This window comes from Oncorhynchus tshawytscha, linkage group LG30 (genome assembly GCF_018296145.1).
Source record: "Oncorhynchus tshawytscha isolate Ot180627B linkage group LG30, Otsh_v2.0, whole genome shotgun sequence".
Classification (NCBI taxonomy): domain Eukaryota; kingdom Metazoa; phylum Chordata; class Actinopteri; order Salmoniformes; family Salmonidae; genus Oncorhynchus; species Oncorhynchus tshawytscha.
The window spans coordinates 10,267,357-10,393,665 of record NC_056458.1 but is presented as its reverse complement, the minus strand read 5'-3'; the positions used below and the strand labels follow the sequence as shown (position 1 = coordinate 10,393,665).

Below are 126,309 nucleotides of genomic sequence, written 5' to 3'. Positions count from 1 at the left end.
TGCAGATATCATTTCCATTCTCTGGTATTTACTCAGACCGCCTGGTAATTATGTTTGAGGCCTGAGTGCCGCCCTGCATTATGTGTGTGTGTGTGTGTGTGTGTGTGTGTGTGTGTGTGTGTGTGTGTGTGTGTGTGTGTGTGTGTGTGTGTGTGTGTGTGTGTGTGTGTGTGCAGGCATGCATGCGTTAAAGTAGAGGGGTCTGAGTTGGTGAGGCTTGCAGGAGGACAAGCAGCTGAGGGGATGTGGGGCCATAGTTTGTGTGTGTGTGTGCACTGTATGTAACGTTAGTGCCCAGTAACCAGATGTTTCGAATATTAAGTCATGTCCATCAGAGTAATCATCAGGTTGTGGTTATTGAGCTTATAACATCAATGTCACATTTTCAAACAGACCAAATGGCAGTCACTCAGATCCATAAACATTTCCATTACTGTTGTATAAAACATTAGGTAAAGATCCATGTCATATAGCAGGGAACGTTGCATTGGGATTGTCATCTGGTTCAGATACCCCATTCTGTGAACATCAGGGGATTTGTATCGAAAGCCATTGAGACAACGATGTTTTGACTTCACACCTGCAATCTAGCACAAGCCTCGCTTTAGATGGTCTTCTCAATTTCCCTCCCTCATTTCCCCAGGAAAGAATGTAAAAACAAATATGACAGCTATATTAATATGACCCTTAATCTGATGGATTAGGAGAGGAGTTAGGATAGTGTTGGGCACACAAAATCGTGTGATTTCAAAGTTAATCTACCGAGAACAGCTTCTCATCCTCCCAAAACATCTGAGTACATTTTTTACATTTAACTAGGCAAGTCAGTTAAGAGCAAATTCTTATTTACAATGACGGCCTAGGAACAGTGGGTTAACTACCTAGTTCAGGGGCAGAGAGATTTTGACCTTATCAGCTCGGGGATTCGATCTCGCTAACTTTCGGTTACTGGCCCAACGCTCTAATCACATGGCAACCTGCCGCCCCACAAATACAGACAGAGACAGGAAGGAAAAGGGGCGCTGAGGACAGAGGCGTGTGTGTGTGCGGGTGTGTGTGTGTGTGGGTGGGTGTGTTTATGCATGTGTCGGTTTGTGAGAGTGCCCGTGCATTTGTTTGTCTCTTTTAAAGAGAGGAGGAGAGGACAGAAATGAAGAGGTGGCGAGAAGTACGTGTAACTCAGATATCCCAGGAGTCTCGGGGCCATAAAGATCACAGTAATATATCTGAAAGACGTGCAGAGATAGGGACATACCACTGTACAGCAGAGTGCCTGACTACATTTACTGGCCTGAGTGGAATAGAGTGGAAAGAAAAAGAGGCTATAAAACAGAAAGGTGGAGAGAGGTTTGTGGGCTCTATATTGAATGACGTTATTTCATGTGAATTTAATAACTTTTTTTGTGAATGTGGTTTCCTCTCTGTCAAAGACAATTGAGAAAACTGATGGAAATCCTTTTGGAGGCCATGATGCAGGCCATGATGAGATTGGTGCCTATTTGATTTCAGTGTCTCAAAACCTTTACGCACAGCTGCACGTTATATAGCAGGTCGGCTGGCCTTCTCTAATCAATAGTAGGCTCAGTCACTGGTATACTTTTACAAAGCCATTTTGGGTTTACTACCATTTTATTTGGGCATTTTTATTGTTCAGAAATGTGGTGGGTACTCTCTTCGGACATTATCCTGCTACCTGTTCCAAATGTCCAAACTGGGGAAAAAAGGGCTTTTAATGGAAAAAGGGCTTTTATGTACTCTGCGCAATCGCCCTGGAAAGCCTTACAAAATACTTTTAAACTGGAAGAACCTGTCTCGATTGGTGTTTTAAACCATTGATGAAGGATTTTGAGGCTGATTCCCTGACCTGTCAATGTTTTTAATTGACAGTTTTATGATTTTTTTTTATACTATTGTGAATTCTATGTTTTTTTACTAGATTACCTGTAGATTTTAATGTGGTCTGTCTGTAATTGTGTAATGACTTGGTGCTGCCTATCTTGGCCAGGACGTTATTGAAAAAGAGATTTTAAATCTCAATGAGCCCTTCCTGGTTAAATAAAGGTTAAATGTATGTTTTTATTAAAAACAATACTCTGGAATTCTTATCTTCACATTGCTGAAACATCCTCATCCCTCAATAACTTCAAGTGAAGACTGGGGGTCGGACTGATTAACCAAACTACTCAGTAATCTCCATGTAGTCCAACTCTCACACACTCACATGCGCACTCACACATTTAAACAAAACAAATACTTTTTTTGATTAGTGATCAATTCATTTATGCAGTTTAAGTCGGAAGTTTATATACACCTTAGCCAAATACATTTCAACTCAGTTTTTCACAATTCCTGACGTTTAATCCTAGTAAAAATGCCATGTCTTATGTCAGTTAGGATCACCACTTTATTTTAAGAATGTGAAATGTCAGAAAAATTGTAGAGAGAATGATGTATTTAAGCTTTTATTTCTTTCATCACATTTCTTTCAACCCAGTGGGTCAGAAGTTGACATACACTCAATTAGTATTTGGTAGCATTGCCTTTAAATTGTTTAACTTTGGTCAAACGTTTCGGGTAGCCTTCCACAAGCTTCCCACAATAAGTTGGGTGAATTTTGGCCCATTCCTCCTGACAGAGCTGGTGTAACTGAGTCGGGTTTGCAGGACTCCTTGCTCGCACACGCTATTTCAGTTCTGCCCACATATTTTCTATGGGATTGAGGTCAGGGCTTTGTGATGGCCACTCCAATACCTTGACTTTGTTGTCTTTAAGCCAATTTGCCACAACTTTGGAAGCATGCTTGGGGTCATTGTCCATTTGGAAGACCCATTTGCGACCAAGCTTTAACTTCCTGACTGGTGTCTTGAGATGTTGCTTCAATATATCCACATAATATTCCTCCCTCATGATGCCATCTATTTTGTGAAGTGCACCAGTCCCTCCTGCAGCAAAGCACCCCCACAACATGATTATGCCACCCCTGTGCTTCACAGTTGGGATGGTGTTCTTTGGCTTGCAAGCCACCCCCTTTTTCCTCCAAACATAACGATGGTCATTATGGCCAAACTGTTCTACTTTTGTTTCATCAGAATAGAGGACATTTCTCCAAAAAGTACGATCTTTGTCCCCATGTGCAGTTGCAAACCTGTAGTCTGGCTTTTTCATGGCAGTTTTGGAGCAGTGGCTTCTTCCTTGCTGAGCGGCCTTTCAGGTCATGTCGATATAAGACTCGTTTTACTGTGGATATAGATACTTTTGTACCTGTTTCCTCCAGCATCTTCACAAGATCCTTTGCTGTTGTTCTGGGATTGATTTGCACTTTTCACACCAAAGTACGTTCATCTCTAGGAGACAGAACGCGTCTCCTTCCTGAGCGGAATGACAGACTCAAATGATGTCAATTAGCCTATCAGAAGCTTCTAAAGCCATGACATCATTTTCTGGAATATTCCAAGCTGTTTAAAGGCACAATCAACTTGGTGTATGTAAACTTCTGACCCACTGGAATTGTGATACAGTGAAATAATCTGTCTGTAAACAATTGTTGGAAAAAAAACTTGTGTTATGCACAAAGTAGATGTCCTAACCGACTTGCCAAAACCATAGTTTGTTAACAAGAAATTTATGGAGTGGTTGAAAAACGAGTTTTAATGACTCCATCCTAAATGTATGTAAACTTCCGACTTCAACTGTACAATCATAATTTGTAACTTTTGTTATCTGTTGGAACAAACCTTTTTATTTTTGTGCTTACAGACAAAATGAGAAAAAAAATCTTTGGAGGGAGTTGAAAGTCAGTGTTGCCCAGCAACAGCCCCAAAACATCACTGCTCTAGAGGAGATCTGCATGGAGGAATGGGCCAAAATACCAGCAACAGTGTGTGAAAACCTTGTGAAGACTTACAGAAAACGTTTGACCTCTGTCATTGCCAACAAAGGGTATATAACAAAATATTGAGATAAACTTTTGTTATTGACCAAGTACTTATTTTCCACCATAATTTGCAAATAAATTCATAAAAAATTCTACAATGTGATTTTCTGGATTTTTTTTCTCATTTTGTCTGTCATAGTTGAAATGTACCTATGATGAAAATTACAGGCCTCTCTCATCTTTTTAAGTGGGAGAACTTGCACAATTGGTGGCTGACTAAATACTTTTTTGCCCCACTGTATGTGTATATCATTTTTTGTGGTGTGCTTTTCATATAAGCCCTTGGGCTTCCAACCAAACCTGCACTGTTTGGTTGTTACTTTGTATTCATTTTCATCTCGATTGTTTATCAATTGTTTCCTTTGGTGCAAATAAATTAAACAGAAATGAAACTAAACTAAAAGCGTTGAATGATTTGAATAAAGAAGGCAATAAAATGTCTGCAGGGCCAGTAAGCAGATATCAATGACATCAATTACTGGAGGCGGCACAACCATCCAGTATTAATCAGTGGTTGACCAAACTGTGTGAACTCATCACCGCTGCGGCCACAGCTGACACTCCAAGGCATTCTGATGACGGCTCTGAACTAGTCATGCTCGTCAAAACGTTACCATGTGATGGTCCATTTGGCTGTTTCTGCATAGCTCACGACTGTAATAGCCCCACTTAGCTAATGCATCAGTGCTATTTGGGAGCTAACTCTGATGTACTGTAAATAACCAGCATGGTAGATTACAGCACCATGGACAACGATAACATGGCAGTGATACCATGGACAGATCCTGAGCTCTGACATTCAGCACCGCTGAGTTGTGGACAGCGGCCGTCTCAGGGACAATTGGTATGTCTTTGAAAGGTTATACCTACTAGTCTATTGATCATCACCAAAAAGTTCTCAGCTCTGTCCAGAAGATGGTTTGCAGAGTGTCCATCCTGTTTGTCCCTCTTGAGCCACCGTAGCAACAACATAGCCAGAAACACTTCCTCAGAATAGTCTGAATGAATCTAAGATAAATCCAAAAATCGTTTTTTGCTTAGTAATGCAATTTTACATCCAGCTAAGATGTTTGGTGCAGTATTTCTCAAGTGGAAAAATGTCTCTAGTCTCTTGTTTAATGACAACAGACACTTCATGTTCCCATTCTATGTTCCCATTCCTAGTACTGTCGACCAATCACCGCCAAATGGGCTTGGAGTTCGGGTACCAAACTGCTACTTGCCTTGCCTCAAGAAATAAATGCGTGTGCAGGAACAGCCCCAAAACAATCTGCTGAAGACCAAAACAAACAAAAACGTCACAAAGCTGTCATAATATACGCATGCAAGAACAGTTTTGACTGGGAAGCATACGGTAAGCTTTAGAGCATCTGCAAAATGACTCAAATGTGAGGTGGGACAGTCTGTGAGGGACAGAGGATGACACTCAAGAAGAGGGTTCTGTTCTAAACACACCAGGTAGACAAGAGCACAGGAAACAGCACACAGTGCCAGACAGGAACCAGCACACAGTGCCAGACAGGGAACAACACACAGTGCCAGACAGGGAACAACAGCAGGGCAAAAACACAACAACTACAGATAAAGGGAACTCAGAGGTCTGGTCTCATGGACCACTGACGTATCTACATTGTAGCTGTACTTACAGTACACTCATCGTTACTTGTGCAACGTAATCATTAGGAGCAGTGTGTTGTTAGGAGACTTGTTTGGTGACGTGTGTAAAAGGGAGGAATGATTTGCTCTTGGACGTGACGGAGTTAACAGCTTACGTTAGTCTCCTTTACTATGTTGTTTGACTGTGATTAAATATCACTGATAAACAACGGGGCTGTGAATACTCTATAAATAGCATCTCTGCGCTCCCGTTCTATCCAAAGCTATCTGCTTTTTGGGGAGGCACTAACCACCACTCCAAATGATGCTTTCATTTTTGTTTTTAATTAAAATATTTTAAGAGCCTTACATAAAAGCATTAGTGGTCGCAAGGCTTAGCGCAATACCCATTTATGTGAGATTATGGTAAGAGACATGATGTGGCCATGCAGAGAGAGACAGATAGACAGCACTGGTGAAAATAGAGAGTGATACTGACAAACTGAGAGCTAAATAACCTCACAGTGAGGACACTGTGTGGGGAGAAGTGGATAGAAGAGGATGGTGTGTGGGGAGAAGTGGATAGAAGAGGACAGTGTGTGGGGAGAAGTGGAGAGAAGAGGACAGTGTGTGGGGAGAAGTGGAGAGAAGAGGACAGTGTGTGGGGCGAAGTGGAGAGAAGAGGACAGTGTGTGGGGAGAAGTGGATAGAAGAGGACGGTGTGTGGGGTGAAGTGGATAGAAGAGGACGGTGTGTGGGGAGAAGTGGATAGAAGAGGACAGTGTGTGGGGAGAAGAGTAGAGAAGAGGACAGTGTGTGGGGAGAAGAGTAGAGAAGAGGACAGTGTGTGGGGAGAAGAGTAGAGAAGAGGACAGTGTGTGGGGAGAGGTGGAGAGAAGAGGACGGTGTGTGGGGAGAAGTGGAGAGAGAAGACAGTGTGTGGGGAGAGGTGGAGAGAAGAGGACAGTGTGTGGGGAGAAGAGTAGAGAGAAGACAGTGTGTGGGGAGAGGTGGAGAAAAGAGGACAATGTGTGGGGAGAAGTGGAGAGAAGAGGACAGTGTGTGGGGAGAGGTGGAGAGAAGAGGACAATGTGTGGGGAGAAGTGGAGAGAAGAGGACAGTGTGTGGGGAGAGGTGGAGAGAAGAGGACAATGTGTGGGGAGAAGTGGAGAGAAGAGGACAGTGTGTGGGGAGAAGTGGAGAGAAGAGGACAGTGTGTGGGGAGAAGTGGAGAGAGAAGACAGTGTGTGGGGAGAGGTGGAGAGAAGAGGACAGTGTGTGGGGAGAGGTGGAGAGAAGAGGACAGTGTGTGAGACTTGAAGGTAAATACAAATAGAAGTGAGCAGGAAAACAAACATGACAAATAAAGGTTTGAGAAAAAAAACATGATAAAGAGATGAAAGGTGAGAAGAGGGACAAAAGTGAAGAAGATAAAGAAAATAGAAAGAGAGAAAAAGATCTGTGTGATTTTACAGCGAGGTACCAGTCCTGTGCTGAGTGAGAGAGAGAGAGCTGAGGAGTGGGCTCATTTTCACAGAAGGGCTTTTGCAGCTAGCCCAAGTGTGAATCCCTGAGGAGCAGCTTGTGAGCCAATGCTCATCTTTTCCCATTCCCTCTGCTTCTTTCATTCGGTCTCTCTTCGCTCTCTCACTCACCAAGCTGGCTTCAGCTCTGCATGGATAGAGAAAACAGCCCTTTAAACTCTGACTCACATATGCATAATGCATGGGGAATGTGCATAATCACCAGGTGTCTCAATTATCACCCCCATGCATTTAACTGTTTTCATTATTCTTCCTCCTCCCTTCCCCCAGCAGCTCCACACTCAACTCTCCTCCTGTATCCTCCTCCCTCTCTCCATTCCTCTGTCTCTCTCTCTTCTCTCTTCTGTCTTCATGCTAATGGACTAGCCCCCAGTGATACCACCCACGTTGTCTGCCACTGCCCAACAAGGGCCAGTCAGCTCGCACACACAGCCAGTCTCCCAGCCATACTGGAGAGGTACATTTAGATGTATTGGCCCCCGGGGGCAGAAGTTTACCCTTATCAGCTGCTCCTAGCAGGCCTCTGCTCAGTCACTCTCTGTCCCTACCAGCTGTAGAGCCTCATTAAATCATCCGCATGATTAAACCAAACTAATACATGAGAGGACACCAGTTCACTGAGCAATGGGACGCTCTTAACTGGGTACATTAGAAAGAGAGTGTCTTCAGACGTGAGTTCTACTGGATGAACTCCTGGCCCTGTGGATTAGAGGGCTGAGGTTCAGACTAATATCTCTGTCAGGGTGACTTTCCGCATAGAGACGCATTACTGTAACGCATATGGACCAAACCTGTGATGTAACTTTAAAAAGGGAAGCATATATAAAGTGTTGAAAACAGAACTGAAAATAACCTTGGTTATTTTCGACAGTAAAAAGTTTAAATATTGCCAGATCCCCTCCCTGTCACGTCCTGATCTGTATCACCTGTCGTTGTGCTTGTCTCCACCCCCCTCCAGTGTTCGCCCATCTTCCCCATTATCCCCTGTGTACTTATACCTGTGGTTTCTGTTTGTCTGTTGCCAGTTAGTCTTGTTTGTCATGCTTACCGGCATTTGTCCTGTCAGCTCCTGTTTTTTTCCCAGACTCTCTTTTTCTCGCCCTCCTGGTTTTTAACCTCTGCCTGACCTGACCATGAGTCCGCCTGCTGTCCTGTACCTTTGCCTCTGTTGTTGTAATAGACATTGTTACTTCGACACGGTCGGCATCTGGGTCTTACCTTATCCTGATAGTATGAACTGGCCATGACTGACCCAGCAGACCCGGGGCCAGCTGCGCGACGCCATCTCCTCCCAAGGACCCACCATCGGGAGGCATGAGGAACTGCTTCGTGGCCTTATGGAGGGGGTCCAAACGTTGGCTGTCATGACCAGGCATTGGACGGTTTGCTGGAGCAATTCCGCAGGTTGTCTGGGAGGCAGCCTACCACGGTGGTAACCCCAGAGCCCCTCAGTAACTCAGCTGTTAGCAGCGTCATCTCATTGCCCCCCCGGATTGCTTCAATGGAGAGTCGAGCACCTGTCTGACGTTTCTAGCTCAGTGTGCCCTCCTTTTTGAGCTTCTGCCCTCCTCCTTCCCCTCGGATCTCATCACACTGATGTCCGGGAGGGCTCTCACCTGGTCTACTGCTGGTCTACAGCCGGCCATATACGTTAGTCTGGACAGATTCGTGGCAGAGGTGAAGAATGTTTTTCACGCCCTGTTCTCCAGGGGAGAAGCTGCCCAGAGGCTAATCCAGCTTTGGCAGGGCTCCTGCAGTGTGGCACACTATGCGGTGGATTTCCGCACGCTGGCAGCGGAGAGTGCTAGGAACCAGGAAGCACTGTTCAATATGTTCCTGCATGGCGTCCTGCAAGGAGGTCAAGGATGAGCTTGCTGCTCGGGAGTTAACTACGGATCTCGATTCCCTCATCGCTTTGATCATCCGAATCAATGTGCGACTATAGGAACGACAGAGGGAGAGGAAATTCAATCTCGCTCGCACTCCCAGGGATCCCACCTTGTCTCCGAGTCAACCTGGAAGCTCCCGGTGGTCTCGTTGCTGAGAGGACCCAAGAATTCCCGACCTGCCCCAAAGGCTGCCGAAAACGGCTGAGTCACCGCTTCCTGAGCCTTTGCCACTAGGCAGAGCTGGGCTGTCGCCAGCGGAATACAGGATCCACACGAAGAGTTGTCTGTATTGCGGGACTCTTGGTCATTTTGTGTCCCCTTGTCCTCTAAAGAAGCCAGGCTCACCGGTAATAGCAAGGACTCTGGTGGGCCATATGGAGAACGTTTCTGTTTCCCCTGCTCGCACCCCTTTTCATGCCATTCTGCTGTGGCTATCCAGTTCCTGCTCATCAAGTCCCCTCTGATTCCCGTGGTATTGGGATTCTATTGGCTCCAACAACACAATCCCCTCATTAACTGGTCTACTGGTGCCATCATGGGCTGGAGCCCGTTTTGCCACACCCATTACCTGAAGTCAGCACAATCTGATGTCTTCCTGGAGGCTCGGAAGTCGCCCTGGACCCCTCCGCCATTCTGCGGAGTACCAGGAACACCAGGAGGTGTTCAGCAAGGCCCGGGCCAAGTCGATTCCGCCGCACCGACCCTATGATTGCCGGATTGACCTTCTCCCTACCACCACGCCGCCCCGGGAACGTCTGTGCTCTCTGTCGAGACCGGAGACCAAGGCTATGGAGACCTACATTGGGGACTCCCTAGCTGCTGGATGTATCTGTCCCTCTTCCTCTCCCGCCAGCGCGGGCTTCTTCTTCGTGGAGATAAAAGACATGACCCTGCGCCCGTGCATTGACTTACTGGGGACTCAACGACATTATGGTTAAGAACTGTTACCCGCTCCAGGGGGCCACTGTGTTTTCCAAGCTGGATCTATGGAACGCCTACCACCTGGTGCGGGTGTGAGAGGGGGATGGGTGGAAGACCGCCTTCAACACGACCAGTGGCCATGTACAAGCGTTTGTCCATGGATTTTGACCTCTGTCTGACCTGACCCTGCCTGTCATCCTGTACCTGTTGCTGTAATAAACATTGTTACTTCAACACGGTCAGCATCTGGGTCTTACCATATCCTGATACTCTCAGTGGTTACAGTCAGAGTAAGGTGGGTGGCCAAATTCATTATAACTGGTATGATTCATGTTTTGACCTTTTCAAGGGTAAAGTCTGCCAATTCCACATCCTGTTGAACATATCGTTTGTAACACATTATGCAGATAATAGAGAGAATAAGAGAATTGTATCTGAGAGCCTTAATCACTTAGTCACTAATATCTGGTGGCTAATGCTTAGGTCCCCTGTGATCACTGAAGCCTCGCTGTGGAATTTTTTGTCTCCTCTCGCCTCTCTTATACAGAGCAGCTAGGGTTACGTGCCTTGCTCAAGGGCACATCGGTAGATTTTTCACCAAGTCAACACGGGGATTCAAACCAACAACCTTTTGGTTACTGGTCCAATGCTTTTAACCACTAGGCTACCTGCCACCCATTCAGGACAGCGCCTAGCACCCAGCCAGTAATCCCCCGTCCCAACCCCAGTTCTGTCCTCTCACCTGTGGTAGAGGACAACCCTCGGTTCACACCATTCAGCCTTCATCTATCAACTCGCTAAAGCCCGTCTGTCAACAGACGCCCTGGCAATGCCTGCAATGCAGATATGAATATGATACATTTTAATCTACCTAGTGGACACATAAATAAGCCTACAGATGCCCCTCACATGCCATGTGGATGTGGGTGTTGGGCTGCCGGGGGAGACCACTGCAGTGTGAAGAGGGTGGGGAGAGGGAGGCAGGAGGGAGAGTGTGAGTATCTCCTCTCCTCTGTCTCTCACTGTCACCTGTCTGTTAGATTTGTGAAGATGATGTGACGCGATGTCCCATCCGGCTTCTCTCACACACACGTTTCATGGAAAGACACAGCCAATGAGAGAAGAGACACAGACACTTCAGGATAATCCGCCTGTGTGTCCTCAACTGCTCTTTACAGTACTTGAGTGTTCCTATGTGTCTGAGAAATCTTGATCAGATACTCAGGCTCTGGAGTGTGTGGGTAGACAGAGAGAAATTAAATTAGTCACTCCCCACTGGGCAGAGACGTCAATTCCACGTCGGTTCCACGTCATTTCATTGAAACAACGTTGATTCAACCAGTGTGTGAGCAGTGGGTCATCAAATGTCCAGATGAATTCATTCTGGACCTCTGACTCCAGACCATTTACTCAAACACACATTGATTTCAGATGGAGCTACTCAATCATGATGGTGCACAATGGCCGTGCTTTTAGGGAAAAGTTGCGTGGCCATAACCTAAGGATAATAAATGCACATTTCTATGAAAGTAAATGAAGTGGTTCTAAGACCTGTCCACTTGCAGTCCCTTCTCTGTGTATTGGAATGGGTCAGTGCTCATCCCTATTCAGTTATTTGGCAGTCAATACTCATGGTCCTGCCACATGCTGCTAGCTTAAGGGATGAGTTGTGAGTGACTGTAACCTTTACATTCCCAGACTAGGCCAGCTACTGTCATATGATTCTCCTCCTACTTCACTCCTACATCTTCTGTCTAGACTCGCTCGCCTATCTAGACTGGTAGACAGTGTCTCTTCTCCTTCCGGTCCTCTGTTGGACTGGAGCCCATCTCCAGAGGCATGGCTCACAGAGCACTTAGTCACACCGCCACTCACTGGGCTGTGGGTGTACAGGATGCATGACACTGATACTGCAAAGGACGGATTCAAAGTTTAACCAGCAATCTTGGTTTACAGATGGAGGTTTGCTTTTCGAGCTGTTGTCGGTTACTGTTCAACCAGAGGTTTGGGCTAGCGTTAATGTTTGGTTAAAGAGCTGGTGCTGGCTTCGGGTTTATGAGTAAAGTAGGTTGGAAATGAATTTGAGCTACAGGCAGAGTTAGAGTTGGTGCTATGATCAAGTAGTATACCATACCTTCCCAATATGTAACTTGAAGCTTGTTGCCGATCTATTGAGGAATGGTGTTGAAATAATAACAGTAAAATAGCAGTGTATTGATCTGCGTTTTTCAATACGTTTTTTAAATTTTTTAAAACGCTGTCTTGAACTTTTATCTGATCATGACAGGCTAGCTGCAGAATGGGCCTCCCAACCTGACATTGAGCTGGAAGTGCAGCAACGGAGTGAGATCTGAATGTTCTTTAAATGGCAATGTGGAAGGGGACCATGTAAGAGATTGGGATGCTCACCTGACAGAGCAGCTTAGACTGGAAGAATAGAGGAAAGAGTGCATTTGAGTGAGGGAGAGAGAGGAAGAGGAAGTGAGGGAGAGAGAGGAAGAAGAAGTGAGGGAGAGAGAGGAAGAGAAAGTGAGGGAGAGAGGAAGAGGAAGTGAGGGAGAGAGAGAGAGGAAGAGAAAGTGAGGGAGAGAGAGGAAGAGGAAGTGAGGGAGAGAGAGGAAGAGGAAGTGAGGGGAGCGAGAGAGAGGAAGTGAGGGAGAGAGAGGAAGAGGAAGTGAGGGAGAGAGAGAGAGGAAGAGAAAGTGAGGGAGAGAGAGAGAGGAAGAGAAAGTGAGGGAGAGAGAGGAAGAAGAAGTGAGGGAGAGAGAGGAAGAGAAAGTGAGGGAGAGAGGAAGAGGAAGTGAGGGAGAGAGAGAGAGGAAGAGAAAGTGAGGGAGAGAGAGGAAGAGGAAGTGAGGGGAGAGAGAGGAAGAGGAAGTGAGGGAGCGAGAGAGAGGAAGTGAGGGAGAGAGAGGAAGAGGAAGTGAGGGAGAGAGAGAGAGGAAGAGAAAGTGAGGGAGAGAGAGGAGGAAGAGAAAGTGAGGGAGAGAGAGGAAGAGGAAGTGAGGGAGAGAGAGGAAGAAGAAGTGAGGGAGAGAGAGGAAGAGAAAGTGAGGGAGAGAGGAAGAGGAAGTGAGGGAGAGAGAGAGAGGAAGAGAAAGTGAGGGAGAGAGAGGAAGAGGAAGTGAGGGAGAGAGAGGAAGTGAGGGAGAGAGAGGAAGAGGAAGTGAGGGAGCGAGAGAGAGGAAGTGAGGGAGAGAGAGGAAGAGGAAGTGAGGGAGAGAGAGGAAGAGAAAGTGAGGGAGAGAGAGGAAGAAGAAGTGAGGGAGAGAGAGGAAGAGAAAGTGAGGGAGAGAGGAAGAGGAAGTGAGGGAGAGAGAGAGGAAGAGAAAGTGAGGGAGAGAGAGGAAGAGGAAGTGAGGGGAGAGAGGAAGTGAGGGAGAGAGAGGAAGAAGAAGTGAGGGAGAGAGAGGAAGAGAAAGTGAGGGAGAGAGGAAGAGGAAGTGAGGGAGCGAGAGAGAGGAAGTGAGGGAGAGAGAGGAAGAGGAAGTGAGGGAGAGAGAGGAAGAGAAAGTGAGGGAGAGAGAGGAAGAAGAGGGAAGAGAGGAAGAGAAAGTGAGGGAGAGAGGAAGAGGAAGTGAGGGAGAGAGAGAGGAAGAGAAAGTGAGGAGAGAGAGGAAGAGGAAGTGAGGGGAAGAGGAAGTGAGGGAGAGAGAGGAAGAGGAAGTGAGGGAGAGAGAGAGGAAGAGAAAGTGAGGGAGAGAGGAAGAGGAAGTGAGGGAGAGAGAGGAAGAGGAAGTGAGGGAGCGAGAGAGAGGAAGTGAGGGGAGAGAGAGGAAGAGGAAGTGAGGGAGAGAGAGAGAGGAAGAGAAAGTGAGGGAGAGAGAGAGAGGAAGAGAAAGTGAGGGAGAGAGAGGAAGAGGAAGTGAGGGAGAGAGAGGAAGAAGAAGTGAGGGAGAGAGAGGAAGAGAAAGTGAGGGAGAGAGGAAGAGGAAGTGAGGGAGAGAGAGAGGAAGAGAAAGTGAGGGAGAGAGAGGAAGAGGAAGTGAGGGGAGAGAAGAGGAAGTGAGGAGAGAGAGGAGAGGAAGTGAGGGAGCGAGAGAGAGGAAGTGAGGGAGAGAGAGGAAGAGGAAGTGAGGGGAGAGAGAGAGGAAGAGAAAGTGAGGGAGAGAGAGGAAGAGGAAGTGAGGGAGAGAGAGAGAGGAAGAGAAAGTGAGGGAGAGAGAGGAAGAGGAAGTGAGGGAGAGAGAGGAAGAGGAAGTGAGGGAGAGAGAGGAAGAGAAAGTGAGGGAGAGAGAGGAAGAGGAAGTGAGGGAGAGAGAGGAAGAGGAGAGAGGAATGACTGATTTCCCCCATCGACTCTTAATCCAGTTTTCAATAGTCAACTTCACCGAAGCAATTTCGATTCAAAGACTTTGAGACATGGCCAATTACGTCGCATCCAAGATTTCCCTTTGGAATTCAAAAATATATCATTAAAGGGAATTTTAATTAATATAGAGTCACGGGCAGAAAATACATCTTTTAGCTCTGTGTTCATATGAGGAATGGATCTCATTCACCGAGGCTCTTTCACAACCATTAAGTCGCTCCTCCAGAAACCATGAACAAATGAAAGTGACAGATCCATTGTAGCATAGAGTGACTTGCTGGGACCCACTCTAGTTAATGTGTGAATCTTATTCAGACTACCAATTCTAGTGAGCCAGTGAATCTGACACACCTACTCCAATGCACAAGAGGATTAACATATCCAATCTGGTGAGGCCGAAAATCTTTTTTTTAGGGGGGGAGTTCCTTTGAACAAAGATGGAGAGAGAGAGGATATGGGGATGAGGGACTATTGGGGTTGGGAGGGGGAAAGACACATGTGCAGACTGATAAATGTGGAGAGACGACAGGGGAGAGGGAGGATAGAGACCCAGAAAATACCCAGTTAATGGACACGATTTATTCCTCAGCAAATCCTACCCTCACACCCCCACCCCTCCAAACTCCAGCAGCCATATCCTTTCTGTTTCGCCCCAGAAACTATGAATTCTTTCACTCTGTTAATGGAGATTAATGGACACAGGCAACAACATTCCACAGAAAGGGAACGAGAGAGAGAGAGAGAGAGAGAGAGAGAGATAGAGAGAGAGAGAGAGAGAGAGAGAGAGAGAGATAGATGGAGGGAGGCAGAGAGAAATAGGGAATGGGGGTAGGTAGAAAGAAGAGCAGAGTGAAAGATAGATGCCATTAGGGAGAGAAGAAGGGAACACTGACTTCCGCTTTAAAAAACACCTTATCACAGCGTCTCTACAAAGACCCTCCGTCGGAGCAAGGTGTTCCCCGAAGGATTGCAGCTTATTGTCCCTGCTATACTCAATGAGAGAGCTAATGGGGTTTAGTCACACACACACACACAAATAGTCCAGCACGGCGCAGCTTGGCCCAGCATGGCGCAGAATGGCCCAGTTTGTCCCAACATGGCTCAGCACAGCCCAACATGGCGTAGCATGACTCAGCATGGCCCAGCATGACTCAGCTTGGCCCAGCATGACCCAGCAATACAGTAACACTATCACCATGCCCATTGTCTCTGCTCAACATGGTAACATGTTACAGCACAGTAGAGCATAGAGGAGTCAGGCAGAACACAGTAAGGCAGGGCATGGCACAGGATAGGACAGTTGACAGTAGCACAGGTAAGGCCAGCTAATTGTATATGAATATGTAACTAGCCAGGAGTCACGCTGCTTCAGACAGCTGCCAAGAGTTCCCATTATCTGAGACCATGTCAAACGGCCAGACTGTTTCAGACGGTGTCCGACCGCTGCAGACTATTGACAGTAAACAGTCAGAGTGCTGCAGGCTGTTTGGGACAGTGTGTGTGTGTGCTAAAGTAGAGAGTCTGAGTTAGTGGGGCTTGCAGGCGGGCAGGCAGCTGAGGGGCTGTGGGGCCGTAGTTTAGTTGGTTACATAACCAGAGCTGTGACAGACTGGGGAGTCCAACACTGAGAGAGAGGGGGCTACAGCAGAGTACATTCCAGGAAACTCAAAGGGCCTTAATCTTCTTATCCATGGCAGATTGGTGCATGTGTGTGTGTGTTGTGTGTGTTGTGTGTGTGTTGTGCAGTTTGTTTGTCCTAGCATCCCTCCCACTCATAGTCTATTCTTCATCCCTCAATATCCTACGTGCTTTTCATCTGTTTAACCCCAATCTTCTCCACCTCTGTCTGTCATCCGTATCCATCCCTTTATCTCCCACATTCCCACAATCTCTTCATCTCTTTGTTTCATCCTCTCTATCCCTCCTTCTCTGTCTGTCCTATCCTCTGTGATCAGAAGATGAAAGATCCCCCTGGAGGAGAGAAATATAGGGTGTTCTCTCTCTGCCCACTGAGACGGCTGGGGATTCTCTCTGCCTCTGGCCATGGGGCAATGGAGGGGGTGGAGGGGTGAGGTGGAGAGGCAGGGAAGGTGAGGGAGGCAGGGTGAGGGAGGGGGGCTATGGACTGTATTCTGCTGATTGTGGGAAATGATACCCACCAGCTCCTCCTGCAACTCCAACAGAGACAAGCCTTGGGGAGAGAATAGGAGGAGGAAGTGGAAGGGGGGGTGGGGGTGGCAGAGAATGGAAAGTTAGAACAAGCGGTTGGACCAAATCCAACAAGGAGAAGACAGAGGAAAAGAAGACATGAACAGAGACAGACTCTTAGAGGGGGGAAAGAAGTACTTCTAAATCGAGCCATGTCCTTAAGGAGAGCTCTTCCATTCCCCCAATTACACACACACCCGCATACCAGAGGAGGCTGGTGGGAGGAGCTATAGGAGGACGGGCTCGGTGTAATGGCTGGAATGGAATATATGGAAAGGAGTCAAACATGTGGTTTCCATATGTGTTTGATACCGTTCCATTAATTCTATTCCAGCCATTACAATGACCCCGTCCTCCTATAGTTCCTCCCACCAGCCTCCACTGAAACATATATATATATATATATATATATATATATATATACAGTATATACATACACATACACACACTTGTCCAGTGCTCTCATCTTTTTGCCTCCCCAGCACCACCTTCATCAACCCTCCTCTCCCTCTGTCCTCTACTTCCTTCATTTCCTCTCGTCCTGGTCTCCCTCTCCTCCTTGATGGTCTTTCTCACACACCGTGACTATCTCTCACAAGCAGAGCTGCCACCGGATTAAGAAAGAAGAAGAAGGTTAGTGTAGGCAGCCAGCCCCTCCTGCTGGCCACAGCCAGAACGGACCCAGCCACGGTGTCCTTCTTGAGAAACAGAGCAAGGGTCGTGTGCTATTGATTCAGTGATTCATTGTGGTGTAGGAATGAATCTATGATTACAGGACTAATCAAAGTCATCGGATTCATTTGTCTTGCTAAAGGTCGCTCCATCTTTGTGAATAAAAATACGGGTGACTCTGCCGATTCCTTTGTGTTAATAGGCGTGTTTACATGTAATACATTCTAAGCTCTATTGGACTCAAACATAGGCATCTTCAGCTGAGCAACATAGAAGGAGGCATGTCATGTTCTAATTGATCGAGAGTGCTTAACTGAACGAGGCATCATACATCAGCATGCTGAATATTGATGCTGACGGTAATGCTCTGATTTCCAACATCATTTATAAATGACTAAATATCTTCTAACGCTTGATCTGTATTGATGCGAAGGCAATGATGCCTGACTGAAGGGTGCCATGTCTCACTGTCTGCCTCTTCAACTGAGAAGGGGGTCTGATCAGAACAAGGGGGAGAGGAGAGATGACACGGTGATGATGAATATCTGTTCGTTCCTGTTAATTTACGGTGCATTCAATTCAAACACACTTGGAGCCATTTGACTTTGTGCTATTTAAATTAGAATGACCTTTCATCTTCAAAATACGACTCTTCAAGTTGGATATGGAAATGAATCCGTGGGAACAACATTGTTTCTATGTTTTTAAATGAAATTACGTTGAACCAATGTGGAATAGAAGTTGAAGTCTGTGCCCAGTGAGAAAAGGCTGTGAAGCTACAACCTTCTCATTGTGGATCTGGTAGGAGAAAAAAGTATGGCCAATTTTGTTTCCCCTCCATGTTGTCCATCAGGTTCTACTGGTGACAGGGCGACATGTTGTGTGGACTAAAACACGTCAAACCGGGTGTATCACAAAGCATCATGAAATTAATTAGCCAGCTACAGTACGTTTGAGAAACATTGAGAAGTCGTTTTTGTGTCAAATTAACCAGTTATCTACCTTTGATAAGCAGCCAGCTTGCTAGCTTTCTAAACTAAGTTATTTCAGAATGAAAGTTACTTGGTTAGCTTATCATGCTGTGGCATTATGTTAGCTAGCTATCCCCAGCTAGATCGTGTGTTTTCTGAACACGCTTTTGTTATGTTGGTTTCCACTAGTTACAACAGCCACAAAGTAATAATTGACTGTCGTAAAAATTCATGAAAACCTTACGGTAGGTTAGGCTTAAACATAAGGTTAGCAGTGTGGTAAATGTTAGGTTAAACGGTTAGGTTTAGGTTTAAAATCACAATTTAAGATACATTGTAGAAATAGGCCGGATTGATGACTTTATGGTTGTGGTAACTAGTGACGACTGTTCACCCTAGTGCACTTGTTCGATCGTGAGCTGGCTGCTCATTCTAAATAGTGCAATCTAATCTGTTCAAAACAGTTGCAGCAAGTGCACCAGTGGTCATGGGTTTTCGTCATGCAAAGGTGAAATAGGTGTATTTATGCTGTTGTTCAAATGCACAGATTGCTTTATATATATTTTCAAATAAACTACCGGTAGTTTGAAAACGTGGCAGTATTCTGTCATGCTGCTTTAGTTGATAACTCCCACCATCTCTTGCCCTGGGTATTCAGCCAATCAGCATCCTCAGCTGACAGAGACACAGCTTATTTCTCTCTCTCTGTATCGGTCCCTCTCTTTCTCTCTTCATCAGCCTGAGGCCTCTCATTAAACCTGGCTCATCCGAATTGGTGAGTAACAAGTGTGTTCACTCCTTGTCATCATGGAGTGAGGTATTGCAATGTTAAGGAGCCCTTTTATCTCTAAAAGGTCTGGGTTTATTATTTTTTTTAACCTTTATTTAACTAGGCAAGCCAGTTAAGAACAAATTCTTATTTACAATGACGGCCTACCCCTGCCAAACCCTAACCCAGACGACACTGGTGCAATTGTGCGCACCCTATGACTGATACAGCCTGGAATTGAACCAGGGTCTGTAGTGACACCTCTAACACTGAGATGCAGTGCCTTAGATCGCTGCGCCACTCAGGAGGCCCGAGTGCATAGAACCTCACCTTACGTAACTATCAATTACTACAGTCCTTATCTGTATCAGAGACAACCCTTCTCACAGCACAGCAGTGCCTCTGACTGGTGTTTGGGGAGAGGGGGAGGGAGAAACACAAACTTTTATTCCTTTTCTCTGCATTTCTGCCTTTGTCATTGTCCTTATGGGACCCCTGCGGTTAGTCAGAAGTCTGTGGGAGTGACAGTGTGTGACAGAATCAAGTGACTGGAAGAGAAAGGAGAGGGGGAGGAGAGAGAAGGGGAAACAGAATGAGAGCGAGAGCTTTGGACCCCTACACGGCTTCGCAGCAGAGGTTTAAATCCTTTAACACGATTTCCCTCATCCTATTACAGACATGGTTATGGGAAGTGAGACTGTTAAATACAGCGTGTGTGTGTGTGTGTGTGTGTGTGTGTGTGTGTGTGTGTGTTTGCGTGTGATGCTAATGGTGGCATAAAACATTTCATCAACATTCACATCAAAACCACATTCACCAACTCCTCATCTGTCTTTGAATTTCCTTCATCTTCCCTTTTCACCCTCTCCTCTCAGCATCAGTAAAAGGTCAAATGAAGGTGAAGCTTCAATCTTTCCTTCTAACAGAGAGACAGGGGACTTAGATGTATCGATGAGGTATAAGATGGAGACATGTCAGTGAGATCAAAGACACTCATTGCAACTCAGATCCCCCCTGCATGGTTCACACACCCACACCTCTCTTTCTTACACTCCTTCCCTCCTTCCTTCCTTGTCTGTCTCTCTCACTCTCATTCTCTCTCTCTCTTTCTCTCATACACACTATGTCTCTCTCACACTCTCTCTCTCTCTCTCTATCTCTTTCTTCCAGCCTACAGCTGACAATCATGTGACAGCCAATAGAAAGAAGAGTTGTATTAAAAGGGAAGGGAGGTAGAGAGTGTTAAAAGCCTTGGGGTCATTGAGGGGGACACTGTCAGTAGGATAGAGACATATTGCACTTTAATTATACATGCAACAACTTGTGTAGTCTACTGTAACTAAACAGAGATTTGACCAGTTTAATCCTAAAAGGATTGTCCCACTCTTGGTTTCTGTCACTGTTAACTGTGAGCCATGCTCCATCCCACTGACTTTCACTGCAGGACCTGCTGCTGAGGAGATGATGGGTGCAGTAGGCGAGGAAACAGCGACACCCTCTGGGCAACTGGTGTAAATACACTGTACCAGGCGTTACTACAATGTCTTCTAAAGACAAACCCATTGCATACGTAGTTACATACACTCCTATTTTTGCTATTTTTGTACTGCACGGTGAACAGAACATAGCTAAATAGAACTGCAGTGAATTTTCTCCAAGCCTGAAATACTTTAGCATGCAACTTCCCTTACCATACCTATTTTGGAACCAATTAGAAGTTGAAATGCATACATAAGTTATTCCAAATGCCTCATATTAGAGTAACTACCATTATAATTTAGTTCACTCAATGTGTCCATTTCTCTATCCAACCTTTCCAAGACAGGAAATAAAGTTGAGATTCTAACAATCTTGGGAGGAAACATCATTTATTGAGCTCCTGTGTCCGTCCCTTTAAAGAATCCCCTTCACCACTGCAGTGTCACCTTGAAATGTGTCCTCTTTGAAGCCTAAGCAGGGACTCTGACAAGGCGGATAATTGGAACGGTGGATGTTGTGACAATGGGCAGGTCCAAAAACCCACAACACATGGACGGATTACAGGAAACCCTATCAGTATTCCCAAAGGGCTTCAGAGGTGTAGGCATGTATAGGACAAGGCTTTGGAGAGAGAGAAGCTGTGATAGAGTGAGAGCTAAGGTGTGTGTGTGTGGGCGTGCGTACGTACGTGTGTGTGTGTGTGTGTGTGTGTGTGTGGACCACAATTAGCTCTCACAGCCTCACTGCAGAATTAGAAGTTTATCCACATTTCAAATACATTTTTGATATGGTTAGGGTTAAAACAGGAATAGGCACTCATTCCGAATAGATAAGGTAAGGGTTAAGGTTTTTGATAGTGTTAAAACAGGAAGTGTAGGCACTCATTCCGAATAGTTAAGGTAAGGGTTAAGGATAAGGTCATTTAAAAAAAAAATAATGTTTTAAGTATCCATTACTGGGATCGAACACGCAGCCTTCTGATCCAGAATCATTGGATTACGCTCATCCACAACATCCAAAACCCCAATAACCCAAGCCTACTTGATGGTAATAACAGTTACTGTTGCCCCTAGTGGCCGGTTTTAAAGGCATTTCCCGACGACGTCAGGACACGGATAGACGTCCAATTTCAAAGTCACGATCTGCCTGGGTTTATGATACTCTATGTAGGCTATGTTGGCAGTCCATTGCTTTACAATGGGAGGACAATGTAAGAGTTTAGATTTTCAGGAGGTCCATCATTTTAGAAGCACTCGTGTGTGTAATGTGTTCAAACCCAAATTGATTGAACACGCACCTCTCATCAGAGAAAACCGACGGTGAAAAACTATAACACTCCAGGAGATGAGGTGCGGTGAAATAATCAAGCATTCAGTGGGAGAGTGTGAAATGACAGGGATAGAGGAACATGATCCACACAGCCTTACGAGACGACACAGCCTTACGAGACGACACAGCCTTACGAGACGACACAGACACCTGCTCCTGACACACAGACATAGCAGTCGTGTCTGGATCAATACCAGCGGTGTAAGGCAATTAAGTAAAAATACTTTGAGTATCTGTATTGTACTGTTGATGTTTTTGACTACTTTTACGTTTCCTTCACTACATTCCTAAAGAAAATAATGTCCATGCATTTTCCCTGACACCCAGAAGCACTTGTTACATTCTGAATGCTTAGCAGGACAGGAAAATGGTCCGATTCACACACTTATGAAGTGAACATCCCGGGTCATCCCTGCTGTCTCTGATCTGACGCACTCACGAAACACAAATGCTTCGTTTGTAAATTATATCTGAGTGTTGGAGTGTGGACCTGGCTATCCGTGAATCAATTTTGAAAAATAAAATTGTGCTGTCTGGTTTATACTTTTACTTTTGATACTTAAGTATATTTGATCAGTGGCGCAGTGGTCTAAGGGACTGCATCATAGTGCTACCTGTGCCGCTACAGATTCTGGGTTTGAGTCGTCTCTATTAATTGACACATCTATAGAGTATAGACTAAATAGGATTAAAGCTCAAATCCATTTCTGTGTTTGTGTACACTAACAAGTTATGTCCAACAGAGAGCACTGTTCTACTGCGCCATGTTGAATGTCCCAAACTTCTCTCCCCTCCCACATAACCATGGAGGGATGCACTCACACTGGAGTCATTTACTGAGAGAGAAAAACACCACCTCGCAAATACACTGCACATAAAGCATTAGCTCTGTATAGAGCCCAATAATATACACTGAGTGGACAAAACATGAAGAACACCTGCTCTTTCCATGACACAGACTGACCAGGTGAATCCAGGTGAAAACGATGATCCCTTATTGACGTCACTTGTTAAATCCACTTCAAGCAGTGTAGATGAAGGGGAGGAGACGGGTTAAAGAAGGATTTGTATGTGTGCCATTTAGAGAGTGAAACAAGACAAAAGATTGAAGTGCCTTTGATCGGGTTATGGTAGTAGGTGCCAGGCTGGGTTTTTCACTATCAACAGTTTCCTGTGTGTATCAAGAATGGTCCACCACCCAAAGGACATCCAGCCAACTGGACACAACTGTGGGAAGCATTGGAGCCAACATGGGCCAGCATCCCTGTGGAACGCTTTCAACACCTTGTGCAATGAATTGATGCTGTTCTGAGCGAAAAGGGGGTGCAACTCAATATTAGGAAGGTGTTCCTAATGTTTAGTATACTCAGTGTATATTGTATCTGTCTGTGTGTTTGTGTGTGTGTAACAGCATTGTCCTGTCTTGTGGTCTTGGCTATAGAGAGAGTGGTCAGTATAATTAGGTACTCATTAGAGTGCTTTGTGCTCCTGCCCTAAAGTCGATGGAAACAAACGGATGGGTTTTGCCACTGGCTCCAATTAGCACCTGGTCAGAAAAGACTGTAAGCAGAGCCCTGGCTACAAAACACAACCAATTCAACACTTTGTATGCATTACACGAATGCTCCCGAGCACATGAAACGCCATCCTGCTACCAACACACGTACATTCACAATCACCTGTACTTCCACCTATTTAACCCAGTCCTCACACAAATGTATACCGTAAGCATACAGTTGATTATGACACAGTGTATTACACAGACAGCGTTCTGAAACGCAGTGCCTCACCAAATCCCGCTCTTATTTTGTCCGTTTTGTTTCTCTCCCACCCACTCCCCTCATCCTTTCCCATCTCTCCTCTCCCTCCCTCACCTTATTTGATGATGTGTACGGTGATGACTGTCTGCGAGACCATGGCCCAGACTGAGATGAATATAGATGAACAACGTTATATGTCTGAAATAAAAGGTTTGAGTCAAGCACGATTGAAATGTAAAAGGCCAATGCTCCCGCTTTCGCAGAGACTCTGCATCCACGGTAAACACGGCCGAGGTCAGCTCAATCTGAAATGACTTTTATGTTTCAGTCGCGCTATAGCGCTGAACTTTCGCAGAGACTCTGCATCCACGGTAAACACGGCCGAGGTCAGCTCAATCTGAAATGACTTTTATGTTTCAGTCGCGCTATAGCGCTGAACTTTCGCAGAGACTCTGCATCCACGGTAAACACGGCCGAGGTCAGCTCAATCTGAAATGACTTTTATGTTTCAGTCGCGCTATAGCGCTGAACTTTCGCAGAGACTCTGCATCCACGGTAAACACGGCCGAGGTCAGCTCAATCTGAAATGACTTTTATGTTTCAGTCGCGCTATAGCGCTGAACTTTCGCCATACGGATTTAATCAAGCCCAAAGTTGTTGACATACACAGGCGGGGTGGGCTAGGGGTTGATGTGTGTGTGTGTGTGTGTGTGTGTGACCTTTCTTAGCATTTACAACCTCGGACGTAGAAACCTGCAAGCTATCATCTACATAACGAGCCAACAAACCCATACATTTACAACTTCTTATGGACAACTGTGTATGAACAGTTTATTCATGATTGAAACTCATAGAACTCTAGTGCATTATTGACCCATGTCCTAACCTAAAGAATATGATCTCCTGGTACACACACATGCATAGGACACACGGCATGCACACAAACACACACACACACACACACACGCAGAGTTGCTGAGTAAAACCCCTGGGGCTGGTTTGGGCAGCTCTTCTGCTTTGTTGTTGTGGTTAATCACACGGACTCACAGAGCGGATGATGTGCCTGCAGCCGCCAGCTCTCTCCTCTGTCAGTCCTCTGCTCTCCCCTTACCTGTGATGAGTGGTCACAGACCCCCCGGGGGCACCACCAGGGGGGTCTGGGGGCACCAGCACCCAACAACCCACCCCCTCCCTCATTTTAACATGACATCTGAGTTTCGCTTGCTACAGAATAACAGCACACTGAAACACCAGCCAATAATCATATCCCTTTCCTCAGCCCATTGAATACCAAGGCTATACAGTATATATTTTACTCAGACTGAGCAAGACAGGGCCCGCACAAGGGAAAGGGGGATACCTAGTCAGTTGTACAACTGAACGCCTTCAACTGAAATGTGTCTTCCGCGTTTAACCCAACCCCTCTGAATCAGAGAGGTGTGGGGGGCTGCCTTAATCGACATCCACTCCTTCGGTGCCATAAACCTCAATTGCATACTCATCCCGTCCTCTCTTCTCACCTCCTTCTCAAAACTTATTGGATGAGAAAGTCAGAGAAACTCCTCCTCCAATAGGTTTTGAGAAGGAGGCGAGGAGAGAGGATGTGAGGAGTATGCAATTGAGATTCTCCCAAGGTGCCACAGAAGTGAACCTCTGGCATCATAGGCTACTCTGGCATCGCCTATACCTATAACACATTTTGTAGGACTGAATGCAACATCACAGTAGCATGGTTCATTGAAGTCATTGGATAATGAACACAGATGCTTTATTTCAAGATACCGAGACCCGGTGCAACATAGGCTATCTACTGTATCTCAGATGGGTTATCTGTCGACGAGGGAGAAGGAAAATGTTCCTATCGCTTTAACATGTTATGACGTCACCCAGATGCAGATCTCCATCTGAAAATATACTTTATTCAATAGAGTTAAAACTGCTCCGAGTGTGGACAAAACAACATTTATGTAAATATAATTTCACAGATACAGAGTGGCTTCGGCAGATAATAAGACATCCTTATTGTGGTAAAAATGGGAACCGCACTCATTCTGCAGCAGCTTTGAGTGAATTCGAGTGAGCATGTGTCAGTTTTAAAAAGAGAGAAAGAGAGAAAAAAAAGAGAGAGAGGGAGAGAGAGCGAGATAAAAAGAAAGAGAGAGAGAAAGAAAGAAAGAAAAAAGAAAGAGAGAGATGAAACACACAAGCAGCTCTTCTAAGGCAGCAGCCGAGGAATATTCACGAGCGAGAGGCTGCAAAATAATGAACATCGTTAGGCAACAATCCTGTAAAAGTAATTATGATATACCAAACGAAGCCACAACGAAACGGAAGATCCATTCATAGCTCCCCTTTGTAGCCAATATAAAACATCAACGAAGAATCGCAAGTAAGGCTAACCAAAGGAGAGGTCTGAAACCCTGTTTGGAGAGTCTTTATTTTATTCATTTAAATCATTCGTTAATGTTGGCCTTCTCGCAACAGAGGGAGGCGCCGTGGAAATGTATCACCATGGAGAGACGGAGAGAAGACGAGCATCCTTTGCGTTGAGTTAGCCGCTAATGCGTTATACGCATTTGTTTTTATTGTTTTATTTTCTCTGCTTTCTCTTACGGTATCAAACATGTGGTGAGCTATCTGTCGACTAGAGAGAGAGAGAGAAGGGTGTTGTCAGAAAGAGGAAAGACAGAAGGAGGGGGGCATTAGGTGTTTTGGGGGGGGAACGGGGGAGACAGACCGACACCGAGAAGGTGAATTGATGTGCGAAAGCCTGCGACACGTCACTTTCCTGAGAAATAATCATGCAAAAGAAAGAAATGGCGTAAAGCATAACCCCATAAAACAAGAGAGCGAACAAGACACATCTTCAAGGGAGACCCTCGCGTTCTCACGCTTATTGGGAATATTTTGGGTAAGCCTATTCCTACCTTTTTGAAACATAATTGTCATGATTTCCTATAGCTTTTATGTGTGTGCAAGCATCTGGGTGATGCGGTTGCTCCATAGGTTCTTCCCATGTATCGATCATGGCGCACTGTCACTGTTGGGAAATGAGATGTCAATTGGCAAATCTTCCTGTGAATTTGTAACGTTTTCCTTCAACGGTGGGCTATATCAGTGGCCTTTGCCTGTTGATAAACTGTCGCCTCCTGACGTTTTGACGGTAACATTATGGCTGGCTATTATCCGCAGAACAACCCACGATGCCGAGTTGTCTTTCCGTCTTACCCAATAATAAAATGGAACCAAGACGGTCGGTATCAGATTTGATTTGAATCAGGACATGCCTATCTATGAGTCGGACCGGCAGTGCTGCTCACCAACCGAGGAGCCATTTAGGGGCTTAATTGCGCCCATCGCTAGCCCCGTTGGCTACGTAGGGACTTATTTATTTTTTCACTTGATAAGATAATGGTTGTAGGCTTTGTGCTCTTAAGAGTGCCAGATCCCTCCACCATAGGTTAAATAGATTGTCGTGTGTTTGATGGCATTTGTGATTTCTTTTAACGTCCTGCAGCGACTTTTTTTGTTTTACTTTTCCTGTTGAAAAGCGATATCCCAAGTAGAAATACAGTAAAGTACACCCACAAAAAGGTAAAACATTTTTGTGTTTTTTTAATACACAACTGGTAACTTCAAGGAGTAGGGCATTCAAAGAGTCCGTCTGATGGGAAGTCGTGATGTCATCGGCCTCCCTCGGACTTGAGGAGCACCCCCCACACACACTTGTGCCATGTCATGACTTACCTGGACCTCCTATTGAGATGTGCCTTTTGCTAAGTAAATCAGGTGTTAAATGAGGTGAAAAGGAGACTGGAGTGCCACTTTAAAGGCAATTTTTAATATTGATCACTGTCATCAACATACACCCTAACAGTCACACATGTAAAACACACACCCGCACAAACACTCCCACACAGGTATGATCAGATGCACATCACAGGAGAGTGCATTGTGACTACGGAAGTGAATGCACACACTCTTGTCTAAGGAGAGAGGCCCATTTATATTCATTGCTGGTTGGGCAGTACTCAGTCAATGGCAGAATTCAGCTCAGACAAGAGGACCTCTGTTCAGATGGAGGTCCTGGGTACGTTTATACTCTGGCCTTCTTAATAATAGCAGATCCGTCTCTGCGCTGCCCACTGATCTGAATGATGGGCTCCTAATCAGCTAGTGCTCCTAACTACACTAATGACTCCGGGTACGTCTGCGATGTGTACATGATGTATGGAGAAGGATTCTATCAGTCCAATGATTTGGACGGTTATGAGGAAAAAGTGTGAGCCCTGGACTATGGAACTTGCAGAGCCCTCTTGAGTTGTGCTCGTTTTTAAATGTACAGCATTCTGGATCTGGGGGGGGGGCATCAACATGATTGATTTACTTAAAGTTAGAACTCACAAGGGGTTTTCCACTGACTAAAACCAACAGGTTATGTCTAAGTCTATGGCCTGTACCCTGGCCCCATGCCTGGAGCAGCACTCGCTGTGTCATAACGCTGCCATCAAATCAAAGACTACATGCAAAGGAGGGTGTAGGGCTTAAGGGTCTGCACTCACCTATGAGGCACACTCATTATTCACACTTTGACATGCTCACAGCACAAACATAGCATTTTCATATATAACAGAATCTACCATATACTTTTTTGTTGGCAGAGTAGAGAGAGTATCTTTACCCTAGCCTGTCGGAGTAGAGAGATTCACCTAGTAGACCAATACTGCATCTTCTCTGTGTGGAGACTGGCGGAGTCTCGTGTGGCTGTGTTGAGCAGGCCAGGTCCAGGGAAGAGAAGGGGCTATAGGGATGTAGCCTTGCAGTGAGTTCATCATGGATGCATGCATATGGGGCCTTTCCTCAGAGCGGATGAATAATGAAGGGTACGCCGATGTTCAGTTTGCACCAACCCCTGAGTATGCACTTCTTCTCTGGTGCCTGGCACAACTAATGTGTGTTCTGTTTTACACAGGGCCAGCTTGTAGGCATCTACTGCAGCTGGATTAACATTTAAACCATCATCAGGGTGGGTGGAGCCTGCTTCCTTCACACTCCGTTATTAACTTTAAGACAGTTGGCTCGGTTTTGTGCTTTTATTTTCATATCCTCTTCTTTTTAGAAGTTGTCGGCTTCTTGTCCTAAGTGAAACTTTATAACCATGCCATATCATATGCAACTTCCATGGCAATATGTAGTGAAATGTCAGGCAAGTAGAAATGTGTGGATGTAGACATTTTTTTCTTGGTAGAAAGAATAGGGTTGTTTACAGAAAACGCTGCATTTTGCAGGTGTGTGTGGTCAGTGCAGCCATCTTTTTTATGTCTTCACCGTATATAACAAGGTCATTTTAGTGCTGGTTCATTTCCCATCCAGGTGATCCCTAGTCCTCTCTCACACACTTATCAGGCTGATATCAGTACAACCCTGTCTTACGCTGACTTCCGTACAGTTCCCTCAGAGGACAGGAAATCTCAGAGTACACTTGCCTCTTGCGCATACAAATGATGTCGGTACGGTCCTTTCTCACATACAGCTGATCTCAGTGCACCACTTTGGTTGACCTATTCACCACCTCAATGTACTGTAGCCAGCTGTCATTTTTTTTGTTCTTCATCATTTGCTACATTCACAGGCTTCACACCAAACAGACCAGTGTAGCGTGTGAATCATCGGCTGGACTCAACACTTTTCTCAAGGCAAGATCTATATTTCAGCAGCTGCCTGTGATGGTGCCAGGCTCCAAAAAGCTCTCAACATGGCCCAATGAACTGTGGTTATTTGCCCAGATGGGTGCCTAACCCCAAATCCCCAAATGTGGCCCAGTGAACCAGGCTAATGATGCCTGCCGGGACGCAGAGCAACACTGGCTGTACTGAGAGGAGTGGCTGGTCCCCTCCTGCCCTGTCCTGCCTCCGCTGCAGCTGCTGACTAAGGAGATTTCCTTCGTTGTGTTCCATCGTGAGCTACGACTGACAGGCTATGGAGGCCTGATGGAAAGTGCTCGTGTTATTCAGAATGTGAAGACTAAAGTTTGAGCTTTTACTGTGTTACAAGGAAAAGAAAATGGGGAAACTGGTCAAACATGCCACATTTGTTGCAAGCTTTGTGACCTTCCGACCAGTAATGTAGAGATGATTCAAAACAACATTGTAAATGATGGAGCGGAACTCTAGTCAAACCCAGTGTTGTCCAATTAGCTTCTAGATCAGCGGCCACCAACCTTTTCTGAGTCAAGATCACTTTCTAAGTCAAAATCCAAGCTGAGATCTTCCGCTCAAACTTTAAAAAAAATTAAAAACGTAAACCTATGCAACATTAACCTATTAAAAACTGTTCTGTAGGAATAAGGTTCGTGCATTAGGCCTAATACATGATCACAGCATATTGGCTATGCTTGGCATGGCAATATTGTTCTTCTCAGACCATATTATATTTCAAAACGTGAGCTAAATAGATCTGTTGTATTACTTGGGGCACAGCTGAGCATAAATTGAACTAATTTGCTTTTTTGTTTTTACTGGATTTTTCTGATGGTCAGTCTCAGCGGAGGGAGGGAGAGCGCAACAGAGGGTCCGCCTCTTACGTTCTCTGCTCTCTCCCTCCCTCCGCTGAGACTGACCAGAGAGAGGGGACACCGTCTTCCACCTGTTGATGGAACTCGAGTCGCACTGCATTATTTCTGCCTCATGCACAAATTCATATTGTTCCTATGACCATAGAAAGTCAAATATTCCTTGATATTAAAATGGAAACAACAAGCCAGTAATAATAACAACGCAGGCCTATAAACAGGCTACATTTGGCTACTCATTCATTGCAGTTGCAGTGCTGGTTGGTTGGTTGTGGCGAGAGTGGAAGTAGGGAGAGGCACGTTTTATGGTTTGTAAAAGTGTTTCATAAAAACCAATGTTAACAGTGCTGAATAAAAACTTAAACGTGAACACTCATAAAAACAGGAGTTCTTAGCTGCATTCTTTGACAGTCTCTTTCTGGTGTTGGTTTTAACAGTTCGGGAATCTCACTTAGTATGAAACTTTGCTGTGGTGTCTTGGAAGTTCCAGGCACCTTGATTTGAGCTATCTGACACTTGAGTTAGCACTCGGTGGCAACAGCGCGAGACGAATTTAAAACAAATAGGAGCGCAAAGGTTTATCTTTGGCTTTTCTACAGAAATGTTTGGCGATCGACTAGGAATGCCTTGAAGATAGACCGGTTGGTGGCCACTGCTCTAGATACAGTCCCCAGCCTGTCCCTTTGTCAAGACCCGGGAGCAATTATTTCCTGAGCATTCCTCTGCTACGTGTCACTATCGAGTCACAACCCAACAACATGACACAGGGCAGCTTATGTCCCATTTCTTAATTTCACATTCCAGACCTCTTATTGCATTCACCCTGTCACATTACAGGGATAATCAAGGATTATGAGAAGAGAGAATCTCTTTTTAACAGAGCTGGAATATAGCTTCTATGTGTGATAAAGTGTGTAAAATCTTGGTTCCCTCTGTGTTTCAGGGGCCAGGGATTAGTAAGTAAGCGGCTCCTGTGGGTGTTAGGCCCTGATGTCACAGGACATAGAGCTCCTTCGCTTGACGGGTGAACCTGAAGGGAAAACACAAGTAAACACAGAGGCATAATTGGGAGGAGTTTCCGTTTGTGGAGTCAGTGGACTGCCAGTGGGTTTTTGCGGAATAAATGCGCTTTCAGGTGAAAGCCCCACTATCACATTGCTGGGGAATAGGGAATTATACCACTGGGGAAAAAAACAGCAATGCAGTTTATTCCTGCTTTTCTGAAAACTGCCTTAAATTATTCAGTTGTTTGGAAACTCAGATCCCAGCTGGACTACATTGCTGCGTCAGTTCAGGGACTAGGTTTCAGCAGTGGTGGAGGAGACAAGCCAAGCAAACAAACACGCGCAAACCAGATGGTAAGCAGATAGCCAAATAGACAGAGGCAGGCCCGAGTCAGAGCAGAGCAGAGCAGACAGAGGTGTTGTAGTATTGGCCCTAAAGTTAATTTGTACCTGTCCTTACAAAAAAACAGCGTGAAAAATGATGTGCTTTTCGAACACGTGTGTGCAAATCCCATTTGAAATGTTCTCATGAGTAAGATGTGGTTTTCGAACATGTGTCAAGTTTCACATTTACATTTTTCACCTTTTTCCCTCGTGAAAAATTAATTCCCCGGGTGAACTTTTTTCATCACTTCCAGCTACATCTGGTCTCCCATCTAGGGACCTACCAATACCAACCCTGCTTAGCTTTGTTGCTGGAATGACTTGCAAATGGAAAAAAAGAAAGCGAAAGCAAAGGCCAGTGTAATAACCAAAGACCGGGGAAATTGTAGGAAAGAGGGAGGTGTTTTATTTTTAACAAAATATTTGAAAACTATTGTTTTGCATCCATATACAATTAATTTGCTCTCGCAATAGAACATTATTTCCTTGCAATATTTTGTTTTGCTATCAATACTTTCCTATTTATGTTTTGCTTTCAATATCATTGTCTTTGTTTGCAATAATATATATTAATGGCACAAAAGTAACTCACTCCCTAGAGGATTCCACTATATAACAACACTACGACTCTATTAAAGTAAATCACTCCCTAGAGGATTCCACTATATAACAACACTACGACTCTATTAAAGTAAATCACTCCCTAGAGGATTCCACTATATAACAACACTATGACTCTATTAAAGTAACTCACTCCCTAGAGGATTCCACTATATAATAACACTATGACTCTATTAAAGTAAATCACTCCCTAGAGGATTCCACTATATAATAACACTATGACTCTATTAAAGTAACTCACTCCCTAGAGGATTCCACTATATAATAACACTATGACTCTATTAAAGTAACTCACTCCCTAGAGGATTCCACTACATAACAACACTACGACTCTATTAAAGTAACTCACTCCCTAGAGGATTCCACTATATAATAACACTATGACTCTATTAAAGTAACTCACTCCCTAGAGGATTCCACTATATAATTTTTATTTATTTATTTATTTTACCTTTATTTAACCAGGAAGGCAAGTTGAGAACATGTTCTCATTTACAATTGCGACCTGGCCAAGATAAAGCAAAGCAGTTTGACAGATACAACGACACAGAGTTACACATGGAGTAAAACAAACATACAGTCAATAATACAGTATAAACAAGTCTATATACAATGTGAGCAAATGAGGTGAGAAGGGAGGTAAAGGCAAAAAAGGCCATGGTGGCAAAGTAACACTATGACTCTATTAAAGTAACTCACTCCCTAGAGGATTCCACTATATAATAACACTATGACTCTATTAAAGTAACTCACTCCCTAGAGGATTCCACTATATAATAACACTACGACTCTAAAGGTGTTTAAAGCTGCAATCCTTAATTGAAACATTAACAAAGGCGTCTCGCTGCCTCAGTTTTGGTAAAAAGCTGAGGTATGAGGCTGGACCATCCATGATATCAAAATTATATACTGTAAATTATGCTTTTTAGTCTAAACAGTGTTTGTTTACTTTTACTTTGTTTACAGAAATTGTAGTTAATGTGGCTATGCAGTGAGATTGCACATTAGATTTTTACTTTCACGTGAAATTGAACAGTGACAGAAGTTTTTCACATATGAAACTGCTAATTTAATTTTTTTACATGTGATTGTTTTTCACATGTGAACTTGCAAATGAGATTGTTTCACATGTGATTAATTTTTACATGTGGAATGGCAAATGTGTTTTTCACCTGTGAAAGGTTTTAACATGTGAAACCACAAATTTCATGTAGAACTGCAATTCACATGTGAGATTAAAAAACATGTTCTTCTCCTCACATGTGAAAATGTGGTGTGAACATGAACTCTCTACAACTTAATACATGTAAAAAATATGGTTTCACGTGACATTTTGAAGCTCAACATTTGAAAACAGCTATTTCGCATGTCAAATTGACATTTTCACTTGTGAAACTGCAAATCCCTTATGAACTGATAATTTCAATGTTTTTTTTTGCAAGGGTGTAGAAGTCCTCCAGACATTATTCATCACAAGGGTTGGGTTTGCCACCTAGCCACACATTTGTTTCACCCCAAGTTGAGTAACGTCCGTGTCCCCATTTATAAGTGATGTACTTAGTTTTTAACGCCAAGCGCTAGTGTACAGTGCTGTGTAATGAAACATTCTGGAATGTGCTCTGTTTTAAAGCATGCAAGGCTCCCTGAAGGTGAGCATCTGGCCTTCCAAATGACGATACATCACATAACAAGCATCTTAACTAATGCAGGATATTAACCATTTATCAAAAGGAAGCTTTGTATGTCTGCTGAGGCTGATCAAGACTTGGTTCATTCTACAGCTCTCACATGGCCCCGTCATCAAACGCTCTATTGATATTCTACAAGTTCATTTCTAACCAATTATGTATTGTCACGTGATGATTGTAAAATTGTATATTGATTGTTTATTTTAGAGCAACACAGGGTGCCCTTGAGACAAATGATGATGATTGGTTGAGCCCTGACCCTCCTCATAACTCATCTCTAATCACTCCCTGTCACATCCTACTCTAAACAGTATCACATAACCACCTCCACATCATCCTATGTCACTGTCCATATTATCCTTCCTGAATACCCTGTATCACTCTACCTACCCCATGTCATTGTACACCACCGTTGTCTGTCACCATCCATTTTACCTGGTTATTCTCTACATGCTCTGCATTAGTCTTCAAACCTCATTACTCCCATATCACTCTCAATATTCCTGTATCACTCCACATCCCTATGGCTCTCCATCATCCTCCAAACCACTTCATCTGGGTCCAACATCATGGGTTCTCGTTTTGGTATAGTACCTGCCTACTACTTAGACCGTCTCTCCTGCATTTATCCCCTGATTGCACAGCTCTGTGTGTGTGTGTGTGTGTGTGTGTGTGTGTGTGTGTGTGTGTGTGTGTGTGCGTGCTGCGCCGCCTGCCGCCCAGGGTTTCTTTGCACTCTCAGGCTCTTATGTAAGACGGAGGCAGGTGGTGCAGACACGGTTCACTCTGGACATGGGGAGAGAGAGAGCTGTGAATCACAGTTGGCTCTAGTGAAGCTAGCTATAGCAGCAACTGAGCCACTGAAAGTTAAAAATGGCAACATCAAAACCAAACATTTGCTGAAACCGTGACCAGACACAATACACTGGGGTTTTTATATCATAATCAGCATAAAACCAATCTATTAGACAGTAAAAAAAAATTAAAAAATCTGATTTATCTTGTGGCAATTATTACCTTTTCACATTATATATATTTATATATGTATATATGATTAGATCAATGTTGACACATTATGTCCCATGTTGTAGCGTATATGGCTTGCACTTCTGCTCTTCTCAGCATCGTGCGTCTCAGAGGACATAGATCACTGCTCTGCTCTCATACAGTGGGGCAAAAAAGTATTTAGTCAGCCACCAATAGTGCAAATTCTCCCACTTAAAAAGATGAGAGGCCTGTAATTTTCATCATAGGTACACTTCAACTATGACAGACAAAATGAGAAAGAAAAATCCAGAAAATCACATTGTAGGATTTTTTATGAATTTATTTGCAAATTATGGTGGAAAAATAAGTATTTGGTCAATAACAAAAGTTATCTCAATACTTTGTTATATACCCTTTGTTGGCAATGACAGAGGTCAAATGTTTTCTGTAAGTCTTCACAAGGTTTTCACACACTGTTGCTGGTATTTTGGCCGATTCCTCCATGCAGATCTCCTCTAGAGCAGTGATGTTTTGGGGCTGTTGCTGGGCAACACGGACTTTTAACTCCCTCCAAAGATTTTCTATGGGGTTGAGATCTGGAGACTGTCTAGGCCACTCCAGGACCTTGAAATGCTTCTTAAGAAGCCACTCCTTTGTTGCCCGGGCGGTGTGTTTGGGATCATTGTCATGCTGAAAGACCCAGCCACGTTTCATCTTCAATGCCCTTGCTGATGGAAGGAGGTTTTCACTCAAAATCTCACGATACATGGCCCCATTAATTCTTTCCTTTACACGGATCAGTCGTCCTGGTCCCTTTGCAGAAAAACAGCCCCAAAGCATGATGTTTCCACCCCCATGCTTCACAGTAGGTATGGTGTTCTATGGATGCAACTCTGCATTCTTTGTCCTCCAAACACGACGAGTTGAGTTTTTACCAAAAAGTTATATTTTGGTTTCATCTGACCATATGACATTCTCCCAATCTTCTTCTGGATCATCCAAATGCTCTCTAGCAAACTTCAGACGGGCCTGGACATATACTGGCTTAAGCAGGGGGACACGTCTGGCACTGCAGGATTTGAGTCCCTGGCGGTGTAGTGTGTTACTGAAGGTAGGCTTTGTTACTTTGGTTCCAGCTCTCTGCAGGTCATTCACTAGGTCCCCCTGTGTGGTTCTGGGATTTTTGCTCACCGTTCTTGTGATCATTTTGACCTCACGGGGTGAGATCTTGCGTGGAGCCCCAGATCGAGGGAGATTATCAGTGGTCTTGTATGTCTTCCATTTCCTAATAATTGCTCCCACAGTTGATTTCTTCAAACCAAGCTGCTTACCTATTGCAGATTCAGTCTTCCCAGCCTGGTGCAGGTCTACAATTTTGTTTCTGGTGTCCTTTGACAGCTCTTTGGTCTTGGCCATAGTGGAGTTTGGAGTGTGACTGTTTAAGGTTGTGGACAGGTGTCTTTTATACTGATAACAAGTTCAAACAGGTGCCATTAATACAGGTAACAAGTGGAGGACAGAGGAGCCTCTTAAAGAAGAAGTTACAGGTCTGTGAGAGCCAGAAATCTTGCTTGTTTGTAGGTGACCAAATACTTATTTTCCACCATAATTTGCAAATAAATTCATTAAAAATCCTACAATGTGATTTTCTGGATTGTTTTTCTCATTTTGTCTGTTATAGTTGAAGTGTACCTATGATGAAAATTACAGGCCTCATCTTTTTAAGTGGGAGAACTTGCACAATTGGTGGCTGACTAAATACTTTTTTGCCCCACTGTATATAAGCTATGGTGATTTGAGCCCTCGTAGGTTGGCATTTATGATTCTTGCCTTGGAGGCAGCTCTGCAGAGTGGTCACTAGCTGGTACAGCCACAGTCATAAAATCTGATTTTAAACCTAACCTTAGCCTCAACCTTAACCACACTGCTAAGCCTTATGCCTAACCCTAACTTTAAAGACGAAAAAGCACATTTTTGTTTTCGTAAATCTTTACGGTATATACAATTTTGACTTTGCAGCTGGCCCATCTAGCAGAAATTGCTTAGTTCTGCCTCCAGGGCAAGATTCATGACAATAACAACCTGTTGAGTCCTCTGGAAGTTCCTCGTACTGTTAGCCAAACCTGTATGGTGGACAGATATATTGATGGACAGGTGAAATGAGGTGTATGGAGATTACAAGGCCAACTAGAAATGCCCTAGAACTCTTCCTCATTTTGTCCACCAGTAACGTCATTAAAAAAATCCATTGCATGCAGCAATGACCCCTCCTTATATGACTCCTCGTAGCCGTTTGCATATTTCATTTCGTTCCCCCCCCTAGAAGCAGCTGATATAAATATTGAGAAACAACTACCGCATAAATAAATTATTTGAAGGAGCTGCTGCTAAAACAAAGGAAACCAAAAAGAGATCCCTTTTTTGGACATTATTGAACAACCAAATTGAAAGCATAGCGGATAAGAGTGCTGGGCCAGTAACCGAAAGATCGCCGGTTCGAATCTCCAAGCCAACTTGGTGAAAAGTATGTTGACGTGCCCTTGTGTGAAAAATATGTTCACGTGCCCTTGAGCAAGGCACTTAATCTTAATTGCTCCTGGTTAAGAGCGTCTGCTAAGTGAGAAGTATTCTGCGGCCTGAGAGACGTCCTGTGCCTCGAGAGTGCCGCTGTAGGGACACGTGAGGGATGCCTTCCCACTGACGAGTTTGGCAGCATGCACCTGTAGTCTTTTAGTGACTGATTGAAGAGTTTCAGACGCGCCAAATCCGGATATCAATTTAAACTTTTAATTTCGCATTGTTCTGATTCTCGGCCAAAACCGGCATAGACAATTATTCCAGCCTTTAAAAACAAACGTTCCTGACTATCAGCAATAAAATGAATACAAATATTGCATGTCTTATCTATCAGTGTAGAAGTGATACAATGCCAACCTACCACCAAATAGGTCAATGATTTCTTTATTTTTCAATGCGCATAGATGCACATTTTGTTGATCCTATGGTTCACCTCAAGGTGTTCTGTATCTGACATTGCTAAAAAAGAGATCCAGACATCACCAACTCTGACCAACTAAAAATAAGAATTTGAACTCTGTGTGAACTAAGCTACAGACAACATAGACGATATGGAGTAATTAAGATATCTCAAACGCCAAAAGGCATGGAAGTATGCTATTGTGTTTGAGTCAAGGGATGGTCAATCTCGTATCTGCTGCAATTTATCCCCTAGGCCAGTTGCAGGCCTGAGTGACGTAGCTGGGTCCTCGGGGGAAACATATCAAGACCAACCTTCCGACCCCCTATCTATATATATGCCAAGACAACTAGTCCTAACACCGCTTATCATTCTGTCCATGTTAGGGTCAGAGGAAAGGATAACTTGGCTGTGGACGTGCTAATGCTAGCTAAGTCCACTTTAAGACAGGCCGTGACTGTGGGGGATGTGATTGCTGTCCCTAAAGACAGAGTGAAGAGGATGGCAACCTCATTGAAGACACATTTAGTCATTCTTGTCCCGAGAGTGAGGGAGGCAGGGTGAAAGAGTGCCTCTGTGCTTACATGTGTTTTGTGCGTGATCTCTGTCAAATACATACATTGCTTCTATCTTTGCAAACTATTGTATATTAATGTTGATAAAGCAGGTTATAACAATCCATAGCTAGTTAACTAAATTAAGTACAATAAAACATAATAAAAAAACTTCACCAAGACACAGACCTGCAAAGCTGTGAAGATAATGAAGTTAGTAAAGCTATACCTGAACCATTACAATGTCTCTCTCATGCTATAGCTCCCACTCTCCTTGCACTTTCCCTAAATTCTAAATGGGTTTTTTAAGGTGTGACAGCAGTGTTTTACAGTCTTTTTTTTACAAAGTCTGAAATATAATAGGACTCTCTAAGCCTCCATCTCCCTCTAGTTTCTAGTGAGAGAATGTGATTTACAAAGCTATTGAGATCCCCCAGCTGCCCCCCTCCTCCCTCCATTGGAAAGGCTCGTAGCGTAATTACTTTACAAGATGGATGGAGCCCATCCAGGGCGCCCTGGACCCCCAGCTAAATCAAAGCCCTCTTTCCGTCGGGTCGAGAACCGCTCGCAAGAACGCCACACGCGTCAGAAATGAGTGCACCTCCCATTCCCCCAGCATCTCTCACACATCCTCCTCTCGCCTCTTCTCATCTGTACATTGCCACTCCATGCCATAGATCAGGCCCCTGCAGCACCTATGAGCGAAAGAGGGATGGCGGTAGAGAGAGAGAGAGAAGGGGGAGACTGAGATGCAGGTGTGTGCCACAGTAGAGGACACTGCACTACTCTGCCCTCTCATTCAGAGACATATGAAAAGGTGTCCAGCTTTTAGAAATGAAATGCCACACTCTGAGCCTGTGTGTGTCATACACTCACATCAATGGGCCCGGCCGGCACCCGGTCCAGTCACACACATTGTTTGTCTCTGGCATGCACGGCGGCATACCTCCAAACTCGCACATTCACATGCACACCCACACACACCCTGACAGACACATGAGAGTACACAAACAGGATTTAGTCCTTGCTCTGCTCTCCCTCCCTCCATTCCTCTCTCTCTTTCTTCCTATTTCTCTCTCTCTCTTCCTCTGTCTCTCTCTCTCTTCCTCCCCCTCTCTCTCTTCCACCCCTTCTCTCTATCTCTCTGTCTTTATTCCTCTCTCTCTCTTCCACTCTCTCCATCTCTCTCTCTCTCCTGAGCCTGGCTGTAAACTCCCAGCTCCCCTGCCTAGCTCCCAGGTCTTGCCCCTAGGCATGGACCAATTTGCTGGAACTTGTGTGTGTGCCTGTGTGTGTGTGGGGGGTGTTTGGCAAGTGAAGGTATGTGAGGGCTGTATCTGTTTTAATCCATGATGAAGTGTAGCTGTTGCATTTGATATGGCTCAGACTGATTACTACTCCTTAGACCACCCCTCATCCCTTTGTTCTACAGGTACATCACTTTCCCCCATACACAGGCCACCACCCATGTTACACCAGCCTGCACACAACCTGCAATATTCAGTCATATTCATCATCTCTCAGCTGGTGTAACATGACCATGTCATGTTTTAAGTGATTCCATATACACTTTGAAAGATACGAGTACAGCTCAAATCTATTACAAATGTTGATTATCCTTCTATCAATTGGAACATTAAACATCACCAGTAAGCAGTCATAGAAGAGCCGGCATGACATGTGAACGCAGTTGACATGACTTGGCGCAGACACAATGGGTCAGTTAGATTGTGCTTTGCTGCGCTCTGTGTTATGGGGCCACTTGGGTTCATTATTCAACCTTTCAGACCATTCTTCTCAGCCAGGATTGCTCTCCTTAAATTAGCCGTGGCTAGAGGGGAAGCAGCTGTCAAACTGCTCACACTCCCCCAATATACACACACACACACACCTAGTTTGCTGCCTCGATAAATAGTAATTAGTGTGTGGCCAGATTGTTCACACCAGTGTACCTCAGTAACAAGCACACTGGCACTCACGAATGCCAGCCTAGACATAAACTGTGTTCGAATACCCATACTAACATACTGTATACTAATGTACTATTAGTTCATTTTTGTATACTGTAAACAAATGGTATCCTTTCAGTTGAGCGTACTACCGGAATTTGAGGATGTTGCTATGCAACCTCTTGCTAGCTTGTTAGCATAACAAATGACTAGCCTGACACTTCGGCGTGTTCGTAAATTCAGAGAGTTGCCAGATTGTCCGTTCGTAAATTCAGAGCGTTTCCCTTTGGTAGCGTTCAGAATGCATACTGGGCGCTCTGGCTGAGGAGTGGGGATTGTTCCGAGCATTCTGACCACAACTGCCCTAGCAGAGATGTTTTTCCAGAGCGTTGGTGACTATCTGTGCTGCTGGCAACAATTTAATTACGCTTTTTTTTTTGCCGACGTTTACTGACACGGGCCGTATTCAACGGGTGTTGAGCGTTCGTAAATTCATCAGTTATTCTGCGCTCTGGCACATTCAGATGAGAGTGCTCTGAAATCGGAGTAGATGGCCAGAGCGAATTTATGTTTATCAGAACGCACGACTATACGACTTAGCTAAGATTGACGTGAATAATCAAGTCAATAAACGTTGGGTAGTTAAATTAGCATATAGTTAATATACTGGCAAGTTCGATGAATTGCGTCATCGGCCCTAAAAGTATGGAAATAGTGTCCACTGTGTGTAGTCTTCGTATTTTGGCGAATGGAGTACGACATCCGGTAACTTGTGGCTTACTAACTATCCATACTATGACCAATAAACATACTACATACTCAATTTACGTCACAAATAGTATGGTTAGTGCGGTTAGTATGACTATTCGAACACAGCTACACTGTACATGCATACAAAACATAAAATTCAATAGATTTCTACATTATCTGGGCAATAATTCTTGTGTGCGGGCAATGCTTCCGTGTTTTTGTGTATGTGTGTGAAGGGTAGTCCGATGAAGGGTCACTGGCTGGTATGTGGGCTGCTAGCATTAAGATTAAAGACCATTGGTCACCGTGGGCGACACATTAATTGTCCGGCGGAGAGCCATTTTTTTTTGTCTCACCTTCCCTTCTGCCCGCTGTTTTATGTCCCTAGTCTCTTTCCCTGACTCGTTAACAACCTTTACCCCTGCTTCGTTCGAGGCCCCTTAATTTACTTTTATTTGATTATTCATGAACTTGTTTATCTGATTGGTTCTCATGCTGTGACTTGTAGGAATGCATCCTGGGAGAAATAATGACAAATAAAATCTCAAAGGAACTCAATGGTCTTCTGTTTCCTTGTCACTGGCTCCTCTAGGATTCCCCTAGCCAGAAACTTTAATAATTTTACATTTTTAGAAACTTAAAAAAAAAAAAAACTATTTTGAAGTCATGGTTGAACTTTGGGTTAATTAATATCGTAACTTTAAGTTGGGAACTTTGTTTAGTTGTAATCTAAATTCCCCTGGCTGGAGTGAGATGGGGTTTGAGGGTGGTGGTCAGGAACTCTGTAGTGTTTGACTGAGCACTTCTCAGAGTGGAGCTGCTTGGAGAGAAAGAGAGCTCACACTGAATAGAGGGAATTCTGGGATGAAGCTCCCAGCCTTCATGTAGGATGACAGCCCAGGGGTTCAGTGTGATTATGAGGTCACCCTGAAATTAACACTGGAACAAGAAATAACATGCTAAAATGATTATTTTCTCAGACAGATTAACCTTCAGTGGGATATTGCTGTCCAGAACAGATTTGCTAAGAATAGATTGAACTAAGAATCAGAAAAGATTCAGTCAGAGTGGGAGAGGAGAGGGGATATTACCCTCCACTGTATATTAACCAGGGATAGATTAACTAAGAATAACATTAGAGTTGAATTATCCAGCTTTCAGTTTTACTGTACTTGCAGTAAATCCGCCGTGTGTGTGTGTGCGTGTGCGTGCACCTGTGTGTTTTCTGCTCATAGAAACGGACACCTGAGTTGCTGTGGATTGAAACATAAGTTCGTTATCCCAGAGACGTTGGCATTCTGTTTTTTGGCCTTATAAACTGCTTGACATCCACAGAAGTACACTAACACAGGAGTACAGAACAGCTTGATAGTTGAAACGGTGCATGTGTTGTTTTTTAGCACCGGCGGCAGAGACAAAGAAGCTTATGACACGCTGTTTGTTCAAACGCCACCATTCTGCAGGGTTTTCACGGTTCACTTTGACCATTCGTCCACTTAAACACACCTCTAAAACTGTCCTGGAGGCAGAAGGTATTACTACATCAAACGGCTTCACCTGACAAAGCCACAATGACTGTTACAGATGTAGGATCTTAATTTGAGTTAGTTTGCTACAGCAGGAAAATAATCCTGCAGCAACAGGAAATGTTTTTTTAAATGTTTATTTAACCTTTATTTAACCAGGTAGACTAGTTGAGAACAAGTTCTCATTTACAACTGCAACCTGGCCAAGATAAAAAGCAAAGCAGTTTGAAACAACACAGAGTTACACATGGAATAAACAAACATACAGTCAATTATTACATACATGTGGATTATATTTCATGGATATTTTTCATAGGGGTTGATACGTTTCACATTAGGGCAAATCATGTCTGAAATTTTAAAGGTGAAGTAAGTTACAACCTTTAGAAGCCTTTTTAAACCTTGAATACACTACAAGTTTGCATTTCCTGCTGTGGATGAAAATTCTCATCAACATAAGAGTGATCAAATTAAGATCCTACATTTGTAGGCCTTTTACACAACCCTACACACTTCTACTGATGGGGCTGCTGGTGCTTGTACTATCTGACCCTATTTCAACACATACAGTGCCTTGTGAAAGTATTCGGCCCCCTTGAACTTTGCGACCTTTTGCCACATTTCAGGCTTCAAACATAAAGATATAAAACTGTATTTTTTTGTGAAGAATCAACAACAAGTGGGACACAATCATGAAGTGGAACGACATTTATTGGATATTTCAAACTTTTTTAACAAATCAAAAACTGAAAAATTGGGCGTGCAAAATTATTCAGCCCCCTTAAGTTAATACTTTGTAGCGCCACCTTTTGCTGCGATTACAGCTGTAAGTCGCTTAGGGTATGTCTCTATCAGTTTTGCACATCGAGAGACTGACATTTTTTCCCATTCCTCCTTGCAAAACAGCTCGAGCTCAGTGAGGTTGGATGGAGAGCATTTGTGAACAGCAGTTTTCAGTTCTTTCCACAGATTCTCGATTGGATTCAGGTCTGGACTTTGACTTGGCCATTCTAACACCTGGATATGTTTATTTTTGAACCATTTCATTGTAGATTTTGCTTTATGTTTTGGATCATTGTCTTGTTGGAAGACAAATCTCCGTCCCAGTCTCAGGTCTTTTGCAGACTCCATCAGGTTGTCTTCCAGAATGGTCCTGTATTTGGCTCCATCCATCTTCCCATCAATTTTAACCATCTTCCCTGTCCCTGCTGAAGAAAAGCAGGCCCAAACCATGATGCTTCCACCACCATGTTTGACAGTGGGTATGGTGTGTTCAGGGTGATGAGCTGTGTTGCTTTTACGCCAAACATAACGTTTTGCATTGTTGCCAAAAAGTTCAATTTTGGTTTCATCTGACCAGAGCACCTCCTTCCACATGTTTGGTGTGTCTCCCAGGTGGCTTGTGGCAAACTATAAACAACACTTTTTATGTATATCTTTAAGAAATGGCTTTCTTCTTGCCACTCTTCCATAAAGGCCAGATTTATGCAATATACGACTGATTGTTGTCCTATGGACAGAGTCTCCCACCTCAGCTGTAGATCTCCGCAGTTCATCCAGAGTGATCATGGGCCTCTTGGCTGCATCTCTGATCAGTCTTCTCCTTGTATGAGCTGAAAGTTTAGAGGGACGACCAGGTCTTGGTAGATTTGCAGTGGTCTGATACTCCTTCCATTTCAATATTATCGCTTGCACAGTGCTCCTTGGGATGTTTAAAGCTTGGGAAATCTTTTTGTATCCAAATCCGGCTTTAAACTTCTTCACAAAAGTATCTCGGACCTGTCTGGTGTATTCCTTGTTCTTCATGATGCTCTCTGCGCTTTTAACGGACCTCTGAGACTATCCCAGTGCAGGTGCATTTATACGGAGACTTGATTACACACAGGTGGATTGTATTTATCATCATTAGTCATTTAGGTCAACATTGGATCATTCAGAGATCCTCACTGAACTTCTGGAGAGAGTTTGCTGCACTGAAAGTAAAGGGGCTGAATAATTTTGCACGCCCAATTTTTCAGTTTTTGATTTGTTAAAAAAATTTGAAATATCCAATAAATGTCGTTCCACTTCATGATTGTGTCCCACTTGTTGTTGATTCTTCACAAAAAAATACAGTTATATATCTTTATGTTTGAAGCCTGAAATGTGGCAAAAGGTCGCAAAGTTCAAGGGGGCCGAATACTTTCGCAAGGCACTGTATTGTAGGCCTATGTGGTGGGCCTGAACAATATGTCAATGGTAATATAATTTTTGGGCTGGTTTCATTGCTTCCCCTTGCCATTCCTTAGAGATATAGCTAGTGTTGTCTTTCTCATTGTGTGAGCTGATAATGGAATAATTAGAGCTTTGTGCACTAGCCCCTCCCCCTGCAGTCAATACTCCACATCTTGTGTGAGAGTGTGTATGTGTCTGTAGCTCGTGCACACTCAGGGAGCTGGGCAGGCAGTGGGGAGGAAGTCTGTCAGACTGCAGGCCCTGTAGAATGTGACCCTAACCCACGCTAAGCTAATCAATAAGGGCTCACATGTGGGATTCCTCCCCGTGAGCTAAACGCTAATGCTAGCACTCTGTTGGGCCAGAACACACAACACCTCCCTGACTGAGAGACATCTGCATACGCACACACATTTACTGTACACACACACACGTATACTGCATCGCGAAGAGAGAAATATTATCTGTGAGTGATTTATGAGCTGACCTTATCATGCTGATATATAAATAAACCTGTCTCTCAGAGACTCGGCAGAAGTTAAGGCACGTGCTCTTTTGCAATTTCGACTTGCACTTCTCTGGCACTCTGCTATTTTCCAACCCTGGCGCCTTATTATAAGAGGTTGCTTGCGCTGAGGTGGGAGTGGTGGAAATAACTGAGGTGTGTCCTTACAAATGTGCCCCAATGTTCAAGCAGCGCTAATAGCTAAATGTCTCCAAATGAATTCAGAGTTCATTGTGATATTTCTGGTGGGGGTTAGGGTGCACACAATGCCTTTTGCTCATGGAATGAGAGATGTGATTTATAATATCATGCTTCTGACCATATCCTATTTAACAAACAGATTGTTTTTCATTTAATTTGATGGGGGAAACTTATTAGAATGATTCAGCGTCCGTGAGTTTGTTGAGAACGTACATGGCTCGAATGCGAAGCAATTTTGTCTGCTATTTCTGTAGAAGTCCAAATATGGTCTGTGAGATGATTCCATGATGTTGATAAAGCATTACATTTGGGAACAGTGTCATGGTGAGTGGACATTCCCCATTCTCTTCATACTGGATCTATGTCCAGCTCCTGTGAAAAGTTTGGGTGGTGTAAAACCCTCCATAGTCTTCAGTTTCCTTGTCTATAGGCCTATAATACGCCTACGGGGAGCAATTATGCTGCCTGTAACTGTTTGGACAGCCTATTTAAAACCATATTGTTGTTTTTGTTTTTCATTGTATACTGTCTTTTTAGGCCTTATCAATAGCCTAGTGAATTTAACTATGCTTGGCATGCCTATGTCCAGACTGCAATTTAGTGTGTGTGTGTGTGTGTCTGCCTGCCTGCCTGACTGCCTGCCTGCCTGCCTGTACCTAGGCTTGTTTTGTCTTATTATTATAATTTTTAAAAATAGTGGTGGATCCATTTTCATAAAATCAATAATATTATGCATATGGCTGGGGGGTTGCTGCTAGTAATGCCCTCCAGGTGTGTTGCCCGTATTAATGATAGCGCACAATTTCGAGTGGTAGGCCAACACTGTACTGTCATCTGCTAGCATAACTACCTTCCCTCCTCGTCTCCTACTCTCTAATTTGTGGGAGTGAAAACCGGGTGGACATGTGGTGATTATGAAGGTTTGGTCGATGCAGCCATAGCTATGTCTCCCTATTGTTGTTTAGTGTGTCATATTCCTTTCATTTCCTTCTCTTTGTCTTGTCTTGTTTTTCGGGGGGTGTGGGGTCAAAAAAACAAATGCATATTTATGAAATCTAATTTCAGCCCACTTGCCAAGTGCGATATGCAGCAGGCCCTAATTATATCTGATAAATATGCATGACTAACGACATTTGAGGATCTCCAATAATCAGAGCAAAGAGATCTCATTAAAACACGAGGGTGACTCATATCTGGATGCAGTCATGAGGTATATACACCCTGAGAAACCATTACAGTCTAACATGACACCAACGCCAATACCACAACATCATAATGTTGAGAAACAGATCAACAATTGGATCAACACAGATCAATACACAAATCCTTAGTCATCAAGTATAGGAATTCCAATTGTCCACAATCACATCTCAAAAACCAATGGGCTGAAACTTTAAAGGTAGAAATGTATCATGCTTTATCTTAATCTCTGTCCTATTACCCTCATATACAATGTGACACAGGAAGTTGTGCTCTGGCTTTTACACCTGCCAAACTGGGATCATAATCATCATTGTCGTACTTCATTGTTTTAATGGGCCATATTTAAAACAGGACGGGTAGTTGTTGGCTGGCAAACCGATGGCATATCGGTCAGAAGAGGTCTCTCATCTGGGTGTAAATCTCTGTGAGACAGGTTGGCACCTGACTCCTTCCTCTGCCTCTCCACTTGGCGGTCTGAGATACCAACCTAGGAACGTCTTTTCAAATCACACATTCTCACTCCGTTACGACCCACACAATATTTAACCTTTTAAAGGACAGGTACAGTGTCATGTATCTCACTTTTTCCATTTATCTCCAGTAATGAAATGTACAATTTCACACCATTGCTCTTATTGTTAAATATATATATTTTTTATTACATAGATTCAAATAATGTGTGAATCTTAAAATTACAGACATTTAGAGTAAGAGTGACACTTTTTCACCCCAGCTTTAATATTGCAGAAAGATTGTGGCTTCTATCAATGTAATTGTCTGCATCATTTCCAATCCCCCATATATATTTTTGGGAAATATACAGTACCAGTCAAGTCTGGACACACCTGCTCATTCGAGAGTTTTTTTTGTTTGTTTTGTTACTATTTTCTACATTGTAGAATAATAATGAAGACATCAAAACTATGAAATAACACATATGAAATCATGTAGTAACCAAAAAAGTGTTAAACAAATCAAAATATATTTTATATTTGAGATTCTTCAAAGTAGCCACCTTTTGCTTTGATGAAAGCTTTGCACACTCTTGGCATTCTCTCAACCAGCTTCATGAGGTAGTCAGCTGGAATGTATTTCAATTAACCGGTATGCCGTGTTAAAAGTTTATTTGTGGAATTTCTTTACTTTTATTAATGTGTTTGAGCCAATCAGTTGTGTTGTGACAAGGTAGGGTTGGTATACGGAAGATGGCATACAAAAGACAAAGTCCATATTATGGCAAGAACAGCTCAAATAAGCAAAGAGAAACAACATACCATCAATACTTTAAGACATGAAGGTTAGTCAACCAGGAACATTTCAAGAACTTTTAAAGTTTCTTCAAGTGCAGTCGCAAAAACTATCAAGCGCTGTGATGAAACTGGCTCTCATGAAGACCGCCAGCAGGAAAGGAAGACCCAGAGTTACCTTTGTAGCAGAGGATAAGTTCATTAGAGTTAACTGCACCTCAGAAATTGCAGCCCAAATAAATGCTTCACAGAGTTTAGGTAACAGACACATCTCAACATCAACTGTTCAGAGGAGACTTCGTGAATCAGGCCTTCATTGTCTAATTGCTGCAAAGAAACCACTACTAAAGAACACCAATAAGAAGAAGAGACTTTCTTGGGCCAAGAAGCACGAGCAATGGACATTAGACCGGTGGAAATCTGTCCTTTGGGCTGATGAGTCCAAATTTGAGATTTTTGGTTGCAAATGCTGTGTCTTTGTGAAATGCAGAGTAGGTGAACAGATGATCAATGCGTGTGTGGTTCCCACCATGAAGCATGGAGGAGGAGGTGTGCTGGTGCTTTGCTGGTGACACTGTCTGTGATTTATTTAGAATTCAAGGCACACTTAACCAGCAAGGCTACCACAGCATTCTGCATCGATACGTCATCCCATCTGGTTTGCACTTAGTGGGATTATCATTTGTTTTTTCAACAGGACAATGACCCAAAACACACCTCCAGGCTGTGTTAGGGCTATTTGACCAAGAAGGATATTGATGGAGTGCTGAGTGCTGCCTCCACAATCCCCCTACTTCAACCCAATTGAGATGGTTTGGGATAAGTTGGACTGCAGAGTGAAGGAAAAGCAGCCAACAAGTGCTCAGCATATGTGGGAACTCCTTCAAGACAGTTGAAAAAGCATTCCTCATGAAGCTGGTTGAGAAAATGCCAAGAGTGTGCAAAGCCGTCAGAGGAAAATGGTGGCTATTTCGAAGAATTTCAAATATATAATATATTTTGTTTAACACTTTTTGGTGGTTATGATTCCATATGTGTTATGTAGTAGTTTTGATGTATTTACTATTATTCTACAATGTAGAAAATTGTAAAAAATAAAAAAAACTTGGAATGAGTAGGTGTGTCCAAACTTGACTGGTACTGTATATATTTTAAATATATATATATTTTATTTTAGTATTTTCCCCTAACCCAACCATCCCTCCCCTAATTGGAGTAAAAACTAATAATTGACAACAATACTTAGGCTTCTACTTCCAGCTTATACATACTGTATATATTTTACAGACGCAATATATTTTACATTAGTTGTCTTTTTGTTTGTTTGTTTTAGGTCCCAGCCTTCAGCTATCCTCAACCCCTCCCATCTATCTCTGAAGGCCATCCAGTTTTGACTTCTAATTACCATATATTCTTCAACTGTGCGGTTTCACAAAAGTTCTGAACCTTTCTGTTCTCATAGTTTCTACAGATACACATTTTTGCTATGATTATTATCACCCAGCAGTGCTATTTGCAGAGTTTGCGCAAGGTAAATATTGCAATTCTTTAGCCTTGAACCTATGACCAAATACAAGCTACATATGGACAGTACCAAAACAAATGATCTAATGATTCTGTCTCTTTTACAGCACAATCTGCAGAGCTGGTATTGTTGTAGCATTCGGAAACTATTCAGACCCCTTGACTTTTTTCACTTACTGACTTTTTACGTTACAGCCTTATTGTAAAATTGATTAAATATGTAAATTACTCATGAAACTACGCACAATACCTCATAATGACATTGTGAAAATCTGTTTTTTAGAAATGTTGCAAATGTATAAAAAAAATATATAAAAAAATAAAACGCATACTTTATTTACATAAGTATTCAGACCCTTTGCTATGAGACTTGCAATCGAGCTCAGGTGTATCCTGTTTCCAGGATATCCAACCTTTCATTGATGTTTTTACAACTTGAGTCCACCTGTGGTAAATTCAATTGATTGGACATGCTTTGGAAAGGCACACACCTGTATATACACTGCTCAACAAAAAAAGGGAACACTAAAATAACACATCCTAGATCTGAATGAATGAAATATTCTTATGAAATACTTTTTTCTTTACATAGTTGAATGTGCTGACAACAAAATCACGCAAATTATCAATGGAAATCAAATTTATCAACCCATGGAGGTCTGGATTTGGAGTCTAAATGAAAGTGGAAAACCACACTACAGGCTGATCCAACTTTGATGTAATGCCCTTAAAACAAGTCAAAATGAGGCTCAGTAGTGTGTGTGGCCACCACGTGCCTGTATGACCTCCCTACAACGCCTGGGCATGCTTCTGATGAGGTGGCGGACTCCGCCAACTCCTGGACAGTCTGTGGTGCAACGTGGCGTTGGTGGATGGAGCGAGACATGATGTCCCAGATGTGCTCAATTGGACTCAAACGGGCAGGCCAGTCCATAGCATCAATGCCTTCCTCTTGCAGGAACTGCTGACACACTCCAGCCACATGAGGTCTAGCATTGTCTTGCATTAGGTGGAACCCAGGGCCAACCGCACCAGCATATGGTCTCACAAGGGGTCTGAGGATCTCATCTCGGTACCTAATGGCAGTCAGGCTACCTCTGGCGAGCACGTGGAGGGCTATGCGGCCCCCCCAAAGAAATGCCACCCCACACCATGACTGACCCACCGCCAAACCGGTCATGCTGGAGGATGTTGCAGGCAGCAGAACGTTCTCCATGGCGTCTCCAGACTCTGTCACATCTGTCACATGTGCTCAGTCGAACCTGCTTTCATCTGTGAAGAGCACAGGGCGCCAGTGGCGAATTTGCCAATCTTGGTATTCTCTGGCAAATGCCAAACGTCCTGCACAGTGTTGGGCTATGAGCACAACCCCCACCTGTGGACGTCGGACCCTCATACCACCCTCATGGAGTCTGTTTCTGACCGTCTGAGCAGACACATGCACATTTGTGGCCTGCTGGAGGTCATTTTGCAGGGCTCTGTCAGTGCTCCTCCTGCTCCTCCTTGCACAAAGGTGGAGGTACCGGTCCTGCTGCTGAGTTGTTGCCCTCCTACGGCCTCCTCCACGTCTCCTGATGTACTGGCCTGTCTCCTGGTAGTGCCTCCATGCTCTGGACACTACGCTGACAGACACAGCAAACCTTCTTGCCACAGCTCGCATTGATGTTCCATCCTGGATGAGCTGCACTACCTGAGCCACTTGTGTGGGTTGTAGACTCCGTCTCATGCTACCACTAGAGTGAAAGCACCGCCAGCATTCAAAAGTGACCAAAACATCAGCCAGGAAGCATAGGAACTGAGAAGTGGTCTGTGGTCACCACCTGCAGAACCACTCCTTTATTGGGGGTGTCTTGCTAATTGCCTATAATTTCCACCTGTTGTCTATTCCATTTGCACAACAGCATGTGACATTTATTGTCAATCAGTGTTGCTTCCTAAGTGGACAGTTTGATTTCACAGAAGTGTGATTGACTTGGAGTTACATTGTGTTGTTTAAGTGTTCCCTTTATTTTTTTGAGCAGTGTATAAGGTCCCACAGTTGACAGTGCATGTCAGAGCAAAAACCAAGCCATGAGGTTGAAGAAATTGTCCGTAGAGCTCCGAGACAGGATTATGTCACGGTAACAAAACATTTCTGCAACATTGAAGGTCCCCAAGAACAAAGTGGCCTCCATCATTCTTAAATGGAAGAAGTTTGGAACCACCAAGACTCTTCCTAGAGCTGGCCGCCTGTCCAAACTGAGCAATCGGGGGAGAAGGGCCTTGCTCAGGGAGGGGACCAAGAACCTGATGGTCGCTCTGACAAAGCTCTTTGGGTTCCTCTGTGGAGATGGGAGAACCTTTCAAAAGGACAACCATCTCTGCAGTACTCCACCAATCAGGCCTTTATGGTAAAGTGGCCAGACGTAAGCCACTTTTAATAAAAGGCACATGACAGCCCACCTAAAGGACTAAGATTCTCTGGTCTGATGAAAACCAAGATTGAACTATTTGGCCTGAATTCCAAGCGTCATGTCTGGAGGAAACTTGGCATCATCCTTACGGTGAAGCATGGCGGTGGCAGCATCATGCAGTGGGAATGTTTTTCAACGGCAGGGACTGGCAGACAAGTCAGGATTGAGGGAAAGATGAACGGAACAAAGTACAGAGATATCCATGTTGAAAACCTGCTCCAGAGCGCTCAGGATCTCAGACTGGAGAGAAGGTTCACCTTCCAACAGGACAACGGCCCTAAGCCCACAGACAAGACAATGCGGGAGTGGCTTCGGGACAAGCCTCTGAATGTCCTTGAGGTGCCCAGCCAGAGCCCAGAACCCGATCTAAGAGAGACCTGAAAATAGCTGTACAGCAATCCTCCACATCCAACCTGACAGAGCTTGAGGATCTGCTGAGAAGAATGGGAGAAACTCCCCAAATACAGGTGTGCCAAGCTTCATACCAAAGAAGCGCCACACCCAAGAAGACTCGAGGCTGTAATCGCTGCCAAAGATGCTTCAACAAAGTTCTAAGTAAACAGTCTTTATACTTATGTAAATGTGATATTTCAGTTTTGTTTCAGTTTTGCAAAAAAAACTGTTTATTACTTTGTCCTGATGGGCAATTGAGTGTAGATTGATGAAGGGGGAAACTATTTAATCAATTTTAGAATAAGGCTATAATGTAAAAAAAAATGTAGAAAAAGTCAAGGGGTCTGAATACTTTCCGAATGTACAGTATATAACATTCTATTGGGTGCAAAGTTATTGTATCATTTAAATTGAGAAACGTTGTTTTATGTAACCGTTCATAAACCATGTGCCATGGAATCGGTACATTGAAAATCTCTTACCAACTATTTTGCAACCTGTATTTCTCAGCTGTTAATGTTTTGGTCCTTAAATGAATCTGGTCTACTTTTTTATTCATCACTACTTTCTTTAACCAATTTTGGTCTCTAAAGCAGGGCCGACAGACAAATTCCTTCTCTGGCTACCACTTGCCTCCTCCATTTTTGCGGTAATGCTGCAATCAGTTGGTTGTAATTTTGGATAGAGAAGACGTTTCCATATTTTTGATAACTGCATGTGTGACAACTCCACCAGTCCTATTTATGATATTTTTTACAAAGATTATACCGTTTTTAAAAAACATTTCTCAACAAATATATATTTTTTAAGCAATTAGTATATTTGAGTTTAGCCATCATTTTTGTTGTGATATTTGTTCTGTCTTTTCTGGTAGATTAAACCGAAATTGCAACCAGCTTTCTATGGCTTGTTTTAAAAATAGTGATATTTTGGAAACACTATATCCCTGACTCAGTTGAATGTGTAGGCTACAGCATAGTCGATAACATCCATTCAGTATAGCTGTGTCACTTCCATGACATTTACAGACAGCCTAGCCTGCCGGTCTTAAAATGGAGTCAGTTATTTTACCTTTATTTAACTAGGCAAGTCAGTTAAGAACAAATTCTTATTTTCAATGATGGCCTAGGAACAGTGGGTTAACTGCCTGTTCAGGGGTAGAACGACAGATTTGTAACTTGTCAGCTTGGGGATATGAACTTGCAACCTTTTGGTTACTAGTCCAATACTCTAACCACTAGGCTACCCTGCCGCCCCAAATTGTTGTCTTTACAGGCAGCTAGCTGGCTCCTTTCTCCTTTCCCTCAGCCTGACAGGGCTCACATCCTCGTCTTGTCATAGCGTGTTGTAGCATCATATGCCATCACTGTAGCGTGTTAGTCTGTCATCAGGTGGAGTGGCTGCAGCAGGGGAGGTGAGGGGCGGTGTGGAGGTGGGGTGGGAGGTATTCAGCAGACAGTGAGCGCTAGCCTCATAAAGCCTTTATCACGCCTAAACGGCTCCATCTCCCAAAGCCAGGGCCAGATTAGCGCCGCCCATTCGAGTGGAACCATGAGAAGGCAGGAACCAACTAAACAAAGCTGTGAGGGGGAAGCCAACATAGACGTACCGGGGGGGAAGAGAGGTGTCACGCTTTTTTAGGCTTCCTGATTGATGTGTCAATGGGCTTTTATTGCTGTTGTGTTCTCTGAAGAGTCAAGTCGATTACATGGAGAGCATTTTACACTTCAAAGTACCGTAGCATGGATGGATATACAGTATCCAAGATGTGAACATGTGAATGGGAACATGTCTTAGTTCTGGCAGCTCAAGTGCACAATGTACACGATGTAATGCAAATCTTATGTGCATATGTAACTGATGTAGGACTGCCGTTTTTACATAATACTAAAAACGGCTATAGTTAATGACTCTGTGTGTGTGTGTCTCTCCAAACACAGACCCACTAATGAAACATGACCTCTGACCCTTGTGTGTACCCAGGTGTGGCGTGTTGGCCGAGGGAGCTGTCAGTCTGCAGCTGGCCTATCTGGAGCTCTCAGGAGAATGGACCAGAGCAGACAGTCTAGCTGAGGATGCCCCCCGTCCATCCCCATCTCTACACCTGCTCTCTCACTTCTCACACCATGCTAGGAAGACGCACTCTGCACCTCTGCTTCTGCCCCCCCCCCCCCCCACCCCTCCCAATACCTTATTTATCCCAGTATCTCCATTAACCTACTAATTTTAGGTTATTTGGAGGTCCTTTCTATACACATTTCTGCCCACGAGTGAACTCTTGGTCATAATTTGTTTTTCTGGCCAGAAGACTGAAGGACATGTCCTTCTTCTCAGAGAGTGGTCCCAGACGGCAGGGTTCTGGTGGGACGCGGCGCTCCAGCCCCCGCAGGATGTCTGACCCGTGTCTGGTGTGTCTCCTGAGCCTGGCCCTCTGCCTGACCCTGTCTTCCTGTCAGCGGGCCGACCTCAGCGGTAAACACCCCATGGTCACCACGGGCTATGGCAAGCTGCGCGGCGTCAGGAAGGAGCTCAACAACGAGATCCTGGGGCCCGTGGAGCAGTACTTGGGCGTGCCCTATGCCACCCCGCCCATCGGCGAGCGTCGCTTCCAGCCCCCTGAGGCACCAGGTTCCTGGCAGGAGATCCGCAACGCCACCCAGTTTGCCCCTGTATGCCCGCAGAACGTACACGGGGTGCTGCCTGAGATCATGCTGCCGGTGTGGTTCACTGACAACCTGGATGCTGCAGCAGGCTACGTTCAGAACCAGAGTGAGGACTGTCTGTACCTCAATGTCTACGTGCCCACTGAGGATGGTGAGTCCAGCTCCTGTTCCATCTATCAGGCCAGAGTAAACTTCCAGTCAGGCAGGCTCAGGCTAGGACAGACTGTCTAGGGTTTCTACTGCTGGGGATGAAGAGATCTCCTCAGTTTTGGTCAGATAGTTCATTCACATCCTGTTCTAACTGGTGTGGAGTAGGTTAGGTTCATTTAAGGTTAGCAGTAAGATACCACATTTACACCTATCACTACTAACCTTGTGTTTGTTTCGTCTCCCGTTGAGAAGCAGGTCCCTCTTGGCTATCTCACTCCAGAGTAAGACGGTAGTGTGAAAATGACCAGGATGCATTACATGTGTCATCCTCCTCAGCCTTTTTTATGTCACAGTGCAACTGTTATTTGGTCCCAGCAAGAGGGAACGCTATTGAAGCATCTTTATAGAGTGGTATCATTTGGATCATTCTTTCAGGAGATTGTAATCAGAGACACAAGGGCTCTTAAGCTGAGCCAATAGACACCCATGAGATTACCAAAGAATAGCAGCACTTACACTCATGTCAGCCTCGATTACTGTTTAGTCTGTTGTTCAGGCAAGGTTTCCTTGATATGCATACTGTATGCTAGTCCTGTCAGAGCAAGGGATTTTTAGCTTCAGTGTATAGTAGAGCTGGAAATTGCCCAGGACCTCACAATAGGATATTCTATTTATTTTAACAGGGAGTCATGCCGAGACCAAGGTCTCTTTCACAAATGAGCCGTTTATACTCATCAATACACATCAAGCAATGTGTCAATCAATATACACTATATTTTCACGATACTTATGATATTTATTGGGATTTTCACAATTCTATATGTATTGCGATTTGACGTTCCAAACATGTTTCTCACTATATGTCTGCTGCAGAGAGATGAGAGGGAGCATGAGAAAAAGAGTGTTGGCCAACCATAAAAGTGCTCAAAACATGTTGGCTCACTATTTAAAAAGAAGATGGATAACACGCTATAGGATGAAAAATACTGGAGTCTTGGCACAGGTACAGCCGACTAGAGCCAGCTAGCAACAAAAAACAACAACCTTGGAGTCCAAACTATTGATATAATATCCTCCAAAATGATACACAACTGTCAAACCCCCATCACTAGTGTATCGTGATGCTTCATGCTTTGTTGAAGGGTCGGCTCGGTCAAAAGGTCAGTGTTTGTTAGCTATGCTACTCCCTCACTGTGTGTCCACATTTGTTGAGGAAGTATATTTACCCATGGCTTGAGGATTGAGACATGTCAATGACAAAAAATGGACTAGATAACATAAACTTAAAATGAACATGAGTTCTTGGCGAGGGACAACCGAAAATCTAGACCACAGTATTGAGAGGGAAAAACATGTCCCTCTAATGAAGCAAATTGATGAATTGTATGTTTACACCAGATCATCTCTATTGTCTGACCCAACTGGGTTGTGTTTGTTTCCCCGCTGTGTGCTCGGGAAAACAATATTGTGCACATACTTGTGAGACTTCTAGGTTTAGCATTTACATATACGGGATTTGTATCTCCATTTTAGGCTGCCCAGTGGGCTTGCTTGTATCAAGGGCATTCGGGTTCTGAGAATTTCAGCTGTGCTCCTGAAATCCTTTGTGTACTGAATCTCATTGGAGTTGAGCATTAGCTATAATCAGATTTCAGGCAGTGTTACCAGTCCGTTTGGGGTTAAGCCATTTATAGCACTCATATTTAATTATTTTCAAGACCAGCACACCAATACACACACACACACACACATGCGTGCGCACACACATACATGCGTGCGCACACACACGCACACACACTCCGAAGTTAAATTCCTTTCCTGAAGATGATAATGTAGGTATGACATGTTAACATGCTCAGCTCAGTAACCAGTAAGCACAGTGAACCTATGATCAGGTTGAGAGACTTCATATGCTACAGATGATAGCTCATCTCCTTGGTTGTCATGGAGGTCAACCTCTATACATTAGCTTGTCATAATTGGTTGACCCAAAGCATCACTGCAATAGAGGGCCTGAGAATCCTAGCCTCATTGGTTCCCACTATCTGCCACGAACCAATCATCTCAGTAAGAAGTGCTTGCCTCAGCAGATCAGCCTGCTTCCATCTGCATCAAGCAGTGTTCTGACGGGGGTCTGCTGATCTCTGATTATATTCTATGTGACAGAAATCTACTGCTGAAGATTGACGTAATAACTTAAAGGCACAATCTGTAAGATTTCCTGCTGTTTCATGTTTTTTAAATTTGTATTATTGATAGCATAGCCCAAACCAGAGTTTGGGCTGCTGTTGGGTTGAAGTACAGACTCTGGATTGGCTTTAAGGAGAGGGATAAAAAAGTGTTTTACTATTTTCTTTTGACAGGTTCTGCCCCCTTGTAGTCGATTAGTTGTCCAAGCATTGATTTATTTTGACTTAATAAAAGCATAATGGAACATAACAGTGTAACTTCAATATTCTCTTCAATCAGGACCAATTAAACACATTTGGAAAGGGAAGGATTTTTCTTCAAAGATTGTTCAGTATTCAGTAAAGCTAATTAGCAGGTAGTGTTTAACATAAGCCACATTCACAAACACACACACACACACACACACACACACACACACACACATATACATATATACACACACACACAGTACTGACTTCACACAGAATTGCAGTATGTCGATCCCCCTGTACTGTAACACTGACCTCACAATAGAGACGCTTTTTATAGACCTAAGTAAATGTCTAGGCTCTATAGTGTTACTGTAGTAACATTGGGCTTTGCTTCACCCCATGATATGTCAAAACCCAGCTCACACAGTATACTAGATGTAATGGGCTTAGGCTACAGTCTACATTTAGTCGACATGCATATTTCAATGTGTATGAGGCGTTGTAACAGAGAGTTCGAGTGTTTGCAATCCCATTGTGATGTCTACTCAGCAGCAATACACTGCGAAGGATGTGACATCACAATCCACCAGGCCACGTCTTGGCAGTGATCCAAATTAATTTCCGTTTTAATCCGATCAATATGTTCCACAGCCAAACAGAAAGATGGTACGTGCTCAAGAGTCATTTCAAGCTTCAGAGTATAATACACATGAAGACTGGTAGGGTGATGATGATTGGTGGGGGAGGGGAAACTGATATGAGTGTATAAATAAATGAATAAGTAACAATTGACACTGCAGAAGAACTACCGTGTGAATTGCCTCTGATGCAAGAACAAACCTCAAACAAATGATTCTATTTTTTGCTATCGCAGCAGCCCTTGATCTGGTGGAAATTGGATCAGGATTGTTCTTCGGGGGAAATGAGACATCGTTGTGTACTGTATTGTAGCAGTCGCACCTCTGCTAGCTCCTGCATAGTGCACAACTCCACAGCTAATTAGCCCAGAAACTGAAGGTTTATCTAATTCCATGTACACAAAAGAGGGATGCCTTTGAAAGTGAGCTCTGGGCTGGGATGGGAAACGAGGGGCACCAGAAACACTGCTGGATTCTAGCTCGACCTGGCCAACAGACATTTTTCATCCTGTTGATTAATTGCATTTAATCAAGTGAGCCAGCACCTTGAACACTAAATAGTGTATGAATAGGGTAGTGAGTTATGTTGTAAATCTTTTCTAAATACTGTCTAAGTACTGGAGAGAAGGGGACATTACTGTAATTGGGAAGCCTGCGATTGGCTGAAATCATATTCTATGTCAAGTTGCTATGGGTTATGCTGCATGGGAGGAAAATGGATTGTGGGTGTGATTTGGTTATTCCCAAGGGTACAGGAGTGCCTGTCTGAATGAAAGTGTGTTTTTTTACATGTGGCTTGTGTTCTTGTCATATTCTGTCACATATTGTTAGGGGTCACTGCTCACACAGGCCTGTCGCTGTCCTCATCTATTACTTCCTGTGTGTGAAACAATTGAGTGTTCTTGAAAGTCAAAATATCAATGTTCATACAGTATTGACATATTTTGACTTGCTTCGGGTCTATGGATTATTACAGTTTCCACACATCACAGTTCAATATCCCACACGCCCAAGGCCTGTTTAGTGCACCACTCTATGTATCCCCCTTATTGACTGTCCCTCTAATGGACCCTCATCTGCTACCTGAATCTGAGGCCTCAGAATGACCCAACACTCACAGACCATAGAGGAAACCACACATCACACCCTTTTGCCCAATTTTAAGAGTAGTACCGTGGAAGGAGGAAATACTCAGACAGAACCCCCTTCTGCTCTCAGCCTCTGAGCTCCTCCCTCTCTCTTTGTATCCCCCCTCCCTCCTCCTCTCTATGCGGGCTGTGGTAGAGGAGGTCACAGGCTCTGAATGCAAATCAGTTCCATGTCCTTCCCCACCAGGCCGCTATGTAGCCTGCTGCGCCCTCAACGCCAATGAAATTTGAATTGCTTTTTAGAATAATGAAAACAAAGCTGACCTAATGTCAGAGACAAACACACACAGGGGCTCTTTCTAGTCCAGCTGTGCCTGGGTTCCTCACGTGGAGAATCCCCTGTACTGTATTAGCCACCAGCCTGCTCGACGAGAGCACATTGTGTCATTGCCTTCCTATTTCCCCCAGACGGTCGGATCGTCCGTATTTCAGCAGGCGGGGGGCCACAGAGCTAGGTATGGACAGAGGGAGGGGTATGGGAATGGCACTGTGAACACTGAGCCGCTGGAGAAGCACGGTGAGGGCATGATGCTGTGTCTCACACCTCGTCAAACACACAGCACAGTACGGTCATGACACACTGGGGAAATGGAGAAGGACAGCAGACAGCAGCTTATGTTCAGACCGCTCCACGCTCACTCAACCGTGGAGAAACAGTGTTGACTGGGAGGAGGGGGACAGGAGCTGAGCTAAATGATCATCTGTGGACCACTGGATTTCACTGAACGCCAGCCCATTACATCATGTGTCAGTCAGTCCGCTGCCCAGCTCCTAATTGGAGCACATGTAAGGGCTGAAATAGATACTCTGTTCCTCTGTTGACCCAGCTACGTTTCAACTGCACATATATTCAAATCAAGCTTGTTAAAATTCTTTAGACGTGTTTTTTTCATCGGTGTGGTTGATTATTATGCGTAAGACGTGGTTTCTTTATTTTCTCACTCTTTTGGTTCCATGACTGATCCTGGCTGCATCTTCCTGCCAATTTCACTTTATAAATGGTGTTAGAATCAGGGTCCAAACTGCAGAAGAATTCTCCAAGGTAAAATAATCGGAATGAAAAATGTATTTGTGCCCTTATTGACCTGTCTAGAAACCGAAGGGAAGGCTTTCACATCTAGTAACACTGTTCTTGCTCAGTAGTATGCAGACAAACGGGGTGTCTACCGTTCTTTACCAAAACTTGTTGTGCCGCCATCCTTTTCCTGGAAGTGTAACAATGAGTTCATTGGCGTGAGATTGATGGTTGAGAGATGAGGAAAGTGGCAATGAGGTTGTCCCTTTTTAAAATGAGGCATGTAGTGTTCTACACATGCATTGCTTGCTGTTTTAGGCTGGGTTTCTGTACAGCACTTTGAGATATCAGCTGATGTAAGAAGGGCTATATGAATACATTTGATTTTGATTTGATGTACCGTATGTAAGTACTGCAGTATGGTATACGTGTTTATGACGTATGTCCGGTGGAGTATTTGTGATTGTTTCAAGGATGGCAACCAGGCAAGTCAGTTAAGAACACATTCTTATTTTCAATGATGGCCTGGGAACAGTGGGTTAACTGCCTGCCTCTTGGCCATTCTCAGACATCTTGTTCAATGTCAAGCCATTGAAGCAGGCGTATAGGTGCTGTAACTATTTCCTACTCTAAGTGGCTGGCTGTCCACGTGGAGCTGACAACTCCGTAGAACTGGCTCTGTCAATTAGATGTGAGAGAAGGCCCCAGCTACAGCCCCATGTAGCACCACTGCACATGCTGACATCGTCGCTGAACACAAAGACAAACCTGTTTGTTTCTCTCCCCACAGAGCCATGTCTCTGTTAGGAAACAACGCTATCATACCTGCTTGTCGCATCCCAAAATGCACTGCAGAAAATGTCCCAAAGTGCGCTCCAGCACATTACATTTTCTCCTCCAACACGACAAAAAAAAACTCCTTTGACAGCACAACAGATCCCAACAAAACACATCCAACAATCATCCCGGATTGAGCCTCCTCTCCCATCAGAGACAGAATTGGGCTTCCAGGAAGCATTACGCCCATGCAAAGTCTTTAACTGAAGTCTGCCACTCTATTTCAAAGGGAGACGGGTTCCATTTCAGCAGAGCTGCTCTCTGTATGCAGCTTAAGCTTTTTAATGGGTATTAGAGCAGGTATGAAATCACTGTGCTCTCCATTAAGCAGTTAGGTGTGGTATTAAAGTGCTGCTGGGAAAGTGCTGACTGGACAGAGGGGCTAATCTTCCTTCCCCTCCATTTACAGGCTGTCTACCTGTCGCCCCTCACCCCCACCCCCTTACTGGAACTGCCCTTACACCAGGGGGACTGGGGGCGGAAGGGAATCGGGTCAACATTGATCACTCCCCTTATAAAATAGCACTTGCATATGAGGATTGAGGAAGCACGATAGTAATGACGAGAGAGAGAGAGAGCGAGAGAGCAGTGCTGGTGCTCTCTGGGTGTGTCCCTGTTCCAGCAACCATTCGTCCAGCAGTGCAGAGTGTTGGCCATGCGTTTTGCCAATAGATCTGTCTTTGTGGCACAGCGTGACAGAGGCTGTTGTTAGCACCTTATAAGGGAGCCATCAGAAGACAATGGGAGAGATGTAGTTAGCACACTGTGAGACTGATAAAGCTGCTGGCTCACCAACAGAGAGTATACTGTGTCTGTTAGACGAGAGAGTGTATCGCCAACACACAGGGAGAGAGGATCCACTGGACACAGACGTCTATTCAACATCTATTCCACATTGGTGCGACATAATTTCATTGAAATGATTCAACCATTGTGTGCCCAGTAAGGAGTGTGTTAGCACCATAAAGGGAGAGTGTGTTGTTAGCATAGCTAGCATGCCAGGTGGCACTATGTTATTAGCACACTGTGTGTGTATGTGTGTGGACAGGCTAGCGTGCTAAATGCTAACAGTGATTGAGAGGGACGATAAAAGCTGTGTAGTGATTGGGCTGGCCATGTAGCGCTCCGCTGACAGATGGAGACAATAAACAAATGAACAGGATCCATATTGGCCAGGCTTACAGAGAGCGGCGTTATTGTCTTTCCCCTATGGAGCGTTTAACTGCCGTCACCATTAAAACGGAACGTGGACCTCTGTGACCTTGGCGTAGGGGAGCCCTGTCAGAAGTCCTCACATGGCTGCGTAAATACTGAACCACCACTCCCTGGCCGGCTTCTTGTATGGTTACACTGGAGGAGGGAGAGACACTCACCACGTGCATTAACATCGCTGGAGTGTGCGTGTGTGTCCCTGGTCATCCCCTCCAGTGTAGTTGTGTATAGTGGCAGACCAGTCCCCATGGACGTGGTGTAGAGAGCCCAGATACCCTGTAGCCTGAGGGCTGCAGCGCTGGGCTAAGGGGCTAAGTGGGCACATGCTTCATGATGGGTTGGCATTCCCCTGTCTGCCTTCTGACGGCAAAGAATGATGGCTTGATTCTCTTCATTGATTTTCCTCTACAAAGCACTAACGTGTAGGGAATAAATGGGAAGAGAAAAACAATGAGATGTTCTCTGGGGTCGTTGACCAGGCAGCTCTTGGCTAGGCACTGTGCAGGGGAACAGGCTAGTTGTCTCCACAGGGCAAGTTGTATCTGTAATGCTCTCTTACTTTTGGCTTTCGGGTTGTTTCGGAGACTTTTGGAAATGAGATCGAGGTTGCTCTTCCTGCTTTGTCATTTTTCTCCTCTTGTGTTCTTGTTCACTTTTTTTTGTTTTTTTGCTTTTTCAGCAAAAGTGCAATCTTTTTGAATTTTCTCTTTTCTCTTTTCCCTCCCTTTTTTTCTGAACCTTAGGTCCACTCACAAAAAAACACGATGAGTCTACAATGAACAAACCGAGGGATGAAGGTATTTTTGTTGCATGTTTTACCCTTTTTGTTGTATTTTTCAAACTTTTGGAGGGGATAGTTCAATTGAATAACAAACGTATATTATTAGTTTGTGTCTAAGTGTAATCACTTATTATTTTTCTCTGTAATTGTAATCGTCTCACAATAATATAATATATACAATTATATATTATTTTATACCATATACTTAAAACTAGCTACACTAGTTAATGGTGTGAAGTAGACTGATATAGACTCTCACTCTCACTCTCTCACACACACAAACACACACACACACACACACACACACACCTCAGTTGTTCCACCCATCCTTGCCACAGAGCAGTTTTCTCCTTTTTCGCTATATGGTTAATCAACCAATAAACAGAATTTGATATACATAGAACTTTTTACAAAGTCATGCTGTTTTGACTGTATTCTGTCTTGCGCCAGTGAATATTTAACCTTGTGTAATATTCTTCACCTTCCATCATTTGGATTTGGTCATTTGATTGATCCACTTTACCATTTCTTTATTAAGTTATTTGTTATGGGAATAGGGGATGATTTTTACAGTAAAAGCATGATAGTTTGGGTGGGTGGTGGTGGCGGGGGGCTTGTCATTTGAATGGATTACAAGCAGTGGACATTGCTAACTTACATGCATTACACATGCAAATAACCAGGTAATCATTTGTTAAAACCAGCCAGGAAAAGATGCATTGACTTTATGTAATCAAGAGGTTTGAAAGATCAGACTGTTACCATAGTGTTTTGTGTGTGTGCATCTTTGTGTGTGCATCTGATCAGGTGTTTGTGTGTCTGATTTGTATATATGTGCGTGTGATGATGTTGGCGTGCATGTGTTAGAGTGTGTATGCTGTTTACGTGTTAAGTTGTCCCATTCTGCCACCTCTAATTGCTATGGTTTAAAAGGAGACCGAGCTTGCTAATCCGTTTGGAGAGGGAGAGAGGGAGAATATTTTCGGGGCTGTTTTGAAGCAGACAGGACAGTGAGGGCATTGTTGGCCCTGTAGGCCTGGGATTCAGGCTGAGTGAGACTGCTCCTGTCCTCTCCCCATCTGGACACAGGCTCATCCCCAACTGTCACTGCAAGGTTAGAGAGGAAATTGATACACACGTTCTCACACTCAAATGCACTCTTATCATGCATGAACACATGCACTCTTATCATGCACGAACACATGCACTCTTATCATGCACGAACACATGCACTCTTATCATGCGTGAAAACACACACATATGACCTCCAAGCACTCTCACATACACCTCAATCCAGACACCTCCATGAGAATGAATAAATTATATATATTGTACAAATGGATGTACAGCTACATATATATGATGTACAGTTCCTTCAGAAAGTATTCACACCCCTTTACTTTTTCTACATTTTGTTGTGTTACAGCCTGAATTTAAAATTGATTAAATTGAGATTTTGTGTCACTGGTCTACACACAATACCCCATAATGTCAGTGGAATTTTGTTTGTAGAAAATGTTCGATATTAATAAAAAGTTCCCTCAGTTGAGCAGTGAATATCAAGCACAGATTCAACCACAAAGACCAGGCATTTTTCAATGCCTTGCAAAGAAGGGCACCGATTGGTTGATGTGTAAAGAAAGAGAATAAAAGGACGCTGAATATCCCTTTGAGCACGGCAAAGTTATTAATTATCACTACAGAGATACAGGCGTCCTTCCTAACTCAGTTGCCGGAGAGGAAGGAAACTGTTCAGGGATTTCACCATGAGGCCAATGGTGATTTTAAGACAGTTAGAGTTTAATAGTGGTGATATGAGAACTGAGGATGGATCAACAACATTGTAGTTACTCCACAATTCTAACCTAAATGACAGAGTGAAAAGAAGGAAGCCCGCACAGAATCAAAATATTCCAATACGTGCATCATGTTTGCAACAAGCCACTAAAGTAGTACTGCAAAAATTGTGGCAAGGAAATCAACTGAATACAAAGCATTGCTGGGGGCAAATCCAACACATCACAGAGTACCACTCTTCATATTTTCAAGCATGGTGGTGGCTGCATCATGTTATGGGTACGCTGTTATGGAATGGAATGGAATACAGCTAAGCACAGGCAAAATCCTAGAGGAAAACTGAACCAGGTTTTCTTTCCTACAGACACTGGGAGACAAATTCACCTTTCAGCAGGACAATAACCTAATAACCTAACCTAACACAAGGCCAAATATACACTGGAGTTGCTTACCAAGACGACATTGAATCTTCCTAAGTGGCCTAGTTACAGTTTTGACTTAAATCGTCTTGAAAATCTATGGCACTGTAAATATGATATACATTTGCATATTACATGCATGCCACATACGTGGGGCAGTGTCTAAAATCTGCTGCTGTGACTGGGTATGTTACTAACATTGTTAATAGTTTAATGAAATGCTGTCTGACAAGATGTGAGTCAATCACTTAGGGAGATCTCTCTGAGGAGACGGGTACACCTGGAGACTGCTGCAGGTGGCTCAAAGACATATTTACTCACCATGAACAGACATGCTGCAACATCATGTTAGACATGTACGCACATGCATGCAATCAACCTCCAACGCACATGTACAGCGCATTCGGAAAGTTTTCAGACCCCTTGACTTTTTCCACATTTTGTTACATTACAGCCTCATTTGAAAATGTATTGAATTGTTAGTTTTCTCGTCATCAATCTACACACAACCCCATAATGACAAAGCAAAAACATGTTTTTTAAAACATTTTCATAAGGATTCAGTACTTTGTTGAAGCACCTTTGGCAGCGATTACAGCCTATAGTCTTCTTGGGTATGATGCTACAAGCTTGGCACACCTGTATTTAGGGAGTTTCTTCCATTCTTCTCTGCAGATCCTCTCAAGCTCTGTCAGGTTGGATGGGGAGCGTTGCTGCACAGCTATTTTAAGGTCTCTCCAGAGATGTTTGATCGGGTTCAAGTCCAGGCTCTGGCTGAGCCACAAAAGGACATTCATGACCATAGCCACAACTCCTGCGTTGTCGTGGCTGTGGGCTTAGAGTTGTCCTGTTGGAAGGTGAACCTTTGCACCAGTCAGCAGACCAGATAATCTTGTTTCTCATGTTCTGAGAGTCCTTTAGGTGCCGTTTGGCCAAATCCAAGCGGTCTGTCATATGCCTTTTACTGAGGAGTGGCTTCCGTCTGGCCACTCTACCATAAAGGCCTGATTTGGTGGAGTGCTGCAGAGACGGTTGTCCTTTTGGAAGGTTCTCCCATCTCCACAGAGGAACTCTGGAGCTCTGTCAGAGTGACCATCAGGTTCTTGGTCACCTCCCTGACCAAGGCCCTTCTCCCCCAAATGCTCAGTTTGGCCAGGCGGCCAGCACTAGGAAGAGTCTTGGTGGTTCTAAACTTTTTCCATTTAAGAATGATGGAGGCCTTTGTGTTCTTGGAGACCTTTAATGCTGCAGAAAATGTTGCGTACCCTTCCCCAGATCTTTACATCGACACAATCCTGTCTTGGACTATTCCTTCAACCTTATATAGACAGGGATGTGCCTTTCCTTATCATGTCCAATCAATTGAATTTACCACAGTTGGACTCCAATCAAGTTGTAGAAACATCTCAAGGATGATCAATGAAGACAGGATGCACCTGTAGCTATTTCTGTTTTTTATTCTTAAGAAATGTTCTGAAATGTCTAAAAAACAGTTTTTCGCTTTGTCATTATGGGGTATTGTGTGTAGATTGATGAGGAAAATAATTTATTTAACCCATTTTAGAATGAGGTTGTAAAGTAACAACATGTGGAAGAAGTCCAGGGACCTGAATAATTTCAGAATGCACATACTTGATACACACGGGAAACTGTTGAGTGTGAAAAACCCAGCAGTGTTGCAGTTCTTGACACACTCAAACCGGTGCGCCTGGTACCTACTACCATACCCCTTTTAAAGGCACTTAAATCGTTTGTCTTGCCCATTCACTCTCTGAATGGCACACATACACAATCCATGTTGCTATTGTCTCAAGGAAAATCCTTCTTTAACCTGTCCCCTCCCCTTCATCTACACTGATTGAAGTGGATTTAACAAGTGACATCAATAAGGGATCATAGCTTTCACCTGGATTCACCTGGTCAGTCTGTCATGGAAAGAGCAGGTCCTAATGTTTTGTACAGTCAGTGTACTTTAATTTAGCTCTTATTCACGCAGAGATAATTGAATGCTTTGTGTGGTTTATACAATGAGATATATTGTCTTGCTTCCTTTGGAGGTCACACATACACACAACAGACATACAACGACAGTCTCAGAGACAAAGGTCTCAGTTCAATCCTGATCGCAGTTCAACCCTGATCGCAGAAGTTCAACCCTGATCGCAGAAGTTCAGCCCTGATCGCAGAAGTTCAGCGCTGATCGCAGAAGTTCAACCCTGATCGCAGAAGTTCAATCCTGATCGCAGAAGTTCAACCCTGATCGCAGAAGTTCAACCCTGATCGCAGAAGTTCAACCCTGATCGCAGAAGTTCAGCGCTGTAGGGCCGAATGCCATTTAAAGGCAATGTGTGCGTAGACGGCGTTCACAGTAAACTATGCTTTACATTTCAATCGCGCCATGAATGCTGAACTTCCGTGAAATGGGAAACGTATTTCCTGCTCCAGGTATTCCAAGTGTCCTAGCTCTGCTCTAGATGAGCGCCAGTCCAGTGCTACGTGTCCCTCTCTGTCCCCGTGTGTGTGTGTGTGTGTGTGTGTCATTTGTCATGTGCTTGTGGAGTGTGACTGCCTGGTGACAGAGAGGAGAGCTGATCCATTAGCCAGGCATCACACCCAGGGCTCTGCTGGCCTGGTAATGCTGGGATAATTGAACTTGTTTACATCTCCTCTGGGAAATCACCAGAGGCTCACAACACACCGGAGAGAGGGGGGAAGGGAATGGAGGGTGGGAGAGTGTGTGAATTCCTCCATTGCTGAGTGTGTGCATATGCAATGTTGGTTGCATAATTGTGAATATCGGAGAGATGGGAAAAGAGTGCGAGTGTGTGTGTGTGTTAGGGCTTTTAATGTATTGTGTGTGAATGTTCATGTCTCTCGAGTGCACTGTATGTTTTATAAAAGGTGACTGCATGTATGTGTATTGATAAATTGTACATTGTTGCAGTGGTGTGTGAGTGATGCGTTCTGGTGCATGTGTAACCTGAGATTCAGGTTGTGATGCAGGCGGGTGTGCAAATACGTGAGTAGAATTTGTTACCACGGCAACAGGCTCCGAGTGAGTCAATGCAATGGAATGGCTGGTGCGGTTCTATTAGAGCGAGAGGAGGCAGTTTCCATAGCGACTCAGCATCGCAGCTGCCTGCCTGTGTCTCTGTCAGTGTGCGCGCTTTTGTGCATTTTCCTACATGAATCTCTGTGTCCGTGAAGAGACCTTGCCATGTACAACTTTGTAACGGTTTGTTTAATATCATCCCATCCCACCATTTTCTTGTGACATTACTCTTTCTCCTTCTCTTGCTCACTCCCTCTCTCTCTGTCTCTGTTCAGGGGCCATGTATCTTTCTTTCTATCACTCCTCTTCTCTCTCTTTCTTTTCTTTCTCTCGCTCTCCTTCCTGTCTCTTTTCCCATCGTTCTCTAAGTTACAGTATGTATTTTCTCATCTCTCTCTCTCTTTTCCCATCTTTCTCCCTCTGTCTCTTTCCCATCTCCTTCCAGAAAGTCATCAGGGTAAACAGATGCTGTGGCTGTTGTTTATGTTTCCACTTGGTCTGTCTCTCATATGAATTATCCACAGGGCAGACGCTAGGCTAACTGGGAACCACTGGCAGCTCTGCCTTATTAAAGACGCGCAGACCGTACCACAGTACCTCAAAGAGAGGGGGGACCCTGAAAAACCCAGACCGTACCATTATACGGCAGTAGGAGAGACAGTGGCAGACTGTACCATAACTCACCAGAAGGGACAGTTAGAGTTAGACTGTACCATAATACCACAGAGAGAGGGGACGCAAGGAAACTTACAGATAGGACCACGACACTACAAGAGGAGACAGAAAAATACAGACTGCCATGACAACACTAAGACGATGTTCCAATATCTAAAATGGCTAACCATTGATAAGAGACAGTACTGGATAGGTTCCAACCTTATAGCTTTCAACACTATTGCGTCAACCTATAATGTCACCTCAGTTCAGTATGAAGAGTAGGAATGAGCAGAAGAAGTGTATGTTTCAAACTTTGGGGATATAGTTAAAGATGAGGGAGATCAAAAGGCACATACAGATGTAGGATCTTAATTTGAGCCAGTTTGCTACATCAGGTAAATAATCCTGCAGCAACAGGGAATGTGTATTATTATGTTGACTATAATTAATGGACATTTTTTTTGTAGGGATTGATACAATTTTCCTTTAGGGCCAGTGGAAATTAAACTTTAGAAGCCTTTTTAGCCTGTGCAGGAAAAATCTCAGCAACGAAAGAGTGATCAGATGCAGATGAATGATTTTTTTGTGAATGGCTCTGTGGACATTCCTGTGGATTTTTTTTGTTTTTGTAGATAGACCAAAAGTTGTCTTCTCTTTCTCAGAAACTAAAGTGTTTCTACTCTCTTTCTCTCATCTTTTTGTGTTTGTGCATACTTCTGTGTATGTCCACGTCCCGCTCTTCGCCACAGATATCCGTGACCGTCGGAAGAAGCCGGTGATGTTGTTCATCCATGGCGGCTCCTACATGGAGGGGACGGGAAACATGTTCGACGCCAGCATCCTCGCAGCCTACGGCAACGTCATCGTGGTCACCATGAACTACCGTCTGGGCGTGCTCGGTGAGTCTGTCTGTCTGCATACTATGACACCACTTCCTGCATGCACCATCAGGTCCCAGAACTCTTATTCTATGGTTTCACTCTCCTTAATTAGACGACTTACACTTATATAGAACGAGGCGCTTTTCCTAATGATGTGGACTGACCAGGAATATATCTGGGTCCTAGTTATAGTCTACAGCTAGGTCCTGATCACATGACCAGAACAGTACAACCATCTGGCCCTAGCTGTACCATGTGACCTGAGTTTTGTGTGCTCTGCCCTGTCCCTGTGTACAGACTCTGAGCCAGTGGACAGGAGTTTAGTCAGCTGCTCTGAGGGGCTGACTGCCTGTTTGTTTCTACAGCTGTTTGTTTGTGTACTGTACACCACAGAGCATCCACAGTCTCCATTGTGGTTGCCAGGTTGGGTAATGGGATCTGGTTTATTGTATCAAGCCTGTCTCAACACATCAGAGTATTCATAAAGAGAGAAATGGGAGTATTTTAGGATACAGTCCAAGCTTTGCCACTAGTGTAAACACAGTGGAACGTGATCCACACAGGCATTGACAGACGGGGCCAGCCAGTAGAGGGAACATACTGAGAGTTTGAGGTGCACCTGGCAGCAGCTCTGTCCTGCCTGCTAGATTTGGGCCTGTCTGTTTTGAGGTGCATGTGTCATGTGCTGTTATGCTTTTCTACATCTGTCTGACAAACTGGAAACATTAGCGAGTGGAGCGTGAGAACAATCCGCTGTGTGAACTTAAGTTTCCTTAATGCACTATCTAATCCTTGCTCTGCATGCCTCTAATTCACTGATCCAAACAGTCCTCAATGGAGTCCATGTTTGCATCATTCCCAAGCCAAATAGTAGTCTTTGTCTGTGTGATTTACATACTGTATGTGTGCTGTGTGTAGTTTACCCGTGTGTAGTGTACAGTATTTATGCACCACACACACAGTGACATACAGAGGTAGAGAGAGATCCTGCTGAGCGATGCAGAGAGATGATGCAGTGCCCTCGATTCCTCTAACATGGTTGAACATTTTGGTACGTGGGCGAGTAGACTAACCTCGCTCTCTCTCTCTCTCTCTCTCTCTCTCTCTCTCTCTCTCTCTCTCTCTCTCTGTTTCCTCTTTCTCGCTCCCTCTGTTCTGCTTTTAATGGGTTACTCTACTGTACTGAAGTGTGTGTGTGTGTGTGTGTGTGTGTGTGTGTGTGTGTGTGTGTGTGTGTGTGTGTGTGTGTGTGTGTGTGTGTGTGTTGTATGTGTTTGCATACGTGCGTGTATGTTTGAATATGTAACAGTACAATGTGCCATCCATCCTCACCACCCACACTCTCAATGGACAAAAACGTTTTTGGCCTGTAAAGAGAGACAACTGCTCCACATTTCTACAATAGGTTTAGCACATAATCACACAGTATTATCCTATACTTATGCACGCGCACACTCACATATGCCAACCGTATTTCAGCCTGTGCCTTTAACAGAGAGATGGGAGGGAGGGAGGGGACGACAGAGAAGGGGGATAGAGACAGATGAGAGAGGGAGAAACAGAGAGACATAGCTAAAGAGAGGGAAGGAGCAACAGAAGGGCGAGATGGGAACAATCTAAAAATAAACCATCAGAAGTGCTTTTTAAATCTGCGGCGAAGCAACAAAAAAAAATTCATTCAAACAAATGTTAATGCAATGTGGCCACGGCGCGCACACACACACACACACACATATAGGCTTACACACATCTCTATATACTCACATACAGTTACATAAGGGGTTTCACTTTCTTTTTTAGCGCTTGGTGGATGTTAAGTTAATTCATGATATGCTTGTGATTTGTGAAAGGAGGGAATATGTCTATAAGAAAATCCTAAATGTCTGCCATGTACAGTCCAGGAGTATTTAGCATGGTGAAGTTAGGAGTGTGTATACTAGTACCTACCTACAGTAGAGCTCCACCCCAATGCTGCTGCCTGCTCACCTTGCCCCTACCTTCCTCCTGGCTGCTCCAGGCCCATGCAGCCTCCTGATTTGTGCTGCAAAGCCATCTGTTCTGACTAATTAACTAATTAACTAATTAATGAACTCTGGGAAAGGGCCCACCGTCACTGGGCTGTGGGAGAGAGAGAGGGGCTGTCTCACATCAAGAACACTCCGCTCTCCTCCTTCTCCTTTTTTCTTCTTCCTCCCCATTCTTCTTCTCCTTTTTGTTCATCTCATCCCCGTTCTCTCCATCAGATCAGTCCCATCTGATTGACAAAATCGGATGACTCTTAATGAGTTAATCTCATGTGTTTGTTTCTCTCCCTCTGCAACCAACAAACACCAAATCACAGAATTATGATTCCCAGCTCTCTCCTGATGCACCCAAGGAGTTATTTTAGTTATTAATACTTCAGCATACATTCTATTGGTTTGGATGTACAATATAATTACAACCCCGGCTCAGACTGAATAAATAGAGCCAGTATTGCGATCATATGGTTATTGTTGCATGGGGCTGTCAGGAGAGAGTGAATTCGCTTGCACAAATTAACCAAGTGGAGGAAGCATGAAATGAAAAGAGAAAGGGTTGTGATGTTACTGTATGGAATCATCATTTAGATGGTCAAACGACACACTAGAATAGAATATACCACAACCCAATACTGCATACCACAACAGGATAACATTGTAGAGAGCACAACAGCCCAATAACAGAATGCAGTGCCATAGTGGTTTCTATAAAAACCACAGATACTGATGAAGGCCACGGTGGATACAGTTGATCTCAAAGGTTACCTTACAATGAGCAATTTCACTTATGAGTCCAATTTTACGCTGTTAGACACAGGCTCGTGTTTACAACAATATTAAAAAGAGCAAACCGTCCATGAACAATTTAGTCTGAAAACACAGCACTTCTCTGTGAGCACAGCCTCATCTGTGGAGGACAAACGGCTTACAGTAATACTCCATCTGTAAAGAACAAACACAGGAAATTTGACGTGTACATCTGTGGATTTACCTCCATTAAGGGATTTGATACACAACCTGACCCCTGTGTTTGTCCCTCTGTCGCTATAATTCTGTTTTGTCTATGTATCTCTCCTAGTCTTCTTACTACACTGCTCAAAAAAATAAAGGGAACACTAAAATAACACATCCTAGATCTGAATGAATGAAATATTCTTATTAAATACTTTTTTCTTTACATAGTTGAATGTGCTGACAACAAAATCACACAAATTATCAATGGAAATCAAATGTATCAACCCATGGAGGTCTGGATTTGGAGTCACACTCAAAATCAAAGTGGAAAACCACACTACAGGCTGATCCAACTTTGATGTTGTCACGCCCTGGTCTTAGTATTTTGTGTTTTTCTTATTTATTTGGTCAGGCCAGGGTGTGACATGGGTTTATTTTGTGTTGTGTTTATGTATAGGGGTTTTTCGTAGGTTTTGGGATTGTGGCTTAGTGGGGTTGTTTAGGAGAGTCTATGGCTGCCTGAGGCGTTCTCAATCAGAGTCAGGTGATTCTCGTTGTCTCTGATTGGGAACCATATTTAGGTAGCCCGGGTTTCACTGTGTGTTTGTGGGTGATTGTTCCTGTCTCTGTGCTAGTTGTCACAAGATAGGCTGTATAGGTTTTCACGTTCCGTTTCTTGTTTTTGTATTTGTCGTGTTTATTCATTCATTAAACATGTATCGAACTAACCACGCTGCATTTTTGTCCGACTCTCCTTCGACGGAAGAAAGCCGTTACAGATGTAATGTCCTTAAAACAAGTCAAAATGAGGCTCAGTAGTGTGTGTGGCCTCCACGTGCCTGTATGACCTCCCTACAATGCCTGGGCATGCTCCTGATGATGTGGCGGATGGTCTCCTGAGGGATCTCCTCCCAGACCTGGACTAAAGCATCCGCCAACTCCTGGACAGTCTGTGGTGCAACGTGGCGTTGGTGGATGGAGCGAGACATGATGTCCCAGATGTGCTCAATTGAATTCAGGTCTGGGGAACGGGCGGGCCAGTCCATAGCATCAATGCCTTCCTCTTGCAGGAACTGCTGACACACTCCAGCCACATGAGGTCTAGCATTGTCTTGCATTAGGAGGAACCCAGGGCCAACCGCACCAGCATATGGTCTCACAAGGGGTCTGAGGATCTCATCTCGGTACCTAATGGCAGTCAGGCTACCTCTAGCGAGCACATGGAGGGCTGTGCGGCCCCCAAAGAAATGCCACCCCACACCATGACTGACCCACCGCCAAACCGGTCATGCTGGAGGAAGTTGCAGGCAGCAGAATGTTCTCCATGGCGTCTCCAGACTGTCACGTCTGTCACATGTATGTGCTCAGTGTGAACCTGCTTTCATCTGTGAGGAGCACAGGGCGCCAGTGGCGAATTTGCCATTCTTGGTGTTCTCTGGCAAATGTCAAACGTCCTGCACGGTGTTGGGCTGTAAGCACAACCCCCACCTGTGGACGTCGGACCCTCATACCACCCTCATGGAGTCTGTTTCTGACCGTTTGAGCAGACACATGCACATTTGTGGCCTGCTGGAGGTCATTTTGCAGGGCTCTGGCAGTGGTCCTCCTTGCAGAAAGGCGGAGGTAGTGGTCCTGATGCTGGGTTGTTGCCCTCCTACGGCCTCCTCCACATCTCCTGATGTACTGGCCTGTCTCCTGGTAGCGCCTCCATGCTCTGGACACTACGCTGACAGACACAGCAAACCTTCTTGCCACATCTCGCATTGATGTGCCATCCTGGATGAGCTGCACTACCTGAGCCACTTGTGTGGGTTGTAGACTCCGTGTCATGCTACCACTAGAGTGAAAGCACCGCCAGCATTCAAAAGTGACCAAAACATCAGCCAGGAAGCATAGGAACTGAGAAGTGGTCTGTGGTCCCCACCTGCAGAACCACTCCTTTATTGGGGGTGTCTTGCTAAATGCCTATAATTTCCACCTGTTGTCTATACCATTTGCACAACAGCATGTGAAATGTATTGTCAATCAGTGTTGCTTCCTAAGTGGACAGTTTGATTTCACAGAAGTGTGATTGACTTGGAGTTACATTGTGTTGTTTAAGTGTTCCCTTTATTTTTTTGAGCAGTGTATATCTCGGTCTCTCTCTTATTGGCCTTGTATCTATGATGGGTTGGTTCCCTCCCTCTGATACACAGAGATGTGTTTGGACAATGTAAAGTCCCTTCCGTGATCTTCATCCCATCTGTCCATCACTCTTCATCATCCACGTTCCATTTGAATAATGCACTGAATCTATATGCTTCCTTTGTATCCATCGCCTTTCACATCTCCTTTTTCTTTCCATTCCATACCCCCCTTCCTCCTCTCCTCTCTGGGTAGAGCTCTATTCACCTACTCATGTATTCATATAGCCGTTTGTTCGGTTACTTCCTGATAATTGTCCTGTTCGTGTCTGAGACACTGGGTATGTAGTATAGGTCGACCTATTAATCGGAATGGCCGATTTTAATTATGGCCGATTTCAAGTTTTCATAACAATCGGAAATCGGTATTTTTGGGCGCCGATTTACCTATTTAAAAAAATATATATATATATTATTAAATCATTTTTGTATACCTTTTATTTAACTAGGCAAGTCAGTTAAGAACACATTCTTATTTTCAATGGCGGCCTAGGAACGGTGGGTTAACTGCCTTGTTCAGGGGCAGAACAACAGATTTTCACCTTGTCAGCTCGGGTAAACTTACAGTTAACTAGTCCAACGCAAAACAACCTGCCTCTCGCTCATTGCACTCCACAAGGAGACTGCCTGTTACGCGAATGCAGTAAGCCAAGGTAAGTTGATTGCTAGCATTAAACTTATCTTATAAAAAACAATCAATCATAATCACTAGTTAACTACACATGGTTGATGATATTACTAGATATTATCTAGCGTGTCCTGCGTTGCATATAATCTGACTGAGCATACAAGTATCTAAGTATCTGACTGAACGGTGGTAGGCAGAAGCAGGCGCGTAAACATTCATTCAAACAGCACTTTCGCGCGTTTTGCCAGCAGCTCACACTGCAGCTCACACTGCAGACTAGCTAGGTCCTATACAATACCTAAGTGGCTGGACACACACACACATACAAGTAGTTGATGTAGAGTTTGATCTGTCAAACTGTATTTCACACTGTGTGTGTGTGTGTGTGTGTGTGTGTGTGTGTGTGTGTGTGTGTGTGTGTGTGTGTGTGTGTGTGTGTGAGTGAATGTGTTTTTTTTAATGTAACCAGGTAGGCCACTTGAGAAGAAGTTCAAATTAACAACTGCGACCTGGCCAAGATAAAGTAAAGCAGTGCGACAAAAACAACAACACAGAGTTACACATAAACAAACGTACAGTCAATAACACAATAGAAACATCTATATACTGTGTGTACAAATGTAGAAGATTAGGGAGGTAAGGCAATAAATAGGCCACAGAGGCGAAGTAATTACAATTTACCATTAACACTGGAGTGATAGATGTGCAGATGATGATGTGAAAGTATAGATACTGGGGTGTAAAAGAGCAAAACGATAAATAACAATATGGGGGTGAGGTAGTTATGAGGTAGCTATTTACAGAATTGGCTGTGTACAGTGATCAGTAAGCTGATGCTTAAAGTTAGAGAGGGAGATATAATTCTCCAGCTTAAGTGATTTTTGCAATTTGTTCCAGTCATTGGCAGCAGAGAACTGGAAGGAAAGGCAGCCAAATGAGGTGTTGGCTTTGGGGATGACCAGTGAAATATACCTTCTGGAGTGCGTGCTACAGGTGGGTGTTACTAGGGTGACTAGTGAGCTGAGATAAGGCGGGGCTTTACTTAGCAAAGACTTATAGATGACCTGGATCCAGTGGGTTTGGCAACGGATATGTAGCGAGGGCCAGCCAACGAGAGCATACAGGTCGCAGTGGTGGGTAGTATATAGGGCTTTGGTAACAAAACGGATGGCACTGTGATAGACTACATCCAATTTGCTGAGTAGAGTGTTGGAGGCTATTTTGTAAAAGACATCGCCAAAGTCAAGGATCAGTAGGATAGTCCGTTTTACGAGGGTATGTTTGGCAGCATGAGTGAAGGAGGCTTTGTTGCGAAATAGGAAGCCGATTCTAGATTTAATTTTGGGTTGGAGATGCTTAATGTGAGTCTGGAAGGAGAGTTTGCAGTCTAACCAGACACCTAGGTAATTTGTAGTTGTCCACATATTCTAAGTCAGGACCGTCCAGAGTAGTGATGCAAGTCGGGCGGGCGCGGGCAGCAATCGGTTGAAGAGCATGCATTTAGTTTACTAGCATTTAAAAGCGGTTGGAGGCCACGGAAGGAGAGTTGAAGCTCGTTTGGAGGTTTGTTAACACAGTGTCCAAAGAAGGGCCCGATGTATACAGAATGGTATCGTCTGAGTAGAGGTGGATCAGAGGGTCACCAGCAACAAGAGCGACATCATTGATATATAGAGAAAATAGTCGAATTGAACCTTGTGGCACCCCCATAGAAACTGCCAGAGGTCCGGACAACAGGCCCTCCGATTTGACACTGAACTCTATCTGAAAACTAGTTGGTGAACCAGGCGAGGCAGTCATTTGAGAAACCAAGGCTATTGAGTCTGCCGATAAGAATGCGGTGATTGACAGAGTCGAAATCCTTGGCCAGGTCGATGAATACGGATGCACAGTACTGTCTTTTATCGATGGCAGTTATGATATCGTTTAGGACCTTGAGCGTGGCTGAGGTGCACCCATGACCAGTTCGGAAACCAGATTGCATAGTGGAGAAGGTACGGTGGGATTCAAAATTAGCGGTGATCTGTTTGTTAACTTGGCTTTTGATTTTAGAAAGGCAGGGCAGTTTGGGTCTAGAGTGTCTCCCCCTTTGAAGATGGGGATGACTGCAGCAGCTTTCCAGTCTTTGGGGATCTCAGACAATACGAAAGAGAGGTTGAACAGGCTTGTAATAGGGGTTGCAACAATTTTGACTGAACATTTTAGAAAGAGAGGGTCCAAATGGTCTAGTCCAGCTGATTTGTAGGGATCCAGATTTTGCAGCTCTTTCAGAACATCAGCTGTCTGGATTTGGGTGAAGGAGAAGCGGGGGGGACTTGGAAAAGTTTCTGCGTGGGGTGCAGAGCTGTTGTCCGGGGTAGGGGTAGCCAGATGGAAGGCATGGCCAGCTGTAGAAAAATGCTTATTGAAATGATCGATTATCGTAGAGTTATCGGTGGTGACAGTGTTTCCTAGCCTCAGTGCAGTGGGCAGCTGCGAGGAGGTGCTCTAATTCTCCATGGTCTTTAGTGTCCCAAAATGTTTTGGAATTAGTGCTACAGGATGCAAATTTCTGTTTGAAAAAGCTAGCCTTAGCTTTCCTAACTGACTGTGTATATTGGTTCCTGACTTCCCTGAAAGTTGCATATCGTGGGGACTATTCGATGCTAATGCAGAACGCTGCGGGATGTTTTGTGCTGGTCAAGGGCAGTCAAGTCTGAACCAAGGGCTATATCTGATCTTAGTTCTATATTTTTTAAATGGGGCATGTTTATTTAAAATGGTGAGGAAAGCACTTTTAAAGAGCAACCAGGCATCCTCTACTGATGGGATGAGGTCAATATCCTTCCAGGATACCCGGGCCAGGTCGATTAGAATGGCCTGCTCGGTGATGTGTTTTAGGGAGCGTTTGACAGTTTTGAGGGGTTGGCGTTTGACCGCGGACCCATTACGGATGCAAGCAATGAGGCAGTGATCGCTGAGATCCTGGTTGAAGACAGTGGAGGTGTATTTAGAGGGCAAGTTGGTCAGGATGATATCTAAGAGGGTGCCCATGGTTACGGATTTAGGGTTGTACCTGGTAGGTTCCTTGATCATTTGTGTGAGATTGAGGGCATCTAGCTTAGATTGTAGGACGGCCGGGGTGTTAAGCATATCCCCGTCAGGTCACCTAACAGTACGAACTCTGAAGATAGATGGGGGGCAATCAATTCACTTATGGTGTCCAGGGCACCGCTGAGGGGGGTCTATAACAAGTGGCAACAGAGATACTTTTTTTCTGGAAAGGTGGATTTTTAAAAAGTAGACCCAGATATTTCAGCAGTCTATTGTACACCACGCTATAATTCAAAATGGTAGCAGTGACTCTTTCCACTTTGTTCTATGATGTATTTACATCCATATATGATTTGGTTTTTACCTTCAACATAAATTGATGTCAAATTGATAGATTTACAGTGTTCAGCCTTTATAAAACTATATACTTTAACAAGGCATTACATCATTTTGAGTCAGTACTTATCAGTTTTGAGCAGTTTGATTGTAATAGTTTTCAAAGTGATAGTTAATTGTATTTTTATCAAATGACATGAAAATCGTAGAAAAAATGTATTACATATTACATTTGGAAAAGCAGATACTTAGATTGAATGTGTATCCAAATTGACAATTGTGTTGCCGTAAAACCCCCTAAAAAAATACATGCCTTTTGCGGCCAGTGGCAGTTGTGCCCTCGGGCAAAATATAATAATTTGAATTCTATTCTCCCTGAGTGCTGCTTGCTCCGAAGCACCTCTCACTCACATGGCTCTCCATCATGTGATTGGCTAGAAGTGAAGGCTACAAGTGAAGACAGACACATCGGGGACGCAACTAGCATCAAAAAACCTGTTTTACGCAATGAGGCTGATGTAGCAGATCAGAACATTTAGCCTAAAATGTTGATAAATTATTAGGCTATTTCTTCACATTATAAGTGCATGTAACGGCCGTTGGCGGTGGAAGAAGAAGAGGACCAAAGCGCAGCATGGTAAGTGTCCATGTTAAATGTATTCAATAACTGAACACTGAAACACAAAGTAAACAAAAGAACAACCGAAACAGTCCTGTCTGGTAGAGACACAGAGACAGAAAACAACTACCCACAAAAAAAACTGGCTACCTAAGTATGGTTCTCAATCAGAGACAAAGATTGACAGCTACCTCTGATTGAGAACCATATCAGGCCAAACACATAGAAAACCAAAACTAGAACAACACATAGAATGCCCACCCCAACTCACACCCTGACCAACCTAAACAAGAAACATAACAAAGGAACTAAGGTCAGGACGTGACAGCGCAGCAATGCGTACACAACAGAAGGCTATAAGCGCGAATGGCCAAATAGCGGAAATACACAATTATCAAAAGTGACTGATTTTTTGTTTTTGTTTTTTATGGTGAAAAATATCTTCCCCCAAACTTGAAACTCTTGCGTTGCATATGTATGCCAGTTAGGCTATATACCCCTTGTAAAGTGGATTAATGTGCTTAATTTTAAGAAGTTATTTGGCCACTTCAGTTGTGATTCAAACCTTATCAAAACATATAGGCCTATGGGCTAGGCTACATGAGGTGTGCAAAAAAAATACATGTAATCTATGAATTTAAATAGCGAATGGAAGATGATTTTCCCGTGGTTTATTTTCATGCCAACCAGGAAGGCTATACTCCCGTTGGAAAGATAAGCAATATGCTTAATATTAGGAAGGTTAAGAAATAAATATAGTAGGTCTAGCCTATAGAAAATGGCTGTCAGTCAAAACCCATACAGAGCTATGAAGCGCAGAGCCTGACGTCATTTACATAATCTTACTTTCAGTCACTGCGTTCCAGTTTGTGCTTATCAGTACCCAAATCTGCCATTTACAACCCATATATGGGTATGAGTGTAAAAGGTTACTACTATCTTAGAAAGTAGTAGAATGTTACAATGTAGTATTAGTGTAGTAGTACAGTACTAACATCTTGTTAACTAAAATATATATTATAACATCCTTTAAAAGTAATAAACTACAGTGCCTTGCAAAAGTATTCATCCCCCTTGGCATTTTTCCTATTTTGTTGCATTACAACCTGTAATTTAAATGGATTTTTATTTGGATTTCATGTAATGAACATACACATAATAGTCCGAAGTGAAATGAAAAAAATTATATTTTCAAATACATTGAAAAGTGGTGCATGCATATGTATTCACCCCCTTTGCTATGAAGCCCCTAAATAAGATCTGGTACAACCAATTACCTTCAGAAGTCACATAATTAGTTCAATAAAGTCCACCTGTGTGCAATCTAAGTGTCACATGAGCTCAGTACATATACACCTGTTCTGAAAGGACCCAGAGTCTGCAAGACCACTAAACAAGGGGCATCATCAAGCAAGCAGCACCATGAAGACCAAGGAGCTCTCCAAACAGGTTAGGGGCAAAGTTGTGGAGAAGTACAGATCAGAGTTGGGTTATAAAAAATATCTGAAACTTTGAACATCCCACGGAGCACCATTAAATCCATTATTAAACAATGGAAAGAATATGGCACCACAACAAACCTGCCAAGAGCGGACCACCCACCAAAACTCATGGACCAGGCAAGGAGGGCATTAATCAGAGAGGCAACAAAGAGACCAAAGATAACCCTGAAGGAGCTGCAAAGCTCCACAGCGGAGATTGGAGTATCTGTCTATAGGACCACTTTAAGCCATACACTCCCACAGAGCTAGGCTTTATGGAAGAGTGGCCAGAAAAAGCCATTGCTTGAAGAAAATAATAAGAAAACAACACGTTTGGTGTTCGCCAAAAGGCATGTGGGAGACTCCCCAGACATATGGAAGAATGTACTCTGGTCAGATGAGACTAAAATTGAGCTTTTTGGCCATCAAGGAAAATGCTATGTCTGGCGCAAACCCAACACCTCACATCACCCCAAGAATACCATCCCCACAGTGAAGCATGGTGGTGGCAGCATCATGCTGTGGGGATGTTTTTCATCGGCAGGGACTGGGAAACTGGTCAAAATTGAAGGAATGATGGATGGCGCTAAATACAGGGAAATTCTTGAGGGAAACCTGTTTCAGTCTTCCAGAGATTTGAGACTGGTTCACCTTCCAGCAGGACAATGACCCTAAGCATTCTGCTAAAGCAACACTTGAGTGGTTTAAGGGGAAACATTTAAATGTCTTGGAATGGCCTATTCAAAGCCCACATCTCAATCCAATTGAGAATCTGTAGTATGACTTAAAGATTACTATACGTCAGTGGAACTTGAAGAAGCTGGAGAAGTTTTGCCTTGAAGAATGGGCAAACATTCCAGTGGCTAGATGTGCCAAGCTTACGGAGACATACCCCAAGAGACTGGTAACTGTAATTGCTGCAAAATGTGTCTCTACAAAGTATTGACTTTGTGGGGGGTGAGTATTTATTCCTGCTCAAGTTTTCTGTTTTTTTGTCTTATCTTGTTGTTCCACAATAAAAAATATTTTGCATCTTCAAAGTGGTAGGCATGTTGTGTAAATGAAATTATAAAAATATATATATATATACATATATATCTCTATTTTAATTCCAGGTTGTACGGCATCAAATAAGGAAAAATGCCAAGGGGGGTGAATACTTTCGCAAGACACTGTACTTGTTTATGAGCCTTCTGGATATGTGTAGTATATAAAACATTAGTTTCTTCCTGTTTCACCATAGGTTCCTTATTCTCAACAGTTTAGCATATAAACAATATTTCACTACGCTGTAAAAAACATATTTTTGAAGTATAAACATGTGAAATGGGGCTGTCAATGTCATGTCGTATCCATCAAAATCCAAGGATGGGTAAAAGTGATTCCCAAGATTTGGTACAGAAAACCTTTAGTACCAAGACACTGGGGGGAATGATAAATAAAATAATTTGGCCATGAACTTTCAGTAGATTAGGAACTGATTCCATTGTAAATTCATACCACACAGTTATTGTCACGTATACTCACTCTCTGGCCTCTAGGTCGTCAGGCTGCTGATTATCCCGCACACCTGTCACCATCGTCTCGCGCGCCTCATGAAACTCACCTGGTCTCCATCACCTCCTTGATTATCTTCCCAAAATCTGTCATTCTTCCTTGGTTCTTTCCTCAGGTGTTATTGACTCTGTTTTCGTGTTGGTGCGTTGTTTGTGTTTCGTGTTCATTGTTCCTTGTATTTATTACAACACTCACTCCCTGAACTTGCTTCACATGAATGACAAAAGAAAGTATAACTGAAAGCGTGCTGAAAACAAATCTTTAAAAAAAAAAATGCAACTGTAACAGATGCTACAAACAAAATCCATATTGAGACAACCTGAGACTAGCTGATTTATGGAAAAACACAAATATAAACACTTGTGTGTTTTTGTCTGAATGATTGTTCAGTTGTGTGATAAAGCACATGAAAAACATCAACTAGATAGTTGTATTATGTTTGTGTGAACATTGAACTGTGTGATGGAGACATATATGGAAAATCCATCCAATACAGCAGATAATGATATGCTCACCTGCTCACTGCTTCTATAAACAAATGAGGAGATGGGAGAGGCAGGACTTGCACCACGTTCAGCGTCACAAATAGAACTGACTTCTATTTTGGCACTTGGCAACGCAGGCGCTCGTTGGCGCACGCGAGCAGTGTAGGTGCAATAATTGAAAAACATGTATGTTTACAATTATTTTGCCATGCTCGCACACGCGACGCAAGCGGTGTGGTCAGCATGTAAGTCTCGCCCCAACCGGTTTGATTACAATGCTGGATTTCAGCCCAGAACCTAAAACGCACCTCATTCAAAACGGTTTCAACTGGCCCCCCAACAAAAACCCTACCCTCAACACCAGAACTGTTTCAACATGGCCAACCCCCTCCTCTCGTCTCCACCCCACAAAATGTATCAAAAGGCACAATAGACCTTAGTTCCTCAAATAGTTTAATACACTGCCCCTGATCAACGGCATAACACATCTTTGTCCCACAACTGACCAAGGACTGATTAAAAGCATCAAGTCTTTTGTCTTACATATAGCCCAAAACACTACCCCCAGGATCACAACAAGCCCCTCACACCTGGGTACACACACACACACACACACACACACACACATACACACACACACACACACACGGCAGCAGAACGTACATCAAAGTAATCCATATCAAAGTAGTCAGATCAAAGGTGTTTACATACAACATGTGGCGACCACGTGCTTATCTAATTTAATGACCTGATGATCACCGCCTGCCACACCCACCTCATGAATCATGAGGTGTGAAATACAGTTTTCACAGAACAAATCTTACATCAACTATTCACACACACTGACAGCTCTGTCCTTGGAACAGTGAACACTGCAAGCTTTTACTGAGCCACTGTAATGGAGAACAGCACATCACTACTCCTAATTGGCACTCATAGCTCTGACTCCACTCATAGCCAACTGTTTCATTGTGTGTGTGTGTGTGTGTGTGTGTGTGTGTGTGTGTGTGTGTGTCATTGCTCATAGTTCATGATTAGAACACACAATTCAATCCCACACATACCAGGTCTGTATGATTTATAAAGTTGCCTATTTAAGTTATGCAAGCTACAATTAATTCATGATAATGGTTTCTCACCGTCTCCCCTGAAGAAGAAACATCAATCATTCACAATATAAGACTTGATCATTTTAAACAACCATCATATTGGTATGTGTGGTAGGGTATTACCAGCAGCTGTGATGGTATTACCATGGTTCCAGTAGCAGGAAGGGGTCGTTTTTCATGAAGTGTTGTCTGGTGGATGCTTAGAGAGCTCTTCGTCTCGTATTTTTCATTTCTGTTCAAATCACTCTCAATCTAGTGCTCTCTAGCCTTCATTTATGTCTCTCTCCCCTTTCTTTCTCTCTGCCAGATCTCTCCTCTCTCGCTCTCCGAGGTTGAAGACTCTCCTCACAGTTCCTTGGCCATTACCTAAAGCGAGTATTGAATATGCATGAGTTCGGCCCCCATAAACTGCTGCTCTCAGCGCGAAAGTCGGCAGGAAGCCCAACTCAGCAGACAGGAAGAGTATGGAAAAGAAAACAGAGGGAGAGAGAGCGGCAGGAGGAGGAGGAGAGAGAGAGAGAGACTTATCTTAAATATTGGCAGATAACCATATTCCCTCTTACCCAATCAAAGGCAGTGGGGAGAAGCTCATGTGAGCATGCAAGTGTCTCTGACTCTAAGTCCATGTGTGTGTGTCTAGATCTCTGTGACTGTAGCTCTGGCCGGTTGCCAGGCAACAGAGGCAGGCAGACAGTTCAGCACATGGATGTTATGAGAGCTGACACATCTTCACACCTCTGGCCCTGGCCAGCAGCACGGGTCACAGTTTAAGGGTCGTAGGGTCACTGAGTCACAGGAGGCCAAGAGCTTTCGCTCGCACAGGGGTTAGAGGTCAGATTGCTTTTGTGTTTAGTCTTATTTTGGTCTCTTTTCTTTGACTTTGGTGCCAGGGGCAGTTAAGCAGCAGTGGATGAGTGAATAGCTGCATTTCATATGTCTTTGTTCCTCTGTCTCTCCCCAGGCCTCTCTCTCCCTCTCTCTGCCCTTTGCTCCTTACAAACAGGGCTACCGAGAATACAAAACCCTCTCCCGGAGCCATGGAAGGATTTCACCATATTTTCCCATGTAGTTCCTTGTACTTTAGCTCCTGGAGTGGTGTTTTCCTTGATCTGCATGGTGTGGAATCATGGAGGCAAGATGGCATGCTCTGCTCAAGGACAATCAATTCCACAACACGCTTAGCTAGGATTCTGTTACTGACACATCATGATCCATTTAATCTGCCTGTCAAGGTCATTATTCAGGCAATAATACAGTTTTTGGCAAAACGCTGTATAATATGTATAATCACCAATCGCAGAATGCCACTTCCTAGCTATCAAATCCCTTTTCATAAAGTTATGTCTAACACATGTCAGTTCACACGTGTGCTCCTCTCCTGGTACAGTTGTAGCATGTCAGTACCACAGGTATTAATCACTGCCGGCATTGTTTACAATCCACCCAGTAACTATCAAGTCCAAACTACCAATTAACCAGCAGACCGCGAGGCAGGCAGACAGGCAGAGAGGCAGGCCGATGGGTGTGTGTATGTCTCGTAATGCAGTAGCTAGGCCTCAGACCCACAGATAGAGTGCTGCTCTGCTACCAGTGTGCCCAGGGTTTTATGTGAAAACACCAGCAACACCAATTAGCTGTCCAACAATGATGATGAAGGAGATAATGGGTTTATGAAGTGGTAACAGGTTTTAGCATATATATATATATATTTTTTTTTAAATATATATTTATATATAGATTTTTTGTTTTTTTATAGATATATATACGCTATATATATAAATATATATATATTTGTTGCATATATATATATATATATATATACACACACGTATACAGTGGGGCAAAAAAGTATTTAGTCAGACACCAATTGTGCAAGTTCTCCCACTTAAAAAGATGAGAGGCCTGTAATTTTCGTCATAGGTACACTTCAACTATGACAGAATGAGTGGGAAAAATCCAGAAAATCACATTGTAGGATTTTTAATGAATTTATTTGCAAATTATGGTGGAAAATAAGTATTTGGTCACCTACAAACAAGCGAGATTTCTGGCTCTCACAGACCTGTAACTTCTTCAAGAGGCTCCTCTGTCCTCCACTCGTTAACTGTATTAATGGCACCTGTTTGGCACCAGATTCAGTCTTCCCAGGCTGGGAAGACTGAATCTGCAATAGGTAAGCAGCTTGGTTTGAAGAAATCAACTGTGGGAGCAATTATTAGGAAATGGAAGACATACAAGACCACTGATAATCTCCCTCGATCTGGGGCCCCATGCAGATCTCACCCCGTGGGGTCAAAATGATTACAAGAATGGTGAGCAAAAATCCCAGAACCACACGGGGGGACCTAGTGAATGACCTGCAGAGAGCTGGGACCAAAGTAACAAAGCCTACCATCCGAAACACACTACGCCACCAGGGACTCAAATCCTGCCGTGCCAGACGTGTCACCCTGCTTAAGACAGTACATGTCCAGGCCCGTCTGAAGTCTGCTGGAGAGCATTTGGATGATCCAGAAAAAGATTGGGAGAATGTCATATGGTCAGATGAAACCAAAATATAACTTTTTGGTAAAAACTCAACTCGTCGTGTTTGGAGGACAAAGAATGCTGAGTTGCATCCAAAGAACACCATACCTACTTTGAATACCAGCAACAGTGTGTGAAAACCTTGTGAAGACTTACAGAAAACGTTTGACCTCTGTCATTGCCAACAAAGGGTATATAACAAAGTATTGAGACATTTTTTGTTATTGACCAAATACTCATTTTCATTTTATTCATTTTCCACCATAATTTGCAAATAAATTCATTAAAAAAATACTACAATGGAATTTCTGGATTTTTTTTTCTCATTTTGTCTGTCATAGTTGAAGTGTACCTATGATGAAAATTACAGGCCTCTCTCCTCTTAAGTGGGAGAACATGCACAATACTTTTTTGCCCCACTGTCTGTATATGCTAAAACCTGTTACCACTTCATAGACCCATTATCTCCTTAACCATATCAGTGTATGTGTATATATAAACTGTTTGTGTGCACGTATGTGGGTGCCTATGTTTATTTTATGTTTTTCCTCTTTTGTTGCATTACAACCTGTAATTTAAATATATTTTTATTAGTATTTCATGTAATGGACATACACAAAATAGTCCAAATTGGTGAAGTGAAATGAAAAACATTACTTAAAACGGAAAAGTGGTGCGTGCATACAGTGGGGCAAAAACGTATTTATTCAGCCACCAATTATGCAAGTTCTCCCACTTAAAAAGATGAGAGGCCTGTAATTTTCATTATAGGTACACTTCAACTATGACAGACTGTTAAGGTTTTCTTCCGTCAAAGGAGAGGAGGACCAAAATGCAGCATGGTAATTTTGATACATGTTTAATAAACGAATAAACACGAACAATACAAAACAAGAAACGTCAAAACGTAAACACCCTATTTTTTTTTTTTTTAGTTCGATACATCTTTAATAAACGAAAAAAACACAAATACAAAACAAGAAACGGAACGTGAAAACCTATACAGCCTATTTTTTTTTAAATAAAAAATAATTTATTACCTTCAATACCATTCATTCTTTACAACTCATAATTTTCATACATACTCCAACAATGGTATTTTAATTTAACTAAACAAAACAAAAACCCCAAACAAGACCTCAGGGGAGCATCTTCCCTCCCCGTCACCCTACAAACTACCTTTCCCTATCTCCCCAGCCCATCCATCCCAGGCACCTTCCCTTTTCCCATCCTCCTAAGAGCGCTCTCAACCTCTTCTAGTGAAATCTGGGCCTCCATCACTTCTCTAATGTCCTCCGGCAACCGCCTGGACAAGTGTTCTAAAAACACGTTTCCCTGCTCTACATCTATTTCCCTTTCCTTAAATAAACCTTGGAAATGATCAGTTGTCACCCTGACCATATCCGCTGGTTCTCTAACTATACTACCATTTTCTTCCCTAACGCCATGCATTACCTTCCTACTCTGTCTGGCCCTAACCGACTTAAAGAACATAGCGGAACAAGTCTCATTCTGTTCTAGAAAGCCACTATGCGCACGCTCCAGGAAAGCTCGAGCCTTCCGCTCCTGCAACTCCCTGAGCTGCGCCTTTAGGGTAGCGGATCTCTCCCAGTCAAACGACCCGCCGAGGTTGCCTGCCTCGTACTCGAGTTCAATTAACCTTTGGATACGATCCACCTCCCTCCTCTCCTCCCTTTTTTTCCTCTTGCAATACCCTATTATAAAAGCCCTAATCCTCACCTTAACTAATTCCCACCACTCTAACACCCCCTCGCACATGGCCTTCAAGCCTCCAAAAGAAACCATAAAACCCGTCAACAAAAGCCTACTCCTCCAGCACATCCCGATCTAACTTCCAGTACCCCCTACCAAAGAGGCAGACTGGCGACCCCACCTGCAGGAGCACCCCGTCGTGATCCGAAAAGAAAACAGGCAACAGCCGCCCAGACAACTTACCCAAAGACCTGGGTACAAAAATATAGTCGAGCCTCCGCTCAACCCCCCTGGAGTTGCGCCATGTAGGACCAGCCATTTTCGGAGTAGTGTGCAGACCACCATCAACCAGACCATGGCAAGCCATTAGCCCGGTAATGGCGCCTGCACTGCTATCCCCCCCTATTCCTAAATCTGTATTAAAATCCCCCTATCACTAATTTCCTATTTGTGACACACAGGGGCGTCAGACAGTCCACCATCTCCCTCCTGTCTGCCACCACCTGTGGCCCATACACCACCACTAATCTAAATTTACAATCCCTTATCGTGACATCCACCCCTATAACCCTCCCTGCATTACCACAAAAGAATCCTCCACTTTTACCTCCCTGTGCCCACACAAAATCCCTACCCCCGATGAGTGCACCCCCCCAATACCCCAAACCGACTCCCCCTTGTCCCACTCCCTCTTAAACCTACTAACATCCCCTCCATCCCTCAGGTGAACCTCCTGTAAAAAACAAAAATCAAACCCCACACCCTCCAAATAACTAAAAACCGCCCTCCTCTTAACAAAATCCCTTAAACCCCTTACATTTAAACTAACAAAAGTCAAATTAGACCCCATGAAAAAATCAAATTAAAACATGTAATACACTCAAATTCTAAACCCAGACAGAAAAAAAACAAAAACAGGAGACTCACCCGATGCTCTCCTGCTCCATATCTACCGGTGAGAACACCATCTGTACTCCCGACATCCCCCCCTCTTCCTCCATCTCACCAACCCAGGATGCAGGAATAGTGTTTGGCTCCGGGGTGCCCTGCACCCTGGGTCTACCCCCACACTCCTCCCCCTCCCCAGTGCTGCAGCTGGTCTGGAAAAAGGCTGAGTCCCCAAACAAAAAACTCCCCACCTCCTCCTGTACCCAGTCCTGAGTCTTGTTAGGTGTGTCCCCACCCAACAGAAGTTGAGGGCCTGGGGAAACCAGCAGCAACCCAGAGGTTTCTCCCACCCCCATCACTCTCTTGGCCATCCCCTCCCTCTCACTGTCGGCCAATCGCACCCTCCTCTTCATTCTCTTCTTTGGTGATGGCGGCAGTGGAGAGATACCACCCTCCCCCCCCGCCAGCTCCTCCACCATACCCCTCATCTCTTCCACCAGGGCACTTTCCCCCCAGTCCACTTGCTCTTCCACCGTCTCCTTCTCCAACACTCCTCCCTCGCTTTCTTCTCTCTCATGCTCCTCCACTCGGTTGCCTTCTTCCGCCGCTTTTCCTGGTTCTCCTACTCCCGTGCCTTCCGTTTCCTTCTCTCTTCCATCCGCCGCTTCTTGCTCCTTCTCCTTCCTTGCGGCCTTCCCCTCTGGACCTGTACTCTGGTCATGAGGCGTGCTTCCTTCCCCTCCTCTTCTTCCCCCATCCCCCGCTCCTGCTCCCCCCCCAGCCGCAGACGCATATGACCTCTGACGAGCCGGGCACCCCCGCCACAGGTGTGCTGACGAGCCACACCCGTGGCACGCCTTAGGCTTGTCACAATCCCTCGCCTCGTGTTCCTCAGATCCACAAAATCTGCATTTTCTTGTGCTGCGAATATGTGGGCAAATATGTGGCCGTAGGCCATACAGCGCCTGCAAAATGGGGGCTGACGTGCATAAAACAACGTCCCCCTGTCAGCCCCTAGGGAGAACATAGCAGGAGGATGGAGGTAGCCACCATGTCCCTTTGGGTCCTCCCTGAGGAGGGCCTGGAAGCCTCTCCTCCCATTCCAAAATCCAAGGGAGTCTTTGAGGTGCCTTGCTGAGGAGACGTTATCCATGTATCTCCCCAGAAAGGCCCTCACCTCTTCGTCCTTAACGTATGGGTTGTAAATGTTGACAGTTACAACCCTAAAGTTGTTCTTCGCCAGGCTTGTTATTTCATAGTGGCTCATCGGCCTCTCACCTCCCACTGCTCTTGCCCTTCTCAGGATATCATCGTGTTTCTCCTCTGTATATAGTGCCACGTCGTATGCTCCCTCCAACGAGTTGCCTTGGAAACAAAACACGTCCTTCACCGTCAGCTTTAGAATCCCCATCAATATTATCCTTCCAAAAGTTTCCCGTCCTAAAGGCTCCAACTCCTTTTCCTTCCAAGCAAACCGAATCGTGTTGGCCAGCCCAATCCCAGGGACCGACCGTGTTGATGTATTTAGCACCATCTCCGCAAGGAGAATGGCGCTCGTTCTTTTCTCTTCCAAAACAATGAAAAAAGAAAAACCAAAGTGACTGAGCCTATTCTGGTGCAAACTAACACAGAGACAGGAACAATCACCCACGAAACACTCAAAGAATATGGCTGCCTAAATATGGTTCCCAATCAGAGACAACGATAAACACCTGCCTCTGATTGAGAACCACTTCAGGCAACCATATACTTTTCTAGATAACCCCACTATACCACAATCCCAATACCTACAAAAACCCCAAGACAAAACACACCACATAATTAACCCATGTCACACCCTGGCCTGACCAAAATAATAAAGAAAACACAAAATACTAAGACCAGGGCGTGACACAGACAAAATTAGAAAAAAAAATCCAGAAAATCACATTGTAGGATTTTTTATGAATTTATTTGCAAATTATGGTGGAAAATAAGTATTTGGTCAATAACAAAAGTTTATCTCAATACTTTGTTATATACCCCTTTGTTGGCAATGACAGAGGTCAAACGTTTTCTGTAAGTCTTCACAAGGTTTTCACACACTGTTGCTGGTATTTTGGCCCATTCCTCCATGCAGATCTCCTCTAGAGCAGTGATGTTTTGGGGCTGTTGCTGGGCAACACGAGCTTTCAACACCCTGCAAAGAGTTTCTATGGGGTTGAGATCTGGAGACTGGCTAGGCCACTCCAGGACCTTGAAATGCTTCTTACGAAGCCACTCCTTCGTTGCCCGGGCGGTGTGTTTGGGATCATTGTCATGCTGAAAGACCCAGCCACGTTTAATCTTCAATGCCCTTGCTGATGGAAGGAGGTTTTCACTCAAAATCTTACGATACACAGCCCCATTCATTCTTTCCTTTACACAGATCAGATGTCCTTGTCCCTTTGCAGAAAAACAGCCCCAAAGCATGATGTTTCCACCCCCATGATTCACAGTAGGTATGGTGTTCTTTGGATGCAACTCAGCATTCTTTGTCCTCCAAACACGACGAGTTGAGTTTTTACCAAAAATGTATATTTTGGTTTCATCTGACCATATGACATTCTCCCAATCTTCTTCTGGATCATCCAAATGCTCTCTAGCAAACTTCAGACGGGCCTGGACGTGTACTGGCTTAAGCAGGGGGACATCTGGCTCTACAGGATTTGAGTCCCTGGCGGCGTAGTGTGTTACTGATGGTAGGCTTTGTTACTTTGGTCCCAGCTCTCTGCAGGTCATTCACTAGGTCCCCCCGTGTGGTTCTGGGATTTTTGCTCACCGTTCTTGTGATCATTTTGACCCCACGGGGTGAGATCTTGCGTGGAGCCCCAGATCGAGGGAGATTATCAGTGGTCTTGTATGTCTTCCATTTCCTAATAATTGCGCCCACAGTTGAGTTCTTCAAACCAAGCTGCTTACCTATCGCAGATTCAGTCTTCCCAGCCTGGTGCAGGTCTACAATTTTGTTTCTGGTGTCCTTTGAGAGCTCTTTGGTCTTGGCCATAGTGGAGTTTGGAGTGTGACTGTTTGAGGTTGTGGACAGGTGTCTTTTATACTGATAACAAGTTCAAACAGGTGCCATTAATACAGGTAACGAGTGGAGGACAGAGGTGCCTCTTAAAGAAGAAGTTACAGGTCTGTGAGAGCCAGAAATCTTGCTTGTTTGTAGGTGACCAAATACTTGTTTTCCACCATAATTTGCAAATAAATTCATTAAAAATCCTACAATGTGATTTTCTGGATTTCTTTTCTCATTTTGTCTGTCATAGTTGAAGTGTACCTATGATGAGAATTACAGGCCTCTCTCATCTTTTTAAGTGGGAGAACTTGCACAATTGGTGGCTGACTAAATACTTTTTTGCCCCACTGTATGTATTCACCCCCTTTGCTATGAAGCCCCTAAATAAATAAGATTTGGTGCAACCAATTACCATCAGAAGTCACATATTTAGTTAGATTGCACACAGGTGGACTTTATTCAAGTGTCACATGATCTGTCACATGATCTTAGTATATTTACACCTGTTCTGAAAGGCCCCAGAGTCTGGAACACCACTAAGCAAGGGGCACCACCAAGCAAGTGGCACCATGAAGACCAAGGAGCTCTCAAAACAGGTCAGGGACAAAGTTGTGCCGAAGTACAGATCAGGGTTGAGTTATAAAAAATATCTGAAACTTTGAACATCCCACGGAGCACCATTAAATCCATTATTAAAAAATGGAAAGAATATGGCACCACAACAAACCTGCTTAGAGAGGGCCACCCACCAAAACTCAGACCAGGCATGGAGGGCATTAATCAGAGAGGCAACAAAGAGACCAAAGATAACCCTGAAGGAGCTGCAAATCTTTACAGCGGAGATTGGAGTATCTGTCCATAGGACCACTTTAAGCTGTACACTCCACAGAGCTGGGCTTATGGAAGTGTGGCCAGAAAAAGCCATTGCTTAAAGAAAATAATAATCAAACATGTTTGGTATACGCCAAAAGGCATGTGGGAGACTCCCCAAACATATGGAAGAATGTACTCTGGTCAGATGAGACTAACATTTTTTGTTTTTTTTGGCCATCAAGGAAAACGCTATGTCTGGCGCAAACCCAGCACCTCTCGTCACCCTGAGAACACCATCCCACAGTGAAGCATGGTGGTGGCAACATCATGCTGTGGGGATGTTTTTTCATCCGCAAGGACTGGGAAACTGGTCAGAATTGAAGGAATGATGGATGGCGCTAAATACAGGGAAATTCTTGAGGGAAACCTGTTTCAGTCTTCCAGAGATTTGAGACTGGGACGGAGGTTCACCTTCCAGCAGGACAATGACCCTAAGCATTCTGCTAAAGCAACACTTGAGTGGTTTAAGGGGAAACATTTAAATGTCTTGGAATGGCCTATTCATTGCCCAGACCTCAATCCAATTGAGAATCTGTGGTATGACTTAAAGATTGCTGTTCACTAGCGGAACCCATCCAACTTGAAGTGGTGTTGTCTTGAAGAATCTGCAAAAAATGTGCCAAGCTTATAGAGACATACCCCAAGAGGCATACAGCTATAATTGCTGCAAAAGGTGGCTCTACAAACTATTGACTTTGGGGGGGTGAATAGTTACGCACAAGTTCTCTTTTCTTTTTTCTAGTTTGTTTCACAAATAAAATATCATTTGCATGTTCAAAGCAGTAGGCATGTTGTGTAAATGAAATGATACAAACCCCCCCAAAATCTATTTTAATTCCAAGTTGTACGGCAACATAATAGGACAAATGCCAAAGGGCGTGAATACTTTCGCAAGCCACTTGCACTCATTTCTTCCTCTATATTGGAAGCATATGAAACGTGTTTCCTGTGCCTCTCCTAACGAGCTCTCTTTACTGCGTTCATTTAACGACATGGGTATTAAAAATGAGTGTCATTGCTTTTATCAGATAATACAGTGCTTGACTAATTTAGCAAAGTTTCTGTTAAAGCACTTGAGGATGCTAACGAGCTGCGGCCTCGTAAATACCCAGGCCACTGTCACCGAATGCTGCTGCCATCTTTGTTTGTGGAGAACAGAAAAAGACAAGGATGAAATATTAAATTATTTGGTATTCTCTCCTTGAATCTCTTCCTACTCCTCTTCTACTAACCCCCCTCTGCCTTCTTATTTCTTCCTTGCTCCCATTCTGCTCTCTTTCTTCTCTCATTAATATTCCCTCTGTCATCGAATCACCCTTGTCACCCTCACATGCCTCATCCCTCCATCCATCCCCCTCTCTCACTCTCTGTCCTGCAGGGTTTCTGAGTACCGGGGACCAGTCAGCCAAGGGGAACTATGGTCTGTTGGACCAGATCCAGGCTCTACGTTGGCTCAATGAGAACATTGGCCATTTTGGAGGAGACCCAGAGAGGATCACCATCTTTGGCTCCGGCGCCGGAGCCTCCTGTGTCAATCTGCTCATCCTCTCCCACCACTCTGAGGGTAAGGACCAGTCATCATCGTTTTAGTCATTAGCAACAACAGCAGCATAGCCAACATCATCAAAAATATTCATCAGTCATCCTCTATAATGACAGCGATCTCATCATCACCATCGTTGCTTTTAAAGCGCCTTGAGATGCATTTAGTTGTGTGTGACGTGTACTGAAATTCATCGTTTAGCTGCCAAGTACGGCCTACATGTAAACATGTAATAAACTGCTACTGAAACGAATCTAGGACAACAATCCCCACCGTCACTGTCAAACCTGTCATCGTTATCACAAACTGTCATTTTCATCCTCACTACCATAGCAACATCCAAGATGATTTTAAGTGTACTTCAGGTGTGTGTCACCAAGGAAACCCAGAAAGGTGTTCTTAAAGACAAACGTCCCTCTTGCCTCAGTTTCATAGTGTCTAACTGAGCAACAAGGTAGTATGACATTGAACCCTAGGATGATGTGTGAATTTGAATGAGGTATAAAATTGGATATAACTTTCGGCCCATGTGGATACGACTATCAGAAACATAGAATAGGTTTTGTAGAATCAGATCAATATGCATCAGACAGCCGTATGAATTTGACTTTGGTATAGGAATAGGAGTCTCAGTTTGTGTAGCTATCAGAGGGAGAGACTGGCATGTGAGTCAGGACTTTGGGACTGTGTTAATATGGATGTGTGCCTGTGTATGTGAGACAGGTGTTTGACAGAACTCTAATGAGGACTGAAAATATGGATGTCTGTCTGAGCAGGAGAGAGCAGAGCTGAGCTGAGCTCAGGACTTGAGCCGCAGCTGAGACGAGTCTTAATTGATTTCATAGGGACAGAAGCAGGGGAGGGGGCACTTGCAGAGGATGGGGGATGGAATGGAGGGGAGGGGGTCTTAATTATTAATGTCAGAATCTGCAGATGAAAACAGGGGGACAACAAGGCACTTTACATAACGGTGCAGCAGTGCTCTCTTTCTCGCTCTCTCTATCTCTTTATCTCTCTCTCTTTATCTCTCTCTCTCTCTCTCTCTCTCCGTTTAACACAGCCACCAGTCAGTTAACGCCAACACGGCTGTATGCCGGGCCTGTCGCCATTTTCTTGTCGCTGCCTCCGTATGTGATGTGAGGAAACCAGCGGATTTGCCAAGCCTAATGTTTACAATGATTTAGTGGGGCTTTGGAGAGAGGCAGTGTACCCGGAACAGTGCTCCCCCATATGCAATACTTCACGGTGCCACGGTGGTGGCTCCTCCATCCACGCACAATACCCCATAATAACAAAGCGAAAACAAATATTTTTGTTGTTGTAAATGTATTAAAAATGTTTCAAAAAACAGAAATACCTTATTTACATAAGTATTCAGACCCTTTACTATGAGACTCAAAATTGAGCTCAGGTGCATCCTGTTTCCATCGATCATCCTTCAGATGTTTCTAAAACTTGATTGGACATGATTTGGAAAGGCACACACCTGTCTATATAAGGTCCCACTGTTGACCGTGCATGTCAGAGCAAAAACCAAGCCGTGGCCGTGGAGCTCTGAGACAGCATTGAAGGTCCCTAAGAACACGGTGGCCTCCGTCATTCTTAGATTGAAGAAGTTTGGAACCACCAAGACTCTTCCTAGAGCTGGCCGCCCGGCAAAACTGAGCAATCTGGAGAGAAGGGCCTTGGTCAGGGAGGTGACAGAGCTCCAGAGTTCCTCTGTGGAGATGGGACAACCTTTCAGAAGGACAAACATCTCTGTAGCACTCCACCAATCAGGCCTTTATGGAAGAGTGGCCAGACGGAAGCCATTCTTCAGTAAAAGGCACATGACAGCACTCTTGGTGTTTGCCAAAAGGCACCAAAAGGACTCTCAGACCATGAAAACCAAGATTGCACTCTTTACCCTGAATGCTAAGCGTCACATCTGGAGGAAACCAGGCACTGCTCATCATCTGACCAATACCATCCCTACAGTGAAGCATGGTGGTGGCAACATCATGCTGTGGGGATGTTTTTCAGCGGCAGGGTCTGGGAGACTAGTCAGGATCAAGGGAAGGAGGAACGGAGCAAAGTACAGAGATGAAAACCTACTCAAGAGCGCTCAGGACCTCAGTCTGGGGTGAAGGTTCCCCTTCCAACAGGACAACGACCCTAAGCACACAGCCAAGACAACGCAAGAGTACCCTGAGTCCCTGAATGTCCCTGAGTGGCCCAGCCAGAGCCCGGATTTGAACCCGATCGAACATCTCTGGAAAAACCTCAAAAATGCAGTGCCGCAACGCTCCCCATCCAACCTGACAGAGCTGAGAGGATCTGCAGAGAAGAATGGGAGAAACTCCCCAAATACAGGTTTGCCAAGCTTGTAGTGTCATACATAAGGAGACTTGAGGCTGTAATCGCTGCCAATGGTGCTTCAACAAAGTACTGATCAAAGGGTCTGAATACTTATGTAAATGTGATATTTCATTATTATTTTTATAAAGATTTACAAAGATTTTGAAACATGTTTTTGCTTTGTCATTATGGGTTATGGTGTGTAGATTGGGGGGGGGGACTATTTAATCCATTTTGGAACAAGGCTGTATCGTAATAAAATGTGGAAAAAGTGAAGGGATCTGAAAACTTTCCGAATGCACTTTATATTTGTACACTCAGGGATCTACACATTCTACACTACACTAAGTCCTCTGACCCTCATGTGGCCCCCAGGACTGTTCCAGAGGGCCATAGCCCAGAGCGGCTCAGCCATCTCCAGCTGGTCGGTCAACTACCGGCCCCTCATGTACACCAAGATCCTGGCTAAGAAGGTAGGCTGCAGCTACGGGGACACAGGCGACCTGGTGGAGTGTCTGAGGAGGAAGAGCTTCAGAGAGCTGGTGGACCAGGACATCCAGCCGGCCAGGTATCACATCGCCTTCGGCCCCGTGGTGGATGGAGACGTGGTTCCCGACGACCCCGAGATTCTCATGCAACAGGTCAGACTCAGACTCTGGCTCCAGTCGCCATTACAAAAAATACAAAATATCTGGATTCCTCAGTCTCTTATGTTAATGCAATTACTGTTGCTGTAGCAGTGTATTTTTCTTCCTCCATTGTTCTGTGATGCTATGTGTGTGTGTTGCCACCAGGGGGAGTTCCTGAACTATGACATCCTGCTGGGGGTGAACCAGGGAGAAGGGCTGAAGTTTGTGGACGACAGTGAGGGGGATGATGGGATCTCTGCATCTTCCTTCGACTACACCATCTCCAACTTTGTGGACAACCTGTATGGATACCCTGAGGGTGAGAGTTTGTTATAAATGTCCTCATACACACAAACATGTTAGCAGTGGTGGAAACAATACTCAATTGTCATACTTGAGTAAAAGTAAAGATGCCTTAATAGAAAATGATTCAAGTAAAAGTGAAAGTCACCCAGTAAAATACTACTTGAGTAAAAGTCTAAAAGTATTTGGTTTTAAAATGTACTTAAGTATCAAAAGTAAATGCATTTGCTAAAATATACTTAAGTGTCAAAAATAAAAGTATAAACCATTTCAAAATCCTTATATTAAGCAAACCAGACGGCACAATTTTCTGACGGAGAGCCAGGGGCACACTCAAACGCTCAGACATCATTTTCAAACGAAGCATTTGTGTTTAGTGAGTCCGCCAGATTGGAGGCAGTAGGGATGACCAGGAATGTTCTCTTGATAAGTGTGTGAATTCTACCATTTTCCAGTCAAAATGTAAGGAGTACTTTTGGGTGTCAGGGATAATTTATGGAGTAAAAAATACATTATTTTCTTTAGGAATGTAGTGAAGTAGAAGTACAATTTGGCAAAAATAGAAAAAGTAAAGTACAGATACCCCAAAAAACTACTTAAGTAGTACTTTGAAGTATTTTTACTCGAGTACTTTACACCACTGCATGTTAGACATCCCCACAGGAGCAGAAGTAATGCTCCAGTTACCCATGTGTGTTAAGAGTAGATATATATTTTATTTTACTATTGTTTAGTATTTCATTGCTGGCTATTCAAGGTCTCTCTGTCCCATCTCCTCCCCGTCTCTTGTTGCTCTCTTTCTCTCCTCTGTCTTTCTCTCCCCTCTGTTTTCCCCCTATATATCTCTCTCCCCCTATCTATCGCTCTCTCCCCCTCTCTCTCTCTCCTCCCTCTGTGTGTGTCTCTCTCTGTCTCTCTCTCCCCCTCTCTCTCTCTGTGTGTCTCCCCTCTGTCTCTCTCTCCCTCTCTCTCCCCCCTCTCTCCCCCCCCTCTCTCTCTCTCTCCCCCCCTCTCTGTCTCTGTCTCTCTCTCCCCCTCTCTCTCTCTCCTCTCTCTCTCTCTTTCTCTCTGTCTTTCCTCCTCTCCCCCCTCTCTCTCTCTCTCCCCCCCTCTCTCTCTCTCTCTCTCCCCCTCTCTCTCTGTCTCTGTCTTTCCCCTCCCCTCTCTCTCTCCCCCCCTCTCTCTCTCCCCTCTCTCTCTGTCTTTCCTCCTCCCCCTCCTCTCTCTCTCTGTCTTTCCTCCTCTCTCTCTCTCTCTCTCCCCCTCTCTCTCTGTCTCTCCCCCTCTCTCTCTACCCCCCCCCCTCTCTCTCTCTCTCTCTGTCTTTCCTCCTCTCCTCTCTCTCTCTCTCCCCCTCTCTCTGTCTCTCCCCTCTCTTGCTCTGTTTCTCTCCCCTTTCTGTCTGTCTCTTTCTCCCCCCCTCGTTCTGTGTCTCTCTAATCTCTTTTGCTTGCTCTCTCCATTGCTCTCGGTCTGTCTGTTTCTCCAGGTAAGGACATCCTGAGGGAGACCATAAAGTTCATGTACACAGACTGGGCCGACAGGGACAACGGAGACATGAGGAGGAAGACCCTGCTGGCACTGTTCACAGATCACCAGTGGGTGGCGCCAGCGGTGGCCACAGCCAAGCTGCACGCTGAGTTCCAGTCTCCTGTCTACTTCTATACCTTCCACCACCACTGCCAGACGGAGGCCCGGCCAGAGTGGGCGGACGCGGCCCACGGGGATGAGCTGCCCTACGTGTTTGGGGTCCCCATGGTGGGAGCCACCGACCTGTTCCCCTGTAACTTCTCCAAGAATGACGTCATGCTCAGCGCTGTGGTCATGACGTACTGGACCAACTTTGCCAAGACCGGGTCAGTACTGGAGTTAGACAAGACCTAGACACGGCATTGAAATATCAGATTAGAAACTTTATCAGATGCATACAGTACATGCTCAATACTTGTGATAATCTTTTCTCTCTCTCCCTATCACACTCTCTCTCTCTCTCACTCTCTCACTCTCTCTCTCTCTCTCTCTCTCTCTCTCCCTCCCATAAGGGATCCCAACCTGCCTGTACCCCAGGACACTAAATTCATCCACACCAAGCCCAACCGCTTTGAGGAGGTAATCTGGACCAAGTTCAGCTCCAAGGACAAGCAGTACCTCCACATTGGCCTGAAGCCCCGCGTCAGGGACAACTACCGGGCCAACAAGGTGGCCTTCTGGCTGGAGCTGGTGCCTCACCTGCACTCCATGCATGAGGACATCTACCCCATCACCACCCGCCTGCCGCCTGGAGGAGGAGGTCCCCGCGCCCACCGACCTGGCCCCCCTGGGGCACGCTCCACCCGCCACCCCGTCATCTCCACCAACCCCCCCGAACCCGAGCCAGACCCCTCCGAGCCGCCCCGCCGCAACCCGTTCCCCGACGAGATAAGGGACTACTCCACGGAGCTGAGTGTGACAGTGGCGGTGGGCGCCTCGCTGCTCTTCCTCAACGTGCTGGCCTTCGCAGCCCTCTACTACAAACGGGACAAACGCCACGAGCTGCTGCAGAGACGCCACCGCCGCTTGTCCCCGCAGCGCGGCATGGGCACCACCATGGGAGGGGTGGGCGCCCCGTCCCACAACGACCTGGCGCTGAGCCAGGAGGAGGAGCTCATGTCCCTGCAGATGAAGCAGCAGAGGGTGGAGATGGAGCACGGCATCGGCACGCCCCTCCCTTCCCGGGGTCTCCACGGCGACCTGGAGCCTCTACGGGCGCAGGTGGGCCCACCAGACTACACGCTGGCCCTGCGGCGGGCACCGGAGGATGTGCCGCTGATGACGGCCAACACCATTACCATGATCCCAAGCACCATCAGCGGCATGCAGCCCCTCCACCCTTTCAACACCTACCCCCCGCCCCCCCCCCCACCACCCCCACCCCTGGCCACAGCAACAACGCCCTGCCACACCAACACTCCACCACCCGCGTATAGGACCAGGCACAACCTGTGGTTCAGCAGAGATTACAAACAAACACCCCAGATGCCATCCCCTCCTGTTCTTTCTCTCTCTCAGATTATCCTCCAGCTTTTTCCTGGGACTCTTTTTCTGTGTTTGCTTTTTTCATTTTTTTTTCTCTCTCTCTGTTGTTCTGTTCTCTGTCAATCTCCCCGTGAGGCTGTGCTGTCGTCCCCTACCGTTGGGACACATGGCTCAGTCTGACTCAGGCTGTGGACTGCTGGGACAAAGACCCATCATTACAACTAACACAACTCTTATCACACATCCTCCAACCTGTTCATATGTCTGTACAATCTGTGTGTTTCACTCTCTTCCTCTCTCTCACTCTATCTTCCTCTCTCTCTCTCAACCCATATTACTGCTTCTCTTCTTCTCTGACTCCCACTCACTTTCCCTTCCTGTCTGTTCCTGTGGCTCTTGATCGCAACGTTCACACAATCCTCCCAGTCTCATTTTCGTCCTCCCTTCTCTCCGAAATAAACCTCTTCATGACTCCTTTTTTCCTCTTTGGAGTCTTTTATACAAACACATACATGTAAATGATGTATTAATGATCAATTGTAAGGATATGAATGAAAAAAAGTGGTTATTCTGATATCTCGTTTTTACCAGCATTCTTGGTGCCAAGAACTGTGATTACGCTCCTCTCTCAATGAGGGTCCAACGGACCACCAGGAGAGGCCCATCCTGACTTGATCGTACACAAGGAATTACCATCAAAAAAGTGCCAAATGTTTCATCTTTCTTTTCTGATCTATCGCACTTTGTTTCGTTTTTTTCTTGCATTCAAGTGTTGCACTGTGGCTGGGCTTTACTCAAGGGGGAAAAGACTGAATATATCCTTGTAAAAAAAAAAATATTAAGAGAATATTAAGATTCATAACTGGTTTGCTGTCTGGGATCTTTTGCATGATTTCTTTTTTTCTAAACGGAGCCATCGGACATCGGAGGGGAAAGTGTGTTTGTTTTTACGTCTGGCCTTGTTTTCTTACTGTTGTTTTTTCTTTTCTTCTTGAAAAGTCATTTCTTTTTGTTTTCCTATATCTGCTGAACTTTGTGCACTTCATGAAGGGAACTATGTTCCGTTCTGTAGATACTTCAAAAGAGGTATCAGGGGATGAATATTGACTACGATTAGAGCAAGAAGAACAAATATGTCCTTTATTTTATTTTTTTCATTTCTTATCACCGAGGCTGTGCCACGAGCACCTGCTGCCCTGAGAGACTGTTTGAAGCCCTGTCTCAACCCCCCCCACCCCCCCCCTCTCCTTTTTAGTTCACTCTTTCTCTCCTTACTTCAGCTGTGAAGTTTTGCACGGTCATCGTGTTACCGTCTCAACTGAAGATTGTCTTTGATCATTCCTCTGTAAAAAAAACAAATATTGTTGGACTTTACCACTCCGTCAGCCTGCAGTGTTTATCCATGATAGGCCAATACTCGTTTTTCAATCGTGAAGATGTCATATTTCACGTGAATTGCCTCAATGGTAAAAATGGATATAATTCTAAATATTTTCCTGGAAATGAGGGTTGTCTTTGAACAATTATCTTAGTTTTACGCACTCTTATCCTCTCCTCAGTGGACTTTTAGCTGCGTGCTACAGGTTTCTGGATACTGGATATGTCAGTCTTTTCATCTCTTCTGTTGTTCTGAGATTCTCTCTGTTGTTGAGGTGCAAGGGGTATGAAGGGGGCTCAGACTGACATACTGTAGGTCAAAGGTGAAAAAAACCTTGTACGCACGTTTCAGATCTTTCAACTGCACAACTGAACACAGGGACACGTCAAACTCTGGACATTCGTGAGCAACAAAACTGTTACCGAAGTTGAGACGACGTTAGGAAAGCATTGACGTTGAAAACAACAATGGCAATGGAGAGACTAATCATCAGCAGGCACCTGACATGTCGCCGGTGCACAGAGGATACATTGATAAACATTACTCACATGTAACACAAACAACACACCTAGTGGGATGTTTTTCCTGTTTTGTTTCCTGTCTTGTTTTGGGATGATGATGATGATCACACTCCGGGGTTATAGACTGGGGTCCATCACAGGGGACTGGACAGAGAACCGGGACTCAGAAAAAGAACAAAACACACATAGAAAACAAACTGTAAAAAAAAATGTTAAAGTGTAAGAGAACAAACTGGTATTTGTAAATATTATGTTTATGGTTTGGTTTATGAGTGAAGGGCCAAATCTTTCCTTTGTGACAACAGGTGCAAGTTCAGACGGCTGATTTGAGCTCTTGTTGTTTCATTTTCTTTCATATCTTAGATTTTCAAGGTCAAAGTGCAACAAGTTATGGGCACATATAGACAGTTATTAACATACATGAATGATCTGTGAATGAAAACTACATCTAAAATCCTAGCATGGTTGAGTTCAACATAAACAGCAGTGGGGACAGGGGATATGGCTCAGGTTTCTCTAGGGTAGGAGGGACATACTGGACGTGGGTGGGGTTCTGGGGGCGGTCGGCATTACTTGCACATTTTGTCAACTGCCACATCAATCACGACGACAGCTTTTGTCTGGAATGACAATTCATTTAAGAGGAGTTCTTTTGCATCTGTTAAGTGGCCAATGGTAAGAGCTGCAGAGATAGCAGATTTAGAGAGAAAATATGGATACAGAGAGAAAGGAAAAAGGGAGAGCGATAGGGAGAGAGACTGACGGAAAGAAAGGCAGTGACAATGGTAGATAGGCAGTGATAATGGTAGATAGGCAGTGATAATGGTAGAGGAAGGCAGGGATAATGGTAGAGGAAGGCAGGGATAATGGTAGCGGTAGAGGAAGGCAGTGATAATGGTAGATATGCAGTGATAATGATGGAGGTAGAGGAAGGCAGTGATAATGGTAGAGATAGGCATGGTTTGAAACTGTGCTCAACCCAAACCTACAAAACAAGGGAACTTGAATCTTGATAGTGGTGCTGTTGGTAATTGTTAGTGACACTCACTGTCCTGAGAAGTGACATAGTATTACCGAATAGCTTAGAGCAGGTACAGTATGTTGTCAACACCTTCAGTCAGTACTCTTCAGTATTGTTTCAGACTCTGATGGTTGTGGTTGCTTTGCTATCCTTGACTATAATGTCTGCCATGCACACTGTTTAAGTCATTTTCTGGAATATCAGCTCACCTGTTTGCTGTCCATTTGAGATGCCCATGTTTCCAAAAAAAGAAGAAAGAAAAGGCAGTATTTTTCTATTTTAAAAAATATGACTGAAATTTGGAAACCGGGGATATGACAGCCAACAGACTGGAAGCACACTCTCACCTGTTTACACGGTGACACTAAGTCTGGCATTGGCTCAACGTTACAAACAAAAAAAAAACATTGCAAAGATGCGAATCTCTACTTTTCCAAGGTTCGCGCTGGGTTGCCGAAAAAGACTTGCACCTGTTTGTGTCTGTTTTCATTTAGTCTGGAATCCGTAACCTACTGGAGGATTGAGACACTGTAAGGAAGCATAACGAACGGGTTTAAAGAATGACGTTAACATTTCATATAGAGGCTATGACACACTGTATGTTGTGTGTCAACTGGAGAACATTAAAAAGATATCCTTAAACAAATGATCATATTTGCTTTCCCTATATTTTAACACACAGTATCCAATGATTTATCATCGCTAATCTGTGAGTGGTTGCTAATCTTATTAATGATTACCCATGTCGACATTATTGATCTTCTTTGATTGGTGTTCTTTTGTTTAGTTTTTTTGTGAAAATGACTAGGTCTATATACACATAATGAGATGATTTCATGATGATATTTTTAGAGCCAGAGCCGGTTCTGTTCTTTGTATAACCAGGGCATAAGTAGGGCAACGATGCCAAGGTCTATCCAGCAGAGGGCAGCAGAGTCCAGAACGGTCTCCACTAGGAACTGATCTCATTCTCAGACTCAGTGCTCTGCTTGTTAGGCCAGAGAGCTGTGTGTGCTGCCTGGTGGTGAAATTACAATGTCTACTCTGACCCCAAAGACAGAGTAAGTCGGAGGGAGGGCCACACAGACAGTCCGAGTGCAGAGAGCACACAGTGAGAAGTGACTAATACATTGTCTGAATTATAACAGTACTGACAAGCATATTACATGAACACACAAACCACTGACTACAGCATGTTAAACCTGAGCATCAATCATAAAATATGGTTCAAAGACTTCCAAGTACACACTCGTATATGAAAATAGAGATTTATAACACAAAAGTTATTAAAAAAAACATTTTAAGACAATGTATAAATAAAATGAAAAATCGAAATCATTGGATTTAGGACTTTATATATCATCTTCTCATATGATCTGTACCCACTGGGCACAAACTGGTTGAATCAATGTTGTTTCCACGTCATTTCAATGAAATTAAGTTGAACCAACATGGAATAGACATTGAATTGGCGTCTGTGCCCAGCGGGTACTGTCTGTAGCTTATTCCCACTGCATGCATCAGAGCTCATTGTGGTACTGACAGGTAGTACTAGGAACCGATGAGGTCAATGAGTTGTAGAAGTGACGTTTTGTTTCTCTCTCACTCGTTCATGGTTTCTCATCAGCTCCACCCACATCAACTGACTTTCCCACCAGTTTCTATCCAGTCAACAACGACCTTGTCTACACATTCCATACTTGGAAGTCCATTCAGAGATGTCCAATGACCTCATCCTCTCTCTAAACAACGGTCCAATCACAGCCTCTGTCGTCCGGGAAAGCTCCAATCACGTGCTGTTCTGTTGACAGGCAGGTGCGTTGGTGAGCAGCAGGCGAACCTTCCCTCGTAGGAAGTTGGTGTGGACACGGAGCAGCTCGGATAGGGACGACACCTTCCTGGTCGCTGAGTCACCTACTGCTGGCGCTGGAGAGAGGGACAGGTCCTGTTCAATGGATGAGAGGAAGAACAAGGGCTAACATACAAACCCTAAAAAGAAAGCACCACTCATCTGTTCTGTGGAAGGGGTTCTATTCCAGGTTCTCTTCCTGCCCGCTACTCCATACCAAAAACGGAACGCGGCCAAATAGAAGACACATTCTGTTCCCTTTCCATAACTCCCACTGCTATGTCTAGCCTGCTCAATGCCGTTGTAGTCACTGAACTGCCCTACCCTGAAAAGTTCCTGGCTTCTGACTGAGAAGCAAACAAACACAGCAGGCAGGTGGTGGCACGCTGAGGGGAGAGGAACGTCTGACTGACTGTACCCATGGTCCATGATCTTTCCAAGGACTCCCAATCTACAACTAGGCTCTCTGCTGTGGAGGAACAGTATGTGCACACTGAGACACATCCAATTAAAAAAGGGACAGGAGTCTTTCCCTGGTCAATTGATCAGACCAGGAACATCTCCTGGTCTTACGTAAACACACTGTTTACATTTTAGTAAACACTCTTACAGCAGCGAGTGCATACTTTCCCCATACCGGTCCCCCGTGGGGATCGAAACCACAAGCCTGGCGTTACAAGCACCATGCGCTAACAACTGAGCCACACGGAACCCCTGCTCACACCACAGTCCCATCCACTGGTCATGCTGTAGACGAGACACTCACGGTCCTCAGTGAGTCACCTTGATGTGGAGGCTGCGCAGCACCTGGCCCAGGCTGTGGATGTTGCTCTTGTTGTTGTCGATGAGGCTCTTTACGGCAGCACGGCTCACTGACTCCCTCACAGCACCCAGGGCCTGGCCGAACAGAAACAGTCCCGACTGGACCTCCAGAGCCTGCTCCTCAGTCTGGGAAAACACACACAATTTACACATTACATAAACACATACGTTAAAACAAAACTCCCTGAATATGTCATTATACATTGCCATATATAGCAAAAGAACCATGCACATTAGGGCCAATGTATTCCAGTATTAATGGGTACACTGTACGTAAATAAATGTATTGGCAGAGAGAGCTCAATGGACTCAATGGAAGTTCATACAGGACTTTTCCTTTATTCAGATTACAACCACTCACTTCTGGTCATTTGAAAATGAAATCATCTCCAAAATATTGCTTTTTAAAAACAAGCCATAGAAAGCTGGTCGCAATTTAACTTTATTCCACCAGAAAAATAATAATAATATTACAACAAATACTATGGTTAAACTCAAATATACAAATACTATGGTTAAACTCAAATATACAAATACTATGGTTAAACTCAAATATACAAATACTATGGTTAAACTCAAATATACAAATACTATGGTTAAACTCAAATATTACAAATTGATTTTAAAAAAATGTTGGGCGACGAAATGTTTAAAAACGGTTTAATCTTTGATAATGATATCATAAAAATGAATGCTGGAGTTATGTCACACATGCAGCTAAGATAAACATATGGAAATGTCTGCTCTACCCAAAATTACATCCAACTAATTGTAGCATTACCGCAAAAAAATGGAAGAGGCAAGTGGAAGGGGGGAAAAGTAAGGAACTTGTCTGTCGGTCCTGTATTAAAGACCAAAAATAGGTTAAAGAAAATGATACCAGTTTCATTTAAGGACCAAAGAAGACAGCTGTGCCATTCAGATTTAGAAATAGTTGTGAAGAGATTTTCAATGTACCGATTCCATGTGGTTTATGAACTGATACACAAAATGACACCGGATTCAAAACTTTGAATTTTTTCAATTTAAATTATACACATTTCCGGGCAATATGGGGGCTACAACCAACCCAGCTTGCAGATTTTGCTGCGAAGAGACAGAATCATTGAATCATTTGTTTTGGTACTGTCCATACGTAGCTTGTTTTTGTTTGCAGATTCAGAAATGGCTGAAGAATTGCAACATTTACCTGAGTGTGCAAAGCTGTCATCAAGGCAAAGAGTGGCTACTTCGAAAGAATCTCAAATATAAATAGATGTTTAACACTGTATTGGTTACCTCATGATTCCATATGTTACAAACAGTCTTCACTATTAGTCTACAATGTAGAAAATAGTAAAAAATAACAAAAACGTTTGAATGGTACTGTATATATATTGACAATAATATATGGGGGATTGGAAATGATGCAGACAATTACATTGATACATTGATAGAAGCCACAATCTATGTTAAAGCTGATCTACCCCCTAAATATAGTTCATGCAGGACACACAGATGCGGTCATCAACACAGATCTGTCTGAACCAGAGCTCTTTCCATGACAGACTGACCAGGCTCTTTCCATATGAGACTGACCAGGCTCTTTCCATGACAGACTGACCAGGCTCTTACCATGACAGACTGACCAGGCTCTTACCATGACAGACTGGCCAGGCTCTTTCTGTGACAGACTGACCAGGCTCTTTCCATGACAGACTGACCAGGCTCTTTCCATGACAGACTGGCCAGGCTCTTTCTGTGACAGACTGACCAGGCTCTTACCATGACAGACTGACCAGGCTCTTTCCATGACAGACTGACCAGGCTCTTACCATGACAGACTGACCAGGCTCTTTCCATGACAGACTGACCAGGCTCTTTCCATGACAGACTGACCAGGCCCTTTCCGTGACAGACTGACCAGTCTCTTTCCGTGACAGACTGACCAGGCTCTTTCCATGACAGACTGACCAGGCTCTTTCCATATGAGACTGACCAGGCTCTTTCCATGACAGACTGACCAGGCTCTTACCATGACAGACTGACCAGGCTCTTTCCATGACAGACTGACCAGGCTCTTTCCATGACAGACTGACCAGGCTCTTTCCATGACAGACTGACCAGGCTCTTTCCATGACAGACTGGCCAGGCTCTTTCTGTGACAGACTGACCAGGCTCTTACCATGACAGACTGACCAGGCTCTTTCCATGACAGACTGACCAGGCTCTTACCATGACAGACTGACCAGGCTCTTTCCATGACAGACTGACCAGGCTCTTTCCATGACAGACTGACCAGGCCCTTTCCGTGACAGACTGACCAGTCTCTTTCCGTGACAGACTGACCAGGCTCTTTCCATGACAGACTGACCAGGCTCTTTCCATGACAGACTGACCAGGCTCTTTCCATGACAGACTGACCAGGCTCTTTCCGTGACAGACTGACCAGGCTCTTTCCGTGACAGACTGACCAGGCTCTTTCCATGACAGACTGACCAGGCTCTTTCCATGACAGACTGACCAGGTGAAAGCTACGATCCCTTATTAATTTCAGATGAAGGGAGGAGACAGGTTAAAGAAGGATTTTAAGCCATGAGACAATTGAGACATGGATTGTGTATGTGTGCCATTCAGAGGGTGAATGGGCAAGACAAAAGATTGAACCATAGACAACGTGTATGGCGTTGTGTGCGCGAGCGGTTTGCTGATGTCAACGTGAACCATGTCCCATAGTGACGGTGGGGTTACGGTATGGGCAGATTGAAGATTTGAGTGAGTCAAGAACTGGGTTTTTCCACACTCAACAGTTTACCGTGTGTCTCAAGAATGGTCCACCACCCAAAAGAGATCCAGTCAACTTGACACAACTGTGGGAAGCATTGGAGTCAACATGGGCCAGCACCCCTGTGAAACACTTTCGACACCTCATAGAGTCCATGCCCTGACAAATAGGTACTCACATCCTTTGTCTCCAATACCACAAAGTCAACGTTGGTCAGTGGAACCACGAAGGTGCCTGTCACGCCACATCCTGCCTTGCAACCTCGCTGTGTGAGGGAAAGAAGGCAAGACAGATTGACAGTTAGAGCAAGATCAGACACACAAATAAAGATGAAGTGTCTCTGTACATAATATACTGTAATAATATCCTCATCCATTTCACGTCTAATGTGACATTTTCCAGACATGTAAAAGTTGCCCAGGTCCATCTAGTGATGGTTAGGCCCAGTCAGTCAGTGTCTCACCAGAGCGGTCTCTGTGTCGCGGGCCTCCATGATGAAACGGTCCAGAACGCGGGGGTCACAGATGGGCCTGACAGGAGAAGGGAGGCCTCGCCCTGCCCACTGGAGTACCGTCAGCAGTACCGCCACCAGCCCTGGGGGAACAACACACATCCTCAGGCAGACGCTGGAAATGGTGGCTGAGAGCAGATACAGACGGGCAGCAATTGCAGCTTTACATAACAGACAGTCATATAACAGACCGTGATGTCAACCAGAGAACAGAGGATGTCAGCTAGCAGAATCCCTTAAGCAGATTTACTGGAAATACTGTAGAGTAACTGACTGCCGACTGTTCGGCTGTCCAAACAGTTTTGCATTTAGTTTAGGTGGTTTCTATTTTGCTTTCTAATGCAAGAACTCATTGGAAGGGTAGATTGCCCTGATAGTCCCGAATTTGGGAGTGACAGGAGACATTGCATACTTTACGCATCATAGATGTCGGTGCAGGTCTAGCTCCATTCCTCACAGATAGAGTGCCATCTGAAACCTCGTTGGCCTTATTTTTTTTTTTTGGGGGTATTTATATTGCAGATAGATTGTACCTTCCATCAATGTTATCGTCTGCATCATTTCCAATCCCCCCTATATACACACTGCTCAAAAAAATAAAGGGAACACTTAAACAACACAATGTAACTCCAAGTCAATCACACTTCTGTGAAATCAAACTGTCCACTTAGGAAGCAACACTAATTGACAAATTTCACATGCTGTTGTGCAAATGGAATAGACAACAGGTGAAAATTATAGGCAATTAGCAAGACACCCCCAATAAAAAAGTGGTTCCGCAGGTGGTGACCACAGACCACTTCTCAGTTCCTATGCTTCCTGGCTGATGTTTTGGTCACTTTTGAATGCTGGCGGTGCTTTCACTCTAGTGGTAGCATGAGACGGAGTCTACAACCCACACAAGTGGCTCAGGTAGTGCAGCTCATCCAGGATGGCACATCATTGCGAGCTGTGGCAAGAAGGTTGGCTGTGTCTGTCAGCGTAGTGTCCAGAGCATGGAGGCGCTACCAGGAGACAGGCCAGTACATCAGGAGACGTGGAGGAGGCCGTAGGAGGGCAATAACCCAGCAGCAGGACCGATACCTCTGCCTTTGTGCAAGGAGGAGCAAGAGGAGCACTGCCAGAGCCCTGCAAAATGACCTCCAGCAGGCCACAAATGTGCATGTGTCTGCTCAAACGGTCAGAAACAGACTCCATAAGGGTGGTATGAGGGCCCGACGTCCACAGGTGGGGATTGTGCTTACAGCCCAACACCGTGCAGGACGTTTGGCATTTGCCAGAGAACACCAAGATTGGCAAATTCGCCACTGGCGCCCTGTGCTCTTCACAGATGAAAGCAGGTTCACACTGAGCACATGTGACAGACGTGACAGTCTGGAGACGCTGTGGAAAACGTTCTGCTGCCTGCAACATCCTCCAGCATGACCGGTTTGGCGGTGGGTCAGTCATGGTGTGGGGTGGCATTTCTTTGGGGGGCTGCACAGCCCTCCATGTGCTCGACAGAGGTAGCCTGACTGCCATTAGGTACTGAGATGAGATCCTCAGACCCCTTGTGAGACCATATGCTGGTGCGGTTGGCCCTGGGTTCCTCCTAATGCAAGACAATGCTAGACCTCATGTGGCTGAAGTGTGTCAGCAGTTCCTGCAAGAGGAAGGCATTGATGCTATAGACTGGCCCACCCGTTCCCCAGACCTGAATCCAATTGAGCACATCTGGGACATCATGTCTCGCTCCATCCACCAACGCCACGTTGCACCACAAACTGTCCAGGAGTTGGCGGATGCTTTAGTCCAGGTCTGGGAGGAGATCCCTCAGGAGACCATCCGCCACCTCATCAGGAGCATGCCCAGGCGTTGTAGGGAGGTCATACAGGCACGTGGAGGCCACACACACTACTGAGCCTCATTTTGACTTGTTTTAAGAACATTACATCAATGTTGGATCAGCCTGTAGTGTGGTTTTCCACTTTAATTTTGAGTGTGACTCCAAATCCAGACTTCCACGGATTGATAAATTTGATTTCCATTGATAACTTTTGTGTGATTTTGTTGTCAGCACATTCAACTATGTAAAGAAAAAAGTATTTAATAAGAATATTTCATTCATTCAAATCTTGTCACGGTCGTCCTCCTCTTTATCTGAAGAGGAGAGGCGAGAAGGATCGGAGGACCAAAATGCGGCGTGATATGTGTTCATGTTGAATGTTTAATGAAAGAAAGAACTGAACACTGAAACACTATACAAAAACAGTAAACAAAATAACAACCGTGAAGCTAATGCGAGCTGCGCTGAAACAAGCCATCAACATAGACAATCACCCACAAACAAACAAATGACACCTGCCTCTGATTGAGAACCATACTAGGCCGAAACATAGAAATCCTCAAATCATAGAAAATCAAACATAGACTGCGCACCCAACTCACGCCCTGACCATACTAACTAAATACAAAACAAAGGAAATAAAGGTCAGAACGTGACAAATCTAGGATGTGTTATTTTAGTGTTCCCTTTATTTTTTTGAGCAGTGTATTTGTTGTAAACAGTTTACTTACACAACAGCCAAATAAATTTAAACTCAGTTTTCATTTGATCCTAGTAAAAATTCCCTGTCTTAGGTCAGTTAGGATCACCACTTTATTTTAAGAATGTGAAATGTCAGAATAATAGTAGAGAGAATTATTTCTTTCAGCTTTTATTTCTTTCATTACATTCCCAGTAGGTCAGACGTTTACATATACTCAATTAGTATTTGGTAGCATTGCCTTTAAATTGTTTAAATTGGGTAAATGTTTCAGGTAGCCTTCCACAAGCTTCCCACAATAATTTGGGTGAATTTTGGCCCATTCCTCCTGGCAGAGCTGGTGTAACTGAGTCAGGTTTGTAGGCCTCCTTGCTGGCACACGCTCTTTCAATTCTGCCCAAACATTTTCTATAGGATTGAGGTCAGGGCTTTGTTGTGGCCACTCCAATACCTTGACTTTGTTGTCCTTAAGCCATTTTTCCACAACTTTGGAAGTATGCTTGAGGTCATTGTCCATTTGGAAGACCCATTTGCAACCAAGCTTTAACTTCCTGACTGATGTCTTGAGATGTTGCTTCAATATATCCACGTAATTTTCCTACCTCATGATGCCATCTATTTTGTGAAGTGCACCAGTCCCTCCTGCAGCAAAGCACCGCCACAACATGATGCTGCCACCCCAGTGCTTCAAAGTTGGGATGGTGTTAATTGGCTTGCAAGCCTCCCCCTTTTTCCTCCAAACATAACGATGATCATTATGGCCAAACAGTTCTATTTTTGTTTCATCAGACCAGAGGACATTTCTCCAAAAAGTAGGATCTTTGTCCACATGTCCAGTTGCAAACCGTAGTCTGGCTTTTTTATGGTTTTGGAGCAGTGCCTTCTTCCTTGCTGAGCGGCATTTCAGGTTATGTCGATATAGGACTCATTTTACTGTGGATATAGATACTTTTGTACCTGTTTCCTTCAGCATCTTCACAAGGTCCTTTGCTGTTGTTCTGGGATTGATTTGCACTTTCCGCACCAAAGTACGTTCATCTCTAGGAGACGGAACGCGTCTCCTTCCTGAGCGGTATGACGGCTGCGTGGTCCCATGGTGTTTATACTTGCGTACTGTTGTTTGTATAGATGAACGTGGTACCTTCAGGCATTTGGAAATTGCTCCCAAGGATGAACCAGACTTGTGGAGGGTTACAATTTGTTTTCTGAGGTCTTGGCTGATTTCTTTTGATTTTCCCATGATGTCAAGCAAAGAAGCACTGAGTTTGAAGGTAGGCCTTGAAATACATCCACAGGTACACCTCCAATTGACTCAAATTATGTCAATTAGCCTATCAGAAGCTTCAAAGGCCATGACATCATTTCTGGAATTTTCCAAACTGTTGAAAGGCACAGTCAACTTAGTGTATGTAAACTTCTGACCCACTGGAATTGTGATACAGTGAATTATAAGTGAAAAAATTTGTTTGTAAACAAATGTTGGAAAAATTACTTGTGTCATGCACAAAGTAGATGTCGACTTGCCTAAACCAAAGTTTGTTAACAATAAATGTGTGGAGTGGTTGAAAAACAAGTTTTAATGACTCCAACGATTTTTACTATGTTCTACATTGTAGAATAATAGTGAAGACATCAAAACTATGAAATAACGCATATGGAATCATGTAGTAACCAAAAAAGTGTTAAACAAATCAAAATAGATTTTATATTCTTCAAAGTAGCCACCTTTGCCTTGATGACAGCTTTGCACACTCTTGGCATTCTCTCAACCAGCTTCATAAGTCACCTGGAATGCATTTCAATCAACAATGTGTGCCTGTGTTCAAAGTTAATTTGTGGAATTTCTTTCCTTCTTGATGCATTTGAGCCAATCAGTTGTGTTGTGACAAGGCAGGAATGCGATACAGAAGATAGGCCTATTTGGTAAAAGACCAAGTTCATATTATGGCAAGAACAGCTCAAATACGCAAAGAGAAACGACATCATTACTTTAAGACATGAAGGTCAGTCAATCTGGAACATTTCAAGAACCTTGAAAGTTTCAAGTGCATTCGCAAAAGCCATCAAGCGCTATGATGAAGCTGTGTCTCATGAAGACCGCCACAAGAAAAAAAAAGAGGATAAGAGGATAAGTTCATTACAGTTAACAACCTCAGAAATAGCAGCCCAAATAAATACCTCACAGAAGTAACAGACACATCTCAACTATTCAGAGGAGACTGCGTGAAACAGGCCTTCATGGTCAAATTGCTGCAAAAAAAACTACTAAAGGACACCAATAAGAAAAAGAGACTTGCTTGGGCCAAGAAACACAAGGAATGGACATTAGACCGGTGGAAATATGTCCTTTAATCTGATGAGTCCAAATTTGAGATTTCTGGTTCCAACTTCCGTGTCTTTGTGAGATGCAAATAGGTGAACGGATGATCTCCACATGTGTGGTTCCCACCGTGAAGCATGGAGGAGGAGGTGTGATGGTGTGGGGGTATATTGCTGGTGACACTGTCTGTGACTTATTTAGAATTCAAGGCACACTTAACCAGCAAGGCTACCACAGCATTCTGCAGCGATACGCCATCCCATCTGGTTTGTGATTAGTGGGAATATCATTTGTTTTTCAACAGGACAATGACCCAACACACCTCCAGGCTGTGTAAGGGCTATTTGACCAAGAAGGAGTGATGGAGTACTGCACTAGATGACCTCCACAATCACCTGACCTTAACCCAATTGAGATGGTTTGGGATGAGTTGGAACGCAGAGTAAAGGAAAAGCAGCCAACAAGTGCTCAGCATATGTGGGAACTCCTTCAAGACTGTTGGAAAATAATTCCAGGTGAAGCTGTTTGAGAGAATGCCAAGAGTGTGCAAAGCTGCCATCAAGGCAAAGGGCGGCTACTTTGAGGAATATAAAATGTATTTTGATTTGTTTAACACTTTTGTAGTTACTACATGATTCCATATGTGTTATTTCATAGTTTTGATGTCTTCACTATTATTTTACAATGTAGAAGATAGTACAAATAAGGAAAACCCCTTGAATGAGTAGGTGTGTCCAAACTATTGACTAGTACTGTATAAAGCATTAATAAGGCTTATCAAAATAATATGCACACAACACAGAATGTTAAAGGAAATATGAACATTTTATTTCAATTTAATAGATGTAGCTAGCACCAAATGTTTTTTTGCTGAGGATGTTGAGGACATCGCTGAATAATCATTCCTACTAAAGTTAATACTATTGACATTTTTCAGTTGGACTTTTCTTGAATATACAATGAGAAAAAATATAAACGCAACATGCAAAGTGTTAGACCCATGTTTCATAAGCTGAAATAAAAGATCCCAGAAAGGTTATATATGCCAAAAAGCATATTTCTCTCAAATGTTGTGCACAAATTTGTTTACATCAGTCTTAGTGAGCATTTCTCCTTTGCCAAGGTAATCCATCCACCTCACAGGTGTGGCATATTAAGAAGCTGATTAAACAGCATGATCATTACACAGGTACACCTTGTGCTGGAGACAATAAAAGGCCACTCTAAAATGTGAAGTTTTGTCAAACAACACAATGCCACAGATGTCTCAAGTTTTGAGGGAGCGTGCAATTGGCATGCTGACTGCAGGAATGTCCACCAGAGCTGTGGTTAGAGAATTGAATGTTCATTTCCCTACCATAAGCCGCCTCCAACATCATTTTAGAGAATTTGGTAGTACGTCCAACCGGCCTCACAACGTATATGGCATTGAGTGGGCGAGCGGTTTCCTGATGTCAACGTTGTGAACAGAGTGCCCCATGGTGGCGGTGGGGTTATGGTATGGGCAGGCATAAGCTACAGACAACGAAAACACTTAATTTTGTTGATGGCCCATAGTCGTGCCATTCATCTGCTGCCGTCACCCCATGTTTCAGCATGATAATGCACGGACCCATGTCGCAAGAATCTGTAAACAATTCCTGGAAGCTAAAAAATGTCCCAGTTCTTCCATGGCCTGCATACTCACTAGACATGTCACCCATTGAGCATGTGTGGGATGCTCTGGGACTACGTGTACGACAGCATGTTCCAGTTGCCGTCAATATCCAGCAACTTCGCACAGCCATTGAAGAGGAGTGGGACAACATTCCACAGGCCACAATGAACAGCCTGATCAACACAATGCAAAGGTAATGTGTCACGGTGCATGAGGCAAATGGTGGTGATACCAGATACTGACTGGTTTTCTGATCCAGACCCCTACCTTGTTTTTATGGTATCTTTGACCAACAGATACAAATCTGTATTCCCAGTTATTTACATTTCATAGATTAGGGCCTAATGAATTTATTTAAATTGACTGATTTCCTTATATGAACTATAACTCAGTAAAATCTTTGAAATGATTACATGTTGCGATAATATTTGTGTTCAATATATTTAACAAAGATTGATATTCAAAGTGTTAACCGGTATGAAATGGCTAGCTAGTTAGAGTTGCGCGCTAGAAGCGTTTCGATAGATGACATCATATGTATACTTTTACATTGATGCTAACAGATAACTCACTTGGGCTCTGCCCAGCTGCTGGGGTGGCTGCGGAGAAAGAGGTCAAAGGGGGGTAAGTGTAACCGGTGTGAAATGGCTAGCTAGCTACTAGCTTTAACACCCTGTGTTAGTATGTTTTACTCACTTAAATAGTTAATGCTATGAGTCTGAAATGGGGAATTTAATTGGAATGCTTTTAATATGAAATCTTTGTTAAATCTATTCAAGAAAAAGTCAACATATAAATAAATATAAATAAATATATATATAAAATATATATATAAAACATATAAAATTCTTCAGCGAAGTCCTCCGCAATTGTTTAATGTGCTTCATCTAGAAAATTGTCATATTTTCTTTAGGCCAAAAATTCTGTGTTGTCCGTGTTCTTTTTGATAAGTGGGGTATGTTTATATGAATGGAAGAATAGAAATGGCATTACATTAACTGCATAGAATTCTAACATTGACCTTTAATGTTGGTGTTATAGATCCGAGTGGCAAACGTCACAGTTAATTACCATGACGTGCTTAGCTATAAATGCTTTGTGAATGGGAAAATAGATGACATTACTTTGACTTCATAGAATTCACACATAGACCTTTCATGTGTACGTTATAGACCAGCATGACCAACTTGATTGTGATGTGGAGGGCTATAAATTAGTTACAAAATAGTTTTTACCCTCAACTACACGATTTGATCCGTAAAATGTGCCCTGGGGATTCAACACAATGCACCATTGACCTTCAGTGAGAAGAAGAAGTTAAGTCACGGGCCTATTCTGGCCAGTGGGGGAAATGGAGCTGGTATCAGCTATAGCAGCACGGTTTTCAAAACGTTGTTTAGCCTTTTGGCATATTCACTAAATTGTATGGCAGAAGCACACGTTTGAGAACAGCCATAATGATGATTCGACGTTGTTGTAATAGTGCATCTATTATTAAGATACCTAAATATGAGACCATACGGATACCATCGAAAATCTAGGGTACTTTGGAAACCTTCAAGAATGCGTTTGGAACTTTGCGCACTAAAGTTCATGGATAGATATATTCTCCTGAATATGTTTGCCTCAGTTTTAAGCTATATCACCAACACAGTATGGTTATCAAATTAAGAATTGTTTCAATCGTGTGCTATAGATATCTTACCTGAAATGGAAGACATTCGCAAAATGGTCCAACATTTTTAGAATGCATTGCTAAACAAAGTAAATGTGTAATATACACAGTAAAAAAAAAAAAAAACACATCCGTGACCAAATTATCTATTTTGTAGGCCTACACTCCAGCAGCCTATATGAAATTCTCTCGAAATGTGTCTATGTTTTCTCCACCTGTATCCTTGTCCATTGTTCCGAGCGCAAAGAAATGCCGCGTGCACACCGGAGCAAGTACCCCTCGCTGCAGCACATGTAACGAGGAGGGTTCGGCCCGTACTGGCCTCGCCCACCAACAGTTTTCATTGGTTGAGGCGCGTTCCCATTCCAACACGCTCAACACAAAGTAGCCTGCGTGGTGATAAATCAGCACGTCCTTTTAACAGATCATCTAATTTAGCTGACTGTGCAATTATATGATTATAGGTTTACAGAGTTACGTCTAACAATAACAAATCATTGTTTTCTAACCTCATTTTGAGTTCATATTTTATCCTGCGTTTTTTATGAAAGCTTTTGGTGTTACAACTATTCACTTTTTCACATGTTGAAAATGTTTGTTTATTTCGTTGCTATGGTCACCGCAGTAGTGGCGCATGAGTAAAGTCACTGAGGAAGCCAAGCCAGGGGAAAAACATATTACAACCGATGTGTTGTGATAATTGCGTTGTTTGCTCTATATAACCGGCTAGTTCATATGACTTGCCACCGTGATATATAGGCATAAGGCCAAGACTACAAGAAAACACAGAATAGATTCAACCACACCTTTGTTTCATCACAAAAACAGAGAGCAACATGTCTGGTGGAGTTCACAAAGCGTATTGCATGTAACGCACAGTTGCATGACCTACAGCATGGTCAATCAAGTCGATGTTGCCGAGATTGTCAGACTACTAAAGAACTATTGATTTAGAACACCAGAAAATTAACACAATTCGCAAAGAAAACAGTACCACAGCAGCATTTCAACTTCAACATTTCAACATCATCAAACCACCTATGCTTAGTCTAATACACTGATGACTTTAAACATTCATGTTGCAGTCCGTGATACTGATTTGTGTGTTTGTGTGTGCATAAGGAGAAAAAACATGTTGACTCATACTACTTGTAGAGAAACTGCAATGCCATCCTCCTTTTTCATGTTGCTGAAACAGTCTATGACTTTGTTACGCAGTGCACACTTTTAGTTTTTGTTGTCCTAGACTACCTGTCTAAAATACTTGATGCTAGCCTAACTTCCTTTCATGGGAAACGATTAGCCAGCTACTTAACATTTGCCTACTATGTCTAGCTACATATTGAACTTCCATCCTTTCAGGCCAGAGGCACAATGTATGAATTTATGGTTGGATCAGAATTAACATCATAATCATTGGCCAGTATGGATAATTAAGCAAAACCACAAGTCCAAATCCCTATCTCAGTCCATGGCTAATTTAGGAAAGGGACAATTTTAGCTAGCTAGCTAGTCACCTGAGGACAACAACACAACAAGATGAAACAATTCACATGTTTTTTCTGTCAATGACATTTGGCTTGATGTGGTGTGATTGGTGTGAAGCCAAATCCAAACTGGTGTCCCTTCACACTTTTTTTTGGTGTGCCAGGACCGTTCACAGTTTAGCTCACTCAGTTTAGCTCACTCAGTTTAGCTCACACAGTTTAGCTCACTCAGTTTAGCTCACTCAGTTTAGCTCACTCAGTTTAGCTCACACAGTTTAGCTCACTCAGTTTAGCTCACTCAGTTTAGCTCACACAGTTTAGCTCACACAGTTTAGCTCACTCAGTTTAGCTCACTCAGTTTAGCTCACACAGTTTAGCTCACTCAGTTTAGCTCACACAGTTTAGCTCACACAGTTTAGCTCACACAGTTTAGCTCACACAGTTTAGCTCAGTTTAGCTCACACAGTTTAGCTCACTCAGTTTAGCTCACTCAGTTTAGCTCACACAGTTTAGCTCACTCAGTTTAGCTCACTCAGTTTAGCTCAAAGCTGTTTGTATATTATTGTATTTTTAAAAAATATCAAGGGAGGCCAAATGCTCGCTAGCTCCCCTTGCATTCAATGCAAAGGGCAGCAACAATATCATACTCTTTTTGACCAGACAGCATCAGATAGATGGGCTACACATACAGAGCCAGAGGGGCGCTGTTTCGCAAGCCCCTCCTCCATTGAGATACATTCAGCCTCTTGCAAATGGAAGGGAAATTATGAAACCTCAGAGAGACAAAAGATAAATCATTTAGTATTGGTCATTTTTTTCTTGGTACATTTTTTGTGGAAGCCTGGCTTCCCTTGGCATTCATGAATACATGCCACTGGGTCACCGGCATCTGTTGTTCTCCATCTCGAGAAGGGTGCATTTGCACCCAGCAATGCGGGGCGTTCCTGCATGTTGCCATTCCTACATTCCATCGGAACCCCTCTTTATACTTCTATTGGTCCATTTTTAAGCTAGGACTCTGGTACACAGGCGGGAGGCAGGGCGATTCAGTCAGAGTGTGAATTACACTGTGACATTCGGGGGTCTCTTAAAAAAAAAAGAAGTTATGGGCCTAATAACAAAGACATAATTTAACGGTAAAACGTATGACCTTTTTGGCATGAACATGATTTGTCGAAAAAATCACTTCAAAAAGTAGGTTACCTGTTATGCATGTTTGTCTACTCCAACATAATTCCAGCATCCAAACTGCATGTACACTCGCACCATTTGACGAATGGAAATCAACATCTGTTTACAAAACACCAAAAAGTGAGTCTAATGACATTGATTAGGTCTACATTAATTAATGCATCATGCTGACAAATTGACCTTATTTGTAGCCTGAAAAGTCGGGACACCCAAAATGGGTCTGAAACCGTCCCTGGAAAAACGTGATGGTCACCCTAACACACAGTTCATTTACTTGTATAGGCTATTGTGTATTACCATGAACGTCAAATAGGCCTACCAGTAGCCAGTGATGTAGTGGTAAAAATATATTTTTTAATAGTTGGGTAAACTCTGATTGCCGGTCGCGGTGAGAGAAAAAAATAACGCTCCCTATACTTTTAATGTATTTTTCTGGAAAAAAAGGAGGGTAAACTGCATTTACTTGCATTTACCCTCCACTAAGGTATAAAACACTGCCGGTGGCCTCCCCTTTCAGCCGAGGAAATTTTACACATATGATCACATGCAGAACAGGTAGCCTGCATTCAATATAATAGCCCTACATGAGTTGAATGCTTGGAGTCTTCACAGATCCTGTGACATAAAACACTACCTTTCTTTCCGTACATTAATGACATGTATTTGTCATTATTAAGCATTTAACAACTGAATTCAAACATTGAACTTAAACTCTGTACGATACCTGAATCTTGGAGATCTCAGAAAATTCACTGTAAGTGTTGCTATGCCAACGTAACATTTCATTATGTTTCACCGTGAAAACAGTTCTCATGGGCATACAAAATAATGTAGGCCTGTGGCATTGCCAAATCAAATGCTTCTAACCAAAAGAGTCAACTATAGGCCTACTGTCATTGACGTATACTTGTTGGATGGATTGGATGCGTATTGGTGTCTAGCTATAGGCTAGTTGTCTACTGATATTGTCGACCATCATCAGCTGTTCCAGGGAAGAAAACAAATATTGATAGAAAATAATAAAGCTAAATAAATGGGCTACTCTTCTGACCACAGACAGCAAGGAGAACTCCAATACCCGCGCACACCTGAAAAACAAAGCAATGAGTTCTCTAAACAGCTGACTGACCTGACAAAAGCAACGATGATGAATCAACTGATACAGCTAATGCATTGGAATGAAAGCTATTTTTTTTAATCAAGGATGCATGGCAAACAAATGGTGGAAATGAGGAAGTACAAAGGAAAATCTATATGTTTAAACGTCGGACGGGGCCACAGTGTCTCCCGATCCCTCCTGTCTCAGCCTCCAGTATTTATGCTGCAATAGTTTATGTGTCGGGGGGCTAGGGGTCAGTCTGTTATATCTGAAGTATTTCTCCTGTCTTATCCGGTGTCCTGTGTGAATTTAAGTATGCTCTCTCTAATTCTCTCTTTCTTTCTTTCTTTCTTTCTTTCTTTCTTTCGGAGAACCTGAGCCCTAGGACCATGCCTCAGGACTACCTGGCCTGATGACTCCTTTCTGTCCCCAGTCCACCTGGTCGTGCTGCTGCTCCAGTTCCAACTGTTCTGCCTGCAGCTATGGAACCCTGACCTGTTCACCGGACGTGCTACCTGTCCCAGACCTGCTGTTTTCCACTCTCTAGAGACAGCAGGAGCGGTAATGATACTCTGAATGATCGGCTATGAAAAGCCAACTGACATTTACTCCTGAAGTGCTGAACTGTTGCACCTTCTACAACCCCTGTGATTATTATTATTTGACCCTGCTGGTCATCTATGAACATTTGAACATCTTGGCCATGTTCTGTTATCGTCTCCACCCGGCACAGCCAGAAGAGGACTGGCAACCCCTCATAGCCTGGTTCCTCTCTAGGTTTCTTCCTAGGTTCTGGCCTTTCTGGGGAGTTTTTCCTAGCCACCATGCTTCTACACCTGCATTGCTTGCTGTTTGGGGTTTTAGGCTGGGTTCCTGTACAGCACTTTGTGACATCAGCTGATGTAAGAAGGGCTTTATAAATACATTTGATTGATTTAAAGAAACTCAGCTGAGGCTGAAATTCAGCACTACTGAGTAAACAGCACCACTAGAATTCTACAATACCATTTTATTTATTTTTGTTTTTATTTAACCTTTATTTAACTAGGCAAGTCAGTTAAGAACAAATTCTTATTTACAATGACGGCCTACCAAAAGGCAAAAGGCCTCTTTCTGGGACAGGGGCCTGGGATTAAAAATAAAACAGGGGCCTGGGATTAAAAATAAAACATAAATAAAATATAAATATAGGACAAAACACACATCACAACAAGAGAGACACCACAACACTACATAAAGAGAGACCTAAGACAACAACTTAGCAAGGCAGCAACACATGACAACACAGCATGGTAGCAACACAACATAACAAAAACATGGTAGCAACACAACATGGTAGTAACACAAAACATGGTACAAACATTATTGGGCACAGACAACAGCACAAAGGGCAAAAAGGTGGAGACAACAATACATCACAGAAAGAAGCCACAAGAGTGTCCATGCTTAAGTCTTTGAATGAAGAGATTGAGAAAAAACTGTCCAGTTTGAGTGTTTGTTGCAGCTCGTTCCAGTCGCTAGCTGCAGCGAACTGAAAAGAGGAGCAACCCAGGGATGTGTGTGCTTTGGGGACCTTTAACAGAATGAGACTGGCAGAACGGGTGTTGTATGTGGAGGATGAGGGCTGCAGTAGATATTTCAGGGGGGAGTGAGGACGGTTACATAGAGATGACCAGTTTACAGAGGAGTATAGAGTGCAGTGATGTGTCCTATAAGGAGCTAATCTGATGGCCGAATGGTAAAGAACATCTAGCCGCTCGAGAGCACCCTTACCTGCCGATCTATAAATTATGTCTCCGTAATCTGGCATGGGTAGGATGGTCAACTGTATCAAGGTTAGTTTGGCAGCTGGGGTGAGAGAGGAGTCACTGCCGGAGTCACCCTTCACTCCAGCGCTGCCGGAGTCGACCTGCCTGTCCGGCGCTGCCGGAGTTTCCCGTCGATTCGGGGCCCGTTGCAAGGGTCTCCAGTCCGAGGTCAGCGGCGAAGGACGCCGCTCCAAAGGCGCCACGTAAGGGGGCCAAGACTATGGCGGAGTGGGGTCCACGTTCCGCGCCAGAGCCGCCACCGCGGACAGATGCCCACCCAGACCCTCCCCTATGAGTTTAGGTTTTGCGGCCGGAGTCCGCACCTTTGTGGGGGGGGTACTGTCACGTCCTGACCTTAGTTCCTTTGTTATGTTTCTTGTTTAGGTTGGTCAGGGCGTGAGTTGGGGTGGGCATTCTAGGTTTTGTAGTCTAGGTTTTGTATTTCTATGTATTTGGCCTGGTATGGTTCCCAATTAGAGGCAGCTGGCAATCGTTGTCTCTGATTGAGAACCATACTTAGATAGCCTGTTCCCACCTGTGTTTGTGGGTAGTTGTTTTCTGTTTTGTGTGTTTGCACCTTACAGGACTGTTTCGTTCACTCTCTTTGTTGTTTTGTTATTCAGTGTTCAGTTGATTTATTAAATATTAACATGGACACATACCACGCTGCGCATTGGTCCGATCTTGACTACTCTTCCTCAGATGACGAGGAGAACCGTTACAGTTACGTTCATAGATTTCCATCTGCACCGTTCCCAAAAATGTTTTTGTACTGAACATGCCCAGGCGAGGAGAACTATGGGGGAATACTTTCATTACAGGTTAAAACCTCTCTGGGATATGTGGGACGATAGCGTCCCACCTCGCCAACAGCCAGTGAAATTGTAGGGTGCCAAATTCAAACAACAGAAATCTCATAATTAAAATTCCTCAAACATACAAGTATTATACACTATTTTAAAGATAAACTTATTGTTAATCCAGCCACAGTGTCTGATTACAAAAAGGCTTTACGGCGAAAGCACACTTTGCGATTATGTTAGGTCAGCGCCTAACCACAGAAAACCATACAGCCATTTTCCAAAGAAGGAGAGGTATCACAAAAGACAGAAATAGCGTTAAAATTAATCCCTAACCTTTGATGATCTTCACCGGATGGTACTCCCAGGACTCCATGTTAGACAATAAATGTGTGTTTTGCTCTTATTTGCTCCCCTTTCATAGTAGAAGCCTGAAACAACGTTCTAAAGAGTGTTGACATCTATTGGAAGCCTTAGGAAGTGCAATCCGACTCCATTTACACTGTATATTGGATAGGCAACACTTAAAAAACTACAAACCTCAGATTTTCCACTTCCTGGTTGGATTTTTCTCAGGTTTTTGCCTGCCATATGAGTTCTGTTATACTCACAGACATCATTCAAACCATTTTAGAAACTTCAGAGTGTTTTCTATCCAAATCTACTAATTATATGCATATTCTAGCGTCTGGGCCTGAGTAGCAGGCAGTTTACTCTGGGCACCTTATTCATCCAAGCTACTCAACACTGCCCCCCGTTCCCAAAGAAGTTTTAACTGGGGCGTGTTTTGGCAAACTACTATGCAGTTATGAATTTATCTCACCACTGAATTCTGAGCCTGCAATTAGAGGCTGTCATTCTTCAGCGGTCTTTTCTAAATGAGATGGCATTGATGTATTTTGGTAACCAATACCAGGCTACTGCGTTTTGGGCCCCAGGGTACCGACTTTGGGGGGGTTTTGGATTGGGGAATCAGCTAACTTACTGCATTTCAACACATTGTGCCATGGTGCAGAGAGAAAACTGTACTGTTTAGTCATGCTATTCTACACATTTTTGTCATGAGGCAGAGATCTTTATTTGCTGTTCTTTAAGCTCATCGTCTGCTTTTGTTCACAATTTGCCATGAGGCTGAGCTAAATATTTAGCCGTTTTAAAACAAATTTCTTGCAATTCTACACATTTTCCTATCTGGGGGCCCCTGAGGTTACCAGCCCTGTGGTTTGAATGAACATTGATTCAAAGACCTAATTTATTATTGAGCTGAAGATATTTTCTCAGTTGTTTTATGTGTGTGGAAAGTAATTTAGCACAGACAGGCCTACACAAGGAGTTTATACATATGCAGGTATACAGGGGATGTGTAGCCTATAGTCTGTGCTGTTTGGGATGACTTGCAGTTTTTTAAATTTAACTAGGCAAGGCAGTTAAAGAACAAATTCTTATGTACAATGATGGCCTAGGAACAGTGGGTTAACTGCCTTGTTCAGGGGCAGAACAACACATTTTTACCTTGTCAGCTCTGGGATTTCACCCAGCAACCTTTCAATTACTGACCCAACACTCTAACCACTAGACCACCTGCTGTTACCTGCAGTTCTAGGAATACAGATCTATAAATATCGCTGCAGGGATTTGTTTCGATCAAAAAGACTACGTGTGCCAACAAGGACAGAGGAACCACAGAGGAACCACTCAGCTGTGCTTTAGCAATGAAAAGAAGAGACCGATGCATCTTAAAGCCTTTCATGATTGGTCAATTCTGCAAATGGGGTGCATTTAACCCTTTCCGGTCCTCTGACCTACATTCCTAATGGTTCTGGTTTTCTGTCACAGCCAGCG

The 126,309-nt window shown here is 43.9% G+C and overlaps 1 protein-coding gene and 1 pseudogene across 1 annotated transcript; one reads left to right on the top strand and one right to left on the bottom strand.

Moving 5' to 3' along the window:
* Positions 1 to 26,114: 26,114 nt before the first annotated feature.
* Positions 26,115 to 101,136, top strand: LOC112231378 (annotated as a pseudogene).
* Positions 101,137 to 105,213: 4,077 nt separating this feature from the next.
* Positions 105,214 to 118,367, bottom strand: LOC112231377 (erythropoietin). Its single transcript, XM_024398112.2, has 5 exons — positions 118,113 to 118,367; positions 109,858 to 109,988; positions 109,573 to 109,659; positions 106,592 to 106,756; positions 105,214 to 105,904 (listed from the first exon to the last, which is right to left on the bottom strand). The coding sequence occupies exons 1-5, from the start codon at positions 118,126 to 118,128 to the stop codon at positions 105,749 to 105,751; spliced, it is 555 nt and encodes a 184-aa protein (XP_024253880.1). The 5' UTR covers positions 118,129 to 118,367; the 3' UTR covers positions 105,214 to 105,748.
* Positions 118,368 to 126,309: the final 7,942 nt, after the last annotated feature.

Excerpts from the sequence above, each read along its gene's own strand:
- LOC112231377 (XM_024398112.2), bottom strand. Across the intron at positions 109,660-109,857 it reads GCGACACAGAGACCGCTCTG|CGAGGTTGCAAGGCAGGATG; the intron begins GTGAGACACTGA and ends TCCCTCACACAG. Across the intron at positions 105,905-106,591 it reads TGCGCAGCCTCCACATCAAG|GACCTGTCCCTCTCTCCAGC; the intron begins GTGACTCACTGA and ends TCCATTGAACAG.